The sequence below is a fragment of the Balaenoptera acutorostrata genome, chromosome X (assembly GCF_949987535.1).
Source record: "Balaenoptera acutorostrata chromosome X, mBalAcu1.1, whole genome shotgun sequence".
Classification (NCBI taxonomy): domain Eukaryota; kingdom Metazoa; phylum Chordata; class Mammalia; order Artiodactyla; family Balaenopteridae; genus Balaenoptera; species Balaenoptera acutorostrata.
Window position 1 is genome coordinate 116,967,097 of NC_080085.1, and position 130,333 is coordinate 117,097,429.

The 130,333-nt window shown below is 38.9% G+C and overlaps 1 protein-coding gene, 2 non-coding genes and 2 pseudogenes across 10 annotated transcripts; 1 reads left to right on the plus strand and 4 right to left on the minus strand.

Moving 5' to 3' along the window:
* Nucleotides 1-23,563: 23,563 nt before the first annotated feature.
* On the minus strand, nucleotides 23,564-47,620 carry PABIR2 (PABIR family member 2). 8 transcript variants are annotated; one of them, XM_007174511.2, is made up of 10 exons: nucleotides 46,573-47,620; nucleotides 44,338-44,416; nucleotides 39,960-40,016; nucleotides 39,613-39,656; nucleotides 39,474-39,528; nucleotides 39,099-39,200; nucleotides 38,650-38,732; nucleotides 38,053-38,114; nucleotides 35,105-35,201; nucleotides 23,564-26,434 (listed from the first exon to the last, which is right to left on the minus strand). In XM_007174511.2, the coding sequence occupies exons 1-10, from the start codon at nucleotides 46,668-46,670 to the stop codon at nucleotides 26,290-26,292; spliced, it is 822 nt and encodes a 273-aa protein (XP_007174573.1). In that variant the 5' UTR covers nucleotides 46,671-47,620; the 3' UTR covers nucleotides 23,564-26,289. The 8 variants fall into 8 exon arrangements, with proteins under 8 accessions (XP_007174573.1, XP_007174572.1, XP_007174571.1 ...); XM_007174510.2 differs by having other exon boundaries at nucleotides 23,565-26,434; nucleotides 38,053-38,117; nucleotides 46,573-47,619; XM_007174509.2 differs by having other exon boundaries at nucleotides 23,565-26,434; nucleotides 38,650-38,735; nucleotides 46,573-47,619.
* LOC114236776 (small nucleolar RNA U109) lies at nucleotides 31,865-31,996 on the minus strand. Its single transcript, XR_003622640.1, has one exon. It is a non-coding gene; the product is annotated as a small nucleolar RNA U109 (small nucleolar RNA).
* Nucleotides 35,338-35,481, minus strand: LOC114236777 (small nucleolar RNA U109). The gene has a single exon (XR_003622641.1). It is a non-coding gene; the product is annotated as a small nucleolar RNA U109 (small nucleolar RNA).
* Nucleotides 47,621-50,906: 3,286 nt separating the features above from the next.
* On the plus strand, nucleotides 50,907-88,064 carry LOC114236768 (P2R1A-PPP2R2A-interacting phosphatase regulator 1-like; annotated as a pseudogene).
* On the minus strand, nucleotides 66,110-67,573 carry LOC103018557 (annexin A2-like; annotated as a pseudogene).
* Nucleotides 88,065-130,333: the final 42,269 nt, after the last annotated feature.

The following is a 130,333-nucleotide window of genomic DNA, read 5'->3' on the forward strand; positions in this document are numbered from 1 at the left end:
CCAGTGCCACCAAGCTCCCTTTCACTTGTGTGATCTGACAAAGGCAATGTGGTGTGATTTGGGCCCAGCACCTTGACGGGGTACTAAGCCAGAATGAAAACGTACAGTAAAATCTGCCCAATTCAAAAGGTCTCGGGGCAGGAGAAAGAGTAGACTTTGAATTCAGCGGATTTGGGATTACTTGAGTTTTATTTAAGTGAGGCATCTGGTCTTGATCTCAAAAATTCATTCTAACTTTCACACTCTTATCATTCTTCGACATTATGTACCAAAGCTGAACATGCAAATAACCTAGGACTCAGTAATTCTATTCCTAGGGGTACTCAACAGAAATGCATGTGCACGTGCTCTAAGACACATGTACAGAAACACTCATAACAGAATTATTTATAATAGCTAACACTGATAGCAATTCCAAGGTCCATCAAGAGTGAAATGGGTAAATTGTGACAAAGTCCTTCAATGGAATACTATCCAGCAATGAGAATGACTGGTCTACAGCTATAAGCAAACACGTACATAAACCTCACAAGTGTGATGTTGAGCGAAAGAAGCCAGACACAAAAAAGCACATCCTGTTTGATTCCATTTATATAAAGTTCGAATGCAGGCAAAGCTAATCTATGCTGTTAGAGGTCAGAACAGTGGTTAGCTATGACAGGGGAGTGGCTGGAAGAGGAAATGAGGGGTGTGGTAGGTTGAATGGTGGCCTCACAAAAGATATATCCACGCTCCAGAACCTGTGAACGTGACCTTATTTGGAAAAAGGGTCTTTGCAGATGTAATTCAGTCAAGGATCTCAAAATGAGATCATCTGGATTATTTGGCCTTAAATCCAATGGCAAGGTGTCCTTATAAGAGACGGAAGAGGAGAAGACACAGAAGAGGGAGAAGAAGGAGAAGGGCCTTGTGAAGAAGGGGGCAGAGATTTACAGCAACGCGTACACAAGCCAAGGAACACCTGGAGCCACCAGGGCAGGAGGAAGCAAGGAAGGATTCTCCCCTAGAGCCCCTAGAGGGAGAATGGCCTTGCTGACATCTTGATTTCAGACTTCTGGCCTCCAGAACTATGAAAGAATACACTTCTGTTGTAAGCCACTAAATTTGTGGTAATTTACAGAAACCCTAGGAAACTCATGCAGGGAAGGTGCTCTGTTTCTTGATCTGGGTACTGCTTGCATGGGTATGTTCATTTTGTAAAAATTGATCAAGTTGTATACTAATAGTTTGTGTATTTTTTACATGTATATTATACTTCAATAAAAAATATTTTAAAAATCTATGATTCTACATTCTAGTTTCCAAATACCCACCATTTTGAGTAAACAGAGCCTGGCTTTATGAGGTTTCATTGTTTATGTTTAAGCTGTGCTTTACAACAACAAGGAAAGCCTTTCACCAAGTCAAAAAAGTATGCCCCTAACAAATGTATACTCATAGGCTTTCCCTCCACTGCAGTACGGTGAGGGGAACTTTGGAAGACACAATATCAGAAGCAGGTAGCCAACATCCATTTTTCATCTATTTCTTTTTGTTGAAGTAGGCGGCAGGGTGGGTAGGGGATAACAAATCTCCAGGACAGGAACTGTCTGGAAGTTTGGGGTAATGATAGAATGATCAACACCTTGCTTTTGCTCAAAGTGGATCAGTTGGGAACTCTTTGTGATCAACAACAAGAAGAAGAAGCCAAACCCTAACCCCACCTTATCTGGCAATTTTGCAGTGGGTGGGAGAAGCATTACATATTGTTTGTGTGTTGTTAAGAATGAGATTCAAAGATGGTTTCCTCTGTCTTGGAAGGAAAAAAAAAAAAAAAGAACACATTTGGCAGCCTACAAACAATAAACCAGTAGAGGCTTCAGATTTTTTCCAAAAGAATGAGATGACTCCAAAATGAGCATGTTTTCCATTTTCCACTCTCTCCAACCCCAGGCAGATGATTTTGAACGTGCACTCTCCTCACACTGGCTTTGAAGAAGTCAGGACTTGCCAGAACTGTGGACTCAAGACTAAAGCCAAGCACAGATGGAAGTGGCTGTGGAGAGCAGGCCCAAATTCCCTCAGCAGGGATTACTGAGGAACAAAGCTGGCAGGGTGGGGATTACAAACAGTCACAGGTGCAGAGAGGCGCAGGGCAAGGGATGGGGCGCCGGGGAAGGGCCTTTTTCCACCGTCACATACGTCAGCTCTCATACATATTTGCTTAAAGGGGGCCACTGCTGCCTAAATCCAGTTACTGAACTTGTCAGTTCAAGGAGACACCATCACTGAAGGTGGCAGACAGGCCTGCTGTTTCCTCCTTGATGCAGCAGACTGTCCCCCGTTAGCCCCGCCCAGGCACCAAGAATACAGGACCGTGGCCACATTGTCGGGAGCATATGGAGGACAAAGTAAAGAAGACCACAGTGGTCTTGCAACTCTGAGAGGGGTTTTGAAGTTTTCAGTAGGAATAAACGAAGTTTTGGCAGTGATTTGGGTGCTGACTTCCTTAAGGGGCCAAATTAGGTTAAAATTGATGGATGACTCTCCTGTAAGTTTCCTCCTGCATTGGAATCCTCAAACGTGTGTGCTTTGTTTTGCGTGAATGCTCTGTCTTGCCCCTTTTAAAGTGCAAGCTACAAGGACAGCAAGGGCTGGGTCCTTCATTTCTGTTGTCACCTTTGAGCTGTCGTCATCTACACATAGCTGTTAATGTAAAAAAAAAAAAAAGAAAAAGAAAGAAAAAAGAAAAGCGAAGACAGAAGTGAAATGACACATGTTCCAAATTAGGCCACTCAGGGTTGGTCACAACAGTGACTTCTTCAGCAAGAAGAAAAACCTCACTCAAGGATTTGTTCGAGAGGGAAAAATGTGAAATTAGGGGGCAAAGATAAGAAAATACCCTCCTAGGAGATATGAAAAAAAAGGCAATGTTTGTGAGACCAGATAATAACTAACTGATTTGAAAAGAAGTCAAAACATTAGGTAATGTGAAATTCTGAGCCTTGACTGTAACATATATTGCATGTTTTTTTTCCTAATTCAGTTTGGTCTGTATGGCATTCCAGCCAAATGTTCTAACCAAAAGCCCTTGAGGAAAGACTGAACATGAGACAATAGTTCATAATTCAATTCCATCAGCATTCACTGAATGCTTACTACGTGCTCAACATTCTGTTTGGTGCTGTGGGGAATGTGTAGGAAGCAGAAAACACAGTCAATGCCTGCAAGAAGTTTGCCATTTAGTTGGGAGAGAGAAGATTTCTAAACATAGAACGATTAAAACAATTAAGTTAGAAAATAAAGACATAGTAAAGAACCAAAAGAAACAGACTTTAGTGCCAAGATGTATGGTTCAGGTAAGAATGGACAATTCAACACCACAAAAAAGCTGAAGTTAGTAAGGAGAGGGCTACGGGATACAAATAAGGTAGACTACCAGGCTGTAGGAAGAAGGCCAGCTCACGTCACATTCTGAAACTGACATTAACAAGAAAAACTCTAACCATTGGTGCTGTTAAGATGAGGGTATTGTCTCAAAATCAACAAGGGACTGTAAGAACAGCTTCTAAAATCTCAACTGTAAGGCATCAATTTAAAAGGCTAACTGATACAAAATCAGTTATCTAATGTGTTTGTGACAAAAGTTTTTCGAGTGTGACTATAGGCATACCTCAGAGATACTGCTGGTTTGCCTTGAGACCACCGCAATAAAGCAAATATTGCACGCAATAAAGCAAGTCACACAAATTTTGCTTTTGGTTTCCCAGAGTGTATAAAAGTCGTGTTTACACTATACTGTCTATTAAGTGTACAACAGCACATTTATGTCTAAAAAAGCAATGTGCATACCTTAGTTAAAAATACTTTACTGCTAAAAAATGCTAACCATCATCTGAGCCTTCAGCGATTGGTAATTTTTTTGCAATGGTAACATCAAAGATCACTGATCACATAACAAATATAATAACAATGAAAGAGTTTGAAATGCTGTGAGAATTACCAAAATGTGACACAGAGACACAAAGTGAGCAAACGCTTGTGGAAACTGGAGCCAATACACCTGCTCAAAACTTCAATTTGTAAAAAAAAGAAAGAAAAATCTGCAAAACACAATAAAACAAGGTCTACCTGTGCTGAATAAGGAGACCTGGATCGTAAGAAGTTGTCAGTTGGTGTGCAGCACTGTTTACAAAAGTGAACCTAAGTTCTTTGGGCCCTTAGAAAGGTATATTTTGGATCAGAACAGAGGACACTACCCAGGTGCTACCCTTCTCTCCCTCCCTTGGTTATGAGTGCCTAAAACATAGTGGCTCCTTTAGAGTCATGCTGGGTGACCCTACCACTTATCACCCGTGTGGACTTGGGGACTTACTTCATCTCTCCAAGCCTCAGTTTCCTAAAATGGGAATAATAATAATAATACCTACCCTCACTGGATTATGATGAGGATTCAATTAGGTAATACATGTGGAGTGCTTAGCACAGGGCCTGCCGTAAGGCAGGAGCTCAGTAAAAGTTTGCTATTGTTTTCATTAGTCATAAAAACATCCTGATTGTCACTAAAGGCTAGATAAATTAGTAGTTAAGAGTTTGGGCTTTGGACTCAGATAGAATAGAGTCTAAATCTATTTACTAGCTATGTAACTTTAGGCAAATTAGGCTATTTGTTACTATTATTATTATTTGCTGTTGTGGCTACTGTTACTACCAACTTGGTCTCCCAGCTATCTTGATACTGGGAAAGAAAATTAGAGGACATAAGTCTTCCAGGCATTGGAAAGGCATACATTCCATCGTTAATGAATAAACTGACCTCCTGAATTATAATCTCCTCTGAGTCTAGTTAGTGTGTGTCAGATCCCCAGAGTCCCCACTGGATGATCTGGGAGTTCCGGTCTCAGTGAATAGCCAGCCTCTCTTTGTCACCATCTACCCCCCCAAACAAGACAGTTTTTGGCTCACAAAACTGGAAGTCCAGAGGCAGGTGGCTTCAGGGCTAACATAATCCTGTAACCCCAGTTCCTTTTGCCTGCTCTTCTCTGTGTCCTGATCTCCTCCCTGAATTGACTTGATCCTCAAGCTCGAGTGAGATGTCTGCGGCAGTTTCAGACCTCACATTCGTATACGACAACATATCAGAGGGAAAGAGACCTCTTTCTTAACAATGAGGAAACCTTCCTCACAGCAAACTTTCCTTCATGTCTCATTACTGTGAACTGGGTCACGCGCCCATTTCCAAATGAATCCTTGTAGCCAGGTATATCTGAAATACCCAGGGGCAATAGCATTACCAAGATTGCTTTAGACTGATTAGTCTCCACCCACTGAAGCTGGAAGCAATCCTCAAAACTACACTTGTGCTAAACAATGTGATGGTAGGATATCAAACAGCAATGGCCACCTCCTCAACCGTAGGATATCCGCGCTCCTTAATGCTAGAGATAATGAAAAATAACCTTACCCCCCCGAGCAATTGGCCACTCCCTGAAAGCCAGCTGAAGTTAAGGTCTACCCCAGTGACCTCTTTGGAACTATAGTCATATCCGGAGTAACAGGAATGTCACTGCCTGGAAAAACAGGGTCCTTTTCTAAAATGGGCTTTCCCTTCTGGCCAAACTCCTTGGTCCATAACTGCAGTTGATAGGATCTTTGGGAGAGGTTTCCTTGGCCTTTTGTTTGAATGTTGTGCCCCCTTTATGATTCTATATGTGAAGAGGAAACCAGCCCTTTCCAGCTATGTCAAGACCCTGATTAATGCCTCACTAGCAAACACGACCCAAACCCCAGCAAGCCTGGTTCCTTCCTTTCCCAGAAGGAAGCTAATATGGCTCTCCCTTTGTTTGAAGGTGCTGGGTGAAAAAATGCTAGCTGCAGCTTTGGAGGGAGGTAAGGAGGCCCGAAAATCTGTTCCCCTCCTCAGTCCTCTACAGTTTGTCTTGAATTTAAAATGAATCAACCTGAGAAACCAAGATTCATTCAAGCTGAGATTGAGGACTCCAGACACTGACACAGGCGAGGCTGAACTTGCAGAGCTCAGGGTGACATCCAGTTCTGGACGGTGGACAACCATGGGCCTGTGCCTCAGGGTCCAGTTCCCACCACTGGCTTCCTCCTTGACCTGTTTTTAATTTTTCAAAACTCCCACCCCTCTTGCAGAACGGTCTCGGTTCTTTGCCTGACCTCTGCTTGGTCTCCCTGGGCATGTTGCCTTGTTCTCCCTCAGCTGGCCAGGCTGGCTGGCTGCCTAATTGTCCCAAGAGACAGGAAGGCACCCTTTACATCTCTCCGGTTTGGGTCCGTTTTTACTGCTTCTCTGGAGTTAACATCAAGGACTTTAAAAACATCTCGGTAAATGCAGATGTAGAGGCTAGATAGGATTGTGGTCACCTTGGCCCTCATTTTTCTTGCTGCTCACAGAGTAGGAAAATTCAGTGCTGTTTTTGGACTTGACCCAATACCTTTTCTGTCCAGAAAGCCAATAACTCACTCTCGGAGTGACTTGTTTGGCTCTGCTTGCTATATCACGTATCATATATTATAGATGATATATCACAGTCATTGGCAAAGCTAACTAATGCCCAAACTCCACTCCCAGATCCCAGCACCGACTGCCAGAGGTAACCAGACATTCACATTAATGAGACGTGGTGGGCTGTTAAACCAATCTGCATTATTTGAGGTGAAAGGGTGGAAGCAAACAGACTTCCAAGTTTCTTGGATTAGTATCAGTATAATTTCTTTTGGACTGTAAGTACTGAGAAAGATTGTATTTTCTACATTACTAGGAATTTGTTTTTCAAATCAAGTGAATATTATGTACAGAACATCGTGCTTAACCTTAAACGGGCTACAAGGATTTTAGTAAGGGATACATGCCATATGCCTTGGAAAAATTATAAACAATCCAGGGTAGTATATGCTAGGTCAAAAGGAATGGTATAGAGCAAGGCTGTAAGGACAGAAGCACAGGGGACTTTGTCCTTAGTTGATGTATAACAGCTTAAACTCATTTCTAAGCATTGCCCTTGGGTCTTTTCATTCAGGACAATGACATACTCTGGGAGAGGTGGGGTGGAACACCACCGACCACCTAGAGTTAAATGAAACCTCTCATTAACCCATTGCCAACCTGCACCAAGAGTGCCCTGCACAGTTGCTTGCTTCCTGTGGCTAAATTTGGCCTATCCGGAGGCCCGAAGAGCGTCTGCCCAGTGGTTTCTATGGCAGCTTGCATTCTGATGGGCAAAGGAAGATAAATGCTTAAGGATGTGGAGATGGTGGTGACCTGACCTCCCCGGGAAACGCCCTCCTATATTTCGAGTTGCCTGGTCACTCAGCTTAATGATTTTAAAAGAAGACATTACTTAGTTCAGTGGCCTGTAGTGAAGTTTGCACTCTGCCAGGGAAGAGAAAATAAATGTCTGTGGGAGTGGGGAAATAGTAGGGACCTCCTTGGGAAATTCTCTGCTGGTCAGTCAGCTTATTAATTTTTAAGAGACGTTAAGGGGTCATAAAGAGAACCCTGGCCTGGAAGTCAGGAAGTGTGCTGTGCAGTGGGCCCAGCAGCAGTGGGAGGGAGAGCATCGGCCACTGGGAGCCCACAAGGAGCATTTATAATGATGAGAATGACACAGATGTCACATTTTATACCTCTCTTTACAGTTTTGAAAGCACTTTTGCATCTACTACCACAAAATCCTAGAATCCTACGAGTGGGAAAGGACTTTAGGAATTACCCAGCATGGCCCCCCAACCCAGGCAAGACTCTCACCTCCACTATCCCTCTCGTTTGATGTTCCAAGAAGCCCTTTGCAGAAGCCAGCTTAGCAAGCAGCATCATCTTCATTTTATAGGAAGACCAACTAAGGAGTTAGATTCAGGCCCAGATGATGCAGTCAATCATGACAAAACTGGCCTTAAACACGCTAGTCCGGGGTTCTTTCCATGCTATCACATATCCCTTTTATATTTAAGAGGATAGGTTCTAGTCACCCTTCTGGCCCTTACTAAGTAATTTAGCACCTAACTGTTCTCAAATTGCTTTAGAAGCTTCAGATCTGACACGTCAATTAGAGTACAAGATCTTTTCGGGCCAGACCTCATACTGCCTTGAATCTCCATCCTCTCTCCACCTCACCACCAATGTTAGGGGTTCTTGGAAGATACTTAACAAATGCCTGAATGAATGAATTGAAATTCTAAAATTTCTGAGTTACTCCTTATACCTTAGAGGCATGCCAGGTTCTACTTTCCATGATTTTGTCCTCATCTTTGGAAACTTCATTTGCTTGGAGCTACTGGGGCTACTTGGGCAGGTTGAAATACTCTAGTATCAGGGGTTATATGGGGGAATGTCCTGATATCTTATAGCAGATCCCCTTTCTCGAAGGATAAAACAACTGGCAAGTCAATGACCTAGGTCTGATATTGGCAAGTTGAGGATTCAATATGTATTTTATTTCTCTTTAAAGTCTTGGCTGGAATTCTATAGAATGGAGAAGTCATGTTGCCCCTTTCTGGCCATTGGAATGTATTAAATGAGACACACTGTGCTCATTTTAAATCTTAGGGTTAGAGGAAGAAGTTCCGATCAGGGTTATTTGTCATGGGCTTTTGACATAAACTAGCCTTTCCCAAGAGGGTTAAGGTGCAATGAAAAGAAGAATCAAAGACTTACATGGAAATAGCCACAGGATTGACCAGTTAGCCAAAGTGCACACTTTTTTCTGAAGTTAAAAATTTATGCTTGGTGATTTCCATTTAAAAATCAAGGTTTTAAACTGCTGTCTATATTGGTCTATGCCTGGACTTAAAAAAAACTTTTTGGTTCATAATTCTTTTGATGCTGTTAACATACAGAAGAACTCTAGCTTCCAAAATAGGATATATGTTGCAGTAAGCATCTCCTGCTCCTGCCCCCCAAGGACATCTGGAAAGGGTGTTAGTTAAATAGCCATGGATTTGCACAGTGCTATAATTTTTATAGCTATAAAGAAGCCTCCCTCCGCCTTCACCCCTACACCAGCGATGGGTGAGCTACCTCCAAACTCTTTCACGAGGAGAACAAGCAATGGAATCTGGCAGATCACCCTAACCAAATACCACCCAGGCAGAAGGAGCCCAACCTGTCTAGTGAAATTCTTTCAAATATATTTTATACTATCAACGCTTAAAACTCACCAGGAAAAAAAAAAAAAAACAATGAAATTTACCAGGAAACGTTTAAGGTAGAGTAATAGAGCTGCTGAGATTCACTTAAACATAACTTCCTAAACTTAAACCGCATAATAATCTTTTCCAGATCCTTTTAGCTATAGTTTCTTATTCCGAAATGAACCTTATATGGAATTGCACACACTTGGCCCAGTACAAATTTCACCATATTGAGCCCCTTAGACTTGGCCCACCACTAATTCATACTGTCAACTACAGCTTGGCTCCCACCACTGCCCGATTGTTCCTTATATACCTTATACCGTGAATATTCCAGTCTTTATCTTCAGGTTCCCGAGTCCTCTTTATTCCAACACCCCCATTCTTAGTAGATGAGCTTGACAAAGTTTGCTGAAAAAATTGAAGCTATGGAGATGTGAGAATATCTCTCATGTCAGATGATTTGTTTTCTGAGTACTATCTAAGTTATCCCCTCCCTCCTTGCTGTAGAATTCACCCCTTCACACTTTTCTACTCCCACATTTATCCTCTCCCTTCAGACTTGCACTGTCCTGTATGGTAGCCACTAGCCACATATGGCTATTTAAACATAAATGAATTAAAATCAAATAAAATTAAACATTCAGTTCCACGATCACACTAGCCGCATTTCAAGTGCTCAATAGCTGCACGGGATTACCTGAAGGGACAGTGCAGATACAGAACATTTCCATCGTTGTGGAAAATTTTACTGCATAGTAGTGCTCGGTAGGGTCCTCTGATTTCTTACCTATCCCATGGGCTCTTCAATCTCATCATCAACAACAGTAACAACTACCCTACAAGTGACCCTCATACCCTTGTTGCTACCAGTATCTAAATGCTGCCAAACTTTTAGAATAAATACTTGCCTTCATGCCTGCATTCCTTTCTTGGTCCTCTGCAATCTGACTTCTGTACCTGCTAAGAAGCCACCAAAGACATTTGGGGCATCCTCCACCATTTTTTCCTAGTCATCACCTTCTAAAATTTCTCCTCTCTAACCTGCTTCTCACACCTCTTGTCCCTGGCACGTCCCATTGCTGAAGAAATGTTGCGTAGATGAGACAATGAGCTTCCCTCCTTGATCATTCGTTCCCCTCTGTCCTGAAAGCCCAGTCTTCTGCTTTTCTTCTGCCAGCCCTTCTCTGATGAACTCATCTTCCCTTATTTGCCTTTCACTATCTGCTCTATGAAAACGGGTCTCAATCTCATGGCTCGAGATGCTAATTCCTCACCTACCTGCCTGGCATTACCGGAGAGCACCAAGAATAAGTGTTGGTATTATCAATGAAGGCAGAGGAAGCTATCTCCCATCCCAATTAATTTCTATGTCCCTTGAAACCCTGTGGGCAAGTGAAGAGTCAGGGATGGAAGGGGGCAGAAACAAAGACTACAAAAGGAAGACATGGGAACGCTCTGGCCAGAAGAACTTTATCTATATAATAATTCTGCCATAGTCTTCTCTTACAACCAGTGTCAAAACCTCAGGATAATATAGAAGGTCTTTTTCCTTTTGACTCTTTCCTCTTTCTTTTCTTTTTTTCTTTTGGAGGGAGGAGTGGTTAGTAACTTCAGCCTTGCCTTTTCATAGCAAGCTCCACAACAGTTGTAGATCAAAATGGAAAACCAGTCACTTGCACCAAGGCACTAGCCTGCAGTAAGCCCACAGCAAATTGTAGCCTGGTGTTTTGTGAAGGAAGTTGACAGGACAACACCTCCTTCCCTTCTCAAAATGAATGCATAAAATATGCTCTAGCCTTTAACAGCATCTGATGTCTATGACTAACATGAAGAGGACATCAGAACATTTTTTTTCCCTTTGGCTTTTTTTTCTTTCAGCAGACACATTGCTCTGCTGATTAGAAAGCTAAGAAAGTGAATAGGTAGAAATATACAGCTTATTCAGCCAAAGGAAAATTAAAGTAATGCAGACAACACATTGCATAGTGCTTGATTTGGTTACACTTAATTTAAAGACCACCAGGTCCTGACCAATGCTCTTTTCCCCCCAGCTTTATCGAGATATAGTTGACAAATAAAATGGTAATATATTTAAAGTGTACAACATGATGATTTGATATATGTATACACAGGGAAATGATTACCACAATCAAGTTAAGGAACAATAAACACATCCACCACCTCACGTAAGTCCTTTTTTTTGTGAGAATGCTTACCATCTACTCTCTTGGCAAATTTTAAGTCCACAACACAGTATCATTAACTATAGTCACCATGCGGTACGTTAGATCCTCAGAACTTATTCATCTTTTAACTGGAAGTTTGTCCCCTTTGACCAACATCTCCCCATTTCCTCCATCCCCAGCTCCTCACAACCACCATTCTCTGTTTCTATGAGTTTGACTTTTTTTTTTTAGATTCCACATATAAGTGGTACCATACAATGACTCTCTTTCTCTGTCTCCTGACCAGTGCTCTTGAAATGTAAATTCACTATCCAAACCCACAAGTGAATCCACAACACTGGGAAACAGGAGAAATTTACACTGGACAGATGTGGGCAGTCCCCAAACTCAGTGATCTTTGACAGCTACAAGGTCAAGGCAGTTTTTCAAAGTGATTTGTACAAAGTTTGCTTATAAAAGAAAACAAAATTTTTAAGAGAACATTCAGTTATATCCGAGGTAATCAAAGCAGCAAAAATAATCTCCAAAGTCAGCATTTACTAGGCAATTTAGGTTAAAATGTTATAAAAGGCAGACTGTTTGGGCTAGTACATCTGCCTCTCTTGCACTTGAAGAAAATTTGTAGATGAAGAAACTGCCTTAAAAAAAAAAAAAAAGAAAGAAAAGCCTCCTTTCCCACAGCCTTCTGCCAAACAGATTCTGTTGCTAGGTAAACAGAAGCTACCAACAATTTATGTACCAATATATATAGCAAATTATAGCTGAAAGGAAGCTTGCTAGCTTATGAAACAGATGGTGATTTGTTGTGGCTCGGGAGAGAACAGGGTTTTGCCATGATGAGCCCCTGCTAGTCTCTCTGACAATTTCCTAGCCTAATAAACACTCTGACTTTGTATGTTATGAAGTTGGATGAGAGTGGAATCATGTGGAAAAGAAAGGAAGAGTTGGAAGGAATGGCAAAGACTATGCTCTTTGAGAGAAGGAATTATGGGTTTTAAACTTTGTGTTTAAATATGAGATAACAGTAGAAAGTAAACCAACACAGCTTGTAATATAACCCCCAGACTTGCCATCTGGGTTGAAGTCAAATTGAATAAGCCCAAGAACATCAACTCTGCTTCTCTAGCACTATGACAAATTTCAGAAAGTCTGGTCAAGCAATCAGAAGCAAGAACAAGAGGCTGTAATCTTCTGTGAACATCTGTAACTAGAGAATATACCATGCTTATTAAGATTGTGTCAAAAGAAATTTCATCGAGTTAAGGCCCTTGCAGCTCACATTTCTCATCCAAACTAAACTAGTGTTTGTTCAATAAGCAACTGGTTCACAACTGGACTTAAACTGTCTCCCCACATCCTGGAACAAACTGTTGAACCACACTCAGATCCACACTGACATCTGCAGGTAATCAAAACAGGACTTCTATGAACTGATTTCTAGACGCAGATTCTCAAACCATTCACCACAGTAGTGTGCGAACCCATAAAACCTAAATACCCTGGATGACTATGTCTTTAAAAAATACTCTCAATCTTTAAATGCTTTCATAGACTAAAATATTGTATATAGAGTATGAACTCAATTATCTAGAAAAAACCCCACAAACATATAGTTATTTCCACCTGGTGTAATTACGGTGATTTTAATTCACTTTAAACTTTGTCTTCAATTTTCCATTACTTTTCAGATATTCTCCAATGAGTGTATAGTCCTTTTACAATAAGTTATTGAAAGACTGCTACCTCGCTTTTATTTTTTTAATTGTCAATATCAGCATTTTAATGAGTTATTAAAAATAAAATCATGCATAATATCCTCAACAGGCAAAGGTTACAATTATATGTAAGATAAATATATAAAGGAACCTGTAAGATGAAGGGTTTTTTTTAAAGATACAGATAAATAGTCAAGACAATAAATTTTTTTTAAAATATGCGTTTGAAAGAAAATCTAGGGAAAGTAAGGTACAAAAAGCGATGGTCTCATTTAGAAAAGGATTTTCATATGTCCTAGCTAATAAGCACTAAATATGTTATATATATGAGTGAAGAGGAAGATTTTCAAAGGATAAGTAAAGTTAATGAGGTAAAGAAAAACACAAAGGATACATTATGGCAATTGAAAAATAGTGTACTAAGGAAAAACATGCCAAACGAGTTGAATCAGGAGGACACACTATAAAAAACAAAGCAACAAACATCCAAACAAAAAATCATTGGAATATAGTTTACACACATTCTTCCAAAATTGATGCATGTTAGTGTTTGTACTAACATGACAATGTCTGTGGGATTTTTAATGTTCATGTTTATTCTTCTCCTAAAATATGGTTCCTATTGCAGAAATTAATATTATTCTAAATTTTCTTCTTCCCGTATGTCAGTGAATGAAGAAAAATAACAATTGTCACACAATCATCAAAAAATATTCTGTTACCAAAAAAATTCTCTAACCAAAGGAATAAATGATAGATATGAAATATCTCCAGTACAACTTTGTTGATAATTCATTTTCCACACACCTCTGGATACTACTGTATCTTTTAATAGCCTCTCTAGTGCGACCGCTACCTCAATTTTAACCTCAAACCCCTAGTTGTCCCAGGTCAATTTGTATTCACATTCATCAAAGCCTTTAAAAAAAATCCTGCAAAATGTTTTTCTGTGGTAAACTGCTACTAAGCAGCATGCTTATTTATATCGGCTATCAAAACTCCTAAAGACACACAAAGATAAGGAGAAAGCAGATTTGTAGAGTCTAACATACGTGATTTTTCTATAGTGCCTTTCAACTGAGCGAAATTTCAAAGTAACGTTTTTTGGATCAATCTATAATTACTGTATTAGAGAAAACACGATCTATTACCAAGAGGCTCCTTTTACAATGACTGTCTGGGGGAAAGCCTGTTTTTCTGGGCTTGTGAAATCAAGTGACTCATTAAATTTCTGAGGTAAAAAATCAACATTTGGAGAAAGCCTTATTCTACATGTTAAAAATTAAGTGTAATAGAAAAATACACCCGGGGTTTCTAGTGGTAGGGAGAAAAAAGACAACTGCTTAAGGGCTTATTAACAAATTCAATCGATAGGCACTCATAAACCTGCAGGCCCTCAGCTTAGAAGTGTGTTACATTTCAAACTTTTATTGGTATATTTATTTTTTGGTGCCTGCAAAGCATTTTCTTGAGGAAACAAAGCCACGGTGGTTAGAGTTCCAAGTTAATTCACAAAAGTAAAGCTAAAATACTGAAGGTTTGCAACGAAATTGTAAGAAGTAGTTTTAGTAATAAGATCAAACAAATGCTGGAATGATTTCAACAATAAATTATTTTTCAGTTTTCCTGTTTTGGTACATGAGAGAATAATTATAGAAAGATAAGAAAGGCGGACCTTTTCAAGCACTTTAGATATTAACATTTAAGTTCCCTTTAAAACTTGCAACTTTTTAAAATTTATGCTTATTGGCCATACTTGAAGTTTTACTTTAGTGAACAAATGGACACAAGATGGAAATTAGGGAGAAAAATTAGGAGAGGGATTTTGATATGGAAACTGGGCAAGAACTGAAGCAGAAGGGGGGAGAGGGAACTAAAGAAAACATAGGGGTTGCCTCCACTTCATTCATTCATTCATTCGTTCGACTGTTAAGTGGCAGGCCCCATTGGTAAGTATAAGGACCCGGTAGTTCATCATTCATTCATTCATTCAACCATTCGCCCTCCTCCCCAAGTGACCCAGATAGTCAAGTTGACTGCATATTTTGAAAAAACATATTTGCATCTCTCATACTGTGTGTGAAGTTGAGTAGCTTTTCATATATTTAAGGCTCATTTCTTCTGTGAACTGTGTTTTCATATTTTTGCCCATTTTCCTCTTATGAGTTTTAGCCTTCCCCCTGCTCTGGAATTTGAGTTCTTTATATATGTATTTAGGATATTAGCCATTTAGATAAGTATTTCTCCCAGTTTTGTTGTGTTTCTTTTGACTGTGCTTATGTGGTGTTTTTGTCTGTTTGTTTGTTTGTTTGTTTTTGTTGGGGTTTTTTTGCCATGCAACAGGTTTCTATTTTTATGTAGCTTTTACTTTTATGTAGTTGAAATTATCCATCTTTTTCACTGTATCTGGATTTGGAGTCATACTTAGAAAGGCTTTCCCTATACCCAGGTTATAAAGGATTTCATCCATGTTTTCTTATATTACTTACATGGTTTCATTTTTTAACATTTAGATCCATTTGGAGTTTATTCCAGTGTACAGTGTGAGGTATGGAACCAAATTATCTATTTTTACAGCAATCCATTATCCCAACAGCATTTATTATTAAAAAGTCCATTTTTTGCCCCAGTGATCTGGGTATACCACCTTTACTATATGTTAAATTTTACACTTGGGTCTATGTCTGGACTTTCCGCCTTGCTCCAATGATCTGTCTGTTCACGCACCAGTATAATATAATAAAGGTAACAGGTTATAACATGTTGGTATGCAAAAAGAGGGGCAGCTTTCTTTACAGAAACTGACCCAGGGAGGCATCACTAATGGATGCTAAAACTATTGGGTGAAAGTTGTTGGGGAACAGGACATTTACATGGTCACATCTAATACTTTTTAAATACTAATTTGATATTAACTACAAAGGGGGAAAAGTACCTTTACAGTGGAGAAATCTGGAGAACACTACCTTGACTGAGTGACTGAACTTGGCATCACCAGTGGAACAACTGACATCATGTACCTCCTGATGTGATGCAATGGGAATCACCTATGTGGTATTCTTGCCAGAAAGATTTAACTAATCTAATGTTTAATTGAATCTAATCACGAGGAAACAATCCGACAAATCCGAACAACAGGACCTCATACAAGACAACTGGCCCAGACTCTTCAAAATGAGTATTTCATGAAAGATGAAAGAAAGTGGGGGGACTGTTCTACATTAAAGAAAACTAAAGAAACATGACAACTAAATGAATTTGCATGACCTTTGAGCCTGAATTTTGAATCCTCAATTGAAAAAAATAATATTATTTAATTCGCAGTCCATATTCAGATTTCCCAAATTGTCCCAATAATCTCTTTTAGATCAGCCGAGCCCGGCTCTGAACAACAGAACCACCCACTCACCCATAGACTCATGAGAAAAAATGAACTATTTAGTTTTAAGTCACTAAGGTTTCAGGGGGAAGGAGAGGGAGATTACACAGTAATAGCTTATATAAATATGCTACCATTTGTGTGAAATTTTAGAAAAAAGAATATATTGATGAATTTGTTTACATATATGCAAACTTTCTCTGTAAGGATACACAGGAAAATAAAACCACAATTGCCGTGGGGAAGAGGAGCTATGGAGGCTGGGGATGAAGACAGGAGGGAGACATTTCATTTTCTGCCCTTTGGTACCTGTAGAATTTTAAACACATGAATGTATTTCCAATGAATGAATGAGTGAATGAATGAAATCTGTTTCTTTTACTCATGTCTTTCCAGAACCCCTGAATCATCTCTAGTGGTAATGGGAACTCTCATACCCTACTGATGAGAGTATAAATTGGTACAATCTTGGTGGGGTGGAGGTGTGGCTTTAAGAAATGCTTATAACGTAAGGTCAGACACTATAAAACTCTTCGAGGAAAACATAGGCAGAACACTCTATGACATAAATCACAGCAAGATCCTTTCTGACCCACCTCCTAGAGAAATGGAAATAAAAACAAAAATAAACAAATGGGACCTAATGAAACTTAAAAGCTTTTGCACAGCAAAGGAAACCATAAAAAAGACGAAAGGCCAACCCTCAGAATGGGAGAAAATATTTGCAAATGAAGCAACTGACAAAGGATTAATCTCCAAAACATACAAGCAACTCATGCAGCTCAATATCAAAAAAACAAACAACCCAATCCAAAAATGGGCAGAAGACCTAAATAGACATTTCTCCAAAGAAGATATACAGATGGCCAACAAATACATGAAAGGATGCTCAACATCACTAATCACTAGAGAAATGCAAATCAAAACTACAATGAGGTATCACCTCACGCCGGTCAGAATGGCCATCATCAAAAAATCTAGAAATAATAAATGCTGGAGAGGGTGTGAAGGAAAGGGAACCCTCTTGCACTATTGGTGGGAATGTAAATTGATACAGCCACTATGGAGAACAGTATGGAGGTTCCTTAAAAAGCTAAAAATAGAATGACCATACGACCCAGCAATCCCACTACTAGGCATATACCCTGAGAAAACCATAATTCAAACAGAGTCATGTACCAAAATGTTCATTGCAGCTCTATTTACAATAGCCAGGACATGGAAGCAATCTAAGTGTCCATCGACAGATGAATGGATAAAGAAGATACAATGGAATATTACTCAGCCATAAAAAGAAACGAAATTAAGTTATTTGTAGTGAGGTGGATGGACCTAGAGTCTGTCATACAGAGTGAAGTAAGTCAGAAAGAGAAACAGAAATACCGTATGCTAACACATATATATATGGAATCTAAAAAAAAAAATGGTTCTGAAAAACCTAGGGGCAGGACAGGAATAAAGACACAGACGTAGAGAATGGACTTGAGGACGCGGGGAGGGGGAAGGGTAAGCTGGGATGAAGTGAGAGAGTGGCATGGACATATATACACTACCAAATGTAAAATAGATAGCTAGTGGGAAGCAGCCACATAGCACAGGGATATCAGCTCGGTGCTTTGTGACCACCTAGAGGGGTGGGATAGGGAGGGTGGGAGGGAGACACAAGAGGGAGGAGATATGGGGACATAGGTATATGTATAGCTGATTCACTTTGTTATAAAGCAGAAACTAACACACCATTGTAAAGCAATTATACTCCAATAAAGATGTTAAAAAAAAAAGAAATGCTGATAAAATATGCAAATACATATGCAATACATAGACTATCTCCAGAAGAATCCACCAGAAGCTGATAACACCGGTTGCTTCTGAGGAAGGACCTTATGGGACTGGGAATCCAGGGTAGAAGGAAGACTGACTTTTCCCTATATGCCCCTTTTATTCTTTGAATTTTTATGCTGAACTTGTATTACCTTTTCAAAAGGAGCATAATAAAATAAAATGCACATATGCTTTGACTCAACTATTTATCACTTCTACGATTCTCTCTTGCAGAAATACTTACAAAGATGTTACTTGTGTATACTAATAAAGTATAAGGAACCTAAATGACCATCAGTTAAGGATTAGTTAAATAAATTATGGAATGTTCATACACGAGAATACTATACAATTGCTAAAAATGAACCCATAAATCATCATCCAGGCTGACATAGAATATTCCAGAAATCCGGGAGCATTCCCTAATGCCTGCATCCAGCCTTTCCCACCCGGTAAGTTACTACAAACTGAATAAACCCATGTAACCATCACCCAGGTCACACAGAACACTCCAGAACACTTGAGGCGCCCCCTAATGCCCACTTCTAGCCATTCGTCCCCTGTGAATGATCACAAACAATAAACCCATGTAACCATCATCCAGATCACACAGAACATTCCACAGGCCATCCAGTTTGTAATAATTCATCAAGCTGTACACTTTTTTGTATGTATGTTATACTTCAATAAAGTGTTAAAATATGCATGTGTGTCTGTTATAAATATGTTCACATATATATAGAAAAAGGTAATTAGGTATACAAATCAAACTATTTATGGATGAAAAGGCTATGGGGGGAGGCATTTATTTACTTTGCATACTTCTATAAGGTTTAAACTTTATAATGAATTTTTCCCTTCACAATTTATAATTTTTAAATGAATAAAAATAATGAAGAACAACACTTTTAAAAAAGAAAATAATTTTAAACACTGCTATGAAATGTTAGTTTTGTCTTAGAGGAGGAAATATACAACATCAGGATTTTAAATCCTAAAATTCTTGACCACTACCTACAATAGCCAGTCCCCCGTCCTCCCAATCTGACCCCATAGGTCCTGGAGGGAGATGAATGTCTGAAGAATAGCTTCAGACAAAGAAACACTTACCTAGCTCAGTCTTTCACCTCAGACTTCAGTGTAGTCACCGAAAGGATTAGACTAAAACTTCCTTTTGCCCAAAGCGGGCAGGCCTCAGTGACCCAGACTAGAAGCTTCTTTCTCTGAGGGCTACATTCTGACCTTAGCTTTGGAGCTCTCACCACTACTTTAGTCAGAAGAGATGGTTAAGGAAACAAACTGAAGGAAAACCACACCTAGGGAAGGCAAGAAACCATTTAGGGTGACTGATTGGTCCCAGTTTGCCCAGGATTTTCCTTGTGTTAGCACTGAAAGTCCCCAGAAAACCCTCCAGTTCCAAGCAAACCAGGACCTAGGAAATCAGGTCTCAAGTGCTTTTTAGGTCTCTTCTCCCTGAGCCCCAACCAAGTTCCCCTTTGATCTACAAGGTGAGGGGGAGTGTCTTCTCCTCAGAAGCTAAAGGAGAGATGCCAGACTTCTCTTGCCACACTTCATAGGAGAAGAGCTAGCAGAATCAGAATCCCAGAAAGAGGCTCCAAAGAGGCACCCCAAAGAGCATTTCACACAGACTCAACAGCTTTTAACCTCTTCATACCAACAATTCCACACATCACTGTGACCCAATCCAATCCTGGATCAAAGTTCTGATTTATATTTTACTTTGAAGATTTTGGCTATATCTAGCTAGCTATTACTCACTCCTGTTTACTGAAGATGTTTCTCTTAGTGAACTCACTTTTTCTTTGTTATATTTATCTTTAAAATACATCTTTAAAAATATTATTTGCTAAGTTTATTTTAACAGAACACTTCACATCACTTTCATAAATGGAAAATTGGTATCACATGCCACAAACAGAAGGTACATATTAGGTACATATGAATAACTATTATCTAAACGGAGTACTCCTTGATGAAGATTCCTCATGCAAGTTTTCCTCAGGAATGCCTGGAACACAAGAAGCTTGGTGCTCCTCCTAGAGGTCAGAGTGTGTGGTTAGCACTGCTCTGGGAGTTCCTTCCAGCTCCTTCTATAGGTTAACCCTCCCCCGTGACTTTCTTTCAGCTCCCTCTACAGGTTGGAGTGAGTATCTTTCAGCTCCCTCTGTGGGTTAGAGTGGGGGGAGGGGGGTTATTGTTCAACAAAATTTTATTGAGTGACTAATATGTTGTAGATACAGCGCTGAGGATACAGGGGAGAACATGGGAACAATTTCGTATTGTAATTGAGCACGAATAGGGAAAGAAGAGAAAGACGAAGTTAGAAGATTTGGGCACAGACTGTACTGTCTGTCTCCATTTCCTAAACCCCTGTTTACTCAAGCCACTGCAATCTGACTTTTGTCCCTTCCACCTCACCAAAAGTACACTCATGAAAGTCTCTAGGGGACTTCCTAATGATCGGATCCAATGGGAAGTTTTGCATCCTCATCTTAAGTGACCCTGGACACGACTCCCTCCTTAGCTTTGCTGACAGCATTTGCTGGTTTCTCCAAGGTTTTCTCCTACCCCTCTTGCCACCCCAGCTCTCCTTCAACCTGCCTCTTGTATGTTGATGCTTGTCAGGATTTTGTCCTTAACCCTCTTCGCCATAAATCTCCCTTCTTACGTCCACACCCATAGCTCCCACCTACATAAGCTAAAGACTCCCAAATCCTGAAAGACCAGAGGTGCCTCTATTTCCCTCTCCAACCCCATTTCTCATGTTAGCAAATTACTTGTATGACTGTGAGGGTGCCTTGGTCTCTTCTTCCTGTAGCCTATTTCCCTCTCACTTCTCCCTCCACCTGAGGTTTGCTGTTCGATTCAGCTTCAGTGTTACCTATTCTGGGAAGGACTCCAGAAGCACAGCCCGGGCTACGCTGGGTGCTCTCCCTTTGTGCTCCCCAAAACACTAGAATCGGTGCTTCTAATGGTCAGTGTACTTCTGTTTATTCCACTAGGCTGGTCACCTTGAAGGTACTGACTGCATCTATATTTACAGTTCCCAGCACAGGGCTCAATAAATACTTTTAAATTGATGAATATAAGAAATCCATGAGCTATGAACAGGTAAACATGGAGGAAGAGAAGCTTGGGGATGGCTGGGGTGCGTGTGAGAAAGGGATATTTAAAACTTGATTATTTAGAATACTATTCCCTTTCCCTTCCTCCTATGGAGGCAGCCGGGGCTGGAGGGGCCGAGGGGGCATTGAGGTGTCAGGGTCAGAAATTAGTTACATACAGGAGAAATGAGCAATTGTATTGAGGATAAAGGGAAACAGGCTTGTCACTATCCGAGAATAGTTACAAATATGGATAGGACGGATGCTGGAATGAACCCGGTAGTGTTGAACTGGAATCAGAGATACCAGTTTGAACTCATGATCTTTAATAGATGATCAGATATACATATGTGTGTATATATAAATATACATTTACATGTATTTTCTGTGTTGAGAGGGCCTTTATTTATTAATATTATTATTTTTTTGGCCGTGCCGCACAGCTTGCAAGATCTGTTCCCCGAACAGGGACTGAACCCAGGCCATGGCAGTGAAAGTCCAGAATCCTAACCACTAGGCCACCAGGGAAGTCCCGAGAGGGCCTTTAAACCATAATGCTCAAGTAGCAGTGATTATACCTAGTGCCTGTATTTTGGTAATTGTACCAAATACCATTCTCTATTAAAAGGAATCAAGGCTCCTTAGAGAAACAGCTGATCGCAGGGCTGGGGCAAGGAAAGTATGAATCTGGGACATCTTATGCCAGAAAGTAAAACACTGCTCGAAAAATGATAGATTTGCCAAAAGGACATAGCCGCCAGCTCGGAGGGACTCTCACTGTCCATATCTGAGATATGAATATCAAAAAAAAAGTCATGGCTATGAATAAAAACCCACTGACTAAAATAGGAGTCCACGAGTCCACAATGATCAAATAAATGGTGGAGAAGGGAAACTTCTTTACACTTGAATGCCAATTAATAGGTGTAGAAGGAATAAGGGAACTAGAGAGTCACCATTGGGTAGTCATCATAACACTAGCAGGCAAGAAAGAGCAACAGATACTAAAATTACTGGGGGAAAGTTTGATGAAAAACCAGGATATTTATAGTCTCAAAGTACTTCCACACAAAATATGTTACCAATTTCAAAGGGAAAACGCTAACTATGCAGTGGAGAAACACAGCAGACGCCTCCTTAACCAAAGGATCAAGGGTCACCAGTAATAGGACGAAGTGGTACCGTGTGCCTCCTGCAATGAGATGTTGAGAACACAACGCCACTTCTGTGGTATTTCTGCCCAAAATGTATAACCTGAATTTAGTAACGAGGAAATATCAGTCAAACCTAAATTGAAGGCCATTTTTCAAAATAACTGGCTAGTACTTCTCAAAACTATGAGGATCACAAAAGACAAGGAAAGACGGGGGGATTTCCAGATTGAGGGAGACTAAAGACACATAATGACTAAGTGTAACACATAATCCTGGATAGAATCCTGGGCCAGAAGAAAATTTTTTTCTCTCTTGCTAAAAGAGCCTTATTGGGACCACAGGCAAAATATGAATGGGGTCTGTACACTAGGTGGGATAGTTTTGTATCAAGGTTAATTTCCTGATTTTGATAGCTGCAATGTGGTCATGTAGAAATGTCCTTGTCTTTAGGAAATTTACACTGAAGCACTTAAGAGTAATGGGGTATCATGTCTATATCTTATTCTCAGATGGTTCAGAAAAAATGTGACACACACATACAAATATACAAGACACATACAGACATACATACATACAAGCGAGTGGGAGGGATGGTAAAACTAATGTGGTTAAATATCAACAACTGAGGAACCTGGGTGAAAAATGTATGGGAGTTCTTTGGGCTATTCTTGCAACTTTTCTGTAAGTGTGAAATAAAATAGTTCATGTATTTTTTAAATACTGAAAAGAAAAGTGAGTGTTTAAAACCTGAGTCATGCATGAAAGGCTTTTATTTTTTGCCTGTCTACCCACCCCCGCCATCTTGCTCCAAAAACAATCTAGAGTCCTATGAATATGTAAAAAAAAAAAACACAAGATAAAATAAATCCAAAACAAGTAAGAAATATGTGTAGCCTTGGCAAGAACCTTCTAAATTGGCAAGAACCTTCTAAATTGTCAAATTCTACAAAATGCTCTTGAAAATTTGACAGATTATGTGGAGAGGTTTCTCTTTGTTTTGGGAAACAACCCAAACTTCAAAACAGCTATTAGTTCTTTTGTGTTCCCGATATCCTTTTATTCAAAACTTGACTGCAATTAGACACAGAGAATGCAATACTGGGATATGGATAGGCTTAAAAATTTTACAGAATTTTATGCATGTGTACACACTTTATTAAATTTGCACTCTAAGATATACACAAGGTCAGCAGTTCACAAAACTTCTTATTATTCCAAAAGCAGTTATCATGAAACACAGTGATTATATGTCAGTCAAGCAAAAAGAGCATCTATTAAATTTTCTTATCATATCATCTCTTATACTTGTTTTCAAATAGAAGCCTGAAATATGATATATTAGAATAGGAAGAGAGAATTTTACTTTATAACAATGATCACTTTTCAAATATTAGACTTTATATAAAAATAAAGGAGTACTGTCAACAAAGCTCACCTGAAGGTTAGCATGTCTATCTTTTATGTAATCTGAAACAACCCCTGCACAAACTTAACTGTCTAGTCACTTTAAACAATAAAAATGAACCTTGGCTTAAACAGTAAAGTCAGTTACCTTGCCTCCTAGTTCTCATAACAGAGGAACAATTTCATTTTCCTGTCCCAATTCTACCCCATAACAGAGGAACAATTTCATTTTCCTGTCCCAATTCTACCCCAAAATAAATTTATTTTATTTAAAATAAATTTAAATATCATTACATTCTAAAGGTTATGTCTTAAGAGTCCTAAATTAGAGCCAAAAAATGATGGCCAAAAGTGTCCCTTTAAGGCAAAGAAGACAGTAGAGAGCTGGTGGATAAATACCCTATAGGAGAAAACCATCTCTCAGTATTATATAGGCAGAGACTTTTAACATGGTTCTTTCACAAACAGAATAAATACACTGCATACCACTGATGTAATTTTTCTTTAAAATGACATACTAGAGAACAATCTTCATAATATATACATTCATGTTAGGTTTGAAGGATTATGGACTTTGCACAGATGAAAGTCAATATAAGAAATAAAGCCATTAATGGCCATTATGGCAGTTATCACAATTTAAAATAAACAACACAGCTGATGCTACAACAGAACTACTTACTGCAAGCTAAGTGATGCTCTCTTATAATTCAGAGAGAATAGGTTTCCCTTCAAGCCCTACAGTATTACTAGTCTGTGGGTACCCTCAAAGCACATCATCTTCCTTTAAAATTCAACGACCTTTGCCTTCAAAAGACACAAATGCAGTAGTTTTCATTTCTTACATTCATTTAAAAATGGAATATTATGGTCCTAGCAGGCAAATTTGCATGTTAAATACAGACAATCCAACCACGATGTCTGACCATTAAAAGAAATCTATCACAACAGACATTTTGCACACAGTTTTAAATAATAAATAACACGGCAATAGATTACACTCAGGTTTTAAAATAGCTCTATCGGGATTTTCCTCTTTTAAATGTTAAATAACTTATGGTACCGCAGACTTACTATCATGTACACTGTTGACAGCTCAAACAGCTTCTTAAAAGCAGAATGCACGATGACATTGACTTTGGCAGCTCCTAAAATCTTCCTCGTAGATATTAAACTGTGCTTCCTATAAGGCAGCATGTATAAGAACTGGACTCTGATTCTGGGGGCAACACAATAACCAAAATACAGTCGACACCACCACTCACCACACAACAAAACAAACAACTCCAATGACGAAAAAGTAATCAGAAAGAAGCAGCAATCAAAACGGTATGTGGCAATCAGACACAGAGCCCCTTTTCTATCCTACCTTATGATATACATCTTTACAGCATGACACTGAACCCCAAGGCCCCTCAGGCCTCATTACACCACCCAAGACAAGCTGTCAAGCTCCGTGTACACTTTTCTACACAGTGGTTTGTGTGTAAATAACATTATTCATTCATTTGTAGATGCTCCACACATCTGGTCAAGGCAGGAATTTCTTCTCCTTGATAACACCACCTAGAAACATTAACAATATTTTATATATTCCTTAGGGCAACAGGTTTGAGGAGAACAATATCAACTGGGGTAGCTAAGTCATAAGAAGCTGTGGTGACTAATCCCGGCATTCTGTTAAGTCCGTTTACATTCTCAGCACTAAAATCAATCCTTGTATCCTACACTCCAACAGCAAAGAAGCAATATGCACAGTAATGAAAGCAACGACATGTTTTTTCCCCTTTGTGAGAAATGGCAAGGAAGCAGCTCAAACAGGAAAGGGAAACAAAATAATGTACTTTAAGCTGATGCAGAAAAATAAAAATTTATATCAAAAGCAACTCATCTAATATTGTGAGATAAAGAGATTTGAGACTTATGTAGTCAACAGAGAACAACAACAACAAAAATCTCTCAAGCAAGAGAATTTCTGATCAACTCTAGCTGTCATGACACTGCTGGGAAAAAGAACCATTGTCGAAAATACATATTAGTGCTTTCCTTAAATGTATAGACTCTAAAATAGGTGCTCTTTGAAGCACTGAGGAAAAAAAAATATATATATATATGTACTCTAAGCAATCAAAAATGAGTATTTGAGATTTCATTACTAGTTCAAAATGAGATCAGCAAAAAGAGACCTAAGTAAGGTTACTACACTCAAAAAATCAAACTTTAGAGAAGTGCCAAAAAAGAACGGCATCAAAATGGTTTAGATCAGTAACACTTTAATCCTCATTATGGATCAAAGTTCCCTGTGTTCCTCCCTGAATGTTTTCTGCAGGAAACAGCAGTTAGAACACTGAATCAGAAATGGGTAAGTCACTTGGGTGAGAGATCATCCATCAAGATGAACGGAGAGCATGAATTGGAGCATGCTACTGGAGCCTCTGCGGTTGTGCTGCCTTTAGCCAGTGAGTCTGAGGACAAGCCACTGCTGCTACTACTGCCATCCAAAATATCTGAACTGAGGACAAAGCAAAAAGAATTATAAGCAGATGCATCTATCAGGGTAAAGGCAAACATAACATGCAATGACATGGTTTCAAGAACTCACGGATCAGTACAGCATTGGTAAATCATAAAAAGCATAAAAGCAACAGCAAAACTAGAGAATGTACTATATTCAGATACCTGGGAGAGGACAATGTCAGAGAAATCCCAAGTTAAGACACGCAAGGTTCTGTATCATTTGGGTGCTCTCCTAGAGGCACCAGAAGGTCCAACATACCAGTAAGTGTTCCTCTTGACATGTCATGGTTTCCGTGAGGGAGTTCCCCTACCTTCAGCTCAAGCGATTTCTACCCTTATATTTCTCTTCTTTAAAAATTTTTTTTTATTTTTATATTTCTCTTCTTACCTTCAGCCTTCGAGTAAGAGGAGTGGTTACTCGCTGAGGTACCCTGGACTGTCGGAAGTATTCTAGCAAGTATACTGCTTCATGGTCCTTCCATTCCAGAACAGTCTTTCAACTGCTCTAGATTTTATCACTTCCTCACTCCCAAGAGGCCTTCGACTCAAATACACATTTTTTTTCTAATTTCCTCCATTATTTGCCTTTTATGTTCTTCTCATTTTATGAATTTCTTAGACTATTTCCTTTCCTCTTGCTTTCAAAACTCAAAGGTCTCCCTCCTATTTCTAAAAGACTTGTTTCTTTGATCCCTTCAGTTAACTTCCAGTCAAGCTTCTAATAGGAATGCTCTATATCCACAGATCCAATACCCTCACAGCCCATTTGCCTCTTTAATCCTGACAACTGGCTTCTGCTCCTGTCCTTCCACTAAGACTCCTGATCTGGTCATCAAGAGCCTCTAGAACCCAACCTGGGGATACCTGACCCATCCAGCCCAGGCTCCCAGGGCTCCCAACAATCAAGCCAGCCTGCCTCATGAATCTGGCTACAGACTTTAGCATTCACAATTGCCAGCCTTCACAATCTGACATGAGGCTGCCTTCCTGGCTATGATACCCATCAATACAACATGTAAGCTCTGTGCTCTATATTTGGCCCGAATTCACTCATTCAGTCATTTCATTTCTTCTAATATTTACTGAGTACCTACCAAGTGCAGAATGTATGCCAGATATTAGAAATACAGTGGTATATAAGACAGACATGATCCCTGCCCTCATCTAATTTACAGTATAGTACAGGAGACAGTTATATAATCATGCTAATAAATATATAATTATAATTTGTGATCAAAGCAGTAAAGATACAAGGGACTCTGAGAGTATATAACATGGGTGACCTGATCTAATTTGGAGGAATACGGAGGAACAAGCCTCCCCCAAAGTGATATTTGAGCAGTTGTCTGAAAGATGAGTAGGCCTTAACTGGGTAAAGTTGGGGAAGAGGCAAGGGTATTTCTAGGAGCCAAAACCAGGCTAGTATGGCTGTAGCACAGAGAGCAAGGAGAACATGATGAGAGAAAGCTGGCAAGGGAGTCGGGCAGTTTTAGGATCTACACAGACATACTTTTTTATTTTTGAAAAGGAAACAAAGCATAGAATTGGAGAAGGACTTGTGAATCAGCAAATATAGGTTCTAGTTTAAGTTTGATCACTAGCTCCTTTGCAAAAGCCCATCCTGGTCTAAACTGCCCTGAAACTCAATATTATGTCTTTAATATTATCGTTTTTATGAATTTCCAAGTTAATGTATTCCCACTGTTAAGCAACCTATGATACATTTGGAAGTTTCTGGCCTCTGTACCACCCTTAATAAAATGTAACTTCCCCCAACCCAGCTTCTCTACTCTTATATTTCTTCAAAATGTCATTTCTTTCTTTTGCCTGTGGATTGTTTTCAGATGGAAACAGAATACAAATAGGCTTTGGAAAAGTAAAAATATCGGGTTGGCCAAAAGGTTCGTTCGGTTTTTTCCATAAGATGGCTCTAGTAGCACTTAGTCATCCTTAACTTCATTCGAAACAATTTTGTTAGACTGTGTTGTGACAGCTGTCGTATCAGCGTGCATTTAAAAAATATCAAAATTGGTGAATTTTTGTGTAGCCATTTTAATATTGAAGATGGAAGAAAATAGCAACATTTTCGGCATATTATGCTTTATTATGTCAAGAAAGGTTAAAAACACAACTGAAACACAAAAAAAGATTTGTGCAGTGTATAAGAGAAGGTGCTGTGACTGATCAAACGTGTCAAAAGTGGTTTGCAAAGTTTTGTGCTGGAGATTTCTCGCTGGGCGATGCTCCACAGTCGGGTAGACCAGTTGACGTTGATAGTGATCAAATTGAGACATTAATTGAGAACAATTAATGTTATACCACGCGGGAGATAGCCGACGTACTCAAAATATCCAAATCAAGCGTTGAAAATCATTTGCACCAGCTTGGTTACGTTCATCGCTTTGATGTTTGGGTTCCACGTAAGTTAAGCGGAAAAAAAACTTCTTGACAGTATTTCTGCATGCAATTCTCTACTTAAACGTAATGAAAACGTTCCGTTTTTAAAACAAATTGTGACAGGCGATGAAAAGTGGATACTGTACAACAATGTGGAACGGAAGAGATCGTGGGGCAGGTGAAATGAACCACCAACAACCACACCGAAGGCCGGTCTCCATCCAAAGAAGGTGATGGTGTGTATATGGTGGGATTGGAAGGGAGTCCTCTATTATCAGCTCCTTCTGGAAAACCAAACGATTAATTCCAACAAGTACCGCTCCCAATTAGACCAACTGAAAGCAGCACTTGACAAAAAGCGTCCAGAATTAGTCAACAGAAAACGCATAATCTTCCATCAGGATAACGCAAGACAGCATGTTTCTTTGAGGACCAGGTTTCTTTGTTACAGCTTGGCTGGGAAGTTCTGATTCACCCGCCGTATTCACCAGACGTTGCACCTTCGGAGTTCCATTGATTTCTGTCTTTACAAAATTCTCTTAATGGAAAAAATTTCAATTCCCTGGAAGACTGTAAAAGGCACCTGGAACAGTGCTTTGCACAAAAAGATAAAAAGTTTTGGGTAAATGAAATTATGAAGTTGCCTGAAAAATGGCAGAAGGTAGTGGAACAAAACAGTGAATACGTTGTTCAATAATGTTCTTGGTGAAAATGAAAAATATGTCTTTTAGTTTTACTTAAAAACCGAAGGAACATTTTGGCCAACCCAATAAAAATGGAAACAGTATATTCCACAGTCCTCCTACTCTATACTTTCTGCTGTCAAATGCATCATTAATAATACCACTTTTAAGTAAGAAGTTTGGAAAATTTAGCTGGCTCTGGTATTTTTTCAACCAAATGGCAAAATGGGTCTAAAATATGAATTATTCAAAGTACTGAAAGAAAGTTGCACAGATAATCTAAGACATTGGAAAATCAAAAGACCTTTATATTTGCCTTTGGAACATATGTGATTTTCCTCCTGCAGCATTTTGCCTAGACTAATACTGAAATGAATTTACTTTCCTAAAGCACATATTGGCTGGGAAGCCGAAGGACACGCTCTCTGCTACTTGGCAGGAAGAAACAGGCTTAGATTAAAATTTGGCCACCAAGCAGATAATCTGAATATAAATACTTTCTTATTCCAACCAGACTTATGGTGAGCCCTGGGTTAAAAGATTCCATTTGCCATAAAACCTGCTTGCTTAGGTGAATCCTGTATTCATTCAAAAACATAGAACGTGACTCGCCATGAAATCTGTCTTCTAATGCTGTTGATTACCTTAAAGAAATAAGCTAATGGGGAAGTTACCAAGAAAAAAATGAGTCTGAACATTTCACTCCATATATTTTTTCAATAATATATATTTTTCAAGAATTTCTTCTCAATTATTAACTGTAAACATATATAATTGTGTTTCATTGACAGAAAAATAGCATACTTGCGTTTAGTCTCCAGTGCAATTTAAATTCAGAGCCTGGTAAAACTTTAACCAGGTATTTTCACTAAACTAAAATCTAGTTTCTGTTCTAATTAATCTGGCACTACTATACATGGTCCTGGAAGCAGTGACTACAGGTCACAAATTACCCACTGTTAATATATCCACAAGCAAGACTTAACGTGATTTTGTAATTCCAGAGAGATCACTGTACAAAAGTGATTTTCACTGTGTCTGCTATTAAACCTTCTACCAGGGCTTCAAAAAGCAACAAAGCGTGGTCCAATTTAAGTTTCTCTCTTTTTTTCTTTCCTAGTTTAAGCTCTGATGGAGGTGCTAATGAGCCTTAGACTAGTGGCCCAAAGCCAAACAACGGCAGGAAAGCAAAGGACTTAAGACAATTCAAATTGGACACAGGAGTACGTGAAACAAAAGTAAACTAATTCATTTCAGCCACTGACTATACCAATTGAGGCAGTATTTGAGCCACACCACCAAAAATACTTATGACAGCTAAAGTAGTGCCCTCTGTCTAAAAAAACTAAGGGAGAAAGTATAAGGGAATCATTAAAACATTCAGTGATAAAGTAACAACAAAATTAGGTTGTCCAGTGTGACTCATGCTATCACCCATCTGGTGCAGCCACTCTCGTGCCTTGTCCAGTCAGTACACTGGGTTCTATCAGATAAATGGCAGGCAGGTAAATACGCTAGAAATCAGCCGCAGCCCTATCAGCCCCAGCACAGATTTTAGTATAAGGTAAGACTACAGGGCATCCCCCTACCCCTTGGTGTGGGTTAAACTGGGCCATAGGGTTTGTTCTCTACTCTCTACTATCTTACCTTACGAAGACCCAGCATTATCTTGCTGTATAGCCTCTAGGTTTTTAAGATCACATAGTTAAATGTGATCAGTTCCACTGTCACTTTGGGGATAGGAGTTTTAAAGTATCAGCACATAGGGATGTAACGTACAACATGATCAAGATAATGAACATGGCTATACGTTATAAATGAAAGTTAAGAAAGTCAAATCCTAAGAGGTCTCATCACAAGGAAAAAATTCTTTTTCTATTTCTTTAATTTGGTATCTATATGAGATGATGGTCGTTCACTAAACTTATTGTGGTCACCATTTCACGACGTACGTAAGTCAAGCATTATGCTGTACACCTTGAACTTATACAGTGTTGTATGTCAATTATACTCAATAAAACTGGAAGAAAAAAATTTTAATTAAAAATACTACTCTTTAATCACCAGAAAAAGAATATCAGCACAGAAGTCTAAGCTGCTCGTATAAACATCTTCAAGTATATGTGAACATTTCTGTCATAATAAATAATGATTACCTTATTCTTTGTACATGTAACATACTCATGATAAAATTTTCTTGCCGTGACACATATATTAAAAACAATGTTAAAAATCACTGAGATAAGTCTAATGAAAAATGTTAAAATAAAACCATAAAGGTTAAGTCAGCAGTCCTGTTAACACTAAGGCACTGGGCAAGAAATTTCATGGAAGACTTCTTCCTTTTCTGTAGGAGAAATAGACTATCACTTAATCTTCACTACGTGGCTAGCAGCCCTGAAAACTCCTTTATTTTATATGCCACAGATAGTCTTATTCCCAAAAGAATGAGGAGCAGAACAGTTCCCAGCATGAAAAAAAGAATCAAAGCGCCATGTAAAGGTGTACTTCCGAGCTATGGTCAAACTCTTGATGTTCCTAAGGACTAAATGCAGAATGACATAATTCCTACCTTGTGCTTAACAAAGTTCCCCAGATTTGGTTGGCAAAGATTGAAGAATTTTTAGTAAAAAATAGGTTTATAGGGCTTCCCTGGTGGCACAGTGGTTAGGAATCCACCTGCCAATGCAGGGGACACGGGTTCGAGCCCTGGTCCAGGAGGATCCCACAAGCCGTGGAGCAACTAAGCCCGTGCGCCACAACTACTGGGTCTGCACTCTAGAGCCCGCGCACCTAGAGCCTGTGCTCCACAACGAGAGAGGCTGCCGCGATGAGAAGCCCGTGCACCGCAAGGAAGAGTAGGCCCCGCTCGCCACAACTGGAGAAAGTCAGCGCACAGCAATGAAGACCCAACAAAGCCAAAAATAAATAAATAAAATAAACAAATTTAAAAAAAGATTCAATCACTAAAATAAATAAATAAATAAATAAATAAATAAATGGGTTTATAAAAAGGAGGCCCACTATTCCTTTGCATAGCAGTTGGCACACCAGACACAAAGTCCATATGGGTCAACACTCAAACTTCACACTTATTGACAATTTATACTTCAAAGATGCAAGCTTTTAAAGATCATTATCTACCGTATAAACTTTAAAGTTTTAAAACCCATCTCTTCTTTATGGAGTGGGGCAGGGAACAAACTATAATGATTGAAATGATGAGATAATACCTACTGATGATCTGATACCTTTTCTCTCCCTAAAATGTATAAAAATGGTTTCCTTAGTTATCGAGTAGATTGTTATCCTTGGCAACAGCTAGCTCCTGTCTCTGCCCCCATTTCTAAGAATATGGATGTCTGATCAATGAAGCTGCTTTCAAGAGATAGGAAAAAAAAGTTTCTGCAAAAGCAGAATCCAATTTTACATATCATGAATAACTCATATTTAAATTCTGTTAATTTTAAGACATAAATGTCAGCAATCTTAGTACACAAGGTGTTGCAAAAGTCTTAGTGCGATTGTCAGCTTTAACAGCCTCAGAAGTCCAGACGCTCCAAACTTACTAAAATCATCGCTTGAAAGTTTAATCACCTAAATATCTTTGACACTGAGTTTTGTGAATTTTGAGTAATAAGTTTCTTTTTAATATATTACTTGAGCCATATGTTGGCTTGTTAGCACTCTATGAGCAGCCACGAATAAAGCAAATCTCTCCAGTGTGAGGCGACACTTTTTGTGTTTACAGATCAGAAGTGCCCTTCATCCCCAATGTTGATGTTCCCAGGGCTCCCACAGCCAGTCACATGTCTACGGAGAATGGAGGTGGTGGCAATAGAAATAGAAGCCTCATGGGAGTTCCCTGGTGGTCCAGTGGTTAGAATTCTGGGCTTTCACTGCCGTGGCCTGGGTTCAACCCCTGGTCAGGGAACTGAGATTCTGCAAGCCACGTGGCACGGCCAAAAAAAAAAAAAAAAATAGAAGCCTCACAACAGCCACCATCATAGACAGCTTAGGTTGTGCTGCTCAGAGGAATAAACATCTGAACAAGGGGAGAAGACCCTTGGTAAATGCCATATATTCTCTGTCCTTCCTTACTTATTAGTGTGAACCTGTCTCATAGCATCAAGCACAGTCAGCCTACAGCAATATTTTAAAAAAAAAAATCACCTCACCCTGTATGTTTTTAGCTTGGCGAATGCTTTCATATCTTTTAACATGAACTTGGTTAGTTGGTTAGTAACTGCGTAAGGAAATCTATTTATAATGTCATGTGCCTATATTAAAACACACTTTACCATAAAAGTGATACGCAGTTTCCACTCAGTATAGAGTTTCACCCACTAGTCCTCTTGACAAGCTTTAGAAGTTTTCTCTTTGCAATCATCTACATACCTGGAAAGGCATTCTGTACCAAATTTAGCACTGAGCTACCAAGGACAGACAGGGATGAGAGAGAAGAGAGAGTGTGGGGCTGAAAATAGCTAGAACTATCTAAAAGGCATCTGTTCCAAGGTTAGAATGGTACTGATCAACGAGTCTAATGAGCTAGAATAATCTGTGACTTCTTGGGTCAACTAGAAGTAGAGGTTACCTTGGACAAAACAACGAATAAGTGATTTGGAAAGAAGGAATCGTCAGTCTGTATAACTTATAAGTGGCTTAACAGGATTCTTCCATTTAGAGAGCACCATCTTTTTTATTTTAAAGTGAACGCCCTCTGGGGTTCTTAAAAAAAAAAGAACCTTAGCCATAAAATTCGGGGAACAAAAAGTTCTGCAAGGCACTACACAATTGCACCCAGAACATGGGTGCTCAGTAAGTTGACTGAAACGTACTGAAAGATTTCAAAATATCACCTGGCCACTACTATTATCCCTTTCTCTTCCTTCCAGTACGTATGTTGGCATCCAAGTACTCAACTCATCCAAGTACTCAAATTCGGGTACAGGAAAAGAAGTTAACTTACACACAAAAACACGAAAGGGCCTTAAGTTAGACATCTAAACTCGGCTGAGTAAGACTAAAAGACTAAAAAACAGTGATGTGAACAGACCACAGGAATCTTCAAGTGTTACTATTTAAACGAAACCTTAGTTACTATTGTGATGGAACACCCCAAAATTTTCAAAAAATTTTATAACAACAGATAGTGCTGTTTAGAAAAGGCCATGCTTAAGAGAATGCTGGTGTTCTCTGCTAAGTTAAAAGGATATAATACAAAAGGCAGGCAGAGCAGCTACAATCAAGGCATATTCCCCAGGGCAACCCAGAAGCTCCTTCTCATGCCATCCAGCTGTTGACACTCTCCCACACCATTAGCACCTATTGAGAGGCTGACCTAACAGGAGCTAGGCATGAAGGTGAAGGTGCCAAAAAGATACACGCACTTCCAAAGGAAGTCCTGGTGACTTTCAAACGATCTGGTTTCTCACACTGTCTACATCTCCATGGAGATTTCACCTCTAGGGAGCATGGATAAAAAGTTGAATATGTTTTAAATGATCCCAATATACTTTCGCTGTGGTTCTTTTCAAATACATCATTCCCTAGTATCCTTTGGATTTTATTTCATTTTTTACCATGAACTGAGATCAGACAATTGTGCAGCCTCCGGAGACAGCATAGTGGTAGTGCCTTGGAAGAGCCTCTTGGGCTGGCTTTCGGTCTCCATTTCACCTAAAACAGAAAGAGATGATGCTACCGTAAAGCAATTTTACAGATACAGGCTTGCTGCTAAAATGGGGTGACCTTTGTTTAATCAAAGATCAGAATACTTCAAGCTGTTACTTGAAAGCTATTTTTCCATGTGCTTTAATGTAGAAGAAATATACTGCCACATAAACTCAACTAAAAAGTCAGCAGCCCTAAAAATACCTTCTCATTTATTGTATGTAGCATGCTGCCCATACAGTCAGGTTCTTTAATAGAAGAGTAGAACACTGATTGCATTAGGCAAAATGAATCAAGACTAATAACCACAGCAGAAATAAAGTATCCCCCAATAGCTGAAGCTCATGGTGAATAATAATTTATGCTAGATGATTAGTAAAGACTCTTGACTTTATATATTTTTTTTTTTTAATTTTTTTTTTTTTAAATTTTTTTTTTTTTTTTTATACTTTATTTATTTATTTAATTTATTTATTTATGACTGTGTTGGGTCTCTTAGTTTTCGTGTGAGGGCCTTCTCTAGTTGCGGCAAGTGGGGGCCACTCTTCATCGCGGTGCGGGGGCCGCTCTTCATCGCGGTGCGCGGGCCTTTCACTATCGCGGCCCCTCCCGTTGCGGGGCACAGGCTCCAGACGCGCAGGCTCAGTAGTTGTGGCTCACGGGCCCAGTTGCTCCGTGGCATGTGGGATCTTCCCAGACCAGGGCTCGAACCCGTGTCCCCTGCATTGGCAGGCAGATTCTCAGCCACTGCGCCACCAGGGAAGCCCCAACTTTATATATTTTAATATCAGAACATTTCCTGAGTTGAAGTCAAATGGATTCAAAAGCATGCAGTCTGATAAAGAGCATATAAATCAAAGGTTGCTTTAGGCTACTTAGTGAAAATGAAGATTAGAAAATATAAGTTTGAAAGCACATCTGTAATTGAAAGCAATTATTAATTAATTCACAAAATTGATGTTGTACTGGCTACTTCAATCCCACAGATTTTCTCAGAACTGGGAATAGAAAAACTTTGCATCAGAAGAAATAATGCTTAACATTTTGCCACTGGGAGTGCAAAGACTAACAACCCTAAATTAGACAGAAAAGCCCCTTTTCAAATAAGCTATGATTTAAAACATGCACATACCTTGGTTTTGAAGCTCTTTATCTGAGCTTTAAAATTGAACGTTAAAGACAATTTAATTCATGGGCCTATCTACACTCCATTAAGAAATTAGCAACCATGAACTTAAACCTCTACAAGATTCTTATGATGGAAAAAGACCAAGGAAGAACAAATGCAACATTCATTTTTCCCCATATTATTAATTAATTCATATTATCTTTCCTCTGGAGCTATTCTGAAAATTACTGAAATTCAAGAAAGGTTATGTTTTCATTTGCTTTTTTCCATGCTTTAATATGCGGCTTTTCAAAGCTGCTGCCGGGCTTTCAACACCTCATTAGCAAAAGACTTTAGCCGTTTTTAGCAAGGAATCCCTCCATCTGCTGGTATATTTTGGGATAGCTTTGAAACTGAACAACCATATTACATTATTCCATCAACTTCCTACAACATATTTAAAATTAATACTAATAACTATACTAGCTTTAATTTCCAAGTTTTATTTTCACATAATAGCTCCTGAGAAGGTTCTTCGGATTGTAAATAATTCCTTGCAGCCTTAAGGAAAAAGACTATTAGTTTATAAAATAAAATTTATTCACTAAATACAAACATTGTCACTGTATCAGCATCTATTCCCAAGAGCACACCATCTTTAATTTTAAGTTGTCTGAAATATAGCACTTTTTGAATCTGTGTATGATGCTATACCACTGGAAAGTCTTCGCCGAAGCTGCAAGTATCCGTTTACCTAACATTAGAAGAGTTGATTTGTTTACTAGCTCCAGAGGTGATCTGCACAAAAAAAACCACTTACTGAATTGCTTTTTTAAAATGATCATTAAAACTCTCATTTAAAATGACATCCAACACTTGTAATCATGTGGTCATATCCCCAGGAATAATGACTAAACCCGTGTTAAATTTCTTTGCCTTTTTTTTAATAGACTCCATCGGGTGCCCTCTATAAGCATCTAAAACTAGCACTGAGTGAGATCATTTTCGTTTAGTGCTTTGTGGTTTAAAATAAGGTAATTAAGAGAGCACCCCTTGGGAGTTTGGGGCTAGTAGATGCAAACTGTTACACATAGAACAGATAAACAACAAGGTCCTACTGTAGAGCACAGGGAACTATATTCAATATCCTGGGATAAATCATAATGGAAAAGAATATAAAAAAGAATGTCTGTCTGTGTATAACTGAGTCACTTTGCTGTACAGCAGAGATTAGCACAGCATTGTAAATCAACTCTACTTCAATAAAAACATTAATTAAAAAAAGAAAAAAAAGAGTGTATTTCTTATAAACCACACACACAAAAAAAGAGAGCACCCTATTATATCAAAAACCCTATAGAGACTCAAATGGGAGGCATCATTTGGTGGTGACTTATATTTGAGCATACAGCATGTGTATGGACTTATTTGCTATGACATTAATACATATTTCTGCAATGTATCAACTTATATCTCTTTTATATTCAGATCACTGAGAGGCAAAATTTCTGGAATATATATTGATATTATGAATATCTGAATAAGATTCAGTTATGGAGTGTAAAAAAATATAGACAGTATCAAATAACTAATTCCCAGAATTTAGAATCAGTAAAGCATACATTGGAAAGAATATTTCACTATTTCTTTAGAAGAAAGGAGTCATGCCTTGAACTAATTTCAGACAGAAATGCTAATTTGTAATTCAAGCTAGACTACGTTTAATACCAGAAGGGGGATGACACATACCTTTTCTTTTAAGAGGACCAAGAACACTGGGCCTAATGCACTTGACTGGACTCTGGCTTCTCCTGCTTTAAAGAATAAACAAACAGGATGACATTAAAGTACTTTTGGCAAATCAATAAAATTGACAGACACATAGGGAGAAATGGACAACGCCTGTGTTGAAGGTTGAGTGCATGATCTGACCTGGCATATGACAATCTGGAATTACATGGCATTTTAAGCTATTTTAAAAACTCGTTTTCTAAGACAAAATATCCACAACAGCTTAAGAAAAAGATAAACCTTCTTAATAAGTTGTTTGGGATTTTGACTGGTCTACAATCTTAAAAAAATTTTTTTCCTTATCCTTATAAAGAATATATTTTCAAGTGTGTGTGTCCCCTCTGAACATAAACTGGCATAAGTCTCAAAAAAGTAAATATGGTAAAATGTTAATGGTAGAATATATAGGTGGTAGGTATATGGACGTTCACTGTGAAATTCTTTCAGTTTTGCTGTTTGAAAATTTCCATAATAAAATGTTGGGGAAGAAGTTCACCAAAGAGACAAATTTAATGAACAGCCTTTCAACCACATTTAAAAAGCAGGTTTACTTACCTGGAAAAGCGTCTTGGACTAGGAACGGGACTTGGTGGTAGTCCGCTGCTGCTCACAAACATTTGTAAGGATGGTGAAAAACACTGCTAGAAAAAAACATATTAAAATACTTCTAGTGCTCCGGTTTTCAAAAGGTTCTTATCAAAATGACAACAACAGCATCCTTAGAATTGCTTACCTGTCTGTCTCTCATACATGTTTATGAGAGAATACATAGATAGATAGATAGATAGATAGATAGATAGATAGATAAAGACAGACAGATGGATAGATTGATAGATTTTTTTCAAATTACTACTATAGACTTTTATTAATTTTCCTTCCAGTCATTGAATTCATCAAAATTGAGGTGATTTGTGTGTGTGTGTGTGTGTGTGTGTGTGTGTGTATTTTAGAGAGTAAACAGCTCAGTGTGTGAAAGAGAGTTAATATCTTGTCAATGAACCTACCTTTCCAAATCCTCTGGTGGGTGATGGTGCTGGAGAAACTGGAGTGAAGTCAATCCTTTTAGGAGAATATAATTTCTCTGGCTTGTCAAAATCACTATCACTCTGTAAATAGAAAGTGTTATTTCCTCATAATTCACAACTCAACACATCACAGTTCTTCTTTACTACACAAATAGGCCTACATTTTTAGAGTAGAAATGTATAGACTCTAAAAAGTTGCAATCTCATATTCTGGTGGGAAAGCAGAGATCAAAAACACTGAACTCAAATGTGGAAACAGGAGAGCCAGAGGTAAATGAAAAAAATGAATGAAGCCAATGAACAATATAGCGGGTTCTAGAAAATATACAACAAGCAGATATGTGAAAACTTTACCAGGTTCAAGCTCTCATCCCATGATTGGCTTATCTGCATTGCGGTTTGCACTTCTCTAAAACAGACAAAAATGAATGGCCATTAGTGCTCGTAAACAAGACATACCTTCGGCCACACCCTGTCCTTGTGAAGCACTAACCTTTCATGTGCAGTTTCTCTGTTCATCATATCCATGCCTTCCTCCTGCAAAGGCAAACATGTGCTGAAAACATAAAATTTATCCACACAGTTCTCTATTTCAAAGAAAATGAAAAGGACTTTTCTGCCTCATTTGACATCATCACAGTACAGCGGGACTGACATTTTAAGACTGTCACCTGTACCACATCTGTATTTTATCTGCCCACTCAGAAGAATCTGAACCTGTCCACAACTAACCAGAGTGGCAGCCTGACTCATTTTTAATATCTAAATCTGCAAAATGAAAATAAAATCAAAATGTAAAATGCAGAAAATTACAGATCTGAGCCAGTAAGTAAAATTTACCCTTTTGATTTGATGCAGTCTGCTGCTAGGAATCCGATTAGGTGAGGATGACAGCAACTGGAAAGAAAAAGTAAACATTTACTATTTTTGAATCACAAAGCAGCGGTCTGCTGTCAGTGCCAGTGTACAACCTCTTCCTAGATAATTTTTCATACTCTTCTTAGAAATCGAGCTCTTTAAATCACTGAACATTAATGCACTAGAGAGGCAGTACATTCAGTCTTTTTTTTTTGATCACAATGTAATTGATAAAGAAATTTGGTTACAAGAATTATGACTGATTATAATTTTAACCCTTGAAAACCTTCATCTCTGGCAAAAACCAAGAAGCAGGTAATTGTGCATTTCCTGGTTGGAAAACGATGCTTTAGTCTTCCTCTCCTAAGCAGGCAAAGGTAAGTAAACTGAGAGCCATTCAGCAACTAATGTTTCAACATTTTATCCTATTTGAAATGACCCACGAGTACATTCAGTCTTTAGAAAGTACACCAGGTGTCCAACCTCAAAGCACCATCTGTCGCTAGACAGGCACTGACTTTAACATTTTTCCCAAAATGAATGCAGAGCCGTGTACGTTTATGTAAAAAAAGACTCCAGGTCTTAGAAATAGCCATGACCTCACTTATCTAAAATAAGGAACTCTATACAAAGGGAAAACAAAAACACTGATTCTATTCATTTTTATTACCAATGCACCGACGGAGGAAGACGAGCAAATAAGCCCAATATAATATATTGTCTATGATTAATGTTTATCGAAAAAACTTTAAAACTGCAATAAGGAGATTTTACTTGCATGATCTAAGTCAATTCTAAAATTCGATCACTAACGCTATCACCACAAAGCTTACTAGTTCAGAAAAAAATCAATGTAGAGGCAAGGTGCATTTTTAAGATAACTGTTGCTTTCCCTTAGATCATTTTTTAATAACACAAAGATGAAATGATTTGGGGGCCAAATTATGTTCCTTCAGAATCATCATAATCTGATCATGAAATGTAAGGTACAATTTATATCAACATCTTACTGAGTGGTTGGCGGGGGGAGAGTCTATAGCCATAATGTAAACAACTACTATTTATTCCATGATGAAATGCAAATGAATTTGTAATACTATAAAACCAAATATGACAATTATCCTGCTACAAGAGCCCCTATCCTATTCAAACTTTAAAAAATACTCATGTAGTGAGCAGTATAAAATGGTGATAAACTGCTCTAAGGTTTTTAGGCAAAAGCTAATTCCGGTGAAATTTTTTAAAAGTTATCCACTAAAATAAGATTTTACCTCAAAAGAGATCCCTTCATTTCCCACCCCTTTCTTTTACTTCTTCCTCTCCTAGGCTTTGAAACAAGAAAAACTTTACCAGTAAATTCCTTCCCAAAAGTATTTTTTTCCATTATGAAAGTAATACATGTTTGCTGGTGAACTCTTGATAAGGTCATTTGAAAAATGCTAAGCTACTAGGCAAGTAAATAAGGCAGGAAAGACTCCATCAGGATACTGTGGCAGAGAGCATGAACATGTCAGTCAGGGAACAAAAGAAACCCCAAAGGCAACGAAATAATCAGGAAAGCCAAAGTACGGATTGCCAGAAGCTGACTGTGGAGAAAGTCACAAGCTTAGATGGTACATCTATATCACACACAACTCATCGATTTGAGACAGAACTGGAGAGTAGACCCGCAAGAGGGACAGAGAACAGCAGAGCTGTGTCTAGTACCAGCAACAAGAGCAATGGATGGGCTGAGCAAAAAGCCAAGAACCTCAAGGAGGCGCCAGTTAATGGTGTGAAGTTAGAGCAAAGGGCTTAAACGGGACCAGAACAGAGGCCCCTGATACTGGGGACTTCAGCAGCATGGTTTTGAAGTGGAGTTGTGGTAGATGTAGTGAGATTATAAACTGGCTGAATTGTTGGCAAGGAATCAGAGGCAGCTGAGTGTGGATTAAACTTTGAAAAAGCTCGGAGAGGGGAAGGGAAAAAGGGAAAGACAGATGTACGAAAAAAAGAGAAGCTTGTCTTCCAGATACGAGATGTGTGAGTCGGGAGAAGAAGGTGGGAGGGAAAGAGCCAGCAAGGAAGAGACTGAGGACACAAGATAGAGCAGAGACGACAGACTAAGCAAAGGCACAGGGGAGTCCGACAAATTCCCAGCCATTAGCAGAAAGCACCCCATGTGAAGGGAAAGACACTTCCAGGAGAAGAAAGCTGCCGGTTATGGAAGAGAGGTGTCTGCCTTCTCTGAGAAGTGAGAAGGGTCATCTGCTGAAAGTGAAAGGGGGTGAGGCAGGACGACTGTCGTTTCTGAGATTTTTGAATATTGCTTTGGAGAACAGCATGGGGCCACTGGCACCTTGAACCCAACGTGCCTGGAAAGAATATATCTGCTTTCCCTTCAAACGACCAATTCCTCTTAATTCTCTACCCAGAATAAAGGCAACACTTTTCCCCTGGTCACCAAGAAACAAAATTTCAGTCACTCTTGAGTCCTCCTTCTCCCTGCCTTTCTAGCTAATCAGTTAAATAATGAAGGTCCTAGATCTGCACGTCTCTTTCTTCAGCCCCGCCCCCGCCACCAGCCCTTTCCATTTCAGCCTGCAACACCTTACTTTGTGAGGGTTAAGACGGGACATAGGTAAGTATATTAAGATTTGTAGAGCACACGGTGACATAATGCATATGGTGTAATCAATATTATAATAAGAGTAGCCAAAGGGTGCTGGGGAAGGCGTCCAAAACCAAAAAGCCAGAGAGGAAAAGGGGACGGGGTGAGGAGAGAATAGGGATCAATAAAGAACAGTGGGTCCACGTGGCCCCTTCAGCAAACTCGTGCATTTCAGTAGAGCCAGAAGGAAGGCTGTTAGTGAGAGATGCACCCCGCCAGAGTTGATAAGAATCTTTACATCATAGAAAAGAGCCAAGTGAAGTTCAGAGGAGCAAAATCATTTTCCCTTCTTTGCTATGCTATTGAGATCAGAACACGGCTGTAGAACATATAGAAACATTTTTCACATATACAGCAAAAACGAGTAGTTCTATGTTCTAGTATCCTCAGGGAAGAAGGGACAGTAAACGAAATCTCCAGAGAGCTACCATTTCCCCCTTGAAGTAGCTGTAGCCACTTCAGCTGGAAATCTTTCTCAAAAGTGTTATATTCCCCACCCCCATTTCTTAAACAGATTTGACCAAACAGAATGGCACTGGAAGATCTCTATTCTAATCCCAGCTCTGCCACTTACTAATTGTGTGATTCGGAGCAAGTTACTTAGATCGGCTGAGTCTTAGCTGTTGCCTCTTTTAATTGGGAAAAACATCTTTTGCCCTGCCTACTTCACAGGGGTTGCTATGAGAATTAAATGTGTGAAAGTACTTTGTAACATGTAAAATACCATATGAGTGTAGGTATTACTATAATTTAAGGAAAGGTTAATGACCCAGGTATCTGTAGGAACATCAATGATTTTACAGTTCAACGCCAGTGACACCCTCAGGGTCTATTAACAGGCTCTCAGCCCTAAGACCAAGCCACGGGCTGATTTTGTAAGAACCTCTGTCCACTTTTCAGTCTTCCCCTCTCCTCCCTTGCTGCTAATACACCTTTAACCCAAATGTACCTCTTCTGATTTGCTGCTTCTCACACACTACTGGGTTGGAAGCTTATTATAATTGTGCATAAATTTTAGATGATTCAGAGGTCAGAGAGCCCCTCCTACAAATAAACTGATGAACCTTTGTGCACAGTCTATGGAAATCTGGTTCAGCCCTTTAGAGGTCTATTTGCTTACATCTCGTATCTTCCAGGGTGCTGCAATTACTGGATAAGTGGGCTCCACGTGTGAAGGGCTACTACGTAAAAACCTCATCATAATTTCTCCCAACACAAACAACCAATGAAAAAGGTGTTTCCTGATGGCTCTGGATATATAGACCAGTCACCATCAGCACCTCTACTGGAATACAAATCCAAGCATTTTCAAATAGACTTTACTTTGAATAGATAGCACTGTCCAACAGAAGTAAACACTCTGCTACCATATACATGATTTTTGCATCCTAGGACAAATAAAGACCACTGTTCTCAGTTATAATTAGAAGTTAATCCTGACTTACCTCACAACCATGATGCAAGTAGTAACAAAAAACAAGGAACAATGTTTAAAAATACCAAGTCCCACAGCCAAGAAAAAATTCTAACCAGATTTCCTTTTTGCACCAAAAGCTGAAAATAGCCACAGCATGAGCAGTAAACAAGACAGGTAAAATCATTTGTTTCTTTTGTAAGCAGTGGTGCCTAGCACATCACCTCAAGAAAGAGGTACATTTTAAAGTGCTTCCCCCGATCCCAACTACTAACGATACTTACTCCTATACTTACCAAGCTGTGACGGCTCATCATGGTTGTACTATTCCTCCGAGTTCTAAACGTGTAAGGTTGAAAAACCTGGGAAAGGTCACTGAAAAATAAAAAATAAAATGATTAATGTCTTCTCATATAAGATATCCTTCGACTGTATTAACGCCAGCTCTCTGGTTAACACTGAAATCGACAACGGCTCCTTGTTTGATAAAATGAATCAACTCCTCACCGTCCTCTTCAGAGCTTCCGGAGGGGCGTGCTGTGGATTACTGGTTGGCTGATACTGATCTCCTCCGGGTTGCAGGACAGCTAGGAGAGGTATGGGGCGGAGCTCCAGGCTGGTTGTCTCCAGCTCCTTCTGGTCAGAACTCACGCCCCCAGACCGGTTACCACCAGACACTGGCAGCCTCATCTGTTTACCCCAAAGGACCAACCCGCAAATGTTACTGCTTTCTACATGTGCCGTGCCGTGAGAAGGGCTGGGGAGCCCTGATCTCCAGTGGGAGCCCTATCAGCACATCTCCCACTATTGCCCTAAACATGTGCTCTACTTTGGAACCCTGCTGTCCAACTACATCAGCACACCTGGAGTCTTGCTCATGTTGCCCCTTCTGCCTCAAATGCCTTCCCTCCCACCACCATCTGTCCAAACCCTTCCTCTCCTCCAACACCCATCGAAATGCCAGACCCTCCACAAAGCCTCTCTTCATTGCACAAACCTAATGCGATCATTCCCTCCTTTGCATTGGGTGGGAGCACAATGGGAAATCAGATGCTTCTTCAGAAACCGACTTCTTTATTAGGAAAGTGTGCGTGTGGTTTAAACCCCTTGGTAGAGGTGTTTTGGTCATCCCTGCAGTCCCTAGCAGAGTGCCATGCCCAGGACAAGAGGTCAAGAAGGATTTTCAGGGCTGAACTGGATTGGGCTTCAAGGGACCGTGGAGATCACCTAATCCAGCTCTCTGAAATTTTAAATGAGAAAACAGAGACTCGACGAGGCTAAGTGACTCATTCCTGATCACAGCCAGTTAGGGAGAAAATTGGGACTAGGCCTGGTCGCCTCACTCCTTCTTCTGTCGCATCATGCCACCTTTCAAATAATTACTTAAATCATGATTCAAGAAAACCCAGCATGTTATTTCTACAACAGTCTAAATGCAGGTCAACAGGATCACCCCGGTCCCCAGCAATTGCTGGCTTATGAGATTCAAAAAGACAACCAGAAAAGACCAGTTTATTCCTATAGTGTCAAAAATAAATGTAGAGCTGAGGACAGCATTAGAAAAGCAAAAAGTCACTCCACCATTCCCTCAGTTTTGAAATATATAAAAAAAAGGTGAATCTGTTTTTTCCCCAAAATAAAGATATTCTAATCAGTTTGACAGACAAGGATTACCTCTTCCTTTGCCTTCACTGTGCCTGATTAGTGTTTTTGGCTAATTCTACCCCCATCCCCTTTTTTTGGAGTCATTCCATTTCTACAGGGTCTCATGAATTGGCTCTAAGATGAATTGCCCACTTACAAAAGTGAAATGTAATAGGCTCAAGACGTCTGCCAACCTAACCTTCACTATCACAAGAGTCTACCTTAAAATAGACCCTCTGGTGACTTAATTCACATGAAAACACAAGACCTTACACTAAAATTCAAGGGTCAATTCTTTCGATTATTTTCGAAAACCTGTGCTTTCACTGACATGCTACCCTTCTTTTTTTATTGACCAGAATGCATTTCAGGCAGTTTTAGGATCTGAAAACATTATGACAAATCCCAATCACTTAATAGGACATGAATACGCCATTTAATTACAAGTTATTAGATAAATTGCGATTTATCGAAGTAAACCTGTGTTAATGCCAGGGTTCCTAAACTAAGCTTAGAAATAGCAACTCTTAGACGCAGGTGTCAAGTTGCAATCCTAGTTCCAGGGGCTTCAGTCTGACATTCAGTGGTGTAAATTAGGCAGGGCAAGCAACTTGTTAGAAGAGCCAGAAGCTTCCTGTAGTTTCTTTTACAGTGGGCCAACAGAGCCCCAGGTAGAGAGGGCCCCATTTTCCCCACACTGCCCAGAGTTTGGGGTCAAACTTTCACTCCACCTTGGGACCCAAGTTACTGTCAAGCAGACAAGTCCCCACCCCCTCAGCATGGAGGACCCAAATGAGCTCCAACTCTCACTTGAGGGAAGGAAGACTGCTTGCAGGGGGTCGAGGAGCCCCTGAACCCTGCACTCCATCCTCCCCAACCGTGCTCACCTGAGCCCATGTATCAGGGGAGCGCTGTTGGATCTCCTCAGGGTGACCCCATCAGATGTGTCAGACTCAAAGTCCAGCTCCATTTTCTCCTGAGCCATGTCGGAGACTTGCCGGCAGGCACGGCGGACAGCGCTCAGCTCCTGGTGCTTAGCTATGGACTCCCAGGACTCTCACTGCAGGACTGAGCTGCTGGGGACCAGCAGCTGGGGGCGGGGGCTAAGGGGCGGAGGCTTGGGGGCGGGGGCGGAGAAAAGCAGGAGAGGAGGGGGAGGGAAGGAGGATGAGGATGAGAGTGAGGGAGGGGAGGAGGGTGGAGAGGTCGTGGTGGAGGGTGACAGGATAAAGCAAGAGGAACGAGGAAGGAGAGGGATGGAAGGAGGAGGTAAAAGAGCAAGAGGGAGGGAAAAAGGATAGATGGAAAAGCAGGAAGACAAACAGGGTAAAAGGAGGAGGACAGAAGGGGGAAAAGAAGAAGACGGGGGGAAAGGAGGAGGGTAGGGTGCAGGGAAAAGAGGAGCGACGGGGAGTGAAAGAAGAAGGACGAAGTATGGGGAAGAGGAGAGAGAAAGGAGGGAGAAGAGAAGGACGGGGAGGAAACTAGGCAGCGGCGGAACTCATGCTGCTATCTTTTGGCCAACGACCTCAAGCGGGGCCGGGCTACAGACACCCCAGCTGCCCGGGCAGCACTAGCACCGAGGAGCTGACAGTCGGGCAGGGCCCGGCTGGGCAGCCTCGGAGACTCCAGCTCCCCATGCTCGGGGACCCGGTCCAGTCCCCCATGCTCCGGGACCCGGTCCGGAGGCTCCTCAGCCCTGCGATCGGTGCTTCTCCTCCTCGCTCCCCCTCCCTGCCTGGAGGACAGGTGGGGGGTTCGACCAGCCGCCGCCGCGGTGCCTCCTTTTTCGGTCTTGGGTTCTAATGGCCCGGGGGAAACCCCTCGGAGCCAAGGCCAAATTCTATAACCTGCCGCCTCTCACGCCTCAGAAGCGGGAACCTCCGCGGGGCCAGGTCTTCCGCGTCCGGGGACCCATCGGGTCCTGCGCACGCGCCCGGCGGCCGCGCCAATGGGCCCGCGGGCACGGAGCATGCGTGGGAGCCCCGCCCGGCAAACTTCCTCCAAAGGGGGGGAGCGTTTCCAGGGAGTCTGGAGCCTTTTTTGACTGCATTGGCCCGGGGACTCTGGCGCCCGATTTTGAAAAGGACCAATCGTTTGGAGATACTGGAGCACCATCTTTCTGGAGGAGTTTGGGCCAGTATTCACGGGAAAAAGAAACACGTGGTTTCCACGTTTTTTCGTTCCCAATTCGTATGCTCTGACTTCTGTGATCCTCGCTCATTTCTTAAATCCCTCGACTTAGTTGGTCTCTGTCTGGAGGGGCAGATTTCTTTTTCAGATCATCCATTTGGATGCACTAGACCAAAGGGAAGTGAATAAACAAAAGCAATGGGGTAAAAATAAAGAGAATCTAGTGAGAGTTCATATAGTTAGTGAGAAACACTCGTCTCCATTATACAAGCACCGTTCGCTTCAATGATATTAGGTAAAGTCCTGACGAACAAGTAGCAGAACCAGAATTTTTTTTCCCTCGGCTTTACGAACGAAGACTCTAATGATCACGATTCAGCTTGCGTGAGACCTGGAATTACTTATTTTATTGAACATCTGCGTAGCAGTTACTGTGTGCTAGGCAGTATTCTAAGAGCTTTAGAAATATTAACTCATTTAATCCTCACCATTTGAATGACCCTGGGAGAGAGATGGCCTCTGTGCTGTGTTAATCATACATACCTAAAAAATACAGGAAACTTAATAATCAGGAAATTTAAAATAAAAAAAGGAAACATTCATCTTTTGTAAAAATAGTTTTACCTGCTTCTTCAACTCAGTTGTACCATATTAAGACTTGCTGGGCTTCCCTGGTGGCGCAGTGGTTGAGAATCCGCCTGCCAATGCAGGGGACACGGGTTCGAGCCCTGGTCTGGGAAGATCCCACATGCCGCGGAGCAACTGGGCCCGTGAGCCACAGTTACTGAGCCTGCGCATCTGGAGCCTGTGCTCCGCAACAAGAGAGGCCGCGATGGTGAGAGGCCCGCGCACCGCGATGAAGAGTGGCCCCCGCTTGCCACAACTAGAGAAAGCCCTCGCACAGAAACGAAGACCCAACACAGCCATAAATAAATAAATAAATAAATATTTAAAAAAAACTTGCCAAGCCTAATCGTCATTTTAATCCTCAATATTTATGTGTTCTGACCGTAATAGAGTTTTTAAACCACTTTTAGATAGTTTCCTTTAAATTGCCTATATTCTCCTGCCAGCTGGATTAGAAACACGAGCTCTGTGTTTAGATATCAGTAATGTTTAGACATGATGAGATTTGATTGGTCTATTCATTCAGAATATATCCATTAAACGTTATTACCTGCCAAGAATAGTAACAAACTCTTTGAAAAGTAAAATAAGCAGTAGAGTGGAGGTAAGAGCTACCTGTTTTCCGATGTACTCCATATTTTTCTGTTATTCAAACAGTTTGGTTTTGACCCTCTGTTCTGTATTTAACCATTGCCTTCTGCAGTCACCCTGACTTTACTAAGCTTTAGCTGCCATCCTTCATAAACTTTCCAGCTTACCCTGGGAACTTCAGCAGTGGCTTTCAGGAATCTTGGTACCAGCCCAGATTCTACTGCTACCTAGTTATGTGCCATTAATCTCTCTGGAATTTTATCAACTGTAAAATAGAAATGATTTACCTACTTTACAGGATAGCTGTGAAGGACAGGTTATTTAAACCTGTATTTATTCATAAAATAATTTAATAAGTATTTATCGAGTACTTATGGGTACAAAAATAGTGTCCAGAGAAATATCCAGAGGCGCCTGGTCTGTCTTTTCACTTAAATAGAAGGGCAGAGGAATCTTGGCTTTGCCACTTAGTAGTTGTAATTTGAGTAACCCCTCCCGGCTTCGGTTTCCTCCTTTGAAAAATGGGCATTGTGATGGCGCCTAACTCACAGAGTTACTGTAAGCATTAAATGCGATCACATATTTCAAGTGCTTAGGACAGTACCTGGCACATAATAAGTGCCCCCCAAATGGTAGCGATTGTTAACCTGTCTTATATCAGGAATGGAGACTCCAAATCGTCCGCATGTCTGGGGTTTAGGTAACCTAATTCTGCCCAATATAACTACACTTTCCTTAGTCTATTCTCAGAATGAATGAAGAATGATTATGATACTTCATGTTATACATGAACTTGCCATGAACTGTCTCAAGATAATCCCATTATTTTAAATTCACCCCTGATTAGCTGAGCAAGGTTAATGATTGAACCAATTGAGATAAGTATGTGAAAACAACTGTAAAGTGCTATACCACGTTATGACTATTTTAATAACTCCCATTTCACTCGTTTCACTTAACTTCTCTGCCAATTCTCTATATGGTTCCTAAAATGTGTGGTTTTTCAAAATTATTAGCACGGAGTTAAGATTTCACTACTCAGTGTGTCTCGTTAACTGGTGGTGAAAAATTCTAAGAGCAGTTCTTAGAATGTTTCGAGCCATTGTTAAATGGCAACACTGGGATGTATACTAAATTCTGAGATACTTGCTTTAAGAAAATAAGCCTCCCTGCTTTAACCCCAATTTTTTTCTTAGATGAATAGCTTCGAGCAGCTAGGTTTTATTCATTGTAAAAATATACTGTATGATTATGGTAAAACACACACACACGGAAGACAATGATTTGTTTGTGCGACTGGTTCAATTGTGTTAGCGCCTTACCAGGACCCTTTGGGAGTGGGTCGTCTATAAGCACTTAAAAGTGTCCCCGCCCACACCCCCAGGCTTCAGTGTTTTTTAAATTGCAAAGGTGTAGGGTGTCTGTTGTAACACGATGGAAAAATTCGTCCTGGGAGGTAACAAGCTTGTTGGCCTCAGTCATAAGGGGACACTGGGCTAACCAAAACTGAGAAAACTTGAGTATTAGACTTAGGGCAGAAAGGATGGCGCTCCCATACACCTTATTCCATTCTTTCTTTGCTAAATAATGGTTAACGAAACCACGCCAGGGTTAACACAGGAGCGGAAGAACAACCAAGGTGAATCTGCACTAGGGAGAGAGAAGAGAGAACCGGGTTTGGGGGGGAAAGACGGCTTCCTCACTGTCTGTGCACCCCCAGCAAGAATAACACAAGCGCCTGCGCTAATGCTCATTGCTTGCGTGGTAAACAGGCGTCAGCGGGCCGGACCCAGGACGCATGCGCAGAGGGGCGGTGCCCAAATGATTTATCCAGGGCTGCAGGTTGTAGTTTTTGTTTTGGCCTGAGAGGCTTAGCCGGGGTTGCCTTGGCTGAGAGAAATAAAGGAGAAGGATTCACGGATTAAGATAAATTCCTCATTTTCATTACAGGCTTGGAGGTGGAGGATCTCAGTGTTGGTGCCCCGAGCTTGGGAGTTAGGAGGGTCGGAGCCAGTCCTGCCCCACTTTGTGCCCACCCACCGGTGTTAGGGATGGTAGGGCTGCAAATGTGAGCACGCACTCGTCTAAGAGCTTCCTCCTTTCTTCTCTTTCCCCCCTTTTTCCTCTCTCCCTACATCAGCTCCTCACTTTGACTTGTGCTTATGTGAACGGGAGCCAGAAAACCTTGAGAGCTCCAAACTAAGCTTCGGCACGGACATGGCACAGGAGAAAATGGAACTAGGCTTGGAGGTGCTGCCGAGTTCAACCACCACAGAAGACAACACTCTGAGAAGATCCAACAGCGTCCCTTTGATCAGTGGGCTTGGGTGAGCAGGACTGAGATACTGGAGGAGGCAAGCGGGGGCGGTGGAGGGTGGCAAGAGTTGCAAAAAAGTGACTTCCAATAGCATTCCCACCCCTTTATTCATCGAGGTTCTGCAGGTATGTCCGGTGTTCCTGGTGCCCGGAAGATCCCACCCTCAGTCTGGGGGCGGGGGGAGGCGGGGCGGGCTGACCGGAGGGCGAGTGCACACAGGAACCTGAAAGTCCTGACAGTTCATCGCGACCGGAAAGCAGCAACCATTCGGTTTGGAGCACGACTTTTTCTAACTTCACCCCATCTCTTACCCACTCTTGAAGAAACTGTGCACTCCCCACCCTCGCCTTCAGATCTTCTGTAATGACTGTAATTTTTGTCATTCTCTCCGCTGCTTTGTCACCTCTGACCTTCACCTTCAGCACAGTTGGAATGGAAATAGTTGTCAAGCAAATAAGCTGGGGCCTTTTTTACACCTAGTTTTTATTTGAATGAAAAGTTTAGGTATCACAGAAAATTGATCTCCTAAATTTTGCATTCTCAATGGCCGATATTGCCCCTACTTAGTTCTTGGTGGGTGAAAAATTTTTTCTCATATGTATAAAGCACAGATATACATACAGCACATAGACTGATATGCAGTATATTTGTGCTTTTTAAATGGTGTGGGGATTTTCAAGGAGGAGTTGGGGGAGGAAATGTCTAAAAGGCTCTTTAGAGCTCTGCTGATGAAAAAAGATTTAAAAGATTTAACTAACTGATGGTTAACTGTATTTCCTGCACATATCCAAAGATCTGGCATGACTTAAGCTTATTATTTCTTAAAATAGAATTTTAAAGTGAGGTCGTGGATCTCACATCCCAGTATCATAAGGTTTTCTCAGTATTGTAAAAATGTCTGAAAAATGCATTCACCGTTACAAGGGAACTCAAGAGACCAGATCTATCTTCCTTGTTTAATGTATGGGGAAACAGGCCCGTGAATCTCCAAAATGCCATAGTCAGTAGTAGAGCCAGTACTAGGAAGCTGTGTCTCCAAACTCCTAGGCTAGTGCTTTGTCCACTACTAATCAATATCTAAGCTGATTAACTAAACAGATGCAGCTTTCTGGTCATTTGAGTTAAGGGAGAATATGTTGTAACAAAATGAAAAGCAAACTAAGTGACCAGAAAATAATACATTACCTTTTTAAACAGGCAGATAGAAAAATAAAGGGTGGAGGCAGCTCTGCATGTTGTACTGAGAACAAGAACATTCTATAAATTCAGGATTCTACTCTAAATCCTGTTGTGTGAATAAATGAGCTGTTTTGGACACACTGCTAGTAGAAGAAAACACTTGAGGATAATGTTCATTTTATTGAAAGGCTTTATGAAATGAACAATTTGCAAATACGTAGATGACAGAGGATATATATTTGAAGGAACATGTGGATCCTGTTTAATATATTAAGTGCTGGGGCGGGGGTGGGTGGGTGACCAGGCCCCTTTTCCCGATCCTTGAAGTCCTGGAAGCAAAGAGTGATCCCAGTTATCCCTTCATACTTTGCTTTGTTCTGCAAAGGATTTGAAAATTTTGCTTTTATCATATTAGAGCATGGTTACAGTGTTGAATTCCATAGCTTAAGATCCTGATGCAGGAAGTGAATTTTGTACAGAAAGGTTAGGGGCAGTTGCATATTTATCTAGTAGGAGTTAACCCACAAAGCAGACCAAGTCCAGGGACTCTTGTCTGTCAAAAAGAAGTAGCATAGGAATGGTATATCACATGCCCGAGGTCATGTAATCAACAAGAAAAAATTTAGAGTAGAATTACACTGAGCCTTAGTTGAATTCACTTCCCCCCAGTTCTTGGCAGTTGCATATGTCCACTGCTCACTTTTCCCACTTTTCTTAAGGTGGGCCTCTAATACTCATTGCCTGGCCTCTATCACAGCTCACTAAATATCATTGCACTTCTTTCAAGCAATTTTCCAATTTTGCTTGATGTTTCCTGTATATAAAGACTTTCAGTCTCTCTTGCACCAGCATTTGCAGAATTTGTTCTTTAAATATCAACTCTTTAATACAAGTATCACTATTTTTTAAGAAGGTCCTGCCTAGTTTTGTGTTCATCTTGTATTAACAAAAATACCAATGTCAAAAGTTTTAAACCTCTTGGTTCTTTATACTCTTTAGCCCCTCTAGTTGGCTGACTTCAATACCGGTGTCAGTGACTTTATTTAAAGGTAGTATTTTTTTTCTTCTACTTCTCTGGCCCTTATTAGAATTAGACATTAAATTCTTGGATTCTGCCAGTGGCTTCCCCCTTTAAATAACGCTAGCCTGACCCTGCATTTAAAATGTTACTGCCTCAGTTTTGTTTGAAAGGTAAACTACTGCCTGGGGGCCAAATTGAGCCTGCTGATTCGTTTTGTAAATAAAGTTTTATTGGAACACAGCCACACCCATTTGTTTACTTATTGTCCTTGGGCCACTTTCCCACTACACTGGCAGAGTTGAGTAGTTGCAACGAAGATTGTATGGCCCACCAAGCCCAAAACATTTACTGTCCGGCCCTTTACAGAAAAAGTTTGCCAACTATCGGGTTTATTAAACTTGTGCAAACCTGGAAGAAGAATAGTGGCCATGAAGAGTGATTGCTTTGGGAATATAACTGGCATAAATATACTGTAGTTTAGACAGAGCTGCTTACTGATCATTTAAACATTATCTAGTTATATTACTGCTTACTGATCACTTAAACATTATCTAGTTATATTACTTTCACTTTTTCCAAATTGTAAGTAGCACTTAATTCTAGATATCACCTAGGATTTTATGAATTCATGTTGAGTGACTCATATCAGTTGAAATATATGCTGCCTCAATGATTTTTTTCAGTTATAGTCTTATTAAATAAAATTGGCAGACGAAAATTTAGGGGAGAATATAATAGCCTTAAGTATTAGCCTGGGCGGGGGGAGAGATAAATTGTAAGATTGGGGTTGACATATACACACCACTATATATAAAATAGATAACTAATAAGGGCGTACTGTGTAGCACAGGGAACTCTACTCAATACTCTGTAATGGCCTATATGGGAAAAGAATCTAAACAAGAGCAGGTATATGTATATGTATAACTGATTCACTTTGCTGTACACATGAAACTAACACAACACTGTAAATCAACTATACCCCAATAAAAATTTAAAAAAAAGAATTACCCCCCCCCACAAAAGACAGTGGAATATGTAACCCATTAGTTTCCCTCCAACTTCCTAGTAGTGACTGCTAAAATATATTCCTGTTCTCGTAGGGGAAAATAACTGGGAAAGGAAGTAAAAATTAGACCTGTACATATATCCTCTCAAAAAATATTGAGTTACTGCCTGTTATATGCAAGTTACTATTCTGCAAAGATGTATATCTAGGCTCAATAAGCTTTTTTTAAAAATTTATTTATTTTTGGCTGTGTTGGGTCTTCGTTGCCATGTGCGGGCTTTTCTCTAGTTGTGGCAAGCGGGGACTACTCTTCGTTGTGGTGCGCGGGCTTCTCATTGCGGTGGCTTCTCTTGTGGTGGAGCATGGGCTCTAGGCGCATGGGCTTCAGTAGTTGTGGCACGTGGGCTCAGTAGTTGTGGCTCGCGGGCTTAGTTGCTCTGCAGCATGTGGGATCTTTCCGGACCAGGGCTCGAACCCGTGTCCCCTGCATTGGCAGACGGATTCTTAACCACTGTGCCACCAGGGAGCCTCTCAATAAGATTTTAATAGGGAAAATAAATATTCAAAAGACTTCAATGTATGGTAGAATGACATGTGCTTAGGGAAAGAAAGTGCTAGGGTAATTAAAAGAAGGGAGTGAGAAGTGACAGCAGAATTGGTGAGGGATACAGGAAAGATTCTTGGACAGGTGGCATTTAAGATGGGCCCTAGCAGATTGACAAGATGCAGACTGGAAGAAAGGGGGCCAGATAGCTGGACAGCATTCCAAGAACACGGAACAGGCTTGGAAGTAGGAAAGCATAGGTGTATTCCAGGATGCTGGCAACTCTGTCTGGATCACTGGCTCTCAAATGTTCATCTGCTGAACAGTGGTGATCCTAGGGGACATTTTACCAATCCATGGTTTTAAAAAGTTACAGCATGCTTTCCTGGGCAGGACTGTATTTTACTCAGATTGTTAGTCCTGCTTTATTATTATTATTTTTAATAATAGCCCTGCTTTTTTAATAACAAAATATCCTTTTATAAATGAAATGATGGTGTTGATAGTTGGTGAGATTTTTAAAGAATGACCTTACTTGGCAAGAGAAAATGGTAGCAACTGTATGTTTGTGCCAAGATTTTGTTTTGAATTTTCCCAGTCTATGAAATCCAAAAGTCTGTGGAGCTAAATTGTGGAAGGCTTTGAAAGTTATAGGAAAGAATGTAGCTGAATTCAGCAGGCGATGAAGAGAGTCATTGAAAGTTCTGAGCAGGAGAGCAAGCTGATTGCAGTAGGGAAAGAACAGAGGTGAGCCGACCAATTAGACTATTGCAGAGTCAGTGGAAAAGTAAAAATGCTTTGAATTGGTTTTTGGCAAGGAGCCTGGAAAGAGTAAGATGGACATGAGAGATCACAGAGGTAAAACCTAAAAGACCTGGCACCTGATTGGATATAGGTGGCAGAAAAGAACATGTTAAAGATGCTTTCTTATTATCACTGGGGAAACCTGGATGAAAGGTACATGAGAACTCTCTCTATTCTTTTTGCAATTTCTTGTGAGTCTTAAACAGTTTCCAAATAAAACGTTATAACAACACACAACTGTATTTAAAATAGGTAACCAACAAGGACCTACTGTAAATCACAGGGAACTCTGCTCAATATTCTGTAATAACCTAAATGGGAAAAGAATTTGAAAAAGAATATATATACACACACACACACACACACACACACACACGTATAACTGAATCACTTTGCTGTACACCTGAAACTAACACAACATTGTAAATCAACTATAGTCCAATATAAAATAATTTTTTTTTAATTTTTTTTTTAAATTTTTTTAAAGTTATAACAAAAACAAAACATAAAAAGGAAAAGAGGACTTCTTCAGGGTCCCAACCTCAAATCAGGCCGAGGCCCGCCAGGTGAGCACCTTCAAAGCTGGACGAACAAGGACCATCTTCAGCATGCAGCGGCTGCTCAGCTTCAGTACACTGTTGCCATGCGGGAATGTGGCCCAGTGTGGCAAAATCTTGCAAATTTTCAGTAGAATCCAGAAATCTGGAATCTGGATTCTTTACGTGAAATCTCCATAGTTGTTCCAAGTGTGCACAACTAATTCAAAAACATTTTTAACACTGAGTAGGCCAAATGAAACATATCTGAAAATCCCAGTTCTGTAGACCCCTGCTACTGGCTATCCCTCTCATTCATGTGAAAGTTTGGGAGTCGAGAGGGAGTTGGTACTAGCACATAATAGCTTCAATCATAAATTTAAATCGGTTACAGGCTTACACAGAAAATGATGTCTCTCCAAGGCCACAATAAATTATATTTATTCTTGGTAGCATGATTAGAGGTAACGTGGCATGCTTGGGAATTCCTTACCTTACATGGACAGTTGTTTAGGCTCAGCCAACCAAGGCTTTGTGTGTGTGTGTGTGTGTGTGTGTTCTATTTTCTACATCTGCACAGCTGTCTCCACAAAGAAGCCATTTACATCAATGGCATTGTTGTTTAAGGATTTGAAATGTTATTTCTTTAAAAAATGTTTGCAATGGATTTTAAATGACAAATGTTTTCCTTTTCTTCTTAGTGGTAATTCACAGGTGTTCCAATCTGATACATTAAGAACTCGAAGAAACAGTACATCGTGTATGGCGCAGCACTATCTGGTAAGAAAATGCTTATAGACTTGCACTATTGGTCTTAGTCAGTGGTTCTCAAACTTGAGTGTGCACCCGGAAAGCTTGTTAGAACAGACTGCTGGCCCTCAACCCCAGAGTTTCTGATTCAGGAGGTCTCAGGCAGGGCCTGAGAATTTGCATCTCTAACAAGTTCCCACTTTGAGAAACATTGCTCTAAACATTACTGAAGGAAAAATAAACACATTGACTGCGGTTATGATTGGTACAGCTGCTGCAGCTGCAGCAGAATTAACTTGTAAATCCCACATGGATTTAACATTGAGATTTGCTTTTATATATAAAACCATCTGGCTTTCAATTTTTAAAAGAACATCCTAATTTTGAGAGGAAAACTTGCAGGCTCTCCTAAGGGTAGTTTTCAGGCTTAGAGTTGGACTTTATCTCGCATTTATCTTGAATTGAAAATATAGTTTGTTTTACATGGTGTTACAATGCAATCTCTAAATTAGAACTCATCTACAAATTATCCTGTAAACATAGGAAATATGCTTGTACATCAGTAAGCCAAAGTGAATAAATGATTCACTCTATGAATCATTTTATTGAGGTGAAATTCATATAACACATAGTTAACTATTTTAAAGTATACAATTCAGGGGCATTTGGTGCATTCACAATGTTTTTCAACCACCACCACTCTCTTGTTTCCAAAAGCATACATCCTTGTCTTGTTCCTGATCATAAGTGGAAAGCTTTCAGTCTTTCATCATTGAGTATGATATTAGCTATAGGTTTGGGTAAATGCACTTCATCATGTTAGGGAAATTCCTTTCTACTCCTGCTTGCTGAGTATTTTTATCATGAAAGGGTGTTGAATTGTTTCAAATGCTTTTTCTGCATCTATTGAGATGATCATTTGTTTTTTCCTCTCTATTCTGTTAATATGATTTATTACTTTGATTTTCTTATGTTGAACCACCTTTGAATTCCTGGGATAGACCCCACTTGGTCTTGGTGTATAATCCTTTTAATGTACTATTGGATTTGGTTTGTTATTGTTTTGTTGAGGATTTTCCCACCTGTATTCATAAGGGATATTGGGCCATAGTTTTCTTTTCTTGTAGTATCTTTGCTGGCTTTGGTACCAGGGTAATGCTGATCTCATAGAATGTGTTAGGAAATGTTCCTCCTCTTATATTTTTGGCAGAGTTTTATTAGGGTTGGTGTTGATTCTTTAAATGTTAGGTAGAATTCACCAGTGAAGCCATCTGGCCCTAGACTTTTCTTTATTGGGAGGTTGTGGAAACAGATTCTATCTCTTCACTTGTTTACAGGTCTTTTGAGATTTTATAGTTCCTCTTGAGTTAGTTTGGTAATTTGTGTGTTTTTAGAAATTTGTCCATTTTGTCTAGATTATCTGAGGAAATTGTTGATATACAGTTATTCATATACAGTTTCTCTTATATGCTTTAATATGATGGAAGCTATAGAACATATTTTAATGAAATGTTATAGCTTGGAACCTATTTTAAAATATTGCCTCCTAATCTTAAAACTGGACATTTTCCTCCTTATAAAATGATATTCAATATTATTCCCACAAATGTACTAATAGTATATTGGGAAAAAAATAGAACTGTTCATTAAACAAATCTTTCTTCCTCTACCCACCCGCTCATTTACTCATTCATTCAACATTTACTGAGCACTTGCTTGTCTATCAAAGCCCTCCATACCAGATCAGCTCAGTGCTTTGTGACCACCTAGAGGGGTGGGATAGGGAGGGTGGGAGGGAGGGAGACGCAAGAGGGAAGAGATATGGGAACATATGTATATGTATAACTGATTTACTTTGTTATAAAGCAGAAACTAACACACCATTGTAAAGCAATTCTACTCCAATAAAGATGTTAAAAAAATTTTTTTTAAAAAGCCCTCCATACCTATCCAGTCTTCTTCTTTTCTACTCAGCCAAGTCAACAAATATTTTTAGGAACCTACTATGTATTAAGCCCTGATCTACTTGCCAGGGAGATCTAACCTAGTTTGAGGGATTTAGAGAGGAAATGACATACTAGTTGAGATCTTACTGCTGTGTAAGAATTAACTAGTTTGTGATATTGGTTACAGGAACAGACAATATTCCAGGTTAAAAAAATGGCATGCTAGAAGGCCTAGAGTGTGGTGTGTAGAGAACAGAGTGTGTAGAGAATTTGAAAGAAGTACATTCTAGCTAGAGTGGAAGATGAAGTGGTGAGAAGTGAGGTTGGAGATATAAACTAGTGCAAAATCTTGTGGGGCTCTCCAAGTCATTTTAAAGATTTTGAACTTTGGGAATTCCCTGGTGGTCCAATGGTTAGGACTCGGCGCTTTCACTGCCGGGGCCCCGGGTTCAATCCCTGGTCAGGAAACTAAGATCCCACAAGCCACACAGTGTGGCAAAAAAAAAAAAAAAGATTCTGCCCTTTATCCTAAGGTCAGTGGAAAGCCGTTAAAGAATTCTAAGTCTGTGATTGACCTGATCAAATTTGCATTTTTGTTTTTAAAATTAATTAACTTATTTATTTTTGGCTGCGTTGGGTCTTCGTTGCTGTGCGTGAGCTTTCTCTAGTTGCGGCGAGCGGGGGCTACTCTTCATTGTGGTGCGCGGGCTTCTCATTGTGGTGGCTTCTCTTGTTGCAGAGCACGGGCTCTAGGCGCGCAGGCTTCAGTAGTTGCAGCACGTGGGCTTAGTTGCTCCACGGCATGTGGGATCTTCCTGGACCAGGGCTCAAACCCATGTCCCCTGCATTGGCAGGCGGATTCTTAACAACTGTGCCACCAGGGAAGTCCCAAATTTGCATTTTTAAAAGATTACCCTGGGGCTTCCCTGGTGGCACAGTGGTTGAGAATCTGCCTGCCAATGCAGGGGACACGGGTTCGAACCCTGGTCTGGGAAGATCCCACATGCCGCGGAGCAACTGGGCCCGTGAGCCACAACTACTGAGCCTGAGCGTCTGGAGCCTCTGCTCTGCAACAAGAGAGGCCGCGATAGTGAGAGTTCCGCGCACCGGGATGAAGAGTGGCCCCCACTCGCCGCAACTGGAGAAAGCCCTCGCACAGAAACGAAGACCCAACACAGCCAAAAATAAAAATAATAAATAAATAATAAATTTAAAAATTAAAAAAAAAAAAAAAGATTACCCTGGCTGCAGAGGGGGAAAGTATTGATAGATTGGAAGAGGACAAAAGTAGATACAAGAAGCTCAGATAGGCAACTGCAGTAACCCTGGCAAACAGCTGATAGTAACTTGGACTAATGTGATGGCAGTGGGCATGGAGAACGGTGGCAGATGCGTGAGATATTTGAAAGGTAGAATCAATTGGTGATAGATTCGATGGAGAGGGGGAAACAGTGGAGGCAAAGATGACTACTAGCTCTCTGGCTTGGGCAACTGATGGGATAGTGGTACCACAGAAGAAGGGAACATTGGAAGAAGAGTGGATTTAGAAGGGAAGATGAGTTTAGTTTTGGACATGTTAAGTTTGAGGTTCTCAGATCTTTAAGTGGAGATATTATGTATACTAGTTTGAAGCTTGGGATAGAGATCTGGGCTAGAGATACATTTAGGAATCATCAATAGATTATTATTTAAAGCTATGGGAATGAATGAAATGACCTATGGAGAGAGTATAAAAGGAGAAGAGAAGAGGCTATAGGAAAAAGCTTTAAAAATCACCAGATTTAAAAATCAATCTCAGAAGAGACCCCACCAAAGAAGACTACAATGGAATGGTCAGAGAGGTGGGAGGAGACTCAGAAGAGAGTATCATGTTAAGTGGTCAAACATGATAAAGACTGAAAGGTGTCCTTTTGAGTTACCAAAATGGAGCTTATTCATGAACTTGAAAGTTCAGTGGAGAAAAGGGTAGGATGAGAAGCCAGATTGGATTGGGTTAAATAATGACTGAGAGGAAAGGACCTATAAATGGCACCATACATATGAGCTTGATTATTTGGGGGGGGCAGATGACCCTTTCTATGCCTTAATTTCCTCATCTGTAAAATGGGAATGTAATAGTATCTGCCTGATAAGTTTGTTGTGATTATATTAATCAGTGTAAAGCACTCAGCACAGCACTGGTACATACTAAATGCTCAATAAATGTGTTTTTGCTAGTAATAGTACATATGTAGAGAAACTATGTACCTGACATTTTTTAAAATGCATAATTTTCCTTAGGATTTCTAGGCTCTTAATTCCCATAAGGTTCAGCTTAATATCATGCATATTTAAAATAAACCATCTTGTACAATGGATTGGGTTTGGCAGAACTGAAGTCATTTTAACTTATTTGATGATGGGAATTTCAAGGCTTATTGGTTTAGCTTGCTGTAACAGCATTATGCATATGCTTTTATTTTGTTCCAAGTATCACCTCATTATAATTATATGACATATGGAGGTATATAGTTGCCTTAAGTATAGATAGGCTGAGTTATGTAGGAAAATGACATAATAATTAGAATGTTTGGGGCAGAAGTAACAAAATTCAATTAGAAGTGACTTAAACAATAAGGGACATTTATTATCTCAAACAACAATAAGTCTTATGAAAGGAGGTTCCAGGGTTGGTTAATTCAGTGGCTCAGGGATGTCATCAGAGACCCAGGTTCCTTCCATCTTTCCGCTCTACCATCCTGAGCAGCCTCACTAACCTTTGTACCTAGTAATTAGACCCAGGGTTCAGAATCACATGTATAGCACGATCTTCTATATATTTACACATGTCGAGAAGGATATGTATCAATCTATTATTAGTAGTTATCTCTGGAGCATGGAATTATAGGAAGAATTTTACTTCCACCTTATACATTTCTATACTATTTGAATGTTTTTCACAAAGCATCAACAATAGAGGTGTTTTCATTTCTAGCTGATATACCACATTGCAAAACAGAAACATCCCTGTTGAAAAAATATTGTTTTGAAAATACAGTCGTCCCTTGGTATTGGCAGGGGATTGGTTGTAGGACCCGCAGATGATACCAAAATCCGAGTATGCTCCAGTCCCATAGCCCACCCTCCATATCCAAGGGTTTGAATCCTCGGATTCAACCAGCCACAGATTGTGTATTAAATTTGCAATCTGTGGTTGTTTTAACCCGTGGATGGGAGCCCTCAGATACAAAGGGCCAACTGTATATTTATTGAAAAAAATCCAGGTGTAAGTGGACTTGTGCAGTTCAAACCCATGTTGTTCAAGGGCCAACTGTACTTGAAAAGTGTTACTGAATGATATCATGAACCATAAGTTTAAGGATCCTGTCCCATACTAGACTGTCCTTAAAATTGGTACTGCAGGAATCTAGAGTATTCAAATTCCCAGAGACAGAAAGTGGAATGGTGGTGGCGGTGTTGTTTAATGGGTATAGAGTTTCAGTTCTGCAAGATGAAAAGGATTCTAGAGATGGGTTACATAACAATATGAATGTATATTTAACACTACTGAACTGTACACTTAAAAATGGTTAAGATGGGGGCTTCCCTGGTGGCGCAGTGGTTGGGAGTCTGCCTGCTAGTGCAGGGGACACGGGTTTGAGCCCTGGTCTGGGAGGATCCCACGTGCCGCGGAGCGACTGGGCCCGTGAGCCACAACTACTGAGCCTGCGCGTCTGGAGCGTGTGCTCCGCAGCAAGAGAGGCCGCGATGGTGAGAGGCCCGCGCACCGCGATGAAGAGTGGCCCCCGCTCTCCACAACTAGAGAAAGCCCTCGCACAGAAACGAAGACCTAACACAGCCAAAAATAAATTAATTAATTAATTAATTTAAAAAAAAAACAAAAAAAAAACAAAAAAAATGGTTAAGATGGTAAATTTGATGTTATGTATATTTTACCACAATTAAAAAAATTTTTACCTGGCGCTGCTTTTAATGTATTAAAATGTAGGTAGAACAGTGTTTTAGAAAAAATTGCGGTGATAGAGGGCATTGAAGAATCACGGGTGCCATTTAACACACAAATAGAGATGTATATTTACAAACCTTGTAAAAATCTGCTATCTCACAATTATTTTCTTAATTAAGCCCAAATGTTTTGTTCACCAATATCAGGAAATCACCCCATCCCACTTCTGATGGGCAGAAACCCGAGGCCCTCTTCTGGCTATGCAGACTATGCCTTCCCCCTGAATTACCCCTTTGCGGTATCCCCTAAGACCTCCGAGGTTGGCATGCCTGTTTCCCCACTCTTCTGCTCGGAATTCTCTTCCTGGAACCTCTGTTAAACTTGGTGCAGCCTTGTCTTTTCTCCAGGAAAAGTATCTCATCTTCCTGTCAGAAACGGTTGTACTTTACTTGAGCAATTTGTCCGTTTTAATTTTATGGCTACCAGTGTTTACCTGATTAGGTTTTGCTTTACACATTGGCAACTATGAACTCTAAATCCAATCTATGGCCCACCCGGTAGTGAGTGTGTAATACATTCCTTGCCCTGCATTATGCTCTGTCCTTCTAGCCTACATTCAATTCATGTTCAGTATCTTCATAAGCCACCTTAAATCATTTGGGGAACTAGGCAGAGACATTCATAAACTTAGCATACAACCCTTGTTCAGAATTTTCTAAGTGCTTTATCTCTAGTAACTACAGTAGGAAATGGGTTAAAAATAGCAAACCTAGGAAAGTTAAACATTATTTTAAAAGAATTTAATGTCTTTACAATATTAGTTTTCTGTGGTCTCTCTTAAATGGAACTAAGCATGACCTTTCCTCCTATCTTAATTCCTTCACTAGAGATAACACTTGGGAATCAGCTTCACCCAGCACCCTCCCAAACCCCTACTCCCACTCCTACCCTCCCTGCCCTGTGACATCATTCCTTGCTGCTGGGACTCTTGCTTCCTCCCAAGGACTTTTTTTTTCCTAAAGTGTGAGAGAATGGCACAATGGGAAATTTACACTAAAGATACCAATGAGGTTTATTGACATCTCAGGAAACTAGTTCTATTTTAATACCTTGTTTCATGTAGAAAAATTATCTGAGGTAATTCCCTTGCATATACCACGTACAGTACTTAATCTTTGGGCGAATTCTCTTCCAGATGCCTTTTCTACAATTAATTTTCCACGTTATTACTAAAAGAACCAAGTCCCATAAATGATCCATATTTTGTCCAATTTAAAAGCTTGACTGTGGCTTATACTTCTATAGCTCAAGTTCAAATTCTACCTTCCCTAGACATTTCAAACTATATCCTTGCAGATGTCATCAACTTCAGTCAGGCAATCTTCTCAGGATTTCCTGGATAAAGTTTTCCAGTAGGAAATTCTGAGCCATTGCCTGAAACTAAACTGGTTCCTTCCCATCTCTTAGATATCAATTAAAAATAATCTCTTCCAGGAGGTCTTTCATAATTAGTTTACAACAGTTTGCCACACCATACAATTCTCTTCTTTTGGCTTTTTAAAAAATAACAGTCATTTATAAAACAGCTAAAGTACGATATTTTTCTGTATATAGGGTGTATGTATATATTTAAGTTCAGGTTAACATGTCTTTTCAATTAGATTATAAATCTTATAAACCTTAGTGTTGCACATTCTATATTGTGAACTTTCTGGGCATTTGAATGAGGATGATATGAGCATCAGTAGTATGAATTAAACTTGTTAAAATTCTGCTTGTTCAAAGATATGTGTGTGGATATATATTGGATTGGCCAAAAAGTTCGTTCGGGTTTTTCTGTAACATTGGCCTAAAATCCGAACGAACTTTTTGGCCAACCCAATATATTTGAACTTTTTAAAGGTAAACCTAAATTTTTCAGATTTGGTGCATGTTGCCACACAACTTCTCAATGATCAATGGTAATAGACGGGCACATTGGGGGAGAATATCCAAAACTGTGGATAAATCACAATATTTTCTACTTGCTTTGGAAAACAGATTATTTTTTACAGTATGCCTTAAGAGTGGGCATACATTTTTTTTAAAATTAGCAATAATATCTAATGTTGGAGAAGTACAAGGAAATCAATATTTTCATACACTGCTGGAAAGTGAATTTGTATAAGCTTTCTGTAGGGCAGGTCAGCAGTGCGTATCAACAGCCTTGTGACCCAGAAATTCCAACTCTATGAATTTATCCTAAAGAATTCACTAAGGATGTGTGCAAAGATTAGCTTAAAGGTTATCATAGCATTATTTATAAAAAGCAAGCAAAAAATGTGGCAACAGTATGAATGTCCAGCAACAGGGAACAGATTAAATGAATGAGCCTTCCTTATCTGTGTTTGAGTCCCAGTTCTAGCAATTATTAGCTGTATGACCGAGCAAGTTGCTTAATTTCTCTGGTCCTCAGTTTTCTAATCTTTAAAATGGGGACAATAATAATGTCAATTTTTCTACATGAAACAAGGTAGTAAAATAGAACTAGTTTCCTGAGATGTCAATAAACCTCACTGGTATCTTTGGTGTAAATTTCCCATTGGGCCGTTCTCTCATAGGGTTGTTGGGAGAATTGAGTGAGATAAGACACGTCTGGCACATAAATAGGTGCTTCTTATTATTATGGTACTTCTATATGGTATAATATTCAGCCTTTAAAAATGGTGTTGCAGGTGAATTTTAACATGGAAAGATACTTGGAATGTATTTTGGGTTTGTTTTGTTTCTAAAGTAAAAATTCAGTTTATTCATCTGTTTACCATACAGTACAAGAGAGGCAAAGTGTTTCACATCATAGATTTCACTTCCAACTCCTTGGAATGTTCATTTCTTTGGCTAAAAGGAGAAACTTGCTGGGAAAGTCAGGCAATGCTTAGGCAAGGTGAGGAATGGGTACAAGGGGGCTGTTAATTGCAAGCTGAGTTTCTAGAACTGTCACCTGGAATCATAGGAGCCCCACTTCTGGACACTTGTGCCATCTCAGGCATCACCCCCACCACCCAGGCTCAGCGACGCTTACTGGTAGTTACCCTTGCTGTCCTCCTGGATGTGGTAGTACGGGGCCCCACCATACTTTCTCTTGAATTCAGACCTAATTTTCAATGTGTCCCCTTCCTTCACTGCAGGAGACCGTGGTTCTAATCAGGACCGTATCGTGAGTCCACTTGCCCTTCATGGAGCTGTACAGTCAGTCAGCAAAATACAGGGACTTCTTGTTCTGAATACACTTGACCAGGTTCAGGAAAACATTTTGCAGGTCTCCTTTGCCCTCCTTCTTGATCATAAGGGCTATTGCTGTTGTACCTTTCAAACACTTTCTGGAGGTGACACACACCACTCTGTCATGATGCTGATCCGCTGGGAAACATCAGTTCCTTTGCTGTTCATTCCAGCATTATAGAGATCTCAAGTATGTCGGGCCAGTCAGTTCATAGTCAATGACAGATCCATCCTCTGCTCTTCTACCCTTTGCAAGGGCAACTATCAGCTTGCGGAAGTCATCAGATGTGTCAGAAGTGATGTCCTGGGACTTCCTGGTGGTCCAGTGGTTAAAAATCCACCTTCCAATGCAGGGGACATGGGTTCGATCCCTGGTCGGGGAACTAAGGTCCCACATGCCACGGGGCAACTGAGCCCACACGCCACAACTTAGAGAGCCCATGTGCCACAACTAGAGAGAAGCCTGCTCGCTGCCATGAAAGATCCTGCGTGCTGCAACTAAGACCCGACGCGGCCAAAAATAATAAATAAATAAATATTTAAAAAAAGAAAAAGAAAAGAAACGACGTCCTTCTCCAGATCAAGCTTGTACATTTCCTTGTAGACTGTTAATTTCCTGCAGCCCCTGGTTGGTCCCTGAGCAGGTGATTTCAATGAGAGAGTCTTCATCTGTCACCAGCCCCTTCATGGAGGAGGCTTTCAATTTGGAATCCTCGTACTGAGTGGGTGTTTTCAGAAGGCCCCAAATCACCTTCTCCAGGTGGCTGGACAAGTCTGACTTCAGTGCTGATGCAAGTTCCTTTTTGGTCCTTCTCTGATAGGCAAAAGTAATATTCTGTCTCTGTTCATTGCTGCAGTTGGTCAGAATGTTGACGATGGTGACCTCATCCACACCTTTAGTCTTGATGGCCGTTTCAATGTTCATAGTGCCCCGCTCAGCATCCCAGCTGGTGTATGCTTTGACTGACCTGTCTACATTTGGGGGTGGATAGTGGTCACCTTCTAAACTGCACTTGCACAGAATTCTGTGAACAGTAGACATTTTGATAGAAGCTGGACCAGGAGCTGAGAGCTGCAAGTGGCCCCAGATGTGGAGCTGGAATGTGTTATTAAAAAAACCCCAAAACTCAAACTGCAAAATAGTATCTGGAAAAATAAACACTGAAATATTTGCTATGGTCATCTCTGGAGAGTGGATGATGCTTTTTTTCCCCCATTAATTATGTTTTATACTGAGCGTGTATTGATTGCTTTATAATGAGAACAAAAGTGAGTCAATTTCTGTTGAAAAAATTAAAGATCAGGATAAATAGGTGGGGCACAGAGGATTTTAAGCGCAGGGAAACTGCTCAGTATGATACTGTAACAATGGATTTGTGTTATTATACATTTGTCCAAACCCATAGGGTGTATAACACCAAGAGTGAACTCTAATATAAGCTATGAACTTTGGTTGATGATGTGTCAATGTCCTTGAACCTTGGCTGTTTCCTCCATCTTCCGGCAGATGATTAGAAAAAAACTGATTTCAACACTTTCTTCAGAAAAATATAATTGGTGAGGTAATATCTCCTTTAAAAGTCATGATAAATTTTAAAACGTAATAAAAATTCAGACTGTCTGCTTCATAAGAACATTTATTTGTCCAACACGCTCCACTTACTGCCTTTCTTGACCACCATCCATCTATAGTTTCGGCTAGAACCCTCAGGCCAACCTTTAGCTCTTTTTACTTTCTTATCATTTCTCCAGTCTGCCTCCTTGTCTTCATCCCTCTCCTTTTCGGTCAAACCCTTGTCACCTTTTACCTGGCCCGTGACCCGGCTTCTAGCCCCTCTTCCCTCCACCCTCAATTTGTTTTGCATATGCTGCTAGGGTTGCCTTTCTAAAATAGATATGATCTTCTTGTCTAAAATACCTTTGAGGTTTAAGACCTCAGAGGGACCTATGCTTTAGGTTTCCTATTAGGCTCAAAGGCTAAAGTACAAAAACAACAACCTGGTTTCAGCCAAATTTCCCCCAAGTTTGCTTCTTGCCATGCACTATCGTGTGCCAAGTTTCAGTCACCCTGAATCTCTCTGTTCCCCAAACATGGCTCTCTGCCTGAGCATCTCTTCCCACTACCTGAAATAGCCTCCCTCCTCTTTTCTATCTAATGAATTCCTGCCCTCTTCTGTGATGCCATCTCGAAGACCCCGGGCAGAATCATATTCTCTGTCCTTTGAACTCCTACAAATCCTAACTTGTTCTGGCACTTACCTGTGGCCTAGTTTTCCCTACCTGGACTTTGAATTTCTCAAGGACAGGAAAATGTCTTATTTGTCTTTGGATCCTCAGGGCCTAGCACAGTGCTTTAGCATACGGTAGGTGCTCATTAAATACGTTTGAACACACAATTCAATGTGATCTTAAGATATAATGTGAACGTAAGATATGGTAAATTCATTATCTAGCATTTCAAGAACCAACCAGGCTACAGCTAGAATTGATAAATGAATTCTAGAGGTAATTTTCAAGCCTTATTTTCACACAGCTTTAAATCTCTCCATTCTTTCATTTCCCTCTTGTATGGGTCTTCATAAGCTTTGGGAAAAGACCAAAAAGGAGAAAATAGTCCTGCAAAAGAGAAAGGGCCTAGACAGCAAGTATCTGACCAAGCAAGAGTAAAATATGTTGAACTCCTTGAACATGATTGCCTTTAGTCATTCCTTATTATGAAAGTTTAGTTTCCCCAGCTAGATTCCAAGGTATTTGGAATTATTTTGTTTGTTTCTTTTATACGCTTATTAAGTTAGCTGCTGATTTAATGACTGTTTCAGTTTTTTCTGGATAATGCCTATCACTAAGCTTTAATAATGAGCTAAAAATGGCAAGGAAAAATGAAGTGATTTTAAGGTCTTAGTGCTTTGGGAAGGGACAGCTAGAGTTAAACAAAATGTTCTACTGATGTTCTGCCCCGTATTTATGTTAACAATTATTTTGTTCTGTTATGATATATATAGACTTTCAAGTAGTATAATTTTCAGACAAGATTCAATTGGATTTTTAATTTTTAAAAACTTTAAATTTAATTAATGCTGTTGCTAGCATGCATTAGGCATTCAAGATATATTTTAAGCCATTCAACATTGACTTAATTAATGTTTAGAAATAATCAGAAACATTAAAGGAAACTTGACTTTTATATTTTAAATTTCAGTTTGTGCCACCTTCTCCCATTCAGGCTTCCACCAGTCACCTTCATCAAATCAAACAGGTAAGAAGAAGTTTTGAGAAACTGACAGCTGTTCATTAAAAAAAGTAAATTTTATTTGTCTTTTAAAAAATACCTGTGGTTCAGTAATTCTAAGTGAGGTCACATGTGATTAAGTTTTTAATTCCAGGAATGGTTTCTCTAAAAAAAAAAAAAAGAAAAAAGAATCCAAAACAACTAAGGAGCCCTCTATTTATTTGGGTTATTAACTATCTTAATAAACTGATAGTTTCCTGAAATACTGCATACTCTTACCTTGAATCTAATTTCTTTCAGGGATCTCAAAGAAGATGATGAATGCTATATATGAAAATTAATTTTCAGGTTCATAATAGCCATAGTTATCATGGTTTTCTTAAATCCCCAGATGAAGGATTTTTTTTGACACATAAAACGGTCTTTATGCTATCATTTTGTGTTCACTTCTCAGTGATTTGAGTTCAGGGACACATTGTACCTCACTGTCTTATGTTTTGTGTGTGTGTGTGTGTGTTTAATAGCAAAAGCCTAATACAGAATTAAATCTTTGATTTATCCAAGGATTAGCCACAGAACTCAAAAGATCAAATCGCCATTCCACCACAGGTGGTGAGATTTTTTTTTTCACCCAACTACAAGCAGACTTTTGTTCAAGGCGGGGGCGCTTAACTGTTATGAAGCACTTATTATTCACTTAGCACTATAATAGGTCTCATCTGTGGTCTCATTTCATCCCACAACAAACTTATAAGGTCAGAAACCAAAGATGGCAGAAATTTAGTAATTTACCAAATGTCCAGAGTTAGCAAGTGTCAAGCCAAGACTTAGCCCCAAATTACTGGATTCTTTTACAGCTACCCTCACCATGTTTTCAGTGGCACAAAACCTGGAGTATCTTGTAACCCTAGTTTTTTGTACTCCAGCTCCTGCTTCCTTTCCCTCTCTCCCTCTCTCCCTCACACCATGGCTTCCCTAACGCCCAGCTTATCATGCACTAGCAAGAAAGTATGGTTTAAAAGATCCTTTTACTTTTTAGTAAATAAGACATTCTTTTACTGTTTGTCTTTGTGAGTATGTAGCTATTTAAGAAATTCCTAATGAAAGAACCTAAAACTAGTAGTTAAAGGGACCTCTGGTTTATTCGTGCAATTTTTTTTTGCTTCCCCTAAATTAGACCAAATATTTTAACATTGATTACTACATGTTTCTATTTGATTATGAAGCTTGAAATCAGGACTAATTTAATTGGTTAGTAATATAAATTGTAAAGCAACTTACTTCCATAGTGACAGAATATATATTATAAACATTTAAAATGAAACACAAGTGGTGATCATTTTTTGTAATATATAGAAATAGTGAATCACTATGTTGTGCACCTGGAACTAACATAGTGTTGTAGGTGAATTATACTTCAGTAAAAAATAAATTAAAATTTAAAAAATTTAAATAAAATTATAAAACAAAAATTAAAGCTAAAATAAAACAAAATGAAACACAAGTAGAAAATGAATGAAATGGGAAAATAGAAATAACATTAACTTTCAATCTGGGTGCTGATTGAATGGAAAATTAAGACTTATTTTCAGCAGTTTAATTGTCTGATAGATATCTTAAGTTGCATATTTCTTTACATGCATTCTTTAACCATGACTTCTTTTTAGCTATTGAACTTAACCTTTTAAGTACAAAACAGAAATGTCTGTTTCTTGCCTCATTACATTCTGAACTTTCACTCTAATGACATTAACAAAGGCATTTACTTAATTTCATTTTGTAGCAAAATGGGGGAAATAATAGTAGCTACTTCATAGGATTTTTGTGAGGATGAAAGGATTTAATATATGTGTGGTTCCTGGCACACTACATTAAAAATCGTTTAATGGAAATTTTAAAACACGCAAAAAAGAACCTCCATGTATTCAATATCCAGCTTCAACTATTGATTACATTTTGTACATCAGTTTTCAACTATCCCCTTCTGTTTTGGGGGGAGGAGCGTGCTTTAAGGTAAATCCCTAATATCTTTTTACCCTTAAATACTCAGTATGAATCGCTGAGGACTTTTTATTTTACATAATCGCAATACCATCATCACATCTAACAGAGTTATTCCTTAATTTTATCTAATAACCAGTCCAGGTTAGATTTTCCTGATTCTCAAAAAATGCCTTTTTCACTGATTCAAACATGTTCCAACCATGAGCTTTTAGATCTCTTTTATTTGAAACAGCCTTCCCCTCCCGTTTTTGTTCCATGACACTTCCTTATTGAAGAAACCAGGCCATTTGTCTTGTGGAAAGCCCCACATTCTGATTTTGCTTCCATGTGGTGCTGTTTAATATGCTCTTTTATTCCCTGTATTTTCTACAAACTGATTTGATTATATTTGCTTTTATTCTAAAACAAGCACACAGCCCCAAGTCAATATTAGGTTCTGGGTCAACTTTTAAGTAAGGGTATGGTTTAAGTTGCCCTTTTCCTATTAGGCATTTAATGGACAATTTCTTCTTCTTTTTTTTAAATGAAGCTATTTATTTATTTATTTGTTTTAAAATTTATTTATTTATTTTTGGCTGTGTTGAGTCTTCGTTGCTGCACGCAGGTTTTTCTCTAGTTTTGTGGTGAGCGAGGGCTGCTCTTCGTTGTGGTGCGTGGGCTTCTCATTGCGGTGGCTTCTCTTGTTGTGGAGCACGGGCTCTAGGCGCGTGGGCTTCAGTAGTTGTGGCACACGGGCTCAGTAGTTGTGGTTCGCGGGCTCTAGAGTGCAGGCTCAGTAGTTGTGGTACACGGGCTTAGATGCTCTGCGGCATGTGGGATCTTCCCGGACCAGGGCTCGAACCCGTGTCCCCTGCATTGGCAGGCAGATTCTTAACCACTGCACCACCAGGGAAGTCCCGGACAATTTCTTCTTGACTGTGGTTGTTAGTTGTTTTCTAGGTATTAGAGAGCTTGAGAACATCAAGCTAGAAGTTAATTTTCTTTTTTTTTTCAGCTTTGAGATATAATTGACATATAACATTGTCTAACTGTAAGGTGTACAACGTAATAATTTGATATGTGTATATACTGCAAAATGATTACCATGGAAGTTGATTTTCTAAACATAGTAATTCTTCCTAAATATTCAGGAATTATTCTTTTTAAGTCATTTTCCTTTCCTAATAACAATTGAGCTTATATTTCAAGAGGTTTGAAAGCACTCAGCCTTTATTTCCCTCTCTCCCAGTCCCCTGAACAAATAACATCCCTGCAGAAATAGTTTGTGTATTAGTTTGCTAGGATTACCCTAACAAAGTATCATAAACTGGGGGCTTAAACAGAAGTTCATTTTCTCACAGTTCTGGGGGCCAGAAGTCTGAAATCAAGGTGTTCTCAGGGTTAATTTCTTCAGAGGGCTGTGAGAAAAGGATCTGTTCCAGACCTCTCTCCTTGGCTTGTAGATGGCCATCTTCATGTTCACATGGCATTCTCCTTGTACAAGTGTCTATCTCCAAATTTCTCCTTTTTATAAGGACATTAGTCATATTGGATTGGGGCCCACATTAATGACCTTATCCTAACTTGATTACCTCTGCTAAGACCCTCTCTCCAAATAAAGTCATATTCTGAGGCACTGAGGGTTAGGACTTCAACATATGGATTTGAGGGGGGAACAATTGAACCCGTAACAGTTCGTTCACAACATATTATTCTATAACTTTACATTTATTTCCCGACTTGTTAAATAGAAAATAAAATCATTGGTACCCAATAAGAACTTGACTTTCTCTGTAGTGCCTTCAGTAAAATCAATTAAAAAATTATCTACTTACATACGACCTCTGCATTTCTAGCATCCCTTGTATTTATATCTTCACAAATGTAAACTTTAGCCACACATTTTACAGTCTTCTTTTTATATTACCTAGTTTGGATAGATTAAACTGGGTTTAGACACAAATGTAGGGGAAGTTTATGAGATGAGGCCATTTGAAACAGATTATACCAGCTGGAGTACAGGGCATGATTGTGATAGGGACAATTTAGATATTGTCTGTTACATAAAGTGTGCCTGTGAGCTTTTTCTTCTGCTGGCCAGGTTTCACAGTTAGTCTGTCTTATGGACTTTGTTACCATTTTTTAGTCTAGTTAAGCAATGACATTAGATTTCTGTGATTTGTTTTTGAGTTTTCCTTGGAACCTACAAAGTACCTAGTCCCTCCTATGAAGAGACCTTCTCTAAGGGAATAGCCTAGCTTGTTTTAAAAGAAATTTAATTTGATCTTAGTTTACAGATTGTTTCATTCCTTCAACAAGCGTTTATTGAGCAAGGTGCCACTGGGCAACTAAAATCTTTCAAGCATACTCTCCTTCAGAGAGCAAAAGTGGGTGACTTCCTATTTTCATTTTTACCTTAGATACTAAAAAGTTGAAAGCTAAGTTCAGTGCTCAAGTACAACAACTGTCCTTAACCTAGGTTTCTAGCATACAGTACTCTTTGCCCTTGACAGTTACATGGCTCTTGACTTTTAATCCTTAATTTAACAATCTTATTTTATTATAAGCCATCTCATATCCATTTTGGAAATAGGCAAGATGTAAATAATAAAAGTGTCAACCCACTTTTATTAATGATCCTAAAATAGCTGTTGTTGGGGAATGCTCCAACTTTCAGTGGGAGAAACAATAAGCAAAATTCTGTCCTAGTTCTGGGAAAACTTGCTCTTTACTTGTGGATTGAGTGAATTACAGAATACTTTGAGCTTCTCCCTAGAGGAAAACATCTACGTCAATATTAAATGGAAGAACTATACTAACAATTACATTTCGCTGAAAAGATTTACTGTTATTCCATTGTTTTAAAAGGCTGATTAACTTCTTAAACTTCCTTTCCCAATTTCTCTCATTTTCCATAATGGCATCAAAATAGTCAGTCTCACAGTTTTAAGACTCAAAGCTCTAGGTTCATCTTCAATTCTTCCTTATTTTTGTACTGTATCCAATTAGGCATCTAATCCTATTAATTCTTCCTTGATGACACCTTCTCTGTTCCCATTACTACTTCCTTCTGTCCCTTGGGTCCAGATTACTGTAATAATATTCTAATAGATTTCCTATCTCTGCTAATTTAATCCGACTTCCACAACCAACACCAAAATATCTTTTTTAAAACATTATTTTCATCTTTTTCTCTCCTGTGCAAAAAGTTACAATGGCTTCCCATTACCTTCTGAATAATAATAATAAGAAGAATAGCTAGGCTGTATTGAGCACTTACTATGTGCCAGACCTTTTAATAGGAGCCGTACAAACACCACATTATCCTTATTATTATCATCATCTTTATAGGATGAAGAAACTGAGGCTCAGGTTAAGTTGCTTGCCTAAGGTCACACAGGTAGCAAGTTATGGAGCTGGGATTTGACTCAGTTCTGTTTGGCTCCAAAACCAGTGGTCCTAACAGCTATGCTATTCTGCCCAAACTCTTTAAATTCAATCTCTTCCGTTATTTAAGATCCCATAAATCTGGTGCTCTTACCAGTTTTCTTTCTCATTGCTCTGTAGTGCAAATTGCCTTTCAGCCAAGCTAGTCTCACTACCGTCTAACCTGCCATATTCTTTCTGTCCTCTAAACTTCTGTTCATATGGTTCCTTCTGCTGTTACAGCCTCCCCTCCACCCTCTGCTTGTCCAGATTTTAAACATCTTTCAAGGCCAAGGTCAAATTGTAACTCACACAACTCACACCACTCTTTATTACAGACCATTTATGACATTTATTGTTTATACTGTAGCCAACAATATTTAAACTCTTTTAATCACGCACTGCATCAATAAAAACTGAGCACATGCTTCCAATTTATGTATATTGTATTTACATTATCACCATATACCGTGAATATAGTGTATATTGAGTGCCAGCATATAGTGTGAATCATAGAATATTATGCAAGATAGAGACATAACAAGGATGAGATGAAGATGAAATGATGTTTCTAGAAATTTTTAAATTTTATTTTATTAATTACAGATGATTATTGAGAGTCAATATGAATTCATATTTCCAATAGTCTTGAGGATTAGAATTACTTTAGCCATCTCCTTGACAAAGGAGATTAGCTCAGCATTGTGTTTTCAGTCAGGGGGCTGATGAGGAGTTGTGCCAGGAGAGGCTGTTGTCTGCACAGACTTGCATTACTAATCTCTGTCCAAGGTTTCTCGTGGGAATCTTGTTAAGGCACTTGTCCATTTTGTGGTGCTTGGTTTAGTTCAAACTAGATAATATATCCATATGCCCGCCTAACCTGGCACAGGCGAACTGCAATTAGTTGTACTTAGCTAAAGGCCAAAAAAATGCTCTTCTCTCACAAGATGTTTGGACCCTATGGGCTGAGTGAGGGCACCAGTGTCAATCTGTATGTCTAATATCAGCAAGCTTTCATTTCTTACTGCCTTAGATTTTAAAGTATATAAATTAAATTTCTTTTTTTTTTTCTTTATTCTTCTCAGTGGATCATCTTGTACACCTCCTGGGCTATGACTATGCTTACTTTGGAGATTGACTAAATGTATATAATAAAGCTTGTCTTTCCAATATGATTCTAGGCCTCTTTAAGGGAAGGCTCATCTGCTTATTTCATGTTCCACATAATATTTAGCACCATATTTCCCCAGCACCATCCTAAGTTCTTCATTATTTGTGAAGTATGTTTTTAGGAATGCCAGGATGAATTTGGACTGTGGGTTGTTGCGGTTTTCTTTAACCATTTAACCATTTTTAAGACTACAATTCAATGGTATTAAGTACATTCACAATGTTGGGCAGCCATCACTACTCTACACTTCCAGGACTTTTTCATCATCCCAAACAGAAACTCCGTACCCATTCAGCAATAACTCCCCATTCTACCCTCCCACTCCTGTAACCTCTGTTCTACTTTCTGTCTCTATGCATTTGACTATTCTAGGTAGCTCATATAAGTAGAAGCATACAATATTTGTTCTTTTGTGTTTGGTTTATTTCACCTAGCATAATCTTTTCAAGATTCATTCATATTGTAGCATGTGTCAGAATTTCATTCTTTTTATGGCTGAATAATATTCCATTGTATGTATATACCATCTAAAAAAACTATTCATCTGGTAAAGGATACCTTTTGGCTACTGTGAATACTGCTGCTATGAACACTGGTATACAAGTATCTGTTTGAGTCCCTGCTTTCAATTCTTTTGGGTATATACCTAGCAATGGGCTTGCTGGATCATATGATAATTTAATCTTTAACTTTTTGAGAAACCAATTTTTTCCCAGAGTTTGCACCATTCTACATTCCCACTAGCAATTTATGTTCCAGTTTCTCCACATTCTCACCAACACTTGTTTTTTCCCCCTATATTTTAAAATAATGCCTATCCTAATGCATGTAAATCAGTATCTCATTATGGGTTTGATTTGCATTTCCCTAATAACAAATGATGTTGAGCATACTTTCATATGCTTATTGGCCATTTCTATATCTTCTTTGGAGGAACATCTATTCAAGTCCTTTGCCCATACAGATTTTCCTCAACTTGTGATGGGCGTATGTCCCAATAAACCTATCATAAGTTAAAAATATCCTAAGACGAAAATGCATTTAATGCACCAAACCTTCTGAACATCATAGCTTAGCCTAGCCTATCTTAAACGTGCTCAGAACACTTACATTAGCCTACAGCTGGGCAAAGTCATCTAACACAAAGCCTATTTTATAATAAAGTGTGGAATATCTCATGTAATTTATTGAATACTGTACTGAAAGTGAAAACAGAATGGTTGTAAGGGTATCAGATGTTTACCCTCATGATTGTGTGGCTGACGGGGAGCTGCCATGGCTGCCGCTGCCCAGCATCACGAGAGAGTATCTGACCGCATATCACTAGCCCGGGAAAAGGTCAAGTTCAAAATCGAAGTAGGGTTTCTACTGAATGCACATTGCTTTCGCACCATCGTAAAGTCGAAAAATTATAAGCAGAACCATTGTAAATTGGGGACCATCTATATTTCAAGTGAGTTGTTTTGTTGTTGTCGCTGAGTTGTAGGAATATTTTATAAATTCTGGATATTAATCCTTTATCAGATATATGATTTGCAAACATCTCCAATTCTGTGATTGTCTTTTCACTCTCTTTTGATGCAGAAAATTTTAAATTTTTATGAAGTTCAATGTATTTTTTCTTTTGTTACCTGTGTATCATATCCAAAAAAATCATTGCCAAATCCAATGACATGAAGCTTTTGTCCTATGTTTTCTTCTAAGAGTTTTATAGTTTTAAGTCTTACGTTTAGGTCTTTGATCCATTTTGAGTTAATTTTTGTATATGGTGTAAGGAAAGAGTTCATTCTTTCTCATGTGGGTGTTCAGTTTTCCAGCACCATTTGTTGAAAAGACTGTCCTTTCCCCACTGAATGGTCTTGGCATCCTTATTGAAAATCAACTGACCATATATGCAAGGGATTATTTCTAGGCTCTCTCTATCTATTCCATTGGTCTATATGTTTGTCCTTATGCCAAAACCACACTGTTTTGATTACTGTAGCTTTGTGTAGTGAGCTTTAAAACCAGGTAGTGTAGTCCTCCCAAGTTTATTCTTCTTTCCCAAGGTCATTTTTCTATTTTGACAGAAAATGCCGTTGAGATTTTTTTTAAATAATCACTTTTGTTATTTATTTATTTATTTATGGCTGTGTTGGGTCTTCGTTTCTGTGTGAGGGCTTTCTCTAGTTGCGGCAAGTGGGGGCCACTCTTCATCGCGGTGCGCGGGCCTCTCACTATCGCGGCCTCTCTTGTTGCGGAGCACAGGCTCCAGACGCGCAGGCTCAGTAGTTGTGGCTCACGGGCCTAGTTGCTCTGCGGCATGTGGGATCCTCCCAGACCAGGGCTCGAACCCGTGTCCCCTGCATTGGCAGGCAGATTCTCAACCACTGCGCCACCAGGGAAGCCCCGCCATTGAGATTTTGATAGGGGTTGCCTTGCATCTGTAAATCACTTTGGGTAGTATTGCCTTTTTAACAATATTAAGTCTTCCAATTCACAAATGCAGGATGTCTTTCCATATGTGGGTTATTTTTTAAAGTAACTATTTATGTGAAAAATACTTGCATGCTTATAAAAAGGTCAAACAATATGGTAAAGTACAGAGAAAGAAAGAACAAATTGCCACTGATCTCACTACTCATTGATAAGTACTGTTAACTTTTTGGGGAACATCCTTCTGAGCACCTCTCATTTACAGTTTTAAATAAAAAGCATTAGTGGTTTTTTCCTACTTAATATGTAATACATGTTTTTCAATGTCAATGACTAGATTTAAATCATGCTTGTACCATCATTTGCTTAAGCAAACCCATGCTGAAAGACATTTAGTTTGTTGGACTGTGAGTACTATTTGTTAATATCATAGTATTAATGGTTGGAAAAATAGTTTAATGTTTAATTTTTGATGTTTTCTCTTTTGAATGAAGAAAGGTACAAAGTTTTTCATCTAATCAATTCCTGCATATCCAATGTACTATAATGCATAAGTAATAGATCTCTGGAGCGGTAGGTGCAACAATGAAGGGTAGAGAACCAGACACTTGTTTAGAGATTTGTTTATACTCTAGCTCTACTGTAGCCCAGTGAATAATAATAAATGTACAGCCAAACGAAGGAAAACTTTGTAAAATCATAAGAACAGGGTATTCAGTTTATTCTTACGTTCTCACCTTTCAGGAAGAAGCCATGGATTTAATGAATAGGGAAACAATGCATGAATGGTGAGTAGTGTGCACTGAGTTACTATTCTGATCATATTCAGTTGTATCTTTTTTTTTTTAGATAGGTAAACTTCAGTACTGATATCTTTTCTTTTGTAAGGAGGTACAAACTGCAATACAGATGGGTCAGTCTTGGAAAGAAACTTTGAAGTATGGTATGGTATGGTATTAGCACTTCAATTTTGTAGAAAATTTGAAATTTTTACTGATTTTTAATGTTGGCACTACCTAGTTTTGCTGTAATTTCTAGAAATTTAAACTCTCATTTGAAACTAAAATTATATATGCTGCATAATTTTTTATTGCTCTTAAGAAACAGTTTATGATTTACCCATAAAAATAACTAATTGTTTGAGAGTGGGGTTCAAAGTAAATAGTTGTCTGATACAAAGCCACTGTTCCTGTGGATCAACTTCCTCTCTGTCCTAGTGAGTCTAAAAAAAGTTCAGTTGTGCTGGTTGAATTGCTTAGATGATGAAATGATAAATGATTTCACTCCCTTCTATGTAATTTATTAACTATATATTAGAGTTTTAAACCCCAGACCATGGATTTACTGGGAAAATACTGCATTTTTATGCCTGTAATACATATACTCCTACTAACATTTTAACGTACAGCCTTTCATTTAAACATGTTTGGAATGTAGTTACATTCCTTGCTAACATTTTTTTATGTCCCTGTACATATTATAATTACTAAGTTGTGGTAGTTGAATGATGTTTAGGGTTCTTTTCCATGGACATCTCAGATAATGACAAAATAAGAACTGAGCTGAAATTTGAGTAGAAGTGGTTCTGGTTAGATGTCAGTTTCTAGATTTGGGGATTATTAGGTCGGGAAATGGGTCATCAGCAGAAGCAGTGACATCTTATTTTCTTTTGAGCCCTGAGCGCCTTAGGTGGCCATCTATTCCTGATTTAGGAATAAGTCCTGAAGAATGAGTAGATAACCTCTGGAGCCTGTCACTTTTCATGTTTTGGTGCTAATACAGTTTATAGAGGCTCTTGGATTCCCTTAACTGACCCAATTCTAATTACTTTAAGTGTTGGTGTGAGTGAGTAAATCTGCAAGTGTGTTAGAAAGAGGAAAGAAACATGTAATATAACTTTACTTGTGTCTTGGAGAAGAAAAGAGCACGTTTTAAAATCCTGAATTGTGTGGTCCTGATTTTGTCCACATAAAATCTATAAACATTTTTATAGCTGTTAATTTTTGTTGTCCCATTTGTATCTTAGTTCTAACCAATGCTTTTTTGATCCTTTCCTGGACACAGCATTGTAGTTTTCAATAACAAAGCACAGGTCAAACCCAAAGAGAAAGACTGAAATTTAGGATTTGTGTATATGCTCAATATTGAGTAGTCACATTCTAGGTCTTTTTTGGGTGCTAGGGAAGCCCCTTATCCGGCATGTAGCTCTCTTTCCCAAAAGGCAAAAGGTGCCTTTGCTTATTGAAGTGAATCTTGGGTTCCCTGCTTGCTTTAGGATGGTGAGAGCTCCATGGTACAACCACTGACACAGTAAGGATTCCCTTCCCCGTGCCATAGCTATCACCCTCAGCACTTGATAAGTAAGCAATAGGGGACACTGCTTATAAAGAGTAACAACGACTGAGAGAAACCACCTTCTCCAAAGTCCACTGATTTAATTCTAGCACCCCCAACAGCTTCTCTCACCAGGGCGCCTGAGCAGGTAAGAAAGGAGTGTCTAAAAGTCTGTGTCCCTTGAAATACTTATAAAACATCAATGTTTCACCACCCAAATCTTTTGGGGGATACATTTTGCTATAGTTATATCTGATTCAAAATGGCAGTTTTCCCTTTCATTTCTTAAACTATTATTTACATATTACAAAAGTCACCAGCCTTTAAGTATACGATTTGATTCATTTTGGTAAATGTGTACAATCCTGTAACTGTAACCATAATCAAGATATAGAACAGTTCCGACACTCTGAACAGTTTCCTCGTGATCTTTCGCACTTGATCTCCTCCCCCCCACCCCTACCCACCCTAGGAAACCACTGATCTACTTTCTGAGAAAAGTTATACTGGGTTCAATCCCTGGTTGGGGAACTAAGATCTGCAAGCTGCATGGTGCAGCCAAAAAAAAAAAAAATGTAAAGCTCCAGGTTCTGTGACAACCAAACAAGTAATGTCTTTTTAGCTAAATTAAAATGTCATTGTTTTGGTTTATCATTTTGTATTATTGAAAAGAATCAACTAAGAACATGTGAAAACATGTGAACATATGAAGAATCAGTAATTCATTAAGCCTGTCTGAACATAGCCTTCCTCTGACCCAGCTTGTTCGTAAGGATCAGAGCTAACTCTCGAATGAACGAATGAACGTTTAACAACCGTACCCTCTCATTCACTCATGATTTTCACCTTGTCTTAAGGCAGGTCACAGCCAGGACTACAGGTCCTTCTAGCTTTTATTCCCCACAACTTGGGAAAATCCTGAATCCTTATAAGTTACAAGACAGTTTTCTGTCCTGAGGCTTTCCTGTTTTTACCTAGATTTAGAGAAAAGCAATGAAATCATGTGATATGGGATACTACATAGAGTCCTCTTTTAGTGCATATCCTTAGATCTGTTATAACGAAATAGTCACAGCTGATCTTGTTCAAATGTTTTCTTGTAACGATTATAATTTTATTTTAGAAGTCAAAGCCCCAACCAACACTGTTAGACCAAATATCCTTGGACCATTAAAAAGAAAAGGTACTTTTATCTACTAACAGAAATAAATATAGCTTTATTTTCATAAGATATCACATAAAATCAAGGATTATACAAAAATTCATTTTAAAGGATTTATTTAAAATATATTTGATAAATTACTAGAGGCCTTTTGTTTTACTGAAATGAAACTATATGTAAAGACATTTTGAAAGCTATAAAGAGTCATATAAATGTGAATTGAAAAATTTAATTCCAGTTTAGTCAACTATTATGATTTTCATTATATAATTCGCCAAGCTAGCTGCCTTAAATACTTTCTGAAACAAGGTGCGGAATGAATGAATAAATAGAGTGATTCAGCCATCAAGTATTCTCCTGAATCTCAACCCCTGACCTGCCCCACCACTACACGTACACGTTGATATCATATGAATGAGTTGACACAAATTAGATCCACTTACAACACTAAAAATATATGCTAAAGTGTATGTTGATGTTTCAGTTGTTTATGGGGGTTATGTTTGGTTAAATATATGGAAAATTATCCACCTATTCAGTAATAAAAGGACAGGGAAAGAACAGAAGTGTTTTTTTTTTTAAACTGCCACAGTTCTGGATCCCCTTTCTCACCCCTGCCTCACTAAGCTATGTACTTCTTCCTTTTTTTTGATATGACTACTGAATTATAGGCTTAATACAAAGTTAAACTATAATAGGGAGGGAAAATGGATAAATGGGAAAGGAGATTAAACTTAAAAATGTATATTTGTGAAAAATCCATTAAGATGGGAAAGAAGAAGGAGAAAGAAGAAGAAATGGAAGGGGAGGAGGAGGGGGAGAGGTAGGGGAAGGAGAAGGAGGAGAGCAAAGCTAGAGGGAAGGAAACTGAAATGTACTGCAGTGTTCCCTGCATTTGGCATGAATTAATGGCAATCTTCCTAACAACATACCTAACTCAGCGTGTACTCGTTATATTCTAAGACTAAGAGGAGATCAGTTCTGGAAAATGCTCTTTTACAAACTAAGCACATTGTTTTATGACAATGGATCAATGACCTAGCTTAAGTGTCTTTTACCTGTGCTGTGAAGTTTGGGCTAATGTTGAAAAAAACATTCAAATGTATTAGCAGTTGAAGAGCTGTTAGGAAGTTGGGGGGGTCATTTGAGTATTTAAAATCAAATACGCTTAAATTAAAGACAGTGTTTTACTAAATTAAAATAATTCTTCTTTTAAGATAACACATAAAATGTTTCATGACATTGAAAATGCCTGGAATTTTCTTAGAATTTATGATTTTAAAAATTGTTTTTATATTTCAATTTTGACATAATAGACTTGGTTTCCACCCAGTGTTTTGGTGGATGTGGCATGTTCCACATGAGCTTCTTGTACCTGGTTTTCAGCTACTCTGGAAGTTGACTGCCTCATTTCTTTGAGGTGTCCCTAAGAACTCCAAAGCAAATTCTATAAGTACCACACGGTCTATATGTTTTAAGTCAGACCCTCCCAAACATAGTCTATACAGATCTGGTCAAAGTTTATCTGACTTTCCAGATGTAATAACAGATTAAACAGAAATTTAATTTTATTTATATATTTTGGAATATGAATATTTATTTGGGAAACAACAAAGTATGTCCGATTATCACATTAATACAAGTGAAGTGTGGGGAAAGATGGTATAAAAAATCAAAAAGAGGTCCTGGGGGGAAAAACAAAAAAGAATGAGGACTCTCTGTAAAGTGGAGGAGAGATAAGGGTTAGAGTCTCCAAGCATATGAAAGCATATTTTATGGTGATTAGCAGCAATTACTTCCATTGGGAACAAGCAAGAAAAAATAAGGCTTCAAGTGGGAATTCTGAGAAATCTACAGAAATTGGGCAGCTGTAAATATTGTTTTACAAGTAATAATGATTTTAGCAAAGAAAATTTTAATTTTCTTCTATGATGAATTTGTTTTGATTTGTCTTGTTTTTAATTTAAACCGAAAAGGAGAGATGAGTAGTTTTTCCATAATGGTGTAAGTGTATCTGGCATGGGACAATACTTAGACCTCTTTCGAGCTTTGTGAGCCATGATTATACTCCTAAGGAAGGTCTGGAAATCTCTATTCCTAGGGATATTTTTTAATGAGTAGGTGGCCTTAGTGTTTTATCATTCAAATATATTCCACCCTAGAAGTTATGGACTTGATCATCAGTTTTACTCACATCCAGACATGGTTATCACATGAATGTGTAACATTTACTTCAAAGTGAAGATTATAGCAATGTGTTTTTTTGAGATTAAGTTTTTCTCCCTAATCTTTGAAAATGTATTTATTTTGTTCATTGTATGCTGTAAAAAATAAATCGATCTATTTAGTTCATTGTGTATGTTTAGCAAAATAAGGAGAGCAGTAACTTAAAGTTTTAAAATAAGGAATGAGATTAAATTATGGTACATCCTTACTACATAGCTATATAAACTTATGTTGTAGAATTTAGTTAATAATATGAGAAAAATTGTAATCATTAAAAACAAGAAGTAGATTACATATCAGTATTATATACAGTACAAATCCAATTTTGTTTAAAAAAATCATGTATACATACATATTCAGGAATTACTGAAAAATGGTTATCTCTGGATAATGGTGATGTAAAATTTTTTCCTTTTGTTTTTCTGTATTTTATAAATTAATTGCAATGAACAAGTTTTACTTTTGCAATTAAAAGCATAATAAACACATTAGACAAAATATATCTACCATGATCTGCATTTTTGTCATAGGTGAAATGACATTTGAACATCAGCCAAAGAGATTTTTCCAAGACACAACCAATGTGCTTTCTTCTGATACTACCCAACTATCTGATAGGAATGTATTGTGAGGATTAACATGAGATTTTAAGCATTCGTTGGCCACTTTTAACTTGGTTTTTAAGTCTACTTTGGTTATTGTATATACTCAGAAGTATGGTATATTATGAAATATTTTTAGAAGTTTTAAAAAACGAATAGCCCAAATGGATACTATAATATTAACTTTAGTTCTTCTCCCCAACACTTATGTGTGACATTAATATATGGTAGACACATTTTAATTTTATATCTTTATTAGAGTATAATTGCTTTACAATGGTGTGTTAGTTTCTGCTGTACAACAGAGTGAATCAGCTATATGTATACATATATCCCCATATCCCCTCCCTCTTGAGACTCCCTCCCACCCTCCCTATCCCATCCCTCTAGGTTGTCACAAAACACGGAGCTGATCTCCCTGTGCTCTGCAGCTGCTTCCCACTAGCTATCTATTTTACATTTGGTAGCGTATATATGTCAATGCTACTCTCTTACTTCATCCCAGCTTCCCCTCCCCACCCCATGTCCTCAAGTCCATTCTCTACGTCTGCGTCTTTATTCCTGCCCTGCCACTAGGTTCATTGGTACCGTTTTTTTAGATTCCACGTATGTGCATTAGCATACAGTGTTTGTTTTTCTCTTTCTGACTTGCTTCACTCTGTATGACAGACTCTAGGTCCATCCACCTCATTACAAATAACTCAATTTTGTTCCTTTTTATGGCTGAGTAATATTCCATTGTATATATGTGCCACATCTTCTTTATCCATTCATCTGTCGATGGACATTTAGGTTGCTTCCATGTCCTGGCTATTGTAAGTAGTGCTGCAATAAACATTGTGATACATGTATCTTTTTGAATTATGGTTTTCTCAGGGTATATGCCCAGTAGTGGGATTGCTGGGTCGTATGGTAGTTCTATTTTTGGTTTTTTAAGGAAGCTCCATACTGTTCTCCATAGTGGCTGTATCAATTTACATTCCCACCAACAGTGCAAGAGGGTTCCCTTTTCTCCACACCCTCTCCAGCATTTATTGTTTGTAGATTTTTTGATGATGGCCATTCTGACCGGTGTGAGGTGATACCTCATTGTGGTTTTGATTTGCATTTCTCTAATGATTTGTGATGTTGAGCATCTTTTCATGTGTTTGTCGGCAATCTGTATGTCTACTTTGGAGAAATGTCTATTTAGGTCTTCTGCACATTTTTAGATTGGGTTGTTTGTTTTTTGATATTGATCTGCATGAACTGCTTGTATATTTTGGAGATTAATCCTTTGTCAGTTGCTTTGTTTGCAAATATTTTCTCCCATTCTGAGGGTTGTCTTTTCGTCTTGTTTATGGTTTCCTTTGCTGTGCAAAAGCTTTTAAGTTTCATTAGGTCCCAGTTGTTTATTTTTAATTTTATTTCCATTACTCTAGGAGGTGGGTCAAAAAGGATCTTGCTGTGATTTATTAGACACATTTTTAGAAGTGGGGTTTTGGCATTAGATTAAGAGGTATTAGAGATATACATAAAAATGCAAGCTTGGAAAAGAGTCATCTTCTGCCCCATCTTTTCTATCTTGGATTTTTGTGTGCTTTGTTAGGCTGAGCATATTATTTAAAAGTGTGCCAGTAAAGCAAGTTTTAATGATCAAAATGGGAAATACAGTGAATGGATTTTTATTACTGTTACTGTTGGTTTTGTTTTACTGCTTTTATGAAACTGCTCTTGTAACTAATGCCAATTCTTTGCTTCACATATTTTGCATTCATTTGTAGACAAAGCACAGAGATCTCTTGAATTCTGTTATCAATGAGTGGTATTTTCTTTTTCCTAGTCTATCTTCAGATGCTCTTGATAGAAACAGCAGCAGTGCAGGGTCTTCTCATAATTCACCAGCTAAAATCAGCACTGTCACAAACTCTCCTGTGTTGCCTTCTGATTCTAGTTCTCTATTCATTCTAGCAGATGAGCTTTTAACTAAGTGGTTTACCTATCCCAAGGCTCTCCCCAATAGAGCAATGGAGAAACAAACGTGCACTCGCTTGATCTCTCTCTCTCTCTCTCTCTCTCTCACACACACACATACACACACACACATTGGAGCAATAACAGGATTGTACGTGGTATAATTTAGGCTATTTCCTATTTATCTTTTTTTCTCAGTTTCCTAGAATTCTGTTTATCTATAGAACTTGCATGTCTAATTCCTGGGTATGCCCTTAAGAGCAATGTAGTAATACTTTCAAAGATGTTTTCTAAATAAGAAGTATGTTGATGATACAATCATACATCTTCAAGTTGCTAATGTATAGAAATATGCTGTACCTTGATTTTTTAAAAAAATAATTGAGAGCTCTATCTATTTATGTGAATTAAAAAATAAATAAAATTATACATTCTAATGAAATATTATTGTTCCATTAATCAACAGGTAAAATGATTTTTCAAATTATGTACTGAATACTTATGCTAGTTTTTAATATTTTCAGTAATTGCTAGTTTCCATTTGGTAAGGAAAAATCATCTATCAAAAGCAGTTTTAAAACTAAGCTAGTTATACTGTACTGATCCAAGGATTGCCAATTTTTGACATGAATCCTTGGATGTTTAATTTGTTGGGGAAGAATAGGTAGGGGAAGCAAGATGAATGGAAGCTAATTGAATAGCAAGAAAATAATATGTAACTGGGGCTTCACTCAATTTGTACTTAACCTGATTATCCCTGATCAATTTTGTACTCTAAGTGTGGAAAAAAGACAATGTGGATAAATTGTGGTCTTTTACATTTCTATGAATTACCTTTTGTTCATCATCATGACTACTGATTTGATTAAATATAGGCTTAATATGTTAGGGCTTTTCTGCAAGAAACATGCACTTTCAGTTGTTCCCAAAGGGCTATAAAGGTTTGTTTAAAACCCAATTTTCTATTCAAAAGTCTTAAGGATTTTTTAAATTAGAAAAATCATGTATTGAAAATTTTAAATATAAAGTAAGTGCTTCAGGTAATTGGGGGTAGTATTAGCATTTTGAAAAATAGAAATGTATCTTCATGAAATGAAGTTGAAAATTGGTTTAAATTTCCTCAGCTAATGAAGGTAGGAATGGCTGTCTAAAATATTTATTAAACGTTTTTCCTTGTCATTAGAAATAATCAGAATGATGGAAATCTGATGTAGGTATATTCCACATGGGAAAAAGATTGGCATCAAGAATTTTTTGACAATAGCCCTGATGGAATTGATTAGAATGTATATATATGGTGGGGGGAGATTCTATTCACCTATGAATAAATGAAACTGAATATTTCTGAGATGACTGAAATCATATGGTCTCCTGAAACTGGGATAGGATTCTACAAATTGGCTAAGGACAAGTGAACTATCAATATTGCCTTTGTTACTTAGCTTCTTGCCAGACTTTAGTGGACGAGTTGTGAACATATAAGGGGGCCCTCATGGAATGAGGTGTGATTGCAGTGGTGTTCCTTGCTGAAATTATAGATCAATGACAGAAAAAAAGGTCCTCATGCACTATCGACACTTCAGCAAAAAAAGTTTTTCAGAATGATCAAGTACAAAGACTAAGGGTGGATAAAGTGAACAATGGGGGTGAGACTACTACTCATTTGTGTGAGGAACTTTCATCAATAAATCTTGGTAATCTTGACTATCTCATCTCAATATACTTTTTTTTTCCAACTCAGACAATTTCTTTCACTCTATTTGGTTAGTTTTTATTGTTTTAGTTGAATCCTAGGATGCCACAATCACTATAATATGCTCAGAATTGAGGACTTTGTACTTGGTTTTCCATTCTGTTACCTTTCGAGTTTGTGTATTGGGGGCCTCCATATCTTAAATGATTTTCCATTTATTAATTTTCAGACCAAAGCAATTCTAACTTTTACATGAGGTATTTTGTGGTTGATTTTTTAAAATTATGGAAAGACTATATTTTGTTATCCTAAACATGCCAAGGAATTGTCATGCCAGTTTTCCACAGGGAAGGACATGTATTAGTTTCCTAGGGCTGCCATAACAGAGTACCACAAACTGGGTAGCCCAAGACAACAGAAATGGATTATCTCATAGATCTGGAGGCCAAAAGTCCAAGATCAAGATGTCAGCAGCATTGGTTCCTTCTGGAGGCTTTAAGGGAGGATCTGTTAATGTCTTTCTCCTAGCTTCTGGTGGTTGCCAGAAATCCTTGCCTTGCAGACATATTACTCCAGTCTCTGTCTCCATCATCACTTGGGGTTCTCCCCGTGCCCCTGTGTTTTCACATGGCCTTATAAAGACATCAGTCATTGGATTTGGGGCCCACCCTAATCCAGCATGACCTCATCTTAACTTGATTATATCTGTAGCGACCCTATTTTCAAATAAGGTCACATTAACAGGTGCTGAGGGTTAGAAATTCAACATTTATCTTTTTGGGGGACACAATTCAACCCACAACAGGATAGTTTTGGTATTTTGATTGTTCCAATTTTCTTAAATTAGTTTTTAAAATTGTCTATCTTATAACCCATCTTTAAAAAAATGTAAGAACAAGAGGTGATCATATTGTATATAAGTGTTCATATGTCTTCTTCCTATATATTATAAATGTATATATGTGTATATATATGCTAGTTTTCACATTGTCACTAAAAGGATAAATGAAAATGGAAATAGTTTTTCATATATTTTAAAAGCATCATTTTTAACCCTTAAATATGTGTTCGTGTTCAATCAAGTATTCCTATTTTACTTATAACCCTACAAAAGAGCAGCGCTCAGATACATCCTAACATGAAAACTCACTGCAGTAATAAATTAGATTCTCAGACCAGGGAAAAAAATATGGTTCTTAAAATTTATAATGACTAAGTCAACTAATCAAGCTTGTAATTTCAAGTATATTCAATAAGTATCTAATGAATACTTTCTGTGTACATAAACTATACTTAAAACTGTAGGTCATATGAAGATGAGTGAGATAACATTGCTATCTTTAAGCAGGATAACATAAGTGCAAAAATAATGGTACAAGGCAGTCTAAGATAATATGACTATAAATACACATATGAAAGGACCTCTGTACTCTAAAAGTATGAGAGAAAGACAATATTGAAATCACAGAAACTTAGAACTTAAAGGATTTTAGAAGTCTTTTAATCTACCTCTCAATGCAAGAATCCTTTTAAGAACTCCAGACAGATTACCTTTTAGCCTGAGTTTGAAATCTTGTGATTTCAAAGTGACTGACTGAACTCCCTCACAGGCCAGTTCATTCTATTGTTGGACAACTCTCACTATTAGAAAGCTCTTACATTAAAAACGGGTATGGAGTTAGAATTTGTATCTACGTGGCCTGTTTCACTGGCTCTTTAGAACTGAGGCAAATCAAGTGAGATATTAAAAGCACATGAGTTAAGATTCTAATTCTGCATTAATCTTTGTCCCTGCTCCTTGAATTATTAGTACTCCCACTACAGGATATTTAATCTCATCTGCTAAATGAATTTTTTAAATTCACCTAGAAGCAACTATATATAAATATCCATGATGAAAATGCATGTATGGTACTTTGGATATCTATGGAGAAAACTAATTACAATTTGCCTGAAGTGTTTTTAAATATTTTAAATCTTAAAAGTTGAGCTTGAAAAATATATCATATAGGTAGACTTCACTCTCAGAAAGTTGAAATTGTGCATTTTTAAAAGGCCAGAGAACAATAGGTTACTCTGGTGAAAAGGTAGCTTGCTTTCCCTTAAATTCCATGATATCTCACAGCATTTCTTAAAATGTGCTTCTTAACCCAAGAGTAAATAAGATTGATTTTTACAAATGTCCACAAGGTATAGGTGGAAAGGAATAGGAATAGGAATCATATAGGAATATAGGAATCTTGGAAACTTGCTCAACTTTCTTAATAATGGGAAACAATGGCCCTAGTCTCTCAGAAGAAATGTGTTAAACTGATGCAGTTATTAACTGAATCCCATAAATTGCCCAATAAGCTATTGTATGAAATTGGAGATCTCTGTGGCATTACTGACAGCAAAGCAAATTGGTAACATTGGTTCACACCAACCGTTTAGGCGAGGGAACAGCCTACATTATTAGTGAGTACAGAAGTCAGGAAGCCTGACTTGTAGGTCCAGCTCTGTCACTAGCTCTGTATGACTTTGGGCAGGTCACGTCACCTCTCTGGGTTTCGTATTTCCAATCTGTAAAATAGAGTTGGACTAGATATTTGTAAGATCCCTTCTGCCTCTTAAAATTTTATTGATTCTGTAAAAACATCTGCCTTCATCTTTGCTAGCATGACAGTGAAAGTCATGATGACATTAAACTTCAGAAGGCCTTAAGAAAATATTTAGGAAATTAGAGAGCTTTGTACCTAATATTTTGATTCTTTCTGGCAACAAGAAACTCATTTTGTTCAGCCTCATCAATAGTTTCCTCTCTTCTATGAATTATGCATGCTTTATGATGAAATGTGGAAAGCTAATTTCCCCCTGGTTTCTTGTTTTGTGTGGATAGATGATCCTCTAAGGATTTCCATATTAATAACAAGTTGCCACTGACAAAACACTAATCATAATATTTTCTTTCTACTATAACTACAGCTTGAGACAAAACAAAATAAAGGTATACTTGGTATATTTGTTTCAAAGAAGCAAAGGAGACAGGGCCAAAAGCAACATCAACTATAAAAAATTCTGTCCCAATACACATTTGGAAGTACTCAACTAGTACTAAAAAGCAGATAACCAACAAAATAGGCTTTTCTTTTTCCTTGATAATTATTATATGGCTGTAAGAACAATTTCTTCCTCTAATTTCAGTTTAGTTGATTTTTTGGCATGACTCGTGTTTGGTAACTCTCCATTGAACACAAATGAAAAAGGACACACTTGAAAGTTGCGAACAGCTGGTCTGTGGCTTTGTGCTGAGGAAAGAAATATTTTGAAATTACACTATCCAGCAGAGGAACCTAAACATACTTTTCATTTCTAGTCCTGCTTTCCTGAGAGGAAGGGTTTAGTTTGCTTCCTTAGTTAGACATATTAAACTCTGCAGTGGTTTACATCAAGTCTTATTCTTAGATAATCTTTTCATAAGTGTGAGGTCTTTGGAGAGGAAGGTGCTAAGGCTAGCATGTTCGGGCTGTCAAGGGAAGTTCAGCTAAAACTCCCTTAAACTTGATTTGGAATACATTTCCATGCCACATTGATTAGCAGAGATTTAAAAAATTTTATAATGGACAAGGCTGTTAAGAGTGTGGGGAAAGTGGTATTTGAATTCACTGTGGTAGATTCCTAATGTCCTTTCTGGAGGAAGTTTGGTAGTATGTATCAAAAGCCTTCAAAATGTATACATCTTTTGATATAGCAACTCATAGGAACTTTTCTTAGGGAAAAATATAGGACAGGTTGAAATGGATGTTTACTGTCATGTTCTTTGTCACTGTGAAAAACCTAATGTTTTTAACAAATGGGGCTGGGGCAACTGAATATCCACGTGCAAAACAATGAAGTTAGATTCCTACCTTATGCCATATGCAAAAATTAACTCAAAATGGATCAACGACCTAAATATTAAGACCTAAAACCATTAAACTTTTAGAAAAAAAGGGGGTAAATCTTTATGACCTTGGATTTGGCAATGGATTCTTAGCTATAGCACTAAAAGCATGAGCAACAAAAGAAAAAAATAGATAAATCGAACTTTATAAAAATTAAGAACTTTTGTGCATCAAAGAACATTAACAAGACAGTGAAAAGACAACCTATAGAATAAGAAAAAATATTTGTAAATCATATCTGATAAGGGTTTAATCCAGAATATATAAAGAATTCCTGTAACTCAGCAACAAAAAGATAACCCAATCAAAATATGGGCAAAGGACCTCATGAATAGACATTTCTCCAGAGAAGATGTACAAATGATCAATAAGCACATGAAAAGATGTTCAACATCATTAGTTATTAGGGAAATGCAAATCAAAACCACAAAGAGATACCACTTCATACATGAGGATGGCTATAATCAAAAAGACATATGATAGCAAGTGTTGGTGGGGATGCAGAGAAATAGGACCTTCGCACATTGCTGGTTGGAATGTAAAATGACACAGCAACTGTGGAAAACAGTTTAGCAGTTCCTCAAAATATTAAACATATAATTATCATATGATCCAATAATTCCACTCCTTGGAAACAAAGACTCAAACAGGTACTTGTATGCCAGTGTTCCTTGCAGCATTATTCATTCACAATAGCCAAAAGGTGCAACTTGTGTCCATCACCAGATGAATGGATAAAAATGTGGTATATCCATACAACAGAATATTATTTAGCCACACAAGAGAATAAAGTTCTGACACATGCTACAACATGGATGAACCTTGCAAACATTATGCTAAGTGAAATAAGCCAGACACGAAAAGATAAATACTGCATGTCACCGCTTACTTAGAATAGACGAATTTGTAGAAACAGAAAGTAGATCACAGGTTAACAGGGGCTGGTGTGAGGGAGAATGGGGAGTTATTCTTAATGGGTACAGAATATCTGTTTGGAATGATGAAAAACTTTTGGAAATAGATAGTGGGAATTGTTGTACAACATTGTGAATGTAATTAATGCCACTGAATTGTATACTTAAAAATGGTTAAAATGGCAAGTTTTATATAAAAAACAAAAAACGTAGTATTAACACTAAAGGATCAGTTAAGCCAGCACTTATCAGGGTGTTTTATAAAATGTGAATAAGTAAGTGTCCTGAAGAATTAAAGAAGGGAGAGGCCATGGAGAATCTATGGTCAAGTAGGTTTGGGAAACTCCGTTAATTCATTTCTTTAACATTGTGAAAGCCCAAGAAAGGGGATATGGTATGGAGCATATTTAAACTATTTAACCTAAGTTCTCTTTTTGGAGGGTCATCTTGTGGAATTGATGTTATGTAGAATGCCCTTTGGGAAACATTGGATTAAACAAATTACGGTACATTCATTTCATGGAAATCTCTGCACCCATTAAGAATGATGACATGGTCATATATTACTTGATATGGAAAGATGTTTACACTGTATCATAAAATTAAAAAAGCAGTGTGATTAATGGGATCTCATTTTTGTTTTTAAAAAGTATATGTATATATTTTATAGGGATCTATAACAGAAAAATGTCTGTAAGGCTATATGCCAAAATGTTTACGTCTCTGGGAGATGGGAAGATGCATGATTTTGTTTTCATTTGCATTTCCCTTTGCTTGTCTGTATTTTCAATTTTTTGCACATGGCATATCTGTTACTTGTATAATCAAGAAATAATAGAAGTTAAATATGTTTTAGAAACTCATATGCAGTTATTAATTATGTGAGGGACAGGATAAAAGGATCAGCACTCCCTTACTGCTATTGGATTCTTCACTTACTTCTATTTGAATTTTCACTGAAGGAGAGTCAAAGAGCCTGTCAACTATTGGAAAGTTCTACTCATTCAAAAATTTCCCCAGATATTGAACTAAAGTCTGTCTTCCATCCTTTGGTCTTAATTTGTCATAGGGAATGCCACAAAATAGGCAAAGTCTATCACCTCTCCCATAGATGTAGACTTTCAGATGCTTGGCAACAGCTACCACGTCTAGACAGATCTTTTCTCCTCAAGGTTTCCATTCTAGTCTTTTTTTCTCTGAGATGATTTCCAGGCTTTGTTACCATCCTGGCCATTAGCCTCCTGTTTGTCAATATCCTTCAAGTGTGGCACCCAGAAATGACCACAACACTCCACACTTGTTTTTCACATTTCATTATCAGTTCCTTAAAGACTGTGATATTATTAGATCCCTCTGATTAAAAAAGTAATTTCAGAATATTTCCCGGTGTGGTGTGACTGTACTCTGAATCCTATCCTAAGATTGTATATGAGAGATACTCAATTATCTATTTTTCCCATCTTTTAATTTCTAAAGCTATATAGATGAATAAAATATTCCAGATATGTTCCTCATCTGATCTCCTGCATTTATTAAAACCTTAGTAGAATTTTTTACCAAACGCTGAAAGGAGAATGAGAGAGCTTCCACACTGATGCGGAGGGCAAGGGATTCCCTGTAGTCTGGCCAAGGAATCTGAAGAACCTCTTGTCCTATACCATTTTCTACTCTTTGTCCCAGTTATTTGGTACCAGTTTTTAGATAAGGTCAAGCTGCATCCAGATTAACTGGCCTCCTTACTGAGAGGCACCTCACAAGATGACAGTGACAAGCCAGGGTTCATGGTGATGTACTGGAATATCATTTCTTGTCATTGATCTGATCCCAGATCTCCCAACCAACCTAGTGTATATTGGTCTCCTTTCCAGCCTAATGAATCCTTTCCTTTTATTCCTTTTGCCAATCCTTCCACATGGTAGGCACTATTTAAAAGAACCTGGTTAACTGTATATACCAGCTCCAAATAGCACTGGGCCCAATGCCTTCCACCATGCATATGTTCCTATGTGCTTAGTTTTTTCAAGAGAGTAGTTTCCTAATTGTAGAGACTGCATCTTGGTACACAATTTGCACAGGATACTTAATACTTACACTTGCTAAGCAGATATAACTTTAAATTTTCAACTTTTGAAGAGTTTTCATTTATGCTATTTTAAAAATCAACTCTGTTGAGATAAAATCATACAGTATATACTCTTTTGTGTCTTGTTGCTTTTGCTTAGAATGTCCTTGAAATCCATTCACATTGCTTCCTGTATCGGTACTTAATTACTTTTTATCGCTGAGTTGTGTTTCATTGTATGTATATTCACCTTTTGATGGACATTCGGGTTGTTTCCTGTTGGGGGTTATTACAGATAAAGCTGCTATGAATATTTGTGTTTAAGCTTTTGTGTAGATGTGTATTTTAATTTCTCTTAAGTAAATACCTAGTAGGATTGCTATATTATATGGCGAGTGCATGTTTAACTTTATAAGAAATTGCCGATCTGATTTCCAAAGTAATTTTACCATTTTATATTCCCACCAGCAATGCATGTTCATTTATGTGCCTCATGTATGTAGTTTGTTAAATAATATTTTGATTTTGAAATCCTATTTTTCCAAAGGATTTGTTGTGTTAAATGTTGCTTGAGATAAGAAAGCCATCAATGAGAGTGAGGAAATATGTTTAAATATTTATTTTATCAGAAATGCTCATCAGATTATATTTGTTTTCAAAGAATTTACCTTGTATATCTTGGGTTTTGGTATTTGGCCAAATGCAATTATTCATTACTGTTTAAAATGATCAGCTAAAGGGAATACTTCCTTCAAAAGATAATCCTATTTGATTTAGAAAATAAACTTGACTTTCTCCAGAGGCTTCTGAGATTCTTAGGAATAGCATCACATGACTTACCACTTCTTTTTTTTTTTTTAAACATCTTTATTGAAGTATAATTGCTTCACAATGGTGTGTTAGTTTCTGCTTTATAACAAAGTGAATCAGCTACACATATACACACGTTCCCATATCTCCTCCCTCCCGCATCTCCCTCCCTCACAACCTCCCCATCCCACCCCCCGGGCGGTCACAAAGCACCGAGCTGATCTCCCTGTGCTATGCGGCTGCTTCCCACTAGCTATCTATTTTACATTTGGTAGTGTACATATGTCCATGACACTCTCTCATATATACAATGGAATATTACTTCCCACTTCTTTTAGATAACTTCAAGATAAATTCATAGATAAATCATAGTCAGTTCAAGAGAATCTATGGCCTGCTAAAGTCTCAGTGACATACTAAATGTGTATGTAGGCTCCCAAACTCCCTCACCTACTGGCAGGAGAAGAGTCTGACTTTCAAAGGCATTTGCCAGTGTCCTGTTGGTTAGGGGGTTGTGGGTACCTGGAAAGATATGAAGCATGGTATTAGCCTTTGGATCTTGGTGACAAGAAAGAAAGAAAAAAAAAAAGCAAACCAAAATAGTGGATGTACTTGGTCTATTTCATCATACCCAAGATCCAAGCATTTAATAGAGCACATGTTACCAAGCAACAAGCTTTGCTAATTTCACTTTACCAAACAGGAACTCCAGCAGAAGTGCCAGGGTTGTCTGAGTCTTGTCTGGGACTCCTCAAGTGTTGGGCAGGAGAAGGAAGCTATTTGTGTACTAGAAAATGTGGTACCGCATTCACCAGGCTATCAACTAAAGGATTTTGCTGTCTCCTTTCCTACACTGTGAAAGCAGGAGTGGTGTACTTGCCTTTAGGGATGTCTATTCCATCGTAGATGGTCCGCAACAAACAGATCCAATACTGTTTTCCTTCGTGACATAGGACCCACATAATATCACATTTGAGGACTATTGGGGGTCATTAGGCAATGCTTGCTCTATGTCAGAGATATAACCCTACCGCTCCTAGTTTTTTTGTTTCCATGAGAAGCTTTTCTTCAGTCTCCAATTTTCTCTAAGCTATTTAAAAATATTATTATTTACTCCATTCAAAGATTCATCTTCCCTTTAGAAATCACATATTGAAGGACTGCATTACTATATTATATTGAACTTTTCTTGGTTGTAAGCCTTTCAGGGAACCTGACTTTATCTGTGTGACTTTATGGGAATCTCAATATTCAATGTTAACTGAAACCAGGAAAAGATATATCTTGGGTTCAGATTCTTAGGTTGAGTGGTTCAAAGTCCCATATTATTTCTTACGAATGAAAGTAGCTTTTTTTTTTTAGAAACAAAGCTCACTTCTCAGGAAGTTGAATAGCAGTACTACACTTTCAGAGACTAAGCATGTTAACAGAAACTAGGCACTGTCTCTCTGCTGATGTATTATTTATTGTATTTATATTCTGTTTCTTTCCCCCAAAGGACTTGAATTAGAGACAACCGAAGTTGATAGCTTGTCTTTAGTTTTGTCCCACCTTGCTTTCTGTTGCCTCTTTCCCTCCAGCTGCCCAAGTACCAGCCTTCCCTCCCTCTGCTGGTACCTTCCAGGTCTGCCCTCTTCCAAAAGGGGCCGGGGTGCCCAAGTACCAGCCTTCCCTCCCTCTGCTGGTACCTTCCAGGTCTGCCCTCTTCCAAAAGGGGCCGGGGCCGATGCTCCAGAAGTTCATCTTCTTCCCCTCTTCTAATCAAAACTCCCATCCTAGCGAGTCTGTAATCAATTTGGACATTCTGATTAAAGTTCTTCGCAGGAAAATTAAAGTGACCAATAAATTTAACTCTGAGGGGAGGTGTTTGTATTTTAAAGCAGTAATCTAGCTCTAACCTCAATCATTGGATTTTGTGGGGTTGGTGGTCAGGGGATGATGTAGCTGGGAGCTTCTGTTCCCTTCCTGTCCCCTCTCCAAGTCTCCCCCAAGCACGACATGGAGTAAGCAGAAGCCATGGGCCCTTCTCTCCTATATTGCCTTTTTTTAAAAATAAAAATAAAAATAAATAAAATTTTAAAAGTTTTTTGAAAAGTTTATATTTTATAATAAATACTCATAGAAAAATTGGAAAAGTCAAAGAACTACAAGTTTAAAAATTTACTAATAGTCCTAACTCCCAAAGGTAATCAACAATATTTTGATGTACTTCCTTCCAGTCTTTTCTTCTATGCATATTTTTGAAATATTTTTGTGATCATGCTGTATATATAATTTTATGTGTTTTGTTTTACTTATTTAAAATCTTAAAAGTTTTTTATGTTATTATAAACTCTGACTAGAAGCTATAAGTATATAATTTCTTCAATTAGACCCTCATTTGGGGGCATTTAAGTTATTTTCCTTTTTAAAAAATGAACTATAATTGACCTACAACACTATGTTAGTTCCCTGTGACTCATTTATTTTGTAACTGAAGGCTTGTACCTCTTAGTCTCCCTCACCTATTTTACTCAGCCTCCCAACCCACCTTCCCCTCTGGCAACCACCTGTTTGTTATCTGTATCTATGACTCTATTTCTGTTTTGTTATGATTGATTGTTCATTTGTTTTTAAGATTCCACATCTAAGTGAAGTCATACGGTAGTCTTTCTCTATCTGACTTATTTCACTTAGCACAATACCCTCTAGGTCCATCCATGTTGTCGTAAATGGCAAGATTTCAATCGTTTTTAAGTTTTAAAAAAATTAAAAAAAATTTTTTATATCTTTATTGGAGTATATTTGCTTTACAATGTTTTGCTAGTTTCTGCTGTTAGTTTCACAACAAAGTGAATCAGCTATATATATACATATATCCCCATATTCCCTCCCTCTTGAGCCTCCCTCCTGCCCTCCCTATCCCACCCCTCTGGGTGGTCACAAAGCACCAAGCTGATCTCCCTGTGCTATGCCGCAGCTTATAGCTGAGTAATATTCCATTGTGTATATATACCACATCTTCTTTATCCGTTCATCTATCAATGGACAATTAGGTTGCTTCCATATCCTGGCTATTGTAAATAGTGCTGCAATGAACATTGTGGTACATGACTCTATTTGAATTATGGTTTTCTCAGGGTATATGCCCAGTAGTGGGATTACTGGGTCGTATGGTAGTTCTATTTTTAGTTTTTTAAGGAACCTCCCTACTGTTCTCCATAGCGGCTGTATCAATTTACATTCCCACCAACAGTACAAGAGGGTTCCCTTTTCTCCACACCCTCTCCAACATTTATTGTTTGTAGATTTTCTGATGATGCCCATTCTAACTGGTGTGAGGTGATATTTCATTGTGGTTTTGATTTGCATTTCCCTAGTGATTAGTGCTATTGAGCATCTTTTCATGTACCTGTTGGCCTTCTGTATGTCTTCTTTAGAAAAATGTCTATTCAGATCCTGTGCCCATTTTTAAATCAGGTTGTTTGGAGTTTTTTTGATGTTGAATTGTATGAGTTCTTTGTATATTTTGGGTATTAACCCCTTATCAGATATATCATATGCAAATATCTTCTCCTATTCATTAGGCAGCTTTTCGTTTTGTTGATAGTTTCCTTCACTGTACAAAGCTTTTTCGTTTGATGTAGTCCCGTTTGTTTATTTTTGCTTTTGTTTCCCTTACCTGAGGAGACATATCTGAAAAAATATTTCTAAGACCGATGTCAACAGCATACGCCTATATTTTCTTCTAGGAGTTTTATGGTTTCAGGTCTTACATTTAAGTCTTTAATCCATTTTGAGTTTATTTTTATATATGGTGTGAGAAAGTAGTCAGTCTGGTTTGATTCTTTTGCATGTAGCTATTCAGTTTTCCCAACACCATTTATTGAAGAGGCTGTCTTTTCCCCATTGTATATTCTTACCTACTTTGTCATAGATTAATTGACCATATATGTGTAGGTTTATTTCTGGGCTCTCTATTCTACTCCATTGATCTATGTGTATGTTTTTGTGCCAGTATCATACTGTTTTGATTATTGAAGCTTTGTACTGTAGTGTGAAAGCAAGGAGTGTGGTACCTTCAGCTTTGTTCTTCTTTCTCAAAATTATTTTGGGTATTTGGGGTCTTTTGTGTTTCCATACAAATTTTAGAATTATTTGTTCTAGTTCTGTGAAAAATGTCATTAGTATTTTGATAGAGATTGCATTAATAATAGAAGTTGTAGATTGCCTTGGAGAGAGTGGTCATTTTAACAATATTAATTCTTCCAGCCCATGAACACGGTATATCTTTCAATCTGTTTGTGTCATCTTCAGTTTCTTTCATCAGTGTCTCATAGTTTTCTGAGTATAGGTCTTTCACCTCTTTGGTTAGATTTATTCCTAGTATTTTATTCTTTTTGATGCAATTATAAATGGGATGGTTTTCTTAATTTCTCTTTCTGATAATTCATTGTTAGTGCATAGCCATGCAACAGATTTCTGTGTATGAATTTTATATCCTGCAACTTTACTGAATTCATTTATTAGTTCTAATAGTTTTTTGGAGCTGTCTTTAGGATATTCTGTAGTATCATGTCATCTGCAAACAGTGGCAGTTTTACTTCTTCCTCTCCAAATTGGATTCCTTTTATTTCTTTTTCTTGTCTGATGGCTGTGGCTAGGACTTCCAATACTATGTTGAGCAAAAGTGGTGAGAGTGGTCATCCTTGTCTTATTCCTGATCTTAGAGGAAATGCTTCTAGCTTTTCACCATTGAGTATGATGTTAGCTGTGGATTTGTCATATATGGCTTTTATTATGTTGAGGTATGTTCCCTCTATACTCACTTTGTTGAGAATTTTTATCATGAATGGATGTTGAATTGTGTCAAAAGCTTTTCCTGCAGCTACTGAGATGATCATATGATTTCTATTCTTCAGTTTGTTAATGTGGTCTATCACATTGATTGATTTGTGGATATCGAACCATCCTTGCATCCCTGGGATTAACCCCACTTGATCATGGTGTATGACCCTTTTGATGTGTTGTTGGATTCAGTTTGCTAATATTTTGTTGAGGATTTTTGCATCTGTGTTCATCGGTGGCCTGTAATTGGCCTGTAATTCTCTTTTTCTGGTAGTGTCTTTGTCTGATGTTGGTATCAGGGTGATGCTGGCCTTGTAGAATGAGTTCAGAGGTGTTTCTTCCTCTTCAACTTTTGGAATAGTTTGAGAAAGATAGGTGTTAAATCTGTATCCTCATTATTGTCCCCATTTATTTAGGAGGAAACTGAGGCTTGGGAGAATTAATCACTTGCCCAAATTTCCTCCTAAAAATGGGAACAACAATGGTACCTACAGCATAGAATTACTGTGAAGATAAAATTAATTATCTGCTGCACGTAAAATGCTAAGCTACCTGGCAAATAATAAGCACACAATTTTAAAAGTGCTGGTTGTTATTGTTCTTATTTACTAACTGGTCTCTGTAATGAAGGGAAGAGGCCAGTCCTAGTATCATCCAGTATCCCCTTCTAGGCCCTCATGGCATGCAATACTGGGTTTCCATTTATGCTGGTGTTATAAAACTTCATTTAAAATAAATTTAATTCGTTAAAGGTAAGTTGACTTAAAGAAATCATTAGGTATCAAGTATCAGGTGGTATGTGGATATGGCACAGATGATGATGAATATATATGAATGCCTACCTCAGTGATTCCTCATTGCTAGAATAAGTTTAAACTCTGCAATGGGGCAGCCACTCTATTTAATATTGCACTGTGCAATATTAATATTAATTATTAATATTTAATAACAATATATTATAATATTACAATAATATAATAATTCTGCTCCCAGCACTCCTGATCCCCTTTAGCCTGCTCTACCTTCCCTTTTCTCTTTTCACCTTCTAACACTGTCTATAGTTTACTTATTACTTTTATTGTTTGTATCTCTTCGCTAGAATGTAAGCTCCCCCAGGGCAGGAATCTTTTTCTGATTTTGTTCACTAAGTGGATAAAGTGCCTAAAACAGTGCATGGCCTGTAATAGATAGTCACTAAATATTTAGTGATTGACTAAATGAATAAATGTGGCATTCACAGTCCTTTATAGTCTGGTCCCAATTTATTTACAGCCTTACCTCTTGTCCTTCTCCCCTCTGTGTGTCACTGATACTAGCAGTTTCCCATGTACACCACTTGCTCCCCCATCTCTGTGCATTTACTCATACTCTTTCCTTTGCCCTGAAAAAATAATCATGGATCCATGCAAATATTTAGTTATAAGAATGTTCTTCACAGTCTGGGTTTGTATCAGTGAAAAATTTGAAAACAGCCTCAATATTCATCAATAAGGGATAAGTTAGAGAAATCATGGTAACTTCCACTTGAGGAAGGGCAATTTGACAATATCTATGAAAATTACAAATGTGCAGAGCTTTTGAACCGGCAGTTGTGCTTTAAAGAGTTTATCCCACAGATACACTTGCTCATGTACCAAATGAATATGTGCTGGTGAGTCACTGCAGGGCTTTAGTCACTCCTATTAGACACAACACTGACAGAACTCATTACATTATTATGTAGAACTATATTTATTGACGTTGGAAGGTCATAATAGCTAACATTAATTCAACTTGCCATGTATCAGGCACTGTGATAAGTGTTTTTATATATTTTTATCTCATTGAATCCTCGTAACAGCCCTGCAAGGTGGTTACTACAATAGTCCTCATCTTACACAGGAGGAAATGGACTCAGGGATGTTAATTTACTTAACCAGGATCAGACAACTAATAAATAGCAAAGCTAAGATGTCTGAAATATAGTATGACAGCACATTGTGTACTATGATCCACTTTTGTAAGAAAAAAATACATATAGATATGTAAATGAATATATGTGCATATAAAATGATTGGAAAGAAATACACCAAAATATTAACAGTTACATGGTGGGATTGTGGGTGGTTTTTATTTTCTTCTTTTTACTTATCATTATTTTCTGAGTTTTCTGTTAAATTTTGGGGCTGACTTAGAAGGAAGAAGTGAAGCCAGGAGGCATGAATTACTTGTGTCATTTTAAAGATGACTAAATTTTCAAAGTTTCTTGGTAGTGTGGAACAGTGACACCAATATGAGGGGGGAAGTGTTTTTAGGCTGAGAGGGAAAAACTAGCAGGGAGGGAGAGCTTGCCCAAAGGGAAAGAGGATGGCCCCTGGGGCCAAGTGCAGGAGAATGCAAGAGGACTTAGTGTCAAGGGCCCAGGTGGAAGAGGCAGCCTTGAGGAGGAAGTCCCTTGTTCTCTTGAGGCTGAGGGATGGGGGATGTGCAGGCATAGGCGAAAATGCGGAGAGCCAAGGAAGGGCAAGGTAAGGAGCCCAGAGAATTGAGGGAGATCCTGCTTGATGACCTGTGTCCTGTCACTGAAACCCAAAGCTAGGCCCTCAACTGAGGGGTCGGGGTGAGAGTGGGCAAAGGGACCTGAAGAGAGGGAGAGGATTTGGAACAATCACTGAGAGAAATTTGATACAGATATATAAAAGGACTGCCTCACAGCCCTTGGGGCCCCGCTGAGACTGACTGACCTGGCTTTGTAGCAGAGCCAATCTCATGACCTTCTCCAGCAATAGTTAGCAGGCTGGGACTGGAGGATGGAGAGAATGGATGGTGGGGTTTTCACAGGGCTGGGGATTGGCAGAGCAGGTACTGCAGAAGGTCATGGGGAGAGTGAGTCCAGGGTTCAACACTAGCATGGCTAAGACAGCTGATCATGGGGCCAGCTTGGAAGGAGGAAAGGAAGCTGGCAGGCTACTGATGACCTCTAGGCAAGGAAAGGGGAGGAAGAACAGGCCGGTGGTCGTGTGGCCAGAGTGGTAGAGAGAGACCCATAGGAGGCTGAGGTCAGAGAGGTGTTTCTGAGTTTGATATGTTGAAATGGTCCCCTACAGGGCCCTTGGAGGAAGTGGAAAGGAGCAGCAAGAAAACTGCGCATGATAAAAGGGTGAAGACAGCATTAAAATAACTCCTACCTGATTGAGGGCAATTTGGCAATATCTATCGAAATTACAAGTTCATGTTCCTTTTCATCCAGAAATTCAGCCTTGAGGCATTTCTCTTACAGATATAAACACTTACTTGCTTTGATGCAAGATGAATGCGCAAGGTGAGTCATTGCAACACTGTCTATAGCAGCCACAGATTGGAAACAGCCTAAAAGTCCACCAATAGTGATTTGATTAGTTAAATAAATTGTGGTTCTTAAATGGAATGCTAGGTAGCTGGAAAAAAGAGGAAGCTCTTTATGTGCTGATATGGAATGGTCTCTAAAATATTTTGTTAGTTGGAAGAAGCAAGGTACAAATCAGTGGGAATAGTTTGCAATCTCTTTGCTAACATATGCGTAAAACATCTCTGGAAGGATACATAAAAAGCTGTTAATGTCGGTTGCCTCTGAGGAAAGAGAGCTGTTGTCCTTTCGCTTTGTACGTTTTTTAAAATTTTTTTTTGTGTTTTTTTGCTGTATGGAAGTGTAATTACAAAATAAAAATTGTATATATTAAAGGTATACAACAGGATGTATCTTTTGAATTTTGAGCCACATTAATATATTACTTTACTGAGAAAATTAAGTAAAAACATTATAATACATATGTATATATAATATGAGTCTCTTTTATAGGTATTAAATCATTTATTTAAAAGCACAACAAAAACTCCCACCAGAGATTTGCTTCAAATTAGTTTGCCAGGGTAATGGGTGGGAATTTGGATGAAATGAAATTGATTATGTGTCAATAATCGCTGAAGCTGGGTGATGGGTATATATGGGGGTTCATTTTCTTTTGAAACATGAAATTGCCATTTTTGTGGGTCAAAAATTGTCACATTTTGGCAGTTTTATGTGGCTTAAGCCAATGCTGTTTTCATTATTTTTATAAATTTTCCATAATATAAAAGTTTTCAAAGAAAGGAAAAAAAATGAGCTCCCACCAGGCCCTTGGTAGGAACATTCATGTACTTTCTCATCCTGGCTCTTATATCTAATAATTGAGTGGAAATTCCCATTCCCCCATTGACTTCTGAAACAGCAGTACTGCCTTGCTGATTTCCCTTCATTGTGGAACCCAGCACTGTTCTCAGGATTTTTCCTATTAACAACAATCTCTCCCCATCCTGTTGTGTGTTAATTGGGTACTACCTTACCCTTATTGCTGGTAAAGCTCATCCTGTTCTTGAAAAATCACTTCTTTAGTTTCTTATGATCACTTAATGTCCTCTTCCTGCCTCACAGTCTATTATTAGCAGTCCTAGCTAATTTGGGGCCATGCCCTTATCCAGGCTACTTCTATTGATATTTATCAATCTAGGGGCTGATGTCTCTAGGACATTCAGTTTTCGCACCACAAAGTTCATCCTAAGTCATCAGTAAGCACACTTGTGTTCAACCTTTCAGCTTCAGGTGTTTTTGCTTATGCCTGCACTTCTTATGTTACCTCAGAGGCTATGGTGATTTTGGCCTGGCCCCTGACACCTGCTAATCCAGGCCTTGTTGTCTGTCCTCAGGAGGCACCTCTTGTCTATAACCCACAGTCTGTTGGTCAGCTCTGCTTGCATGTCCTATTGGCACCCCAAACTTAATTAGTTCCCCCAACATTAAGCTTCTCCTTTACCTCGTCTGTAAAGAGCCTTGTGCAACGCACTCACCCTAGGAAGTCTGGGTTTAGCACACCTCCTCTGTGCCATCCTTTACCACACTGAATTGTGCTGGCCTCTTTTTTGTCCTGCCAGCCCCAGACCATGAGCTTCTGGGTTAAAGACAGAGACCATGTCTTGTTCTCCCTTGAATATCATACCTAGCACAGCATCAGGCACTATGGTTAAATGCTCAAAATAATATATTTTAAAAATTTTAATTCAAGATATTTTCAACTTAAAGAAGATCGTATGCAAAGGTAGTAAAAAGAAATTTCACATACTCTTGATGAAGATTTATCTATCGTTAGCATCTTATTACATTTACCATTGTCTCTCTACGCGCGCGCATACGCACACACAAGCACGCACACATTTTTTTCTAAAACACTTGAGAGTAAGTTGCGGACATCCTGTCCTATTGCTCCCTAATACTTCAATGTGTGTTTCCTAAGAACATTCTGTTATATAAACACAGTAAAGTTAGCAAATTCAAGAAATATAACACTGATGCAGTATACTATTATAGAATCTACAGGTCATACTCAAATTTTGTTCATTGTCCCAAGAATGTCCTTCATAGCTGGTTTTTGCCTAGTTCCAGTCTAGGATCACCTGTTGTATTTGGTTGTCACGTCGCTTAATTCTCTTAAATCTCCTTAAACCTGGAACAGCCCCCAACCTTTCTTTGTCTTTCATGACATCAACATTTTGGAAGAGTACAGGCCAGTTATTTTGTAGAATGTCCCTCAAATTGGGTTTGCCTGATGAGTCCTCATCATGGGAGGTTATGTATTTTTGGCAGGAGTAAAACATTAAAAAGGCATACAATGAATTTTGGTGATGTTAGCTTTGATTACTTAGTTAAGATGATGTCTGCCAGGTTTTTCCACTGTAAAGATACTGTTTTTCTTTTTGTACTTAATAACTAATGTATTGGGAGGTACTTTGAGACTACATAAATACCATGTTTCTCAGAAAACTTTCACTCACTAGTTTTAAGATTCAGTGTTGACTCTTCCCTAAATCGGTTATTACTATGGTGGTTGCCAAATAGTAATTTTCGAAATAATACATATACATTGGTTAAGTGAATCACTCATTTGTCCCACAGAAGGGATGCCTCTTTGCTAGGACAGCAGCCTCTGGCTGGCAGCTTGGCTCTAAAGCACAGTGATACTTTGCAGTGCTTGGAAACCTTAGATGGGGTCGGCTCTCCTGCAAGCCCCGCTGGCCTTTATCAGGGTCCAAAATGGACTCCATGGCTTTCCCAAGATGGTCTCCATGCTGTGGGCTAGCAGCAGTAGCTGTTTGAGGCCCCATGCCTTGTGGGTCCCATGCCTGCCTGCTCTTACTATTTTCCATCAAACTTGAGAGCAGAGAAGGTAATGGGGGTACTTTTGCCTTTCATTTTGACTTGTTTGAAAAACACAAAATGGAATTCAGTATTCTGCACAAGCTCTTCTGCCATTCTGGAGACCCACATTCTTAGGCACTGGAGTCAAGGCGTCATTTTCATATGGATTTATGTAGAGAAGAGGAAAGGACACCATGAGTACCTGGAGGGCAGAGGGAAGTACGTGTTAGGGCTATTTCTGTCTGGGGACTATATTAGTTTGCTAGGGCTGCTGTAACAAATTACCACCAACTGGGTGGCTTAAAAGAGCATAAATTTATTCTCTCACAGTCCCAGAAGCTAGGAGTTTGAAATCAAGCCTCTGGGGAAGGATCCTTTCTTGTCCCTTCCAGCTTCTGGTAGCCCCAGGCATTCCTTGACTTGTGGCTGTATCACTCCAATCTCTGCCTCCATCTTCACATGGCCTTCCTCCCTCCGTGTCTGTGTGTGTCTTCATATGACATTCTCTCTGTGTATGTGTCTATGTCCAAATTTCCCTCTTCTTATAAGGACACCAGTCATATTGGATTAGGGCCCACCCAAATGACATTAGTTAAACTTGATTATATCTGCAAAGATCCTATTTCCAAATAAGGTCACATTCACACGTACCCAGGGCTACGGCCTCAACATATCTTTTTGAGGGACACAAATTAACCCATAACAGGAACCATCTCTGAAATCCAATCCATTTGAGAACACGAAGTGGAGTGCCATTCCCTGTAATGCTTCAGCCCAGTATAACAACTCTCTGTCCTTCTGACTCACTCTTGGTTGGTGTGCCAACAAATAAGGAAGGAAAATGGGAGAACATGCTCAGCGCCATTGAAATAGGCTTCAGACATAATTTTCAAGTGATCACAAGCTATTCATGTAACCATTACATACAGGACGATAATAGAGAGCAGTCACAGTTGCAAGTCTCTTGCCCCTGCATTCCCTGATAGAATTCTCATAATTAGGATATAAATAGATTTGCCACCATTTGACAAATGGCGAGCATGAGACCCAGAGAGGTAAAGTAACTTCCACAGGTCACACAGCTACTGCTAGTAAATTCCATGCAGGCCAGGATCGTGTCTCCGAAGCACAGAGCCTAGCCCCATGGTAAGCACTCAGTAAATATTTATGGGCTGAATGAGTGAACAAATGACAAAATCTGGGCCAATAGCTCTGGTCCTCAGTTCCTGATCCATTGCTCTGTTCACTGTACCTCACAAAAGAGTATAGACTAAGGTGTGGTCCCAAGGCAATGACTGGAATATAGATGTGACTGGGTCAATTTCAGATTCTTCTGCTATATTTGATAACCTTCTGAATTCTGTGGTAATAAGCGTGTCAGTCTGGAATTTTTTCATGCTTCACACCTGATAAACTGATCAAAAAGCCATTTTGCCAAGTACATAGTCCCTGACTTTATTTTTTTTTTTCACTTGCTACGTCCCTAGGCTAGCATTTATTTATTTTTATTTATTTATTTATTTTTAACATCTTTATTGGAGTATAATGGCTTTACAATGGTGTGTTAGTTTCTGCTTTATAACAAAGTGAATCAGCTATACAGATACATATATCCCCATATCTCCTCCCTCTTGCGTCTCCCTCCCACCCTCCCTATCCCACCCCTCTAGGTGGTCACAAAGCACCGAGCTGATCTCCCTGTGCTATGCGGCTGCTTCCCACTAGCTATTTTACATTTGGTAGTGTATATATGTCCATGCCACTCTCTCACTTCGTCTCAGCTTATCCTTCCCCCTCCCTGGGTCCTCAAGTCCATTCTCTATATCTGCATCTTTATTCCTGTCCTGCCCCTAGGCTCTTCAGAACATTTTTTTCCTTTTTTTTTAGATTCCATATATATGTGTTAGCATACGGTATTCGTTTTTCTCTTTCTGACTTACTTCACTCTGTATGACAGACTCTAGGTCCATCCACCTCACTACAAATAACTCAATTTCATTTCTTTTTATGGCTGAGTAATATTCCATTGTATATATGTGCCACATCTTCTTTATCCATTCATCTGTCGATGGACACTTAGGTTGCTTCCATGTCCTGGCTATTGTAAATAGTGCTGCAGTGAACATTTGGGTGCATGTGTCTTTTTGAATTATGGTTTTCTCAGGGTAGATGCCCAGTAGTGGGATTGCTGGGTCGTATGGTAGTTCTATTTTTAGTTTTTTAAGGAACCTCCATACTGTTCTCCATAGTGGCTGTATCAATTTACATTCCCACCAAGAGTGTAAGAGGGTTCCCTTTCCTCCACACCCTCTCCAGCATTTATTATTTCTAGAGTTTTTGATGATGTCCATTCTGACCGGTGTGAGGTGATACCGCATTGTAGTTTTGATTTGCATTTCTCTAATGATTAGCGATGTTGGGCATCCTTTCATGTGTTTGTCGGCAATCTGTATATCTTCTTTGGAGAAATGTCTGTTTAGGTCTTCTGCCCATTTTTGGATTGGGTTGTTTGTTTTTCTGATATTGATCTGCATGAGCTGCTTGTATATTCTGGAGATTAATCCTTTGTCAGTTGCTTCATTTGCAAATATTTTTTCCCATTGTGAGGGTTGTCTTTTCGTCTTGTTTATGGTTTCCTTTGCTGTGCAAAAGCTATTAAGTCTCATTAGGTCCCATTTGTTTATTTTTGTTTTTATTTCCCTTTCTCTAGGAGGTGGGTCAAAAAGGATCTTGCTGTGATTTATGCCATAGAGTGTTCTGTGTATGTTTTCATCTAAGAGGTTTAGACTGTCTGGCCTTACATTTTTTTAAATTTATTTATTTATTTATTTATTTATTTATTTATTTATGGCTGTGTTGGGTCTTCGTTTCTGTGCGAGGGCTTTCTCTAGTTGCAGCAAGTGGGGGCCACTCTTCATCGCGGTGCGCGGGCCTCTCACTATTGCGGCCTCTCTTGTTGCAGAGCACAGGCTCCAGACGCACAGGCTCAGCATTTGTGAATCACGGGCCTAGTCGCTCCGCGGCATGTGGGATCTTCCCAGACCAGGGCTCGAACCCGTGTCCCCTGCATTGGCAGGCAGATTCTCAACCACTGCGCCACCAGGGAAGCCCTGGCCTTACATTTAGGTCTTTAATCCATTTTGAGTTTATTTGTGTGTGTGGTGTTAGGGAGTGTTCTAATTTCATTCTTTTACATGTAGCTGTCCAGTTTTCCCAGCACCACTTATTGAAGAGGCTATCTTTTCTCCATCATATATTCTTGCCTCCTTTATCAAAAATAAGGTGACCATATGTGCGTGGGTTTAACTCTGGGCTTTCTATCCTGTTCCATTGATCTATATTTCTGTTTTTGTGCCAGTACCATACTGCCTTGATTACTGTAGCTTTGTAGTATAGTCTGAAGTCAGGGAGCCTGATTCCTCCAGGTCCGTTTTTCTTCCTCAAGATTGCTTTGGCTATTCGGGGTCTTTTGTGTTTCCATACAAATTGTGAAATTTTTTGTTCTAATTCTGTGAAAAATGCCATTGGTAATTTGATAGGGATTGCATTGAATCTGTAGATTGCTTTAGGTAGTAGAGTCATTTTCACAATGTTGATTCTCCCAATCCAAGAACATGGTATATCTCTCCATCTGCTTGTATCATCTTTAATTTCTTTCATCAGTGTCTTATAGTTTTCTGCATACCGGTCTTTGGTCTCCTTAGGTAGGTTTATTCCTAGGTATTTTATTCTTTTTGTTGCAGTGGTAAATGGGAGTGTTTCCTTAATTTCTCTTTCAGATTTTTCATCATTATTGTATAGGAATGCAAGAGATTTCTGTGCATTAATTTTGTATCCTGCTACTTTACCAAATTCATTGATTAGCTCTAGTAGTTTTCTGGTAGAGTCTTTAGGATTCTCTATGTATAGTATCATGTCATCTGCAAACAGTGACAGCTTTACTTCTTCTTTTCCAATTTGGATTCCTTTTATTTCTTTTTCTTCTCTGATTGCTGTGGCTAACACTTCCAAAACTATGTTGAATAATAGTGGTGAGAGTGGGCAACCTTGTCTTGTTCCTAATCTTAGAGGAGATGCTTTCAATTTTTCACCATTGAGAACGATGTTTGCTGTGGGTTTGTCATATATGGCCTTTATTATGTTGAGGTAAGTTCCCTCTATGCCTACTTTCTGGAGGGTTTTTATCATAAATGGGTGTTGAATTTTGTCAAAATCTTTTTCTGCATCTATTGAGATGATCATATGGTTTTTTTTTTTTTTTTTTTTTTTTTTTAAAAGCTTTTTTTTTTTTTAAAGGATTTTCTTATTTATTTATTTATTTATTTATTTATTTTTGGCTGTGTTGGGTCTTCGGTTCGTGCGAGGGCTTTCTCCAGTTGCGGCAAGCGGGGGCCACTCTTCATCGCGGTGCGGGGACCGCTCTTCATCGCAGTGCGCGGGCCTTTCTCTATCGCGGCCCCTCCCGTCGCGGGGCACAGGCTCCAGACGCGCAGGCTCAGCAATTGTGGCTCACGGGCCCAGCTGCTCCGTGGCATGTGGGATCTTCCCAGACCAGGGCTCGAACCCGTGTCCCCTGCATTAGCAGGCAGATTCTCAACCACTGCGCCACCAGGGAAGCCCGATCATATGGTTTTTCTCCTTCAGTTTGTTAATATGGTTTATCACATTGATTGATTTGCGTATATTGAAGTATCCTTGCATTCCTGGGATAAACTCCACTTGATCATGGTGTATGATCCTTTTAATGTGCTGTTGGATTCTGTTTGCTAGTATTTTGTTGAGGATTTTTACATCTATCTTCATCAGTGAAATTGGCCTGTAGTTTTCTTTCTTTGTGACATCTTTGTCTGGTTTTGGTATCAGGGTGATGGTGGCCTCATACAATGAGTTTGGGAGTGTTCCTCCCTCTGCTATATTTTGGAAGAGTTTGAGAAGGATAGGTGTTAGCTCTTCTCTAAGTGTTTGATAGAATTCGCCTGTGAAGCCATCTGGTCCAGGGCTTTTGTTTGTTGGAAGGTTTTTAATCACAGTTTCAATTTCAGTGCTTGTGATTGGTCTGTTTATATTTTCTATTTCTTCCTGGTTCAGTCTCAGAAGGTTGTGCTTTTCTAAGAATTTGTGCATTTCTTCTAGGTTGTCCATTTTATTGGCATATAGTTGCTTGTAGTAATCTCTCATGATCCTTTGTATTTCTGTAGTGTCAGTTGTTACTTCTCCTTTTTCATTTCTAATTCTATTGATTTGAGTCTTCTCCCTTTTTTTCTTGATGAGTCTGGCTAATGGTTAATCAATTTTCTTCATCTTCTCAAAGTACCAGCTTTTAGTTTTATTGATCTTTGCTATCATTTCCTTCATTTCTTTTTTTAATATATTTTTTTTAATTAATTTATTTTTGGCTGTGTTGGGTCTTTGTTGCTGTGCGCGGGCTTTCTCTAGTTGCAGTGAGCGGGAGCTACTCTTCGTTGCGGTGTGCAGGCTTCTCATTGCGGTGGCTTCACTTGTTACGAAGCATGGGCTCTAGGCAGGCGGGCTTCAGTAGTTGTGGCACACAGGCTCAGTAGTTGTGGCTCGCGGGCTCTAGAGCGCAGGGTCAGTAGTTGTGGTGCACGGACTTAGTTGCTCTGCAGCATGTGGGATCTTCCCGGACCAGGGCTCGAACCCGTGTCCCCTGCATTGGCAGGTGGATTCTTAACCACTGCGCCACCAGGGAAGCCCTTCATTTCTTTTCATTTATTTCTGATCTGATCTTTGTGATTTCTTTCCTTCTGCTAACTTTGGGGTTTTTTTTGTTCTTCTTTCTCTAATTGCTTTAGGTGTAAGGTTAGGTTGTTTATTTGAGATTTTTCTTGTTTCTTGAGGTAGGATTGTATTGCTATACTGACTCTAATTTTACTTGAGGTACATAATATTCATCTAAAATTATATTTGCACTAAAGGTGGGCCTTATCACATGGACAGTTTTACTATAACAATGTATCAGGGAAGTAAAGAATTCAGCATATTACTTTCATATCTTTGAAATGGAATGTTGATACACCTGAAAAATATAATACTGTAAGTCAACTATAACTCAATTAAAAAATATAATTTTTTTAAAAAGAAAGTGAAAAAAAAACCCAAACCAAGCAAAACAGAAATGAAATGTTGATGTTCCCTTATGCCCATTTCTGGGTCTCCATCAGTAGTATCACTGAGCCAGCTGGGAAGGCACCATTTAGCCTAGCCAATAGGGACTCATTAACAGTGTACTCAACCCGATGCTAGGTACAGGGGGAGAAAGAACAGAAAGAAGCTCTCTCAAGGAGCTTCCATTCTAGTGGGTAATGTGGCATCCACACTGAAAACAATGAGCAGAGCAAAGAGAAGGCTAACATTTGCTAGGCACCTACTAGGTGCCAGACACTTTACAAACCCTGTAAGGCAGGTATTAGCCCCATTTGCCCCGTCTGCAAACAGAGGGGCAGAGAAGTTAAGACAACTTGCCCAAGATCACACAAATAATAAGCAGTAGAACTAGGATTTGAACCCAGGCCCCTATGACTCAAAATAAGGGAATAATATGAGACAGCTTATAGTCATGTTCTCTGGGTCAGATGAGATGGATTGAAGAAGTTTCAGAGAGATGCATGGAATCTATGAAGGCCAAGCTGGGGCCTCTGGCAGATAGAGTGTGTCAGGAAGCTGACAGCCCGTGGCAGGTGCTCCCATCCCAAACCCCTTTATAACCTGCCCGTTACAACCACCTGTTCCCACTGAAGGGCTCAGGCTCTGTCCACCTCCGCTTCTGATGGACTTGGGGAGGTGGGGAAGGAAGCTGGTTCACATTTCTACATTTGACTCCAACGGCCCCCTCTCTGAGGCTAGTTGAACTGTTTACCTTTCAAGTGCCTGACCTCCTGGGGCAATTTCTCTACGCTTCTCAACACCAGAAGCACAGAGGAGCTGAGAGGAGCCTCTCTGCTTTACCACAGGACCCCAGACCCTCCTGACCTGTCCTCTCCCTCCTGCCTACCCTTATGCTTCTATTCACATGCAAGACATGACAGGAATTTAACATGTTTCTGCTTTTTTTCCATTTCAGAGAGAAGAGCTGGCTTAGTCAGACATAGAAACTCCCCGTCTGTGTCTGCTCAAGGCATTACCAACCGAATAGCTCCATCTGAAACATCAGACCTGTAGATTAAAATTAAAAAAGGGAAGATGCATTCTCTGACATTTTTCCCCAGTGAAGAAATTAAGATGGAAAAGGAAAAGTTTGTTCCGAAGTCTGTAGTTCTAATCCTCAAGAGTGAAGGGGTTATGGTGTGTGGGGTAGGGTTCTCTTAAAAGAAAAATTGTGTAAATGAAGTGTTTTGTAGGGCACTTAAAAGAAATGCAGGGTTGTGCTTGATGTTTCTTAACTTTTTATTTTGAAATAATTATAGACTCATAGGAAGTTCCCCTTCACTCCGTGTCCCCCAATGATTACATTGCACATAATTATAGTACCATATAAAGGCCATAAAGCTGACATAGGTACAATGTGTGTGTATAGTTCTACGCCACTTTATTACATGTATAGATTCATGGAACCACCACCGCAATCAAGACACAAAACTATTCTGTCACCACAAAGATCTCCCTGGTGTGCCCCTTTATAGTCACACCTACCCCGTCCCCCTCCACCATCCCTAACCTCTGGTAACCATTAATTTGTTCTCCATCTCTATAACTTTGTACTTTAAAAAATACAGTTTCTGTAAGAAAATGGATTGGCACCTCTAGTTTTCACCGAATTTCAGGCCTGAAGGAGTAACTTCTCCAGCCCAGTCTCCCATCCCATGCCCAAGTTCTGTCTACGACATCTCTTCCAAGTGTCCAGCCAGCCCCTATGACATGCAAACCAGAACGTTCTCCAGGATTTTAGGAGTGTTGAGGTATTTGATATAAATATTTAGACCAAGGACATTGTTTCTTTCCATAAATTTATTCAGTAGTTAGCAAAACTCTTACCTTTAGATTAAATATTACAAAATGCCCTCTCACCTGCTGATTTTTCCCATCACACACTGCCCTGTCCCAAACAAACATCTCCTTTTTCCATTCCTTTTACGTAATGAGAGGGATGAGATGCGGGAAGCCTGGAAGGCTCACAGAAAATTCCAGAAATCCCTTCCTTAACTACAGATTAGTCTGGCTCCCAGCAGCTGGGGCCTTTCAAATGTATGTGGTTCATGTGTGGAATTTATTTCTTGGGCTGATTGTGTGTTATCTACATGGTATCTACAAGGGTCATTCTGTTAGATAATCCGAACTGGAGCCCAACTCCCCAGGACTCCCTTGTGGGGAAGAGAGCTTTATGGGGCACCCTATAGCCTGTTGCAAGAACATCAGAAAATAATGACTCAAAGTCATGGTAAAACTGGAAGGGGCTAGCAGAAGCGAAGCTATGGGGGTTCCCCCACCTCCTCTCCCCTGGACTATTTTGAAATCTTTTCACGAGCTTAACTCGCTCTTCACGTCACAAAGAGCGCTGTGCTCTCCTCAACTGGATAGCAGCACATATACAGATCCAGACTCAGACCCATTAGGATGTGCGCTTTAGAATAAATTCAAACTAATGGCTCCCTCCATAGCCAGCCCCAGAAGCAGAAGTGGGGAAGGCATCTGACTTTGGCCCGGGAGACACTGCAGTCTACTGAATGCCCTCTTCTTGAAGTTGGAACAACAGTGCCCCAGCTCCCTACTTTCTGAGTAGGGGCCCCTGCCTTCCAGAATATTCCTGACTTCCCCTTAGGTGGGGAGAGTATGAGCAGTGAGGAAAGGAAGGACAGAATGCAGCTAGCTTTGTGCCCCACCCCAAGCGCCATTCCTCTGGGTCCACATCACAGCTTGCAACCCAAAGGCCTTCAGTACTCGTGTCTCAGTGTCTTCCCCCTCACCAAATAACCCATGGGTGTAACTTGTAATTTCCAAAGTGAAAAGGTATTTCCAACTAATTTAATAATCCTGACACGTTCTCAGCTGCCTTTTAGTTTTTTTAGGGGGTAGTATTGTGGCTACTCTTGTGCTATCTTTTTCTTCAGCCTGTGGTAAGTGGAAAGAAGAGAGGGCCGGCTCACGATCAGGATGCTGGTCTTGGCTGTGCCCCTTCCTTGCTGGAGGGCAATTAACTTCAACTGTTAGAGCCTCTGCTTCCTCATCTGCACAAGAGGGATAAATAATAACTGCCCTCCTAACCTTACAAAGGTGCTCATTTAGATAAACAGATCTTAGAAATGTCTTTGTGAAATTTTCAGAGGGAAAATATAGTGATCAAAATATTCAAATACAGTATTAAAATACTATTTAAAATCTTCTTCAATGTTTAGAAAACCATTCTTAAAATAACTTTCATAAGTCATCTATTTTACCTTAGGTGGCTTTATTTGGGCCTCTTTTGACTCAATTCTTAGTATTGTTCATTATATTTTTTATCATGAGGGCAAGGTTGGCCGTAAAATGTTATGAAATCTATTAGAATGTGGGATTAAAAAAAAAAAAGAATGTGGGATAAAGTGATCCAAATAGGCATTTACAAGGCAGAGAAGATACACTAGGAATTTGATTTCATGCACGTAGACAATTAGCTTTGTTGAGCCAGTGGGTTTACTGTTTTTCAGTAGGAATACTGTTTTACAACAGCAGGTTGCTTCCAGGTCATTTGGTTGTAAAGTAGAAAGTCAATCATAAGCCCTGCGGCCCCCTCTCACCAGGCCAGTTTGTGTGCCTCTTCACCTAGTCTTTTTTTGTTGAGGACAGATTGCCCTGAACTAGATCCCTGGGGCTTTGAACTGAGAACTTCATCAGGTTTCTGCTAGAGGCTAATTAATCATCAGATCGGCTCATTGCAAAAGCAAGCAGCCATGCTGATCCCCTGAGTCATCAGGGCAGCAGAAAGAGTAGGAAACGGCCTAATCTCCTCCTAGGATTAGAGGGAGAAGTTCCTAAGATCTAATGAGTTTCTGCTAAACTTGGGGTGTGCTCCCAGAATTATGCTTTTTCTCTACCTTTTCCTGTAATATTCCTTTCAAAATGCTACCCAGAACACAAAGGGTCCCACTGCATTGCCCAGCAGTGCTCAGCAATTTCAGGCTCCCTTCTCAGTATAAGCAGAGCTGTAGGCTAAAACTGCCCAGCTGGTTGGAAAGTGAAACCTGCCTTTCCTGCCTATATGATGTCAAACTGGCCTGACGGATTTTTAAAAATGCATTTACCGGGGCTTCCCTGGTGGCGCAGTGGTTGAGAATCTGCCTGCCAATGCAGGGGACACGGGTTCGAGCCCTGGTCTGGGAAGATCCCACATGCCGCGGAGCAACTGGGCCCGTGAGCCACAACTACTGAGCCTGAGCGTCTGGAGCCTCTGCTCCGCAACAAGAGAGGCCGCGATAGTGACAGGCCCGCGCACCGCGATGAAGAGTGGCCCCCACTCGCCGCAACTGAAGAAAGCCCTCACACAAAAACGAAGACCCAACACAGCCAAAAATAAACATAATAAATAAATAATAAATAAAAATTTAAAAAAAAAAAAAAAAAATGCATTTACCAGTTATGTGAGTCTATAGCACATCTTCTCTCTGTTCTGGGAAAGCGTATGGTTTGCAGTTTGGTTCATATTTGGGTCAACAGACGCTGTCAAGGGGGACTAACTTTGATAATTGCTCCAGTTTTTTTTTCCTGACCTCTGACCGCTCTGAGATATTTAGCTGTCTACACGATTCCATAATAACTGGTTGAAAAGTGAAAAAGTCTTTCAGTGGAGCAAGTGACTGCGTGCATAATAGCAAACTGTTTGGTTTTCTGTTGTTGTTGTTGCCGTCGTCATCGCTGTCGTCGTCACTGTCGTCATCATCTGCCAGGATGACTGGTTGGTCCTCTGTTGTGTAAACACATACTACCATCTCCTTTTCTTTTTCCACCGAGTTAACCCAAAAGTGAGCCCCCTTGGTGGGAGGCAGCATGCTCTAAGCGGTAAAATCATAAACTCTGAAGCCGGACAAATCTAAGTTTAGCTGTGGAGACCTTGAAAAGGCCAAATAATATCTCTGAGCTTTAGTTATCTCACCTATAAATTGGGCATGATAGTATCTGCCTTGAGGAGTTGTTGCAGGATTGTTGGGATGCTATTTTAAGTGTCTACCCTGGACCAGGGAGTCGGTGCTTCTTAACTTTCAAGTCACATACAGATCACCTGGGGGATCTTGCTAAACTGCTGACCCTGATTCCATAGGTCTGAGATGGGGCCGGAGAGTCTTCACTGCCAGTGGGCTCCAGGGGATGCCCATGCTGCTGGTCTACCGACCACACTTGGAGTAGCGAGGGTCTAGATAACATTTGCAAAGTACCTAGCACAGTTGGTGCTTAATACATGGTCACTCCAAAATAATTCAATCACTCGCTTAACTGAGAAGAAACCCTTTTTCCACAAAAGTAATACCAGTCTGCCTATAGCTCCATTCTCATAGCCTTTGCAAAATACCTCATTGGGATTGGCCATGGTTGGTAATTTCTGAAAGCAGGTGATGGATAAATGGGAGGGGTTCATTATACTATTCTCTCTGCTTCTGTACATGTTTAACATTTTCCATAACAAGGTTTTTAAGTTAAAAAGGATTTTTAGGACAGTGATACTATTCTATATGATACTATCTATATGATACTACTATAATGGTTGATACATGGCATTATGCATTTGTCCAAACCCATAGAACATACGACAAGAGTGAATCCTATTGTAAGCTCTGGACTTTGCTTGATAATGATGTGTCAGTGTAGGTTCCTCCATTATAACAAATGCACCTCTGTGGGATGTGGATGGTGCAGGAGGCTATGCACGTGTTGGGGGTTAGGACAGGGGTATATGAGAAGTCTCTGTACTTTTTGCTCAATTTTGCTGTGAACCCAAAACTGCTCTAAATAACAAAGTCTATTAAGAAAAGCCCACAAACAAACAGCCTGCAAAGAGTAGAAGACACAGGTAACCTAGTACAGTGATTAGCTCCAAAACATGTTCATTAGGGGAGAGAGGGAGCTTTCGTTTCAATTTCCCCAAATAAATACATTCCTAACCTCGTCTGCCGTGACTTGTGATTGTGCAAAAGTAATTTACCCATCCCTCCCAGGGTTTAGCACATTTTTTCCCTTTAACATCATCACAGTTCACACTTCATTTTGTCAAGAGAGGTTTTGCATTGTTTTTCTCTACCTTGGTGCACTAAAATCTGTCTATATCCTCGTGAAATCATTTCATTTATTCTTTTCACTTTATTGAATGAGGGCTTTCCCCCATCCTGAACTGCCCAGCTTGTGTGTTCATCAAGTCAGTGATTCACAAAGCAATCTCCCAGCTAATTGGAAAATGCATTTAGTGAGCTGGACATTCCCCATCATCATCTTCCTTGAACTGGGCCCCATTTTTATTAGGTACTGAGCTGACATAGCTCAGGGTAGGTGCCACTTTAATTTTTTGGACATAGTTAGATTAACTAAGTGACAGGGGCAAATTAGAAACTAAATGAAGGGGGAGATTAACCAAGATGGCGGAGTAGAAGGACGTGCTCTCACTCCCTCTTGCGAGAGCACCAGAATCACAACTGGCTGCTGGACAATCATTGACAGGAAGACCCTGGACTTCACCAAGGAGGACACCCCACGTCCAAGGACAGAGGAGAAGCCACAGTGAGACGGTAGGAGGGGCGCAATCAGAGTAAAATCAAATCCCATAACTGCTGGGTGGGTGACTCACAGACTGGCGAACACTTATACCACAGAAGTCCACCCACTGGAGTGAAGGTTCTGAGCCCCACCTCAGGCTTCCCAACCTGGGGGTCCGGCAAAGGGAGGAGGAATTCCTAGAGAATCAGACTTTGAAGTCTAGTGGGAATTGATTGCAGGACTGTGACAGGACTGGGGGAAACAGAGACCCCACTCTTGGAGGGCACACACAAAGTAATGTGTGCATCGGGACCCAGGGGAAGGAGCAGTGACCCTGGGGGAGACTGAACCAGACGTACCTGCTGGTGTTGGGGGGTCTCCTGCAGAGGCGAGTGGTGGCTCTGTTTCACCGTGGGGATAAGGACACTGGCAGCAGAGGTCCTGGGAAGTTCTCCTTGGCGTGAGCCCTCCCAGAGTCTGCCATTAACCCCACCAAAGAGCACGGGTAGGCTCCAGTGTTGGGTTGCCTCAGGCAAAACAACCAACAGGGAGGGAACCCAGCCCCACCCATCAACAGTCAAGTGGATTAAGGTTTTACTGGGCTCTGATCGCCACAGCAACAGGGAGGGAACCCAGCCCCACCCATCAACAGTCAAGTGGATTAAGGTTTTACTGAGCTCTGACCGCCACAGCAACAGTCAGCTCTACCCACCACCAGAGCCTCCCATCAAGCCTCTTAGATAGCCTCAACCACCAGAGGGCAGACAACAGAAGCAAGAAAAACTATAATCCTGCAGCCTGTGGACCAAAAACCACAGTTACAGAAAGACAGAGAAGATGAAAAGGCAGAGGGCTATGTACCAGATGAAGGAACAAGAAAAAACCCCAGAAAAACAACTAAATGAAGTGGAGATAGGCAACCTTCCAGAAAAAGAATTCAGAATAATGATAGTGAAGATGATCCAGGACCTCGGAATAAGAATGGAGGCAAAGATTGAGAAGATGCAAGAAATGATTAACAAAGACCTAGAAGAATTAAAGAACAAACAAACAGAGATGACCAATACAATAACTGAAATGAAAACTACACTAGAAGGAATCAATAGCAGAATAACTGAGGCAGAAGAACGGATAAGTGACCTGGAAGACAGAATGGTGGAATTCACTGCTGCGGAACAGACTAAAGAAAAAAGAATAAAAAGAAATGAAGACAGCCTAAGAGACCTCTGGGACAACATTAAACGCAACAACATTCGCATTATAGGGGTCCCAGAAGGAGAAGAGAGAGAGAAAGGACCAGAGAAAATATTTGAAGAGATTATAGTCGAAAACTTCCCTAACATGGGAAAGGAAATAGCCACCCAAGTCCAGGAAGCGCAGAGAGTCCCATACAGAATAAACCCAAGGAGAAACACGCCGAGACACATAGTAATCAAAGTGGCAAAAATTAAAGACAAAGAAAAATTATTGAAAGCAGCAAGGGAAAAACGACAAATAACATACAAGGGAACCCCCATAAGGTTAACAGCTGATTTCTCAGCAGAAACTCTGCAAGCCAGAAGGGAGTGGCATGAAATACTTAAAGTGATGAAAGGGAAGAACCTACAACCAAGATTACTCTACCCAGCAAGGATCTCATTTAGATTTGATGGAGAAATCAAAAGCTTTACAGACAAGCAAAAGCTAAGAGAATTCAGCACCACCAAACCAGCTCTACAACAAATGCTAAAGGAACTTCTCTAAGTGGGAAACACAAGAGAAGAAAAGGACCTACAAAAACAAACCCAAAACAATTAAGAAAATGGTCATAGGAACATACATATCGATAATTACCTTAAACGTGAATGGATTAAATGCCCCAACCAAAAGACATAGACTGGCTGAATGGATACAAAAACAAGACCCATATATATGCTGTCTACAAGAGACCCACTTCAGACCTAGGGACACATACAGACTGAAAGTGAGGGGATGGAAAAAGATATTCCATGCAAATGGAAATCAAAAGAAAGCTGGAGTAGCTATACTCATATCAGATAAAATAGACTTTAAAATAAAGAATGTTACAAGAGACAAGGAAGGACACTACATAATGATCCAGGGATCAATCCAAGAAGAAGATATAACAATTATAAATATATATGCACCCAACATAGGAGCACCTCAATACATAAGGCAACTGCTAACAGCTATAAAAGAGGAAATCGACAGTAACACAATAATAGTGGGGGACTTTAACACCTCACTTACACCAATGGACAGATCATCCAAAATGAAAATAAATAAGGAAACAGAAGCTTTAAATGACACAATAGACCAGATAGATTTAATTGATATATATAGGACATTCCATCCAAAAACGGCAGATTACACGTTCTTCTCAAGTGCACACGGAACATTCTCCAGGATAGATCACATCTTGGGTCACAAATCAAGCCTCAGTAAATTTAAGAAAATTGAAATCATATCAAGCATCTTTTCTGACCACAACGCTATGAGATTAGAAATGAATTACAGGGAAAAAAACGTAAAAAAGACAAACACATGGAGGCTAAACAATACGTTACTAAATAACCAAGAGATCACTGAAGAAATCAAACAGGAAATAAAAACATACCTAGAGACAAATGACAATGAAAACACGACGACCCAAAACCTATGGGATGCAGCAAAAGCGGTTCTAAGAGGGAAGTTTATAGCTATACAAGCCTACCTAAAGAAACAAGAAAAATCTCAAGTAAACAATCTAACTTTACACCTAAAGAAACTAGAGAAAGAAGAACAAACAAAACCCAAAGTTAGCAGAAGGAAAGAAATCATAAAGATCAGAGCAGAAATAAATGAAATAGAAACAAAGAAAACAATAGCAAAGATCAATAAAACTAAAAGTTGGTTCTTTGAGAAGATAAACAAAATTGATAAGCCATTAGCCAGACTCATCAAGAAAAAGAGGGAGAGGACTCAAATCAATAAAATCAGAAATGAAAAAGGAGAACTTACAACAGACACCGCAGAAATACAAAACATCCTAAGAGACTACTACAAGCAACTTTATGCCAATAAAATGGACAACCTGGAAGAAATGGACAAATTCTTAGAAAGGTATAACCTTCCAAGACTGAACCAGGAAGAAACAGAAAATATCAACAGACCAATCACAAGTAATGAAATTGAAACTGTGATTAAAAATCTTCCAACAAACAAAAGTCCAGGACCAGATGCCTTCACAGGTGAATTCTATCAAACATTTAGAGAAGAGCTAACACCCATCCTTCTCAAACTCTTCCAAAAAATTGCAGAGGAAGGAACTCTCCCAAACTCATTCTATGAGGCCACCATCACCCTGATACCAAAACCAGACAAAGACACTACAAAAAAAGAAAATTACAGACCAATATCACTGATGAATATAGATGCAAAAATCCTCAACAAAATACTAGCAAACAGAATCCAACAACACATTAAAAGGATCATACACCACGATCAAGTGGGATTTATCCCAGGGATGCAAGGATTCTTCAATATACGCAAATCAATCAATGTGATACACCATATGAACAAATTGAAGAATAAAAACCATATGATCATCTCAATAGATGCAGAAAAAGCTTTTGACAAAATTCAACACCCATTTATGATAAAAACTCTCCAGAAAGTGGGCATAGAGGGAACCTACCTCAACATAATAAAGGCCATATATGACAAACCCACAGCAAACATCATTCTCAATGGTGAAAAACTGAAAGCATTTCCTCTAAGATCAGGAACGAGACAAGGATGTCCACTCTCACCACTATTATTCAACATAGTTCTGGAAGTCCTAGCCACGGCAATCAGAGAAGAAAAAGAAATAAAAGGAATACAAATTGGAAAAGAAGAAGTAAAACTGTCACTGTTTGCGGATGACATGATACTATACATAGAGAATCCTAAAACTGCCACCAGAAAACTGCTAGAGCTAATTAATGAATATGGTAAAGTTGCAGGTTACAAAATTAATGCACAGAAATATCTTGCATTCCTATACACTAATGATGAAAAATCTGAAAGAGAAATTATGGAAACACTCCCATTTACCATTGCAACAAAAAGAATAAAATACCTAGGAATAAACCTACCTAGGGAGACAAAAGACCTGTATGCAGAAAACTATAAGACACTGATGAAAGAAATTAAAGATGATACCAACAGATGGAGAGATATACCATGTTCTTGGATTGGAAGAATCAACATTGTGAAAATGAGTATACTACCCAAAGCAATCTACAGATTCAATGCAATCCCTATCAAATTACCAAGGGCATTTTTTACGGAGCTAGAACAAATCATCTTAAAATTTGTATGGAGACACAAAAGACCCCGAATAGCCAAAGCAGTCTTGAGGCAAAAAAATGGAGCTGGAGGAATCAGACTCCCTGACTTCAGACTATACTACAAAGCTACAGTAATCAAGACAATATGGTACTGGCACAAAAACAGAAACATAGATCAATGGAACAAGATAGAAAGCCCAGAGATTAACCCACGCACCTATGGTCAACTAATCTATGACAAAGGAGGCAAAGATATACAATGGAGAAAAGACAGTCTCTTCAATAAGTGGTGCTGGGAAAACTGGACAGCCACATGTAAAAGAATGAAATTAGAATACTCCCTAACACCATACACAAAAATAAACTCAAAATGGATTAGAGACCTAAATATAAGACTGGACACTATAAAACTCTTAGAGGAAAACATAGGAAGAACACTCTTTGACATAAATCACAGCAAGATCTTTTTCGATCCACCTCCTAGAGTAATGGAAATAAAAACAAAAATAAACAAGTGGGACCTAATGAAACTTCAAAGCTTTTGCACAGCAAAGGAAACCATAAACAAGACGAAAAGACAACCCTCAGAATGGGAGAAAATATTTGCCAATGAATCAACGGACAAAGGATTAATCTCCAAAATATATAAACAGCTCATTCAGCTCAATATCAAAGAAACAAACACCCCAATCCAAAAATGGGCAGAAGACCTAAATAGACATTTCTCCAAAGAAGACATACAGACGGCCACGAAGCACATGAAAAGATGCTCAACATCACTAATTATTAGAGAAATGCAAATCAAAACTACAATGAGGTATCACCTCACTCCTGTTAGAATGGGCATCATCAGAAAATCTACAAACAACAAATGCTGGAGAGGGTGTGGAGAAAAGGGAACCCTCTTGCACTGTTGGTGGGAATGTAAATTGATACAGCCACTATGGAGAACAATATGGAGGTTCCTTAAAAAACTAAAAATAGAATTACCATATGACCCAGCAATCCCACTACTGGGCATATACCCAGAGAAAACCGTAATTCAAAAAGACACGTGCACCCGAATGTTCATTGCAGCACTATTTACAATAGCCAGGTCATGGAAGCAACCTAAATGCCCATCAACAGACGAATGGATAAAGAAGTTGTGGTACATATATACGATGGAATATTATTCAGCCATAAAAAGGAACGAAATTGAGTCATTTGTTGAGAAGTGGATGGATCTAGAGACTGTCATACAGAGTGAAGTAAGTCAGAAAGAAAAAAACAAATATCGTATGTTAATGCATGTATGTGGAACGTAGAAAAATGGTACAGATGAGCCAGTTTGCAGGGCAGAAGTTGAGACACAGATGTAGAGAATGGACATATGGACACCAAGGGGGGAAAACTGCGATGAGGTGGGGATGGTGATGTGCTGAATTGGGCGATTGGGATTGACATGTATACACGGATGTGTATAAAACTGATGCCTAATAAGAACCTGCAGTATAAAACAACAAACAAAACAACTAATACTAAACTTTCATTGGGTTATTTGTATGGAAATATGTTAATATAAATGTTTCAGACATTACATGAAATTTCTAAAAATCTTATATTTGTATTTGTATGGAAATATGTATGGAAATATGTTAATATAAATGTTTCAGACAGTACATGAAATTTCTAAAAATCTTATATTTGTATTTGTATGGAAATATGTATGGAAATATGTTAATATAAATGTTTCAGACATTACATGAAATTTCTAAAAATCTTATATTTGTATTTGTATGGAAATATGTATGGAAATATGTTAATATAAATGTTTCAGACATTACATGAAATTTCTAAAAATCTTATATTTGTATTTGTATGGAAATATGTTAATATAAATGTTTCAGACATTACATGAAATTTCTAAAAATCTTATATTTGTATTTGTATGGAAATATGTATGGAAATATGTTAATATAAATGTTTCAGACATTACAGGAAACGTCTAAAAATCTTATATGTTCTGGTATAATGTTATAAGTAATAATCCTAGTTATTACTTTAAAATGTATATCTCAGAAATAACTAATTTTCTTGTCAACTGCATTATTATGAACTTTCATCAAATCTTTAACCATGGTCATTTTTAAGTCTTTTGTCATTTACAGACAGTTCTGGGTGTACTCTGATGATTTTGCAAATATGTTCCTATAAAAGAGTTTCATCTTCAAGAAATTCATGGAAAAGACTCTGACAAGTACAGGTTTCTGGTAACTGACTGTACTGCTGAACTGAATGAATAAGCATTTTCAGAACTCTAATGAAAAACTGATGAACTCATAAAAGTGCTAACAAAAGATCAAGATGAAAAAAAAGAAATTAACTACATGGGACTGAGTGAACTGATGAGGATGAGTATAATTTTTGTGACTTTCTGTCTGAATTAAAAAAAAAAAAAATCCCACAAGGACTCAGAGGAAAAGAATATACAAATCAATTTTCACTGCAAAGTAAAGGAGCTGTTACAGTGGAGGATTACTGGACTGAATGTCAATGTTATGACATAGTATAAGTGTGTTTCATGTTTGGTAATTGCAATCATTGTTGCTTTTGTTGTGGTCATCCATGTACAATGCTTGGTGTCAGTCTATCTATCTCTTGTAAAAATAAAATACAGTGTGTGTGTGTGGAAAAAAAAAAAAAAAAAAAAAAAAAAAAAGAAACTAAATGAACAAAATAAAGGAAACAGCCAGCTTGAGTTTAGTCCAGTATCCTAATTGATTCTTCTTTTTCTCTGCCTATGGCTTACTTCAAGGGTCTTTGACGTGGTAACTGGACAAGGTCTCATCCCAGTGGCCCGTAGCTGGGTCAACTCTTTGTTATTTTGTTTGGTATTTAATCCCGGAGAGTAATGTTCTGCTCTGGTATGTTGTTTAATCACTTCAAGATTACAGGTGTAGAAAATATTTTCCTAATGAAATAATCACTAGCTTGACATTCTGCTGCTGGGATAATACAGCAAGACTCCCTCCATTTGAATCTCCTAGTGTAGCTACACGGTCCCAAGCACTCCCCTACCTGCAATTTCCTTTAGGTCTATTTTAAATTGTTCCTTTTAGGCCTGTTCTCTCAAAATGTCAGGGCTTTAGGTGCTACTTGAAATCTTCAATCTCTTTTATAATAGCAAAGTTTTGAAACCTCAGAGTTCTGTTTCCATGTTCATGTTGAAGCCCTGTAGGTGTCTCCTCAGCAGCTGCTATGTAGTCTTTCTACTTAATTGTTCGGTGAATGAAAACGTCGAGGAGACACTCGTTTCCAGAATCCCTACTAGAAACCTGAAGCTTTACACGCTGACTTTGTATACCTCCTTCTGAAGTGAATTCGGGTGGCAGAATTGTGCAGGCCTAACGATTTCGAGGCGGCAGAAACACCTACAGTGACAGATAATTACAACTATTGCCATGCCTCTTGCTGTGCGTTTCCTGTCTGCTAGCTGCCTTCAAGATGAATCATATTCATTTTCACGATGACAGCTTCTTTACCATGTCCCTGATTAAATTCTGTAATGCCGGTGGCCCCTTGGCAAGCTTGGTTCCTTCCTCACTAGCCTGTGTTCAGCCCCTTTAATCATGGCAGAAAAGAAGTTTTCTTCCTGGTAGACAGGAAATAACGGCACACACAATCACAGTCTCAAATATCTCCCTGGAAATCGTTTCAAAACAACTCACCTCACCTCGTGGCACATTTATCCTTGCCTTTTCTTGTGAACCCCGCTACTCTCTGTGTACGAGTCAGCCCACCGTTTAAGACCAGTTCGGGCCTCTCCAGCTCCTACAGCATTTGTGGGGTGTGCCAGGCACTCAGATGTGGACACAGTGTACGATCACTTGCCGGTCACCCAGTTCTTGTTGATTGTATCGTGTCAAAACGCGGCAGGTTTGAATTAAGGAGGAGAACGTAAGCGAGTTGAAGCAAGTAATCTCTAAAAGGGAAAAATCCAACCGGTTTATGATTCTGGGGATCTACTTTGAAAACTCATTTGGGGCGGTCCTTTTACAAAACTGGGGGAGACATTGGTTATGAATTTAGTCTTTTCATATGAAATACTGTTACTGAGTCATCCAGAATTAACCCCTTCCAAGATTATAAAGGAATTAATTCTCCCATTCTGTTGTCTAGCACCTTGATGGTTTCATCTTTTTACATTTAAATTTTTGATCCATTTGGAGTTTATCCCGGTGGAATGCATCAATCCAACTTCAATTGTTTTTCTAGATGGCTATCCAGTTTTCATGCCATTTATTGACCAGTATATTTTTTTTCTCCACTGTTTGCAGATGACACCTTTATCTAAATTCCTGGATATATTTGGGTCTATTTCTGTACTCCAATTCTTTTCCATTGGTTTGTTCACAGGCCAATGGCACATTATTGGAATTATTGGAGTTATATAAAAGTTTTAATTTCTGGAAGAATTTCTCCCTTTACTCTTCAAGTTTTCCTAGCTATGCTATTTCTTCATATGAACTCTAGAGTCAACCTGTCTAGGTAAAAAAAAAAAAAAATACCAAAACTTTGTGGTATTCTTTTTGTGATCATGTTAAATTTACGTAACTTAGAAAGATAGGAAATCTTTATGATGTTAAGACTACACATCCCAGATGTCTTTCCATTTGTTCAGGTCGAGTTTTGTGTTTCCCAGGAGTGTTTTCTTGTCTTTTCTTTTCTTTTCTTTTTTTTAAGGAGTGTTTTAGTTTCCCTTATAAAAGTTTTGGGACTTTAAGTTTAAACCTAGGTTTTTTTAATTTAATTTTTTTGCTATTGTAAATGGACTATTCTCTACATTATATCTTCTAACTGGTGTTTGTATGCATGTGCGTATCTATGATTTGTTACCTTGGAGTGGGGTTTTCTAACTATGATTCAAAATCCCGAAGTCATAAAAGACTCATAAATTCAACGACTCCAGAATAAGTTTTGCATGGTAAAGACACCATAAGCAAAGTCAAAGAAAAATGATAAACTGAAAGGAAATATTTGCAACTCATATCACAAAGAGCTCCTACAAGCCAATAAGGAAAAAAACCACCCACCCACCAGAAAGCAGGGGGTGGGGGACCAAAGATGCGAATAAGCTCTATGAAAAGATGGTCAACCTCACTTTTAAATTAATAAAAATTAAAACTACACGGATATACCATTTCTCAGCTATCAGATAGGCAAAACACATAGCTAATGAGACTGTGGCATGCACTCTCATGCGTTACTGGTAGAACTAGTCAGGAACTGGTAAAATGAATTATGCTATAAGCCATGCAAAATATTATGCAGCTGTAATAAGAAGAAGGAGGATACTCTTTAACTACTGATATAGAAAGTTCTTCCTGGATATAGCGTTAAGTAGAAAAAAGCTAGGTGCAGTACAGTATGTAGAACATGTTACCATTTATATATAAAAGCATTAAAATAAGAATATATATTTGGAGAAACAAACGAAGTATATATAAACTCATAAAAGTGGTCACTTGTAAGGAGCTGTGTGGACAGGGATAGCGCGGAGAGATTTTTCACCTTTTTATAGTTTTTGATTTTTGAAGCACATAACTGTTACCTATTCAAAAACTGTAAAAACAAATAAACTCCTTTGGTAAATTAAAAAATTTAAGACATTTTAGCTCACAGATTTCACTTCTTATTTTTGCTTATTTAACTCACAGGAATAGGAGACAGCTTTAGGAAACAGGAGACTTTGAGTTCCTCAGAGATATACCGAAACAAAATGTGTCAATCGTTGTGAAACTTAGGTCTCCATTTTCTTTTATTTTTTTAAAGTAATTTCTGTTCTGTACAATGTGTTATCACATGCACACACACGTGCGTGCACCTGCACACGCACACACACGTGTGCACACACACGCACGCACACACACGCGCGACTTGAGATGGACAGAGAAAGAAGGATAACCTTCAAACACAAGGGTTTTTTTTTTTTACAAAGTTCAAAATAGATTACATTTATGTGCTTTTTAGTCATTACACAACGTACAGACATGATCCATTTAATGATTTATGCTCCCCAAATGGTTAAACAATGAGGATT

What these genes read in the sequence shown, in the direction of transcription:
- PABIR2 (XM_007174508.2), bottom strand. Translation starts at nt 46,670, where the DNA reads ATGGCTCAGGAGAAAATGGAGCTGGACTTTGAGTCTGACACATCTGAT. An exon ending in CCCCTGATACATGGGCTCAG is followed by an intron (nt 44,417 to 46,572) that starts GTGAGCACGGTT and finishes TTTATTTTTCAG; the next exon opens with TGACCTTTCCCAGGTTTTTC. An exon ending in TGATGAGCCGTCACAGCTTG is followed by an intron (nt 40,017 to 44,337) that starts GTAAGTATAGGA and finishes TTTTCTTTCCAG; the next exon opens with TTGCTGTCATCCTCACCTAA.